The 143,238-nt window shown below is 43.8% G+C and overlaps 6 protein-coding genes and 1 long non-coding RNA gene across 11 annotated transcripts in view; 2 read left to right on the top strand and 5 right to left on the bottom strand.

The window, feature by feature from the left end:
* Positions 1-5,729, bottom strand: part of lonrf1l (LON peptidase N-terminal domain and ring finger 1, like) — a 9,813-nt gene extending 4,084 nt beyond the window's left edge. The window contains exons 1-8 of one of the 2 annotated variants that reach the window (XM_057035935.1): positions 5,021-5,729; positions 3,317-3,447; positions 2,721-2,843; positions 941-1,120; positions 631-844; positions 429-534; positions 240-354; positions 22-143 (exon numbers count right to left, since the gene is read on the bottom strand). In XM_057035935.1, coding sequence (XP_056891915.1) covers positions 22-143; positions 240-354; positions 429-534; positions 631-844; positions 941-1,120; positions 2,721-2,843; positions 3,317-3,447; positions 5,021-5,609 — 1,580 coding nt within the window. In that variant the 5' untranslated portion in view covers positions 5,610-5,729. The remainder of the gene's footprint in view (positions 1-21; positions 144-239; positions 355-428; positions 535-630; positions 845-940; positions 1,121-2,720; positions 2,844-3,316; positions 3,448-5,020) is intronic. The other variant, XM_057035936.1, reaches the window with a different exon arrangement.
* A 16,206-nt stretch (positions 5,730-21,935) lies between these two features.
* Positions 21,936-87,723, bottom strand: dlc1 (DLC1 Rho GTPase activating protein). Of its 3 annotated transcripts, none has more exons than XM_057035800.1 (18): positions 87,112-87,723; positions 84,946-86,615; positions 82,952-83,086; positions 82,672-82,764; positions 71,400-71,433; positions 35,776-35,847; positions 34,570-34,651; positions 33,580-33,643; positions 30,646-32,276; positions 29,245-29,424; positions 27,195-27,354; positions 26,504-26,708; positions 25,854-26,070; positions 25,434-25,548; positions 24,575-24,790; positions 23,729-23,946; positions 23,468-23,641; positions 21,936-23,380 (listed from the first exon to the last, which is right to left on the bottom strand). In XM_057035800.1, exons 1-18 carry the CDS (start codon positions 87,179-87,181, stop codon positions 23,281-23,283), a joined length of 5,436 nt encoding a protein of 1,811 aa, XP_056891780.1. In that variant the 5' UTR covers positions 87,182-87,723; the 3' UTR covers positions 21,936-23,280. The 3 variants fall into 3 exon arrangements, with proteins under 3 accessions (XP_056891780.1, XP_056891781.1, XP_056891782.1); XM_057035801.1 differs by having other exon boundaries at positions 84,946-86,594; XM_057035802.1 differs by lacking the exons at positions 84,946-86,615; positions 87,112-87,723 and adding an exon at positions 83,182-83,200.
* A 4,014-nt stretch (positions 87,724-91,737) lies between these two features.
* slc44a1a (solute carrier family 44 member 1a) lies at positions 91,738-100,164 on the top strand. Its single transcript, XM_057035960.1, has 16 exons — positions 91,738-92,204; positions 92,304-92,390; positions 92,756-92,898; positions 93,306-93,442; positions 93,597-93,690; positions 94,033-94,202; positions 94,358-94,447; positions 94,523-94,665; positions 95,027-95,213; positions 98,183-98,351; positions 98,434-98,590; positions 98,710-98,793; positions 98,872-99,009; positions 99,081-99,317; positions 99,636-99,739; positions 99,811-100,164. Exons 1-15 carry the CDS (start codon positions 92,181-92,183, stop codon positions 99,714-99,716), a joined length of 1,941 nt encoding a protein of 646 aa, XP_056891940.1. The 5' UTR covers positions 91,738-92,180; the 3' UTR covers positions 99,717-99,739; positions 99,811-100,164.
* Positions 100,165-103,802: 3,638 nt separating this feature from the next.
* Positions 103,803-114,324, bottom strand: spock3 (SPARC (osteonectin), cwcv and kazal like domains proteoglycan 3). Of its 2 annotated transcripts, none has more exons than XM_057036071.1 (11): positions 114,046-114,324; positions 113,784-113,906; positions 109,590-109,629; positions 108,461-108,569; positions 107,775-107,883; positions 107,585-107,693; positions 107,391-107,498; positions 106,927-107,151; positions 106,312-106,374; positions 105,695-105,832; positions 103,803-105,600 (listed from the first exon to the last, which is right to left on the bottom strand). In XM_057036071.1, exons 2-11 carry the CDS (start codon positions 113,904-113,906, stop codon positions 105,443-105,445), a joined length of 1,182 nt encoding a protein of 393 aa, XP_056892051.1. In that variant the 5' UTR covers positions 114,046-114,324; the 3' UTR covers positions 103,803-105,442. The 2 variants fall into 2 exon arrangements, with proteins under 2 accessions (XP_056892051.1, XP_056892052.1); XM_057036072.1 differs by having other exon boundaries at positions 106,927-107,148.
* Positions 111,386-113,776, bottom strand: LOC130527571 (uncharacterized). Its single transcript, XR_008951072.1, has 2 exons — positions 112,052-113,776; positions 111,386-112,001 (listed from the first exon to the last, which is right to left on the bottom strand). It is a non-coding gene; the product is annotated as an uncharacterized LOC130527571 (long non-coding RNA).
* A 6,154-nt stretch (positions 114,325-120,478) lies between the features above and the next one.
* Positions 120,479-121,964, bottom strand: LOC130527521 (uncharacterized). The gene has a single exon (XM_057036149.1). It carries the CDS (start codon positions 121,952-121,954, stop codon positions 121,235-121,237), a length of 720 nt encoding a protein of 239 aa, XP_056892129.1. The 5' UTR covers positions 121,955-121,964; the 3' UTR covers positions 120,479-121,234.
* A 7,615-nt stretch (positions 121,965-129,579) lies between these two features.
* ugt8 (UDP glycosyltransferase 8) lies at positions 129,580-142,198 on the top strand. Its single transcript, XM_057035986.1, has 6 exons — positions 129,580-129,863; positions 133,144-133,976; positions 135,589-135,731; positions 138,100-138,176; positions 139,405-139,624; positions 139,873-142,198. Exons 2-6 carry the CDS (start codon positions 133,146-133,148, stop codon positions 140,243-140,245), a joined length of 1,644 nt encoding a protein of 547 aa, XP_056891966.1. The 5' UTR covers positions 129,580-129,863; positions 133,144-133,145; the 3' UTR covers positions 140,246-142,198.
* Positions 142,199-143,238: the final 1,040 nt, after the last annotated feature.

The following is a 143,238-nucleotide window of genomic DNA, read 5'->3' as shown; positions in this document are numbered from 1 at the left end:
GTCAAAGTCTCAGAGACTTACTCAGAAAGCTCTCTGGTCTCGTCCAAGTGGGTTTTAGTCCTCTCTGCATACTCCTGACTCAAATAGTGCTTGATCAGCAGGTCCAAGACGGTGGTCACCATGTACTTTCTGCATGCTAAATACTGAAGAGAGCAAAATGTTCCTTATTAGTGAAATCATGAACTAGTAAAGACACCTTCAGATTTACACACATTGTTTCCTCCATGGCTGATCCTCACCTGTTTCAAGCTCTCCTTACAGAGGGGACAGTGAGGTGTGTGGTCCAAGCAGCGTTCTAGGCAGGTTTTACAGAAGGTGTGGCCACATGGTGTAGTCACAGGCTCATAAAACAGCCTGCATTAATCAGAAATAAAGATTATTTTAAAGAACAACTTCAGTGGCTGCAGCCCTACGGGTGTGTGATATACCTCATACAAAGAGCACATTCAAAATCATTGGGGTCCAACACATCTTTGGAAACTTTTCTGCAGGTTTTTTCTTTGACAAGCTGTTGTATGGAGCTTTTGGCAGCCCCTGAAAACAAAATGAGACAGTTAAGTGCCGATTAATTTAGAGATTATACAGTACACTGGGAACGATAACAAGCTCTTAGTATGACTGTCCTCTGACCTTGCTTTTTGTGCTTGCTACTAACTCTGTCCACGACAGAGGGTTCTGTGTCTGACACAGACAATTTCCTCTTCAGCAGACTGCCCTTCTCTTGGTTCCCCAGCTGAGGTGCAGAGCAAACCCTCTTCAGTCCCTCCTCACCACAACTGGAGCCGTGAATTTGCAGCGAATGGGCTCTGCTGAGACTGTGACGCTCCAGACTTTCCCAGCGTCTCTGAATTAAAAAGCAAAGACAAGAGCATGTTGGTGGAAGAGCATGTGACAAGAAGAGCAGTCCCCAATCTGATTGCAGTATTCGGTTGGGCAATACCTCCTGGCCTTCTGAGTGGATGTGTGCCGAAGTGGCGCGCACTTGGTGCTGCTTCTGGGCAGGACTTGGTTGATCAGCCATGAAAGCTTTATTGCGCAAGTGAGGCGATGAGTTGTGGGCCGTCTCCTTGAGGCCCTCCTTGACTTTTTCCTCATCTGGGAAGAGCAAGTTACACAGGATCTGTGCAAAACAGTCAGTGTGACTGTTAATTGCAGGGAAGGAACCTATGGTTGGTTGTACATTAACACCATAGCAGAGGCATTTATGAATTTGAATGTCTTCGTTTGTTTCTTTCATTTTAATTACATATAAAATTGTGATAGAAAATCCACCGAGGAGCTCTTTTATTTAACTGTACCTTTCCATCTTTGCATTAAAATCCTCATATTATTCTGTTTGTGAAAAAAGAAAACATTCTTTCTCCAAAACGGACGGGGCACCTTATAATGAGCTGCGCCTTATGTGTGCCAAAATCTGAAAATGTTTTTCAGCTTTTCGGCTTTCGCAAAAGCCATTTCGGATTCATTTTGTTCATTTCGGATACAGAAGATGAGGACTTTGATGGATTTGTGGATGAGGATTGATCAAAAAATAACATGAGTACCGTAATTTCCGGACTACAGAGCGCACCTGATTATAAGCTGCATAATCTAATTTTAGAAAGAAAATCAATTTTGTACTTATACAAGCCGCACCGGATTTTAAGCCGCAGGTATCCCACGTAGTGATATGAAAAATTAGATCGAAAACATTCAGTACCGGTATATGTTTTTATTACCGTAAGAGACAAGTCACTGACGAGTGACAAACAGACGGGTAAGAAACATCAGCCACTCTTTTCACTTGTATGTTTATACAGAGACCTTAAATCCAAATTTTATCACGTCAGGATTTTTTAACTTTTCTTTTCATTTAATCCGCTTGGCAACATAAACAAATATATTGTACCGGTAAATGCTTTTTTTTCCCCCCACTAACGGTGTCTGTAATGCAGCTACCTTGAAATATACGTTTGTATCAGCTACACACAAATTACGTTGTTTATGCTTTTTTACTCAATGAACAATCTAAAAACCCCCGATGGCCCACCTCTAAAATCTTCTATTTTCATCACGGTGGTGCTTGCTTTTGCCTTCCGTCCGATTTGTACAGCGGAAACACCGCGGCCGCCTGCTCTCTGTGTGTTCACCCAGTCTTCCAGAATGTTTTCAAGCTAGGGCCACCTGCGATATTTATGTCTAAAAGCTTTTGTTGTCTTTTTGCTTTGGATCAGTTCTTCATGCTGGCGTCTCCACCTTCTCGCCATTGATTACCGTAATGTATGCCAAGATTACGCGTGGCAGCTCGATTTCCTTCTTCAACCGCCAGAGTGATCGCTTTTAACTTAAAAGTCGCATCATATGCTTTTCTTCTAGTATTTTCCTTGTTGATGAGGGTTAGTAAAAATGACTGATTCACAATAGTTGTGATAGTGCGCCACAAAAAAAACATAAATAAGCCGCACCGTAGAATAAGCCGCAGTATTTAAAGTGTAGGAAAAAAGTAGTGGCTTATAGTCCGGAAATTACGGTACATGGCTAAATACAGGCTAGCATGCATGTTTTAAGCTAGCGTACCGGTATGTTTTACCATGCCCGCGCCCTATAATCCGGTGCCCATTATGTTTGTGTTAAATACATAAATAACACCCGTAACTGAGACTGCGCCTTTTAATACGGTGCGCCTGATGGTCGTGAAAATATGGTAGTCTTGTGGCAGCTGTTCACCTGTCTCTTCTCACCTTTTCTACGTGTCTTTTAGCACAGGGGAAGTTCTCATCCAAAGCGAGACAGTGGAGGAAGACTTGAAGAGACTTGTCAACTTGACCCATCTCAAAGAGCACCATAGCTTTTCTAAACGTGGCCTAAAAGGTGAACAGAGTAAAAAAATGATGCTTCTGTTGCTGTCAATCAAAGTGCTTGTTCAATTGCATAAGGGTTTGCACAGGATATGCTTTGTGGCTCTAATAAAGAATGTCCTCAACACAGGCCTTCAGACTCTTGGCTAGTTACATAACATTCATTAGAGGTTTGTCCTTAATCACTGCACAACTGGGGGGAGGGATTGCAAGTTGTATTCTAGAAGAACCATAAAGTGAAAAGGGACCTAAATTCTGGATTAAAACACAGCCCAGGGGTTAAACTACATTCAGTTTATGAATGATGTAAAATGTTTCCTTCTAAAAACCATCACTTTTAACAAGGTATAGATGCAACCTAACCTACTGAAAAACTGGATACATTCCACAGTAAAACTTCCTGCTAGAGGTTTGCAAAGCAGCAACTGTCAACACCGCGGTCAAGTGATGGGAGTGTAGGAGTAGAAGTAGTGACCTACTTCAGCAGAGCTTCTCTGCAACATCTCAGGCCTGCTACAAAATTCTGCATCTTCCAAAGCCTCCTGGTACTGTTGGAGAGCCGTGTAGGCCTCAGACCGAGAAAGACGTGCCACAACCATTGATTCTGGGTCTGCAAAAGAGATCAAGAAGATGGAAATATTTTCGACTGGGAAGAGGAAACCAGCATTTCCAAGGTGAATTGCCTAAATTTATCTTAACCATTTTAATGTCACTCTGCCAATCTTTGATTAAACCTAGAAATATCTCCTGATCATTTAGATTGTTGAGCAGCGCTGTCCACACAGGTGTTTGCAATAAGTCTGGCGGTTAGCTGCAAGCATGAGGAGCAACTCAGATCCCAAACGAAACAAACTGATGAACAAGTCGGCGGCCTGCAGGTAATATGACCACCTGAAGGCCTGGGAAGATCTGTCAGGCTCCAAAGATTTCTACTAACTACACTATATCTAAAATCAACAAGATTACAAATTAAAAGGATAGACAGTTGCTGACATAGAACCAGAACATTGTTATATCATCTGACCTACATACTACACATGCTTCCATAATCTTGTTTCAAAGAAAACTAAATTGCTTGGCATTGAAATTGGATCATGTTATACTTTCTGAAATCATCAGTAATTTGCTGCAGCCATAGTTTTAAATCCAAAAATTACCTCCCTATTTTGTCATGTATAACACTAAAATTAGTGTTGATAACTATTAACCATAAAAGGAGAACATTGGAGGGTATTATGAATGACATTCATAAATCTAAAAGGTTACAGACATCAGGCTTCCCAAGTTTTTAATGGCATGCTCAAGTAAAAGAAAAAACTAAGATTAATGGCACCTTTTCATATCCACACCTGGGTAGTCCAATAGCACCACATCCATAGCATGGACAGGCTGTTTAGTGTCTTTTTTGGACTTTTTAAAAATGTCTTTACATTTCTAATTAAAATTGCAGATTACCTTATTAGTGTTTACATTTTGTGGGGAGATAAGTTATTTGACTATTATATTAAGTAAGCTGGATCTTTTTTGGTGTTCTGGCTTCTACTGCACACAGTAACATATCTCCTTCCCTGTTACTTCAGTTCCAAACTATGACTGAATTCACAGTGGGGCGTTTGTAATCTGAGGCTAACTGCAAATGTCCTGTCACTGATTTAATCTGTTTTTTCTCATTGCACAAATGTCGGACGTGTTAGAAAAGCAATCTAACGGCTGTCTACGTTTAAACTGAACTATTGCCTTCCATTTATTTGGACACTGGAAACGATTGCGCAGTTATTTGTTGGAATTGTGGCACGGGACAGCATTTAAAGTTACAAAATACGATGTCCTTCTGTAACGGGTTACAAAACCTGTCCCAAATATGTGTCGTGACCTGCCTTATGCAACGCGCAGCGACTGCGCATGCCCAGGTGGAAACTTTCGTAAGAGGGACCGCCTACTTTCGATTTCAGCCAATGAGAGGACGCCGACATTATTACAACACGTGGAGGAAGTGCTAGCTGTTTTTAAAATGTTGGTCAGTAGAACGCTCACCATATAACCCACAGCCCTGGCACAAGTACGGCCTGTTATGTAATCATTTAATAATAAAGACAGTTGCATTAACAATTATCAGTACGTTCGCGGTGCTCGCTAAGTATGCACATTTATTAATAACAGCCCATACTACACCCAGTACTTACCAGCTTGAATGACATTTGTTGCTAACGTCACTACTTCGTGGTAGCATTTATTACTTAACAATTCATCCAGCTCGCTTAGTGATTTCGTTGTTTTGGTTTGTCCGGGGAACCATTTATCCAACAGTCTTGTCAGTGTTATATTCAGTTTTTCCTCTCCTTTTACGACTTCGTCGCACAGCTTGCATTTGGAGAGCAGCCGTCGATGTAAACACCGTTTACAATACGAATGTCCACAAGCTAAGGTAACAGGTTCAGCTAAAAAGCCTCGACAGTTAGGACAGTCAAATATACTGTCCCCGCAAGTGTCCCCAGACTGGCCCGGACCTGCGTCTGGTCCAGCCAACTTGCTCTTGAAATTACGGAAGATACAGTCCACAACGACGCTTAACTCATCGGGTCGTACGGGCCCGTAGCGCATAGCTAGTGACACACAGTCGATGGCTTCTTTGAGGCAGTTTTCGGAAGCTAAAGCGTTAGCTTTCTGTAGTATAACTTGATGGTGGTCATCTCTTTCCGAGTTGTGTTCAGAGTCGGAGTCGATAAAGAAAGCAGCCGTCTCCTCTTTCGCGTCTTGCGGCAGGAGCGACATTGTAGCGTTAATTAATTACTCCAAATGTTGTTTCAAGGTGGATTTTCTCTTATGAAAGCGTTTCTTCATTGCTGCAGTTGTTCAGGACAGCACCGCTTCCAGACGTTCTGAGACACCCATTTGTTACGTAAAACCAAAGTAGAAAATGTTTGTCACGTGACCACGGCAGCACGCTGTGATTGGCTGCAGCATCTCGGTTACAAAACGTGCGTTGAAAAGTTTCATAACTCGAGAAGAGACGGAGGACGGTTGTCTAACGCGACCTTGCTTTGGTCAACTCGGCAAAGAGGCTTCTGTCACAAAAGAAAAGAAATACATGCCAATGCGTCCGTGATGAAAGAGCTCCAATCATTCCCAGTACAACAGGATTGTGTCCTAAGATTTAACAACGCCGTAGGTTCAGTCGGTCACTAATTCAGTCGCCCAGCCTTTTTACCATTACCCCTCTAATTAAAGACCGTTGCTGCCAGGCCTGAAAAAAAGCCATAAAAATGTTGTACTGTATCGTGGTATAGGGAGGACAACGGAATCTGAACATTTATGTTGGTGCAAGTTTCCATGCTTCAGTCTCCATATCTTAGTTTCTTACCAATAATTACAATCATACAACATAATTGTATGTTGCAGTTCTTTATGTATATTTTTCAGAAAAAATGTTACTTTAAAGAAAGAAATTCTAAAGTGATGTAATAATAAATTATCTGTGATCACTATTTTAAAGATCATTGATCACTGTTCCCTTTTAGATATGTGATAAGTCACTTTTGCGCCACACCCCCAATGTCTTTGTCTCTCTCAGCTCTCGCTCACTCTTTCTCTCCATATGAAAATTATAATTAAACTATTACCTGCAAAGTTTTTAACGTATAAGTATTTACTATCATGCTGTTGATATCTTTGGTTCAATATTAACTTATTTTTGTATATTAAGGCAGATTTTTATATGCGGGTTATATGGGGTAGAAATGGAAATCAGCGAAATATTCTATTTATCTTTGACGTTATACGTGAAGAGGCCTAATACAAAAGGAAATGCTATACTGGCATCTCGTGGTCAAGAGTGTTAATTACAGTTTGTTTGAATTAAAACAAAAAAGTTGAAAATTAACTAAGTAAAAAAAATATTTGGAGTTTATTTTGATCGGTCTACACCTATTACGAGAGGCAGAAGAGATTGTCTTCCCAAAATTCTAACGAATACAGTCAGCTCTAGTCTAGATATACATTTTTGTTTCTTTCCAATGTACAGGCCTGCAGGAACTGTACTGTACTATAGTGGTAGTAATTACAGTCTTTAAAAAAATCATTTTAAAAAGTATCAGTCTACAATATCTTATTTATTACTGAATGTAACATGTAAGAATGTCTTAATTTGAAAAGTCTTAACTGAATAACAAATTTAAACTTGTAAGATTTTCAGGAATGCCCCTCTCATAAGTAAGACATTTCCACAACCCTCTGAGCAGTTTTTAACCTGGTTGTTGCTTTCTTTTCTTACACTGACGCACATAAAGCGCGTGGCTGTGATTGAACCTGCACCATCAGACTGACCAAGTCTGTTTCAGTGATTGTTCAATTCTGTGTGTGCTTGTGTGTCTGTGCTCTAGCACATGACATTTATTGAGGGTTAGAGTATGCATTTAACCAACAAAGTCAAGATATTTTAGATGGTCTTCACAACAGTGACAGGTTGTTTGACTGGAAAGGGTTAAAGTTCATTATGATGGGTGTTGTTTTTGTAAAAGGCTGGGACATTGAATGTTCTTATAAAGATAAAAGAACTATTTGTGTGTGTGTGTGTGTGTGTGTGTGTGTGTGTTACAAAACATATTTACGAATCTGGAGATACCATCAAGACTAAACTGTACAGACATTGTGTTCTGACTGCTGAACCAGGCTGTGATGACAAATCAGCTCATACTGGTTTTCTTGGAGGTGTGTGTTCTGTCAGATCTGCCACAAGACTGTGACCAACAATAGGACTTATTGTTCATGTTGACATCTTTAATGCTCACAGCAGGTGTTGATGGCATCATCTGTATTTAAAACAAAGATGTCTATTCTATTCTATTCTATTCTGCTACATTGCATATTGTGTTTGTTTGTATGAATCTATTACTGTGGGAAAGCTTCTTTATGCGGTTCTCAAACACGAGTGCAGGAATGTGCTGGTGCGGCCTTCTGGCCAGTTTTATCTGTCCCACCAGAAGCTTCCAGGGATGTTTGCATTCCTAACAAGAAAAAATACATGCACATATACATGTAAACACATAGGCATGTGTTCTGAGTAAGCACATGTATGCAGGAGGAAAATAAAAGAAGTTAAGCAAGATAAGTACATGAAGGAATTCTGCTGTCTGCAATGGGGTTAAGTTTAACTGTGTTTTTTCCTGTGTTCCACTCAAGAGGAGAACATGCTGGATGTGTCCCAGGTGTCTCAGCCAAGTCAACACCTCTCTACCATCAATGATGAACACTCTCATAACATGACAATAAAATAACTCGAACACAACCCTGACATAACCCTAACACAAACATAACTCTAACATAACCTTGACATACCCATAACACAATGATAACATAATCCAAACATAACAATAATATAAAGATGACATAACCTTCACATAACCTTGACATTCCCATAACATAATGATAACATAATCCTAACATAACCAGAACCATAACATAGTCATAAAATAACTGTAACATAACCATAATGAACCAAACAGGGCAGTGATGGCTCAGTCTGTTGGGAATGAGGCTGCAACACAGAGGGTTCTTGGTTCAAGCCCCAGGGAAGGTGTTATGGTAGTATGGGAAAGTGCCTTCAGAACACTGCCAAGGTGCCCTAGAGCGAGGTACTGAAGCATGGTGGTAGCTCATCCAGGGGTGGACCCTGCTTTTGCCCATCGTGTACCCTCCCTGTGACCCCAAAAGGGATAAAGCTGTTAAGAAGGTGAGATCTGGCCTGATCAGCCAGAGGCTGCGCCTCCCCAAGTTCAGGACCAACAGACTGGGGAACTCATTCATCCCCCAAGCCATCAGGCTGTTCAACTCCTCAGGGGGGGGGGGGGAGGAGGGCCAACAGGAGAACTGGAACAGTTTTATATTTATATTCATATTCTATTTTTAATTTATTCTATTTTATTTCTTATTTTATTATATTATATTTTTATTATCTTTAATAGGTTTAATGGGGTGTAATGGTGGTGGGAAATTTTGTACAGTGCTGTACGTTTCTTTGGAGATGCTAATTTCCCTGATGGACACCCCCTAAAGGGATCAATAAAGTACTCTTGAATCTTGAATCTTGAGATAACCATTATACTATATAATGATGACATAACCAGAACGATAAACTAGCTGTAATATAACCATTCAAGCTCTTTATGCTTTAGTGCAGGTTTCACTGTACTTCAGCTCCAAATCATACTTGTTTAAGTACATTACATTAACGTCCTGGTTTAATACCCATCTGCCACAACTGAAGACCACTTTAAACTTAATTTTGTTGTTTAATCTTTCCTGCTTTTAAAAACTAGTACATTTTCTTTCTGTTGTGAGTTTAATTGATTTAAACTGATAAACTTTGTCATAAATGTTCTTGTACTTAGGGTTGAGGTTATTTTCTTTAAGGTAGCCAGCACTCACCAAGGGTTGTTTCTATATTGGTTTTCTCCCAGTGACTGCTGGGACCGGCGCCCAGAACCCAACTAATCCCTCATTGTTTTGTTTGAACCCCTGTGAACTGTCTTTAAGGACTCTGTTAGAAGCTCATCCCAGTGTTTTCCCTCTCCCACTCCCCTTCTGTTTCTTGTCTGTTTATCCCTTGTTTGTCTATTTTCATGCTGGGTGGGGCTGCTCTCCAGTTTCACTCTCAAGCTGCACACCTATTCACATCTTCGGAGATTAACCCACCTGTCCTCTGTCTTAAAAGTCTGGCTTACTCTTCCATTATTGCCAATTCATTATTCAACCCTCCGCGGTACAGCTTGGCTCCCAAACTCTCCTGGTTACACATATGCTTTGTGATTCCTATTTTGAGTCTGAACTCATTGTCTGTTTTGTCCTGCAGATCATCCATTCAGACACCTGTTTGTGCCACTCAAGAAAACCGTTCTGTGGCGGATTACTCTGTGGAGTTTTGGACCTTGGCGGCAGATGCCAGGTGGAACGAACCAGCGCTTCGGGCAGTTTTCCTGCAGGGGCTGGGTGAGCGTCTGCAGGAAGAACTCATGCTCCGGGATGAATCCCGAGATCTGAACTCCCTCGTCACCCTGGCAATTTTACTGGACAACCGCCTAAGAGCAAGACATCAGAGGTAAGCTTCCCACACACCAGTTCCTCCCTTTCTTCATTTCGAACGTTGCCTGGTCACTCATTGCCCTCAAGTGCTTCGGTCACTGCAGAGCAGCCAATGCAGCTGGGGCGTGCCAAGTTAACACCAGAGGAACGTCACCGCAGGATTGAGGCGGGTGAGTGCTTATACTGTGGCCAGCACAGTCATTTTATTTTGGGTTGTCCGGTTTGGTCAAAAGACTAGGCTTGTCAGTAGCATTAGGGGTACTGGCAGGCTGGGAGTCCATTTTGGAGAAACTCTTTTTGTCGGAGTCATTATGTGTTAGAGGTGTAGTTCTACAGTGTTCTGGACGAAGAATTAGCTGTGCAAGCAGGCTGATCACTGGATCTTTTGCTGTCACCCTTCACCATTACTGCTCTGGACATAAGAATCATCACTCGTGTCACCCACAGGATGGTCCCAGTCACACTCATCACTTCTGGCAACCATTCGGAGCAGATATCATTCTTCATTCAGCACCCAAGACACCTGTGGTACTTGGCTGCTCTTGGTTACACTGCCATAACCCACAGATTGACTAGGTACAGGTTAAGGTGGTAAATTAGAGTTTGCACTGTCAGTCCTTCTGTCTCAGATCTGCTGTTCAGTCACTCCGAGTTCCCCATCAGTACCTCCCGATCTCTCAAGGGTGCCCAAACAATACCACAATCTTTGTGATGTTTTCAGCAAGGAGAAGGCACTATTCTTGCCTCTGCATCGACCGTATGACTGTGATATGGAGATGTTGACTGGTGCTTCTCCAGCCCCATTCGGCTGTATAACTTGTCGCGTCCTGAGACGGAGGCGATAGATAAGTACATCTGTCCTCTTCACCTCTTAGGCAGGGTTCTTTTTTGTGGAGAAGAAAGACAAGTCCCTCCATACATGTATTGACCACAGAGGTTTGAATAGCATCATGTCAAGAACAAATACCTGTTAACTTTAATATCTTCAGCATTTGAGCCTCTCCAGGGAGTACGAATCTTTACCAAGTCAGATCTCCGGAACACCTACTACTTGGTTCAGATCCCTATGGGAGAGGAATGGCAGGTTGCATTCAAATCAATCTCAAATCAAATCAATCTTTATTTATATAGCGTCTTATACAATCAAAATTGTTTCAAGGCGCTTTCCAGAAACCCAGGGCCCAACTCCAGACAAGCAACAGTGGCAAGGAAACTCCCCTTTAACGGGAAGAAACCTTGAGCAGGACCAGGCTCATGTAGGGGGACCCTCCTGCTGATGGCCGGCTGGGTAAAGAGAGAGGAGAAGGAGAGGAGAAGGAGAGGAGAGGGAGAAGGAGAGGGAGAAGAAGAGGGAGAAGGAGAGGGAGAAGGAGAGGAGAGGAGAGGAGAGGAAAGGAGAGGAGAGGAAACCATGACCCAGTGGGGTGACAGAGGCCTGTCAGGTGATCATGTTTCCGGACCCCAGCAGCCTTGGCCTATAACAGCATAGCTAAGATGTGACCTAACGATTAGACGACCCCCTAAGTATGATAATTTGTCTATCTATGATAGTAACTGGAACTACAGAATTAACAACAATAAGCTTTTTCAAAGAGGTAGGTTTTAAGTCTGATCTTAAAAGTAGCGATGGAGTCAGCCTCCCGTACCTGGACAGGGAGTTGGTTCCATAGCAGGGGGGCCTGGTAGCTAAATGCTCGGCCCCCCATTCTACTCCTAGAAACTCTGGGAACCACAAGTAGACCAGCATTCTGAGAGAGGAGCGGTCTATTGGGCTGATAAGGTATCACTAGCTCCTCCAGGTAGGATGGAGCTAGGCCTCTGAGGACCTTGTAGGTCAAAAGAAGGGTTTTTAAAATTATTCTAAATTTAACGGGCAGCCAATGAAGCAACGCCATTACAGAAGTTATGTGATCTCTTTTGTCAATACCTGTCAGAACTCTGGCTGCAGCATTTTGGATCAACTGGAGGCTTCTTAAAGAGCTGTTTGGACACCCTGATAATAAAGAATTACAATAGTCCAGCCTGGGAGTAACAAAAGCATGAATTAACTTTTCAGCATCATGCCGCGTCAGTAGCTTCCTGATCTTTGTGATGTTCCTCAGGTGAAAAAAGGCACTTCTAGAGACAAATTTAATGTGTGAGTTGAAGGAGAGATTTTGATCAAAAGTTACTCCTAGATTCCTCACAGAGAGACTAGATGTTAATGAGATACCATCTAGAGTGATCATATGATCTAATCTATCCCTGAGAGGTTCAGGACCAAACACCATGACCACAGTTTTTCCTGAGTTAAGGAGGAGGAAATTTGAAGACATCCAGGACTTTATGTCTTTAAGACAGGTCTGGAGCTTCACTAACTTCTCTGTCTCCTCTGGTTTCATGGATAAATAAAGCTGAGTGTCATCAGCATAACAATGAAAATTTATCCCATGCTGCCGAATAATGTTCCCTAAGGGAAGCATGTACAAGGTGAACAGGATTGGTCCAAGTACAGAACCTTGAGGAACCCCATGGCTAACCCTACTGTATGAGGAGGGAACACCATGGACATTCAATACTCCATTAGGTCATTTTGAGTATTGGTCATGCCATTTGGACTTATGAATGCCCCAGCCATTTCCCAGGCTTTAGTGAATGATGTTCTCTGAGTCTTCCTCAACCAATTTTGGTTTGTGTACATATACAATATCCTGATCTTCTCCTGGAGCATGGAGGAACATGTGGGTCATGTGTGACGGGTCCTAGTGAAATTACTTGAAAATAAGCTGTTTGTCAAAGCAGAAAACTGCAATTTTCATATCAAATCTGTCCCTTTCCTGGGCATTATTATTCAAGGGGGTAGCATGAAGGCAGATCCGGGGGAAGATCAGAGCCTTGGTGGAATGGCTGATACCAACAAATCAGGAGTTACAATGTTTCCTGGGTTTCACTAACTTTTACCACAGGTTTGTCTGGGATTACAGTAAAAGTGGCTCACATCCCACAAAACTCACTTCTGTTACTATGAGTTTCAATTGGTTACCTGAGGCAGACAAAGCCTTTGAGAGACTAAAAGTGCTATTTTCCACAGCATCAGTTCTCATCCCAACTTACCCTAGCAAACGGTTTGTCATTGAGGAGGATACCTCTGATGTTGGGGCCGTTTTGTTTGAGTACTCCAGCCCCAATAATTGACTCCAACCATGTGCCTTCTACTCCCGTAGGTTCTCATCCGCAGAATCGAATTATGATATGGGGAACCGTGAGCTACTGGTGGTCAAATTAGCATTGGAGGAGTGGCGACACCTGCTGGAAGGGGCCAAGCAATCATTTGTGGTTTGGACAGATCACATGAATCTTGCTTACATTCAGTCTGCTAACACAGTGACCCCCAACCTTTTTATCACCGTGGACCAGTCAACGCTTGACAATTTTACTGCAGCCCAGGGTGGGGGTTGAACCGTCAGATAAGTGTGCCCCCAAAGAAGCACTACTCGCTTAAACAGCCCTTCAAAATAACATACAGATACGCCACAAAAACTAATATAAAGAACATTTTATTTTCATGAAAATTTTAACTCACTATATGACAATTCACTGGGAGCTCTGAGCTTGTTTCTCTGCAGCGAGACGATCCCATCTGGGAGTGATGGGAGACAATGACACCCAAAGTGTGTCGCTTATGCCCAGTCTACTCAATTGTTTAGTTTTGGTTGCTGCCGGTAGCTCCGTTTGTGCATATGCCAACACAAAAGGACCCTTTCAGTTTTCCTGATATATAACCATCCAGCGACTTGAACAGTTCTGCTGCGGTGGTGCTGGTTGGCAATGGTAGTGCACATAACATATCCTCTTGCACATCCTCCTGATAAAGATATCGCACATACACAAGTAGTATTGCCTTGTCAACATCTGTAGATTCGTCAACCTGGAGGGCGTACCACGGTGATATATTAGTCCTCTCCAACAACTGTGTCTCACTGTCTTCGGCTGTTTATTCAGTCCACCGAGTCATGGTGCTAGCCGATAGAGGCACCTTTGTGATCTTTTTAACAGCAGCCTCTCCTAGAAGTTCACAGCAAATGTCTTCAGTTGAGGGCAAGATCAATTCTTCACCAAGAGTGAAAGGCTTTTTAGCCTTAGCAATATGGTTAGCCACAAGGTACGATACTCTCAGTGCATTCACATTTACTGATGTAGTGGCCTTCAGTAATTTCTTCTGCCGATTGTGTTCCTGTTTTTTCTTTCAAAATACTCCAGGGGCTTGTCTTTTAATCTAGGGTGCTCAGTGGTGGGCCGTGAGGGCCTGCAAGGCCTTCTCTGCTGGCCTAAAAATATCTGAATCACAGACTGATGTTAATTATATTTTCTCCATGAATACGTATTAAATAATTCCAAATGGTCTGTCCGCTTCCTTTCATTGCTAGCCCCCTGGTTGCGCTGCTTCCAGACGTGTATTTTCATATTTAAGCATTTAACCAATCACATTTCAGCCACTATTTGTTGCCAGGGTCAAAGAAATCTGCCTGGAGGCCTTCACAATCAGTTCTGCGGACCCTGTAGCATAAAATACATGTCGATCAAACTGTTGCTTCAACCAATCAGATTTTGAGTTGTCGACACCAAGGCCATCTAGCAGGCGTACGGAAACGTCCGCGTATTCACACGCTTTGATTGGATAGTCAGAGAGTGTACTAGCCAGAGCTAGCAAACTGCATCTGTAGCGAGCTGCACAAGCAAAGATATTGTTGTGTTGATTTAATAGCTGTTTTGTCAACCCACAATGGCTGAAGTAGGAGAAGAAATGGATTTGGTTGCAGATTTACTGTCAAAGCCATTTTCAAGACAGACTTTTCTACGAGGCTACTGAACGCACCGCGGGCGCTCCGAGCGCACGAAGATGTCCAGCGCAAGATCCTCGCGCGCACTACCGCCAACTCCACGGCAGGATTCTGGACAATATTATTTGCCAGACACAGATTTCAAGACCACGAAAAACTGATCTTTGTCACCCTCCTCGACCCCCAGAAGTTTCGGGAATACCAGAAAAATTTCCCAGCAGCCTTTTCCAGCTTAGCACAGAGCCACGGAACACTTTTCGATCTGCCTCGGCTAAGAACAGAACTGACTGTAATGTATGCCATGGATGATTTTGCAGGAAAATCTCCCACTGATCTCCTTGACTTCCTTCAGCAGAAAAATCTGAATGAGAGCATGAGGCAGCATTTGTGTGTTTGGCGGTGACCATCCCCGTGTCTACTGCTTCTGTTGAACGGACATTCTCAGCCCTAAAGCAAATTAAAATTTAGGCCAGAAATGCGACAGGGCAGGCTCGACTTAAAGCATTAGCTTCGATGGCGATAGAAAAGGACTTCTTGATGGAACTGAAACGCATGGATAATCTGCACAACAGAGTAATTGAAATCTTCTTGAGAAAAGAAAGGAGGATGGATTTTGTGTACAAACAATCAGGATTTTTGGTGAGTAAAATGTTGCTATATTCCTAAATAATATTGCAATTTTATCAGGTTATTTTTAATGCTTTTTTATGTGTGTCGCAGCTGTACCTGCGGTAGAAGTTTTATAGCCATAAAATAGTTATTGAGGGTTGGATTGAGCACTACTGAAGGCCTAGGTGTGAAATGCATGGCCTGACACTGAGGGTGCTTGGTCTCCAGTGGTGAAGCAGTTTTGAAGGCTTCATTTCCTCATTAATGAGCTGGTTGCTGCAAATTATGGAGAATGGGCTTGGTATGTGAGAATCACCTACCGGGACAAATCTATATTTCAAGTAGGACTACTTTCTTTTTCTTGGAAGTGGGCTATTCTCCCATCTCTTAATTGGGCCTTTCTCTTTCACAAAGAAATTTTTCAAAGACGTCTGTTTTTTACTCATTTTGCTTGCTTGTGGGTTCAATATTGGTTCGTAAGATGTAACCGAGAAAATCCGAAATTTCTCAAAAGGTTTTTCAAAATAAAGGATCGTTCAGACTCAGCTAATACATTAAACGGAAATATTTTATTATTTCTTGTGCGGCCCGGTACCAATTGATCCAGGTGATTGGGGACCACTGCACTAAAAGACTAAATTCCCGTCAGGCCAGGTGGGCACTGTTTTTTAATCCTTTCCAATTCACGATTACTTACCGTCCAGGTTCGAGGATCTGCAAGTCTGAGGCACTCTCCTGCCAGTTTTCCCTGGACCATGGTCCTTCAACCTCAGTTGCCATTCTGCCGCAGGAGCGGGTAGTTAGTGTGCGCAACTGGGAGGTGAAAGCGGTGAGAGGCCCAACGGCTGCATCCAGCCCCAGGAACTGGTCCTAGAGATCGAGTGTTCATCCCAGACCCTATCCACTCCCATGATCTGCAGTGGGGACTCACCTTTCACTTTGCCTGTCACCCTGGTGCCAACCCTGCATAAAGACACGAGGGAGTTTCTGGCTGCCTGTGAGGTCTGTGCCCGAGGTAAGGCACAACGCAACGCGCCAGCAGGACTCCCTTGTATCACATTGCTCTGAACTTCATCACAGACCTTACTCCATCCAAGGAGAGCACTGTCATTCTGATGGTAGTGGACTGCTTTTCTACAGCTGTACACTTTCTGGCTCTTGAAGAGAATTATTTTATCTTGTTAGCATCTTTTATCTTATTAGCATGTGTTATACTATATGTTTTGTTTTATGTTACAGTTAGTTTAGAAGTTAGGAATACTATATACTCTTTAGTAGGAATACACATAAGCAAGTCAGTTGACCCTTCCTTGACCTGAAGACTGGTCAGACAGTTGGAGCCAGCCAGACAGGAATTGGTAGATCCCCATCGTAAAACATGACAACGTAGTTTACTGGTGTTGATAAGTTCCTTGGCAGGAATATGACTTCGGACCTGGCCATCTGGAGAAGATAATGGACAAGAAGGACCACACCAACACCAAAGGAGGCTGGAAGAAGAAGATGGGGTCATCCAAGAAGAAGGACTGGATTGGACTGAATTAGCATCAATAATTTACATATGTCTTTCTATAAAAGACTGGGTCAAGGGATAGTTAGGTCATCAGACTTCATGCCCTGACAATTGACTTTGTTGTTGCTAGGGTTATAAACTGGCCCGGAGCTCTGTAATATTTGTATCTTGAATTGATTCTGTTTGCTAAATACATCTGTTTGCTAAATACATCTGTTTGCTAAATACATCTGTTTGCTAAATACATTTTGAAATTGACATTTGTTTACTTGAAGTCTTCATTTAAAGAACACGCGGATTGGCAGTGACACACGAGAGGTACTGCAATCCAACACTCTGTGAAAATTTCTTACCACTCTCAGGAGTGCCAACCTTCCAGTAGATGTTTTCCAACTTCACAGCATCCCTTCTGACATCATTTCTGACAGAGATCCTCAATTTACTTCCCAAGTTTGGAAGGCTCTTACCAGGGCTCTGGGAGCCTCTGTCAGCTTTTCTTCCAGCTATTACCCTCAGTCCAATGGCCAAGCCAAAAGGTTGAATCTAGACCTGGAGTCAGCCCTTCGCTGTGTGACCACCTCCAAACCGTCTTCCTGGTGTCATCATCTCCCTTGGGGATAATACGCCCATAACTCTCTCACTTGTTCTGCAACGGGATTGTACCCCTTCCGAGCTTCTCTGGGTTACCAACCTGTCCTCCCAGGATCCAGGGGTTGTGGTTCCCTCTGCGCAGGAGTTCTTTCACATGGCCCGGGAGGTGTGGAGAGCTACCAGGTCAGCCCTGGAGCATAATCAAGACATCAACCAGTGCAAAACCAACTGCCACCATCAACCAGCTCTCTCCAATCAACCTGGTCAGTTAGTCTGACTGTCCACCCGGAATATCCTGTTGGCCACTAAATCCCGTAAGGTCTCTGCTCATTGGTCTATCGCTCTGCCATCCGTGTGACCTTGCTGGAGTCCATAAAAATTCACCCAACCTTCCATGTTTCTCAGTTGAAGCCTGTGTACACCAGCTCTCTGTCTCCTCCTCTGAACCCCCGCCTCCCTTCCGGCTCATTGATGATCAGCCCACGTATAAGGTGCGGGCGGCGCTTGATGGATGTCCGATGTAGAGGTCGGGGTCTTCAATGCCTCTTGGGCTGGGAAGGGTATGAAGAGCTGAAGAGCATTCCTGGGTGCCTCGGTCGTTCATCTTGGACCCAGAGTTGATCACGGAGCTCCACCATGAAAACCCTGACAAACCGTGTTTGTCGCCTGGGGGCTCCCATTCAGGGAGGAACGGTGTACTGTTAGGAGCTCTCCCTAGTGTTTTCTGTTTGTCTGTTTATCCTTTGTCAATCTATTTTCAGGCTTGGCCAGGCTGCTCTCCAGTTTCACTCAACTCAATTTGCATCTTCAGACAATCAACCCATCAACCTGCCTTCTGTCTTAAAAGTGGTATTCTTGTAAAATAGATAGCTACCATTTAGTCTGGAAAGACTGTCTGGCAGTTTACTAAAAGGCCCTCCGTAAGGCTGGAACAGCCTATTTTTCTTCTTTAATTGAAGAAAACAAGAATAACCCCAGGTTTCTTTTCAGCATTGTGGCCAAATTAACCAAGAGTCACAGTGTTTTAGATCCCCGTATCCCTTCTTCCCTTAGTGGTGAAGACTTCATGAGCTTCACTGATAAAGTTCTAGCTATCAGAGAAAAAGCTAACCAAGCCATCCCAACAACTGGACCATCACCAGATGTGCTGATTGTGGGAACATACAGGGTTTCCAATGAGCCCTTAAACTCCTTCACCCCGATATATTTTTCTGAGGCGTCTTCGCTAATTCAGAACCTGTTCTTTAGTGACAGGTTATGTACCCTGGTCCTACAAGGTGGCAGTGTTTAAGCCGTTGCTTAAAAAACCATCACTGGATCCTGATGTGTTAGCAAATTATAGGCCTATATCCAACCTTCCTTTTATCTCTAAAATTCTTGAGAAGGTGGTGATGAGCACCTGCAGAGAAACAGCCTGTTTGAGATGTTTCAGTCAGGCCTTAGACCTCATCACAGCACAGAAACAGCATTTATTATAGTTACTAATAATCTCCTTATAGCCTCAGATCATGGACTGGTTTCTATGCTGGTTCTGCTGGACCTCAGTGCTGCTTTTGATACAGTTTATCACAAGGTTCTGTACTTGGACCAATTCTTGCTCCCCTTAGGAAACATTATTTGGCACCATGGATTTTCATTGTTATGCTGATGACACTCAGCTATATTTATCCATGAAACCAGAGGAGACAGAGCAGTTAGTGAAGCTCCAGACATAAAGTCCTGGATGTTTTCAAATTTCCTTCTCCTTAACTCAGGAAAAATTGAGGTCATGGTGCTTGGTCCTGAACCCCTCAAGGATAGATTAGATCACATGATCACTCTAGATCGTATCTCCTTAGCATCATTCTGGTCTCTCTGTGAGGATTCTTGGAGTAACTTTTGATCAAAATCTGTCCTTCAACTCACACATTAAAATAGTCTCTAGAAGTGCCTTTTTCCCCCTGAGAAACATTGCAAAGATCAGGAACCTACTGATGCGACGTGATGCTGAAAAGTTAGTCCATGCATTTGTTACTTCCAGGCTGGACTATTGTAATTCTTTATTAGGACAACTACAGGAGGAAGATGGAAAACCAGCTGCAGCAGAACAACATCTGTGGGGTATGGAAGGGCCTGAAGACCATCTCGGGCTTCAAGGAGCAGAAGTCCCAACCTGTGGGCGACCGGGGGTGGGCTAACGACCTGAACTTGTTTTTCAATAGATTTGATCAGGTACCCACCCCTCCCCCAGCCCAGTCTCCTCTGCTGCTACCCCCGCCACTGTCTGTGCCTGCAACCCATTGTTCCTCCTGCCCCCCCTCCTCCCCCTCTCTCATGAACTTCAGCTCACACATTCCCGACACTTCACACCCTGGCCCATGCCCATCCCCCCCACCAACACCTCCCTGCTCCAGCCTGTCCCTCACACCACACCAGGTGAGGAAGGCCCTGAAGAAGAACAGGGCCAGGAAAGCGACAGGTCCGGACGGCATCAGCTCCAGGCTCCTGAAGTCCTGCGCAGACCAGCTGTGTGGGATCTTCAGTCACATGTTCAACCTGAGTCTGAGGCTGGGGAGAGTGCCACAGCTGTGGAAGACGTCCTGCATCGTCCCAGTGCCGAAAACACCGCACCCCAAGGAGCACAACAGCTACAGGCCGGTAGCCCTGACGTCTCATCTGATGAAGACGCTGGAGAGACTCATCCTCGATCACCTGCGCCCACTGGTGAGCTCCTTCATGGACCCGTTGCAGTTCGCCTACCAGCCGAGCATCGGGGTGGACGATGCCGTCATCTACCTCCTCCACACCTCCCTCACTCACCTGGACTCTGTGGTGGGATCAGACATCTTCTATGGGATTGTCTGCTGGTCCAGTAGCATCACGAACAGGGACAGGAAGAGGATGGACAGACTGGTAAGGAGGGCCTCTTTCTATATTCCATTTGATTTCTATTTGATTTTATCTTTATTGAGTGCTCTTGCTGCTGTTGTTGCACTGTAAATTTCCCCGTGTGGGACAATTAAGGATCTGAATCTGAATCTGAATCTGAATCTGAATCTGAATCTGAATCAGGTTGTCCAAACAACTGTTTAAGAAGCCTCCAGGTGATCCAAAATGCCGCAGCCAGAGTTCTGACAGGTATTGACAAAAGAGATCGCATAACTCCTCTACTAGTGTCTCTTAATTGGCTGCCCATTAAATTTAGAATAATTTTTAAAATTCTTCTTCTAACCTACAAGATCCTCAGAGGCCTAGCTCCATCCTACCTGGAGGAGCTAGTAACACCTTATCATCCAAATAGACCGCTCCGCTCTCAGAAAGCTGGTCTTCTTGTGGTCCCCAGAGTCTCCTGCTATGGAACCAGCTCCCTGTCCAAGTACAGGAGGCTGACTCCATCTCTACTTTTAAGATTAGACTTAAAACCTACCTCTTTGAAAAAGCTTATTATCACTAATTCTGTAGTTCCAGTTACTATCTTAGACAGACAAATTATCATACTTAGGGAATCGTCTAATAATTAGGTGAACATCTTAGTTATGCTGCTATAGGCTGAGGCTGCCGGGGTCCAGAAACATGATCACCTAATGGGCAAGTCCAGTCCATGAAGGCTGGCCAGGTTCTGCATCCTACCAGGGAGAAACCACTCCTGTGTTTACCTGTAGGACAGAAAGTCTGGCTTGGATACAGCCCTCGAGGACTGGATTTGCCCACCCCTGATCTACAGGTACTGCCGCCTTCATAGCTGTACGCTGACCTACTGACCTCCGACCCCGCTGACCCACTCAACCCTACCGGCAGCTTATTATAATTAATATAATTAATGTATTTACATGATCTCTGCCTAGTCTCTCCTCTACCTGTCCTCCCTTCTCCTCTCTCTCTACCCAGCCAGCCATCAGCAGGAGGGTCCCCCTACATGAGCCTGGTCCTGCTCAAGGTTTCTTCCTGATAAAGGGGAGTTTTTCCTTGCCACTGTTGCTTGTTGGGGGTCAGGCCCTGGGATTCTGTTAAGCGCCTAGAACCAATTTTGATTGTAACAGACGCTATATAAATAAAGATTGATTGATTGATTGATTGATTGATTGATTGATTGATTGATTGATTGATTAAAAGCTTTGCTTACTCTTCCATCAATACCAATTCGTTGTTCAACCCTCTGTGGTACAGCTTGGCTCTAGAACTCTCCTGGTTACACGTATGCTTTGCGATTCCTGTTTTGAGTCCGAGCTCATTGTCTATTTTGTCCTGTAGATCGGCCATTCAGGCGCCTGTTCGTGCCACCCAGCTTGCTCCAGCTACACTTGCTGAGTTTCCCCATCCGAAGTTGTTTGTGGATTGCAAACTGCTAATTTCAATGAAGCTTTCTGTGATCAATTCTAACAGTCGTGTGTGTGTCTCTGTCTTTGGAGGTTCAGTTTGTGCTTGCAGCTGATGACAGACTCTACAGTTAGATTACCGCGAGATCCCTGAGGGATGGAGGGATTTTAAACAGTGAAACCCAGACATTCATTCCATTGTCATACATTTAATAGTGCACTTTGATTAACCTGTACAGAAATATTAATAAAAAACATAAAACCTTTGTTCATTTCTGCAACACAAAGCTTAGCATTTACAATACAGTTAAAAGCTTTTATACAAAAGCAAAATATATCTGAGGTATAAATACAAACATTTTAAATTAACTGTCATTGTCATGCATTATTAGGCAGTTATTGTGAATGACAGTTGGTGAATGAATCCTACTAGTTATAGACACAAACAAGCTCTTAGGCTGGTGATGGAAGCTGAATCTGAATCCCGTCAGAACGTCGACACCATGGCAGCCAGGTGCTGCACTAAGACAATTTTCTTACCTTTTGGAATAACACAAACATTAAGTCTACTGTGTTTTACAGTAAAACCTGTAAAAGTGCCACCTTTAGAAGTTTTCATCTGTTTATTCATCCTACTTTTTATAGGAGTTTCCTGAACACATGCGTGGTGAACTGAGTGTGCTATAAACATTTCCTGAAATCTTTTTCAACACTGAGGAATAGATGTATTTGTGTCTAACATTTAAATCACAAGCTCCTCAATCAAAGATTAAAAGGCTTTTTTTTTCTTTCCTTGGAGCCATTGTGGCTGATTTGGCAGTTGCATCTAAAGCTCAGGGCACCACAACTTCCTGAATTATCCTGGTTTTTGTCGAGGTGATGAACCTTCTGGATGTTAACTCTTGTTCTCTCTCTCTCATCTTTTATATCACCTCTCATTCCCAGCTCACTTCATGCTTGGATCCGTCCATCCACTGACTAGAATTGCATTGGTGCTTTTTTGTAACAGAGATCAAAAGACCAGGTAACAAGACCCAAAATGTGAAAGAATATGTATTTACACATTATAGTGCCCCCAAAAGCAGTGTGAGGAATATGCATTTCTAACTGCTACTCTCACCCATAGACAGTCCCTGTCTCTCTCCCCCTCCACACACACACACAGACACACGCACACACGCACACATGCACGCACGCACGCATGCACGCACTCTGACCTCTTTTGCTTCTCAGAAGCAGTAGCACCCTTTGGCTAAATGTTAATCCTTACACACAAAATCAACAACATCATGTCCTTTGGCCCAGATCAACATTTGTCTGCTATAGAATCCAAATTAAAATGGAGCATTAGTTATCTGTCATGAAATCAGAGTAATAAAAGTCCTTCAATCCAGAAACCAGGATTTGTCCTTTAAATAAGTATGTAAAAATGTGTAGATGCATCCACGTCTTCATTGGGATGGATGGAAGTAATCTTTTAAAGTCCTCTGTCATGTCCAGTTGGCGATTCACAAGTAGCTACAGACCCAACTTGCTTTTTATTTTTCCACAGGTAGGGTGAAGGAGTCTCGTATCCGAGCCGCCTCAGCAGCGCACAGGTGTCCGTACATTTTATTGTACCACTCCGGAAAGCGACCCCTAGGGCAAGGAGAGGCCTCATTGTGTTGGTGTTGTTACATAATTGGGTCCAAAATTTGTTTTCACTGCTGTTAGAAATTCTCTTACCTGCAGTCGATCCTGGAAATATGTGTAAGTCTGGACTTGTTCCCTCCGCAGGGTTCAATATAGTAGCGTGACAGGAGGATGTTCGCCCGGACACCGACAGCAGCTACAGTGCTGTGGTCCACAGATGTACACACCAGTACACACGCTCCCTTTGGCAGGTCTGTCAGCCATGTTCTGGTTGAGACAGACAGTTTTTAGCCAAAAACCAGAGCACAACCTTTGGTAAAATGGAGAGCTGGTGAGAAGTGAGAAAAGGTCTACCTCAGCACCACATGGTCTCTGGTGGGATGTGGAGCCATAGTGTTCCTGACATACTGGTAAATGTCTGTTCTGTCATTGAGAGTCTCGACGGTCCGGCACTCTAGCAGGTCCTCATCCCAGTGACCTTGCTCCCGCAACACTCGTGTCAGAACGTCCTCGGGACTGGCTGGAATTTCCACGGTCACTTTCCACAGCCGCAGAGGGAAACCATCATGCAACTGCAAAAAACACCCCATTTTTAATGTATATGCAGTATGTGGAATAACATGGGGGATCCAGGGCTGGTGAACATACTGTTCCGGTGACTCAATGAATGATAAGATATTCATAGCATTAGTGATAAAGCATTAGTGACCGTCACTAATGCTTTAGATGTTTGAAGATTTCTTCCTTATATCCACTTGTATTCACACATATATGAATCCAGCCATTATTCACCACACAGTAAAAACCCACTGCTGTTGAGTCATTTCAGCTGCCCCTCCACTGTGATATGATTTCAAAACATTTGCTGCTGTGCCTTGTGACTTTTAAACTGGAGAAAGATAAAGTAATACAGAATCCTCCCAAACAGGAAATGTCATCCTGTGTATGTGTCCAAGTCAAGCTGATGTCATTCTGCGCAAAAAGCCAGTGCACAGATGGAAAAAGGAGCTGATGTCACACAGAAGTGATTCTTTAGAGGAAGTCTGATAGACTGGTAGTCCACTTTGTATTTAGAGAAGCAAGACAAGGATAGGAAATATAACAGAAAACGCCAGAAGTGGAGAAGATGTGTGTATAAATGTATTAAAATCATATTTGAACATGACTCATCTGATGCTATGTGAATAAAGAAACTCTGACCTTCCTACAGGCCAGCTCAGCCTGCTCTGGTGTGGGACAGCTGTCGTAACCTTTAAATTTTTCTTTGGCTTCTTTGAGCAGGGTGTCCAGGCTGTCCTGTAGAAAGGATCTAGTGGCTCCCAAACTGGTCTTCTCGCCCACCAGATCCTCTAAGCTCCGGGGCAGCAGAGCCTGCTCCATATAGGAGTTTCTGCAGTGATTCATCTCCTCTGGTATCTGTAGGGAACAACAGGGAGGAGATTTTGAGAAAACCACATAACTTATTGACACTTGAGGACTCTTTTCACTTTCAAAATTCCCTCTTCCCTTGACTGAATTATGTTCATTATGCTCATTGCTGTTGCTCCCTTGGGGAGTCAAGAACCAGTCAAACTGTTATTAATTACAACTAAGTGTAAAGTATAATTAATTAATCAATTATAATTTTATCTCCTGTTTGTAAGACCTTTCCTGCAGCTTTAGCTGAGGACTGATAAAATTAGTGTCTAAAGAAGAAGGAATTTCATTCCGTGATGGAAGTTTCTTTGAAATAAAGGAAAAGTCCAGGTCATCATGTCATTGGTCATGTTGAGTTTATGGCCTCCCATTAGCAATTAGCTATCTAATGATAGGAAAGCCATTTCAAGACTAATAGCTTTAATGTTTGCCTCACAGGAAATTATCTGCCAATGTAATTAGGAAAGAAATTACAGTAACTCAGTATAGCAGTAATAACCTGCAGGATTGACTTGCACTTCACTGTATATGTGACATGTACAGTGACAACAGGATGTAGGCGTGTCAGGTGGTATAAATCTTAAACATTACAATATTTTATCTATTATGTAAGTGTGATTAAGGCACATGCACAAATACTGACCCGGAAGAGTTTTCCGCACTCCTGAATCATGTGTGCCAGGCCATGAGTGGCAGCCAGGTTTTCATTCAGGTCTCTTTGGTCGGGCTTTCCTAAAGTCTGCTTTCTGTTCATCACCCTGTGAGCAAAGCCACAAAGACAAGAAACTGAGTAACAGCCTCCAATAAATGCATGAAATATGCTTCTGAGTTAAGATGTGGTGCAAGCTTTTCCTCCATCTCTCTCCCTAAAGCTGTGCATCCTTCACTTTCCCCTCTTCCTTCCAAAGCATCCTGCTTTTTTATTTAGTCAAAGCCAGCATTTTCTGTCTTTTGCAATGTACAGAACAGGCAATGTTATGTAAGCTGCTAATACAATAACTGTTCCACTAAAGGCCAAACAAATGGTTGAGAGCAGAGGCACATGTGCGATCGGTGACCCCACCTTGGTGATGAGCTCTCCTTTTTCCGCAGTGTGTTGAGGTGAAAGAGGGATGGTGCCAGACAAACGGCTAGGTTGGTGGGGGTCATCTGGTTCTCAGCCACGCTGGCAGTCACGTCACTCAGGAGGCACAAGAGTGTCTGCAGTGCTTCGCGGTTCTCGTCAGGTAGGAGCAGCACGGCGGCCCGTACAGCCTGCAGATGAAGTTCTTTAGGCATGTCTGGAGGGGAAGTCAGGTGGATGTCAGGACTCGTATTTCATATTAAATCCTGAGAAAAATCCAATAACTACTGTCAAGTTGCATCATGTCAACTTTTTTTGGTGCTGCTGGTTTGTGCAAGGCCTCCCTTCACCTTCCAGGAATGAGACATGCAGGAATCTAAGTGGGTTATGTAATCTCACATATGTTTTTGTGTGTCTATGCATGTGCGTACATATACTAGATTCCTACAGAGTCAATGAAACTATATCAAAAGACATACCACAAAAAAGTATGACATCTATCACCCCATTCTCCAGTTGTTTCTAACACTCGTCTGCTCTCTTTTCTTTTGTGTTGAATTTGACGAGTTGGCAGGTCAGTTATCCACACAGTCCTCCAACAGTGCTTGGGTGTCCTTGTGTATTTGCACTTTGAATGTCTGTATTCTTACACTGATAGATCTGGAGGAAGGTCTCTGAGAGTTTGCTGGAGAGCAGGGGTTCTGGTAAATCTCTGAAGTATTGCTTCAGCATGTCTGCTACGTCATACGCAGACTGGCCCTCATAGTTAACGGCTCCATCTGTGCCGCTTGCTTCATTCATCTGACGCAGAGTTTGGATACGTGACTTAACTCCAGACTTTCTGAAAAGGCCAACCTGGAGGAAAGAAGTGAACACCAAGGACAGAGAGACAATCACATCATTTATACATCTGTCACAGTGACTTTACTAATTCAGCATTAACATGACTGAAGCTATCTTTGTGCTTGAAGGCATTTTAGAAATGGGTGCTGTGTTAAGAACAATGGAAAACCACCTGGAGACAGAGACAAATATTCTTGACTTATGTCCTTCTCCAGAATCTGTGTGGACCATGTTGTTGACTCTATTTACTAAAAAATCAAGTCCAAGGCATTCATCTACTCAAAACTTCAACAGACCCCATCGGTGACCTTTTAAGGCTTGGAATGATAAATATTAGGGTGGAAAAGAGTAAAGGGTGACTGGCTTGTCTAGCATGAATATATTCAAGTTAACTAACTCAAAAACTAGATGAATGATGTTACTGTAAATGTATATTACACTGCTGAAGATGATTGAAGATGAACATGTTTACACTTTTATTTGTACATGCTGTGCTACCTGGTCAAGGCAGTGGCCTCGTAAATAACGCATGGCTTGTTGGATTCCCTGAGGAAGTGGCTGGCCTGTTCTCTGAACGATGACTTGCAGCGGGACACCGAACACATTCCTGTCTTTGTAGTCGGGCACCTTGATCCGCTTCATAAACTTAGGTACAGCCCTTAAAGGTAGATGCAAATGAAAGGTAACAATAAATACCGACAAAAATTCAAGTGGATTCTGATATAAATTTATGACTCCAGCTCAATATGACACATAATTTAAGAATGTCTTGCTATAAAAGTAGGGATGGGTGTTTTTCTGTGTGTACAAGGAGAAGCCAGTTTATGAGGGATGGCGAAACAGAGGGTTAGAGGGATATAGGAGGGGTGTTAAAGAAGGAAGATACAGGGGTGTTGGAACCCATTTAGGCCTTTTCTGTCCTACCAGGTAGACAACCTTTCACTTGGGTTCCAACTTGCCTTAGTGAAAGTGATTTTCTGTCTGGAACAAGAAAAAAACCATCTGAATTATGGCACCGGAAAACTGTGTTTTAAACTCTGTGGTTTAAAATATGCATACCCATTCCATTACAAGAATGTGTCCACAGATGGATGCTATAATGTGTGTTTGTGTGAGCATGTGTGTGCGCATATGTGTTCCGGTACTTACTACATATTGAGTACAAAAATACACATTCTACTTCCAAAGTGAGGCCTATTTGAGGGTTCACACCTGGTTCGGAGGTTGCGGTTAGAACCAGTTTGAGGGTTAGGCACTTATTTGGGATGGGTAAGTGTAAGAGGGGGGAATTTATTGTCTCTAAATGTCCTCACAAAGATAGAAGTACAAGGACGTGTGTGGGGGGAGTGTTAGAAATGTTATGTGTGACGGGACAAACTGGTCTTTGTTGGAGCTGGTGTTCATGAGAGTCCAGAGTTGCTCTGAGCTGCCAATTTAGAAATGGAAAAGGAGCATATTATGATCCCAGCACGGAATTCTGCATGGAATATGTGTGTGTGTGTGTGTGTGTGTGTGTGTGGTGTGTGTGTGTGTGTGTGTGTGTGTGTGTGTGTGTGTGTTTAGCAGCCAACAAGTGTCTTTCAGTGATCTTTCAGTCACTCATAAGACGAACTGTAGTTATAACACTTGGGTCAGAAAAGGAAGGAATACTAAGCAGCCTTGAGCAGGACATGAGCCTGGTCCTGCTCAAGGTTTCTTCCTGTTAAAGGGGAGTTTTTCCTTGCCACTGTTGCTTGTCTGGGGTTAGGCTCTGGGATTCTGGAAAGCGCCTTGAAACAATTTTGATTGTAAAAGACGCTATATAAATAAAGATTGATTGATTGATTGACTAAAAACAAGTAAAAGTGATTTCAGTTTCTCATTTCCAGTTAATTCTACCTTAAAAAATGTCCCTCCTGGTTTATCTGCTGTTATATGTTCCATGTGAATTCATTAAGAATGATTAAATGATCTTATGATTGTCATATTTCAATTTTGCGAACTGAAGTAAAAGGCAGCCATTTGAGGACGGCGGATGGAAAGAGAAATTTGGTAGATGTACTGGTAAACAGGTTATACTACCTGCTTCTATAAGGTCAACAAAGGTTAGACACGCGTATCCCAAACAGACAGACAGACAGACAGACAGGCAGGCAGGCAGGCAGGCAGGCAGGCAGGCAGGCAGGCAGGCAGGCAGACAGACAGACAGACAGACAGACAGACAGACAGACAGACAGACAGACAGACAAGTTGTAAAGGGATGACTGCAGAGGTTCAAACTGCCATGATGGCCCATTGAGAAAAAGACAATATGCACCCCTTCCCAGCAATTACAGCCTGGGAAAAGAATGTGAAACTCAACCTCTGTCCACAGCCATCACCACGCTATATAGCAACCTGCAGTTGGCCGGACTGAGAGTGGTACATTTGCATACTGGGATGGTGAAGTGCATAAATTCAAGGGCATCACACATGAGGTACAGTTGAAAAGAGACAGAAATGCCAGAGATAACAGGCTTGAAGGCCCAAACCACCGATGGTCTCCCCATCTTGTCCTCCATCCGCTCACCAGCTGAAGCCTTGTTTGTTGGTAGGAGTGTGCTTCTCCAACAGTGCAGTGAGTTGAAGCAGGGAGAGCTTCTGGAGCAGATTCATCTGAAGCACCGACTGGCAGCTGATCTGGAGAGGAGCCGAGGCCGAACTGGGCTGGTGGGAGTTCTGGAAGCTTGGCCAACGGAGTTTCTGAGGCCTGGAGCATGGAGACAGAAATCATGAAAAGGTTCTTGGCATCTGCCTGAATCGTGGCATGTGCAAAGTGTTCTGTCTTCACAGCAACATGTGAAAAGTGATCAGTTTAAGGATTACAAGGATTTCAACATGCACCGATGTAGGTCCTCCCCCGAAACCAAATACTGGATCCCTGCAGGAGCAGCAACACTTCCATGGAAACTGAGCAACACTTGCTAACGTGCATTCATCATGTTATGAAAGATGAACAGTCTCAGTGTGGTTCGCTCTTTATTCTTGGCTGTCACTTTCTGAGGTGGCCCCTCATTGTTTGTTTCTCTGTTGAGTGAGTGGACTTCAGCTATTAATTACACCTAAATGATGTCGATGGCAATACTAGATTTTCAAAATTATTATTCTGTATTGGTGTAAGTTGGTTTGTCACCCAAACATTGAAAGGACCATCACATCTCAGCAAAGGATACTGAAAGAACACACGGCTTTTAAAGGTGTGTGCTTTACAAGTTCATCCAAAGAGTCAATTGAAAAGGAGGGGAAGTAGAATGTAAGAGAATACAAAATACTTTTTACAAGCATTTTAGCCATAATATCCTCATATAAAAGCATCAACACAAATATTTTTCCCACGTGTGTGGACACGTCTTTAGGGACATCTCAAAGTTAAAGTTAAATGAAGGGGTTATTCCAGAGGGGTACAGAGATGATTTAGACCAGGCATGGGCAAACTAAGGCCCGGGGGCCACACGCGGCCCGTTAAACGTTTTAATCCGGCCCGCCAAACTTGAAAAATTAAATGAATAAACCTTGTTAATGTTAAATTTTCACTGCAATTCTGGTGTTTTCCCACTAGAAAAAAGACAGTCAGGAGGAGAGTGATGGTGATATCCTGAAGGATAACAGAACTTTCAGTGCTTTAAAATAGAAATGGTTATTAATTTTTTTTTAAAAAGGCACATTTTATTCATTTGATTTTAAGTGTTTTAAGACTCATTCCAAAGTCAGATATTTTGTTGTAATGCTTCTCTTCATTTTCATTTGAAATTAAAGCACATGTTTTCTCCATATCCCAAGATGTGTATTTTTTCTCCAATGAGGTGAGGTTACCAAAGCACTCCATCCATCCATCTGCTCCTGGTCCGGCCCCTTTGTCAAATGTTAGAACCCATTGTGGCCCACGAATCAAAATGTTTGCCCACCCCTGATTTAGACTTTCTTCACTGACCTGCTGGTTCTGGTTAGAGAAGCCCCAACACCAGAGTCTCTTCTGTCCCTCATTCCTTCCTCGTTCTCACCCAGCGGGTTTCCTGTGCTGTCTTGGTCGCTTCCATTTTCAGTCTCCTCTAGTCGGTTCTGCAAAGGTGAAGACGGACAAGGAGAGGCCGAGTCCAATGCCGAATCTGAATCGCCTTCTTCTTCCTCTTCTTCTTCCTCTTCTGCTGTCACAGCCTCTGACCACGCATTAACAAACCGCTGCAGGCCGCTGACGTGCTGCAGCACTTGATCCAGCTTCTGTTCATCTCCTTCTTCTTCCTCATCTCTCTCTACATGAGGGACATTGTCATAAAAGCTGACCCGGCTGTCCACAGAGCCTGAAGATCCACTTCGCTGCCGTCTATTTTGCTGCCTCCTAAGTATCACAGAATTGCCATTTGTATTTCTGTTGTTACATAATGCATTTCCATCCTGCAAAGCTTTGGGAAACGTTCCAGGCTTGTGCCCTTCTGGTAAGTAGAAGAAGATCATGTGCTCCTCTTCATCCTCCCCTAGTCTTGTACTGTCTTGAATGCTGAGGTTGTTCCTGCAGTTCTGCTCGTTGATGGTCATGTTGTTACTTTCTTTGCTGGGAGTGGAAGGAGCAGCTTTAGGAGCTGGTGCTGCCAGATGTTCGGCACCTATTTGAGGTATACTGAAAGGGTCAAAGCCCTCCAAGTACATTCCTCCTCTCTTCGTAGATGATGCGGCTGTGCTGTGACTTCGAGCCCGAGTCACTGGGCTTGGTGTGCTCACTGCACTTCCACTGCTGGCCTCAGACTGGCTACTTGTAGTGCTCCCAGTACTCCTATTGCTGGTCTGGGTGGAGTAGGAAATGGAGCGATTCCTGTTAAGTGTCATGGTTTGTGTAGGGTTGCGGTTGTGATTAAAATTCTGGTTGAGATTGATGCTGGAAATGTCGACACAATTGAGCCTTCTCAACTTGTCGTCATCAAGCCCCTCTTTGATGACAGGGCCGCTGATTTCAATCTTCCCACCAGTGCTGCTGCCCTTCTTCTTTCTCTTGGAGGTGGTTCCAGCACGTAGACGAAGACTCTCCATTCTTTTGAGGAAGCTCTTAGCTCTTGAACGAGTGCTTTTGCCACCTCCTCTGTCTAGACTTCCTCCTATGCCTCCCGCACCTGTTTTATCATCAAACGTAAATTGTCCAAATGTCTCAAGGGGTGATGGAGGCATCCCATCAGACAGATAGTCCTCAATCGCCCCTCCTGAGCCACCTGTGCATGATGACGAACACATGCTAGCCACAGAGCTAGCACGCACAGCAGGCACAGCTTCATTTGTCAGGGTGACACAATGGTTCTTCTCTCCCATTCTACCTCCACTTCCACTACTGTGGATGGAGCCGACCTCAGGCTGTTCACTAAGGTCAGTCAACACACTCTCGGAACTATTTCCTTCTTGCAGAGCGGCTCTGCCTTTCTGGGATACTTGATCCTTAAGGACCAAGGCTGAAGTAGCATCAGTGGGCTCCTTGGAAAAAACATCCAGTTCGTCCATCCTGGACCAGCGTTTACTCTCTCTCTGGAAGGTCCAACGACCACTGATGGCACAAGGCTCATCCTCATCAGAATCCTCACTCTGGTTAGGTAGCGAAGGGCAGAATGGAGAGAGGAAAAAACAAATGGCATCAATAGAACAATTACAAGTGTCTAATAAGTGTTCCTTCTTTTGACTTAAACAAGCATCGAAACATAAAACATTTTACACACCTCCCCCACTTTGGTTAATCTATGTCAAGCTCTGGAGGGACTTCAGGAAATTCCATCATGACCCCCATAGCTCACATGGCAGCCAGCCAGACTGGGGTCATCCCCCCTGCAGGATTTATCCCCTCTGTCTACACAAACTGAGGGCTACGCAATCTCTATTACGTCGCGAAAGCTAATTAATATTCCTTGTTAATGGCAGAAATATTCAGATTTGTCCCAGTTCTTAATCACAATGAAATCCTGCATTGGAAAAAACTCAACTTTATACATTAAAATACTGAGAGATGCAGGGAATTTTTTGCAAAACATGGACTCTTAATGCATTTTCTCCATATCAGGTTTTTATTAAAGCGAATGAACAAAAGACACTTAGGTGACAATGTACGTGACAAGTCTTTGTTTCTGAGGTTATGCTGATTAGAAAGTGAGGGAGTGGTGGCATGCTATTCATTCTGGTTAGAGTGTGTCAATCATGCACCATCAATTTGGAGATCAGCTATCCTCAATGTCACTGTAAAGGTGAAACTCACACGGGTTGTAAAGAAAGAAAATAATTTATTCTGATTAGACAATAGAAACAATAAAAAATAGGGGGTGATCAATGTGGTGGAGATCAATGCATTCCTAAGTTGTCCAAAGGTGGAGTGGAAGGGGTCAGCTCACAGAGATGTCAACTAAGCCCACTGACTGACCATCATTCTCTGTTGACTCCTAGAAAGACTCATGCTAATGAATACCACTGCACACAGAACAAGGATGTTACTGTGTCCAACTCTGAGGCCATTAGTGATGTAGTTTATGTTTTTGTAGTTTAACCTGATCGTCTGCAGTTGAACCCTGATATCCACATGCTAATGTAAGTATAACCTTGCAAAGTGAAAGGTAAGTGTATGGAAAAAATGTTAAAACAGCAGCTTTGTAAGCACTGTAATTTTTTAGGTGACCTAAAATATGATACATTGGACATTTAAGAAAGAAGAGAAGCATGCCCTAAACAGAATGAAGGCCTTCATTCATAATTATTAATTAAATCCATCCACCTTTCCTTTACTGCTGACATTGTATTATAAAAGAAACATGTGTCTTTTTACTATAAAAGAGAAGGCAATAGTGCTCCCTCTAGACACCTTTCAGGTATAGAGGAAGAGTGGGGTTAATGTGTGTTCACTTACTCGCTTCCTGTGAGGAGAGATCTCCAATCTCATTAGAGCACACTTGTTAAGGGTGTTCAGTCTCCTGCAAAATCACAAATATGCAAAAAAGGTCTAATTTAAAAGTGGTTTAATCAAGTTTCTTAAATTTTCCTAAAGTACCATCCAGTCATTTAGAAGAGGAATTAAGGTGAGAAAAATGAATTGCACTCATTCTGGCCAATAGGCTGAGGAAGGGTACCGGTAATCACCACACAGCCAAAAAGATACTGTGAGAGAGAAAGAGGAAATAAATCTGATGGAGTGGCAACAACTTGGGGAGGGAATGAAGAAAGCTTATCCCCTATGCCACCTGGGGAAGGAAAGAGTATTTGGTGGTGGGGGCCCTCTGGAGATCTCTGAGGGTGGATCATGTAACAATAAATAAGATAAAGGGATGGGAACTGAGCGATATTTAAGGCCGCTGGCAGGGGCCAAAGGCTGCCAAAGAGAGAGGATAGCTGCCAGATGTACAGAGGGACACCTGCTTCGGTTCAACACTGAGAGTCACAACTTAAAGAGGAGGAGCTTAAAGAAACTTGGCTCAGTTAAAAAGCCATTCATCTCCTTAAATGTTAAGCTAGCTTAATTTCTGAACAGCTAGGTGGGAATTGAGCATATTTATTCTCCTGCTAAGCAAAGCACTCAATCATACATAGACATCGCAGGTGTGGTGCTGAAAAAATGCTGGTTCCTGCAGTAGAACTCCTCCAACCTGAAATAAGAAGTTCTGTAAAAGTAGACAGTCATGCATTCCTGACAGACTGACTGAAGTAATGAGGGCCAAGATAAAAAAAGAAAAGATAAAGGCAGAGAAAAGGAAAGAGAAATACTATACGGCTGCCATCGACTTCTGACTACGACTTTCCAAAATATTCAATCTTTTGAAGTCATGTTTTTCTTTGTGGCGATAAGAAGCAATGCTCTCAGAACTTTAAAGAAATTAGCTACAATTAAGGCTCGTAAGCTCACCTGCAGAGAGCCTCAATAGCATCCCTATCAAGGAAGTCGTGGTCTCTGGTGACCGAGGAGATGTCAATGGGAAACTGGGCATCTGAATGAGGAGACAGATTAGTGTGGGTATCTCACACACACACACACACACACCACACACACACACACACACACACACACACACACACACACACACACACACACACACACAGAAGCAACTGGGACCATCCCACCTTCTCCCCCACATACAGACTTGATGAAAATCTAAAAGAGGAAGTAGTATCTTAGCCAACCAAACAAACACAGCTGCAGCTTTGAGACATGGCATGTAGGGGGGATGTGAAGCATGGAAGGAGGACCAGGGGAACTGACTGCAGAATGACAATAGGTACTCCACCGGGGCCTGACTTCCTTTCTTTTTGCCTCTCCTGAAGCCCTCATTACCAGACTCACATAATTACCACCAGAAATAAAAGCTAAAGTGTGGGTTAAACACACGAAAATGAAGCAATTTTGTGTGGATGGACTGACAGATTTCAGAATGTGCTTGATGTTTTTTTTTCTGGCCTGACCTAATCTAGATTGGGAATGTTTTCTTTTGGATAAATGCCCGAAGGCACCGATGATAGCAAAATCCTATTTACGGGAGGCACCTTAGCCTAGCATCCTGAAACAGGCCTATCTGTCTACATATCTTTAGTGCGGCAATAATGTGGTCAGCAGGCACAATGAAGATCTTTCAGCAGATATAAGGGAAGAAAAAATGTCCTGTGCATCTGCACAAATTCCTGCTCCTTTGAGAATGGCTCAAAGTGACAGACCAGCGCTTTGTGAGACATTTCCCTCGTGACTGATTGGTTTGCTCTTTAGTGTTGCAGTTGCATGTATTAAAACAGCCTCATCACCTGGGCAGGCACACAATGAGCTTTCCATCCAAAGAGGAAACCCTTCACAGCTAAGTGGCAACAAGCAATGACTTGTTGACAATAGCAGCTTAGTTCAGCTGTCACAATCCTGTAGTTACATAAGGACAACTGGTAAGAGCTTGGTATGCCCTGGTAAAATGGGACTTGTTTTATGGAGTACAAGGAAGCTTTTTGGCGAGGTTTGAGAGTGAGACAATCATTTTTCTTCATATAGCATTTTTCTGCCTAATATGAGAAAATGTTCCTCACTGATTTCAAAACAAATAAATGTGTGAGCGTGAGTGGGTTGTTTCTTCACCTTCATAAAGCTGGGCATACTGTGGGAAACCCGCTGCTCGTAGCCAGGTACAGGCCTCTTTGGCTTCAATCTCTGCAGGAATGAAGGTGAGAAAGGACAGATTAGTGGATTGAGGTGTGACTCAAACTGAATATGTCAATCAATTCACTCAGATAATAACTCTAATTACACTGTAAGAGCATATGCCATTGAGCAGTGCTGAAAAAAAAATCATTTTCAAAAACAGGATTTCTATATAATATATTTCTCTATTTTCTATATTACTGATGCTAGAGAGCATGCCAACATCTGATCTATTGTCTATCTATTGAACTATTGTCTATCTAGTGTCTATCTCATGGTGTCGAGCACGTAGAGCAACTTAAAGCATCTGCTCTGTAAAAACAAAACTCTCCTTACACCTGAAGGCAGGTTAGGCTGATGTTTAAATTCTTTATAGACAGAAAACCTCCGTGATGGTGGCCCCCTCGGTACACTATCACTGCACCTCCACGTAGAAAATAGAAATAAATAATTTCATGGATTAAACTGTTTTATTTCTGGATCTCTTTAATTTTTTGTGCTGTCCTCAGCTGCACTTTCTATGCTACTGTTAACCAAAAGGAACCTTTGACTGCAAGTAAACTACATGTAAAAATCGAGATTTTCCAGATAAAACAGCATGGTTGTCAAGTGACCATCAAAGCCAATGATAGATTTGAACATGACCACATTTCTCCATTACTGCTTGAGAAATTCCACCATAACTTCCTTTAAACACGTGTGTGAGTTATAGACTTGTTATGCTAAGTGATGACTGAATGTTGAAGCTGTGGTGAGAAGTCACGATGACATGTGAAAGCCTTTAGTTGACATATAGCAAATGATTACAAACATCCCGGCTGTCTTCAGTTGCACACTCATCCCCATGCAGACGGCAGTTTGAAGAGACAAGACAGACAGAAACGTGTCTCCAGGCCTGGAGGAGCTAACTTTACAATGTCCTCTTTATTGACTTGACAGCAAGTATGTATGTAGAACCTTGGGAAAAACATGTAAACCAAAACCACTGAAACACAGACAGGAAGAGACACCAGTAAACAGCACAAAAATCAAGAAGTCCTTTCTACATATATAGAGGTACTATATTTAGCTAAGCAAGATGGTAGGACTGAAAGCTATCTTATCTTTGAAATGCTAGTCTGGTAGTTCCACCTTGTTTCTAAGCTAATTTGTACCAAAGCCCTAAAACCAAAACTGTGGCTGAGAGGACACTAAAGACTTTTTTTAGTACGGTATATTAGAAGAGAAATACACACATAATAAAAACATAAATGTGTAATAAAATCACTCTGTCACACTCACTCTGTCAATTTCACAGTCAGAAACAGACAAAGGAAAGATTCCCAGGGCACTTTAAAGAAAATGGCTGTCTGGAAATAGCCATATATGAGCATTTACATACCAACAACAAGCCTAGACAGCCCACTAACAACAAGGTGTGACACGACCAATACGGGGCCTCACTTCTGCCACTGCAAGGGCCACCACTCCTCAAAAGCACCAGTTTGCACCCAGTATATGTGCTTGTTCATCTGCTACATGAAGTTTGTATTTTTTGGAGCTAAGAAGAATGCAGAAACCAAAGTGTAATTATATACAGCATTCTTGAAAGCTATACAGACAGCAACACATTTTGGGCCGTGTTTGTGTGTGAATGTGTGCCTATAGAGAATAAGGCCGAGCATTTGTAAAGCCCAAACTTGTGTTTAAAGAGAAACCACTTTGATAGCAGTAAAGTGGTTGAAATGCAAATCAGACATACAAACACATGGTTATCTTTACACCCCCAGACGCCCTCAAAGAAACCTCTGGGACACTGGAGCCTCTGGAGAAAGGCTATTAAATAACACATCCCATCACTTCATGTTTGTCCGCTTTGCTAAAGATTTTTTTTAATGTCGGCATTGTGTCACATTATCACATGTTGTCTCCATTCTTTCAGAGAGTAATTTAAATATATTTATACACTGTATTTAGGTAAAGGGAGTTCACAGACTTGTATATGTACAAGTGAATATGTCTGTAAACTGAGGAATTATATAAGAATGGTTCACACACTGAGACAATAAGATGTTAACACTGATGTATTGCAATGTTCGTCCCAGTTTATTCATTCCAACCTCCTTGAGGAACTACCTCACTTCCTCTCTCTGCTTCCTTCACCGGAAGAGTGCTGAACAGCACAACAGTAACCACAGACCACAAGTCTATAACTGCCCGGCCCTCGTTTGTTTCTGGTCAAAAATGGGCTGGAGGGGCAGCTCATGGGCTCAAGAGATACTGAAACACACAACTACAAACATTTTACCAAAAATATTTCAAATATGAAATTAGAATAATTGATGTCTTTCCAAATGAAACAACAGGAAATATGTATGCTTTCATTATCTTGACCCCAAAGACTGCAGGTTTTGAATAGTGACAGAAGGTATTTAATCTTCCTTTATCTCATCTGAGGCTGCTCACCCTGACCCTCCACTAAACAAGACCTTTCTCCTGATCACGATCTCCAGATCGTCCTCATGGCCTCACTGCTCTGCTTCGAGACAGGACAAACAGGAGAACAGGGCAGACTGGAGCTCCTGGTCCGCCTCACAGACCTGGGCAAGGACCCATTTGTATGGCTCCTTGTATGTGGTTTCTGGGGCTTGTATGTTTCATTCTTTGGTAATATGGACATGTGCTGGATAAAAATACATTGAACTCCATCTCCATGGAGTATCCCATTCATCCAGGCCAAAGCTGTTCTTCAGCATCTAGCAGAGAATAATGTTTCTCAATGGTTCAGTTGATTCTCTGCTAAACTTTGAAGAGCAGTAAAATGTGATGCTTAGTCTTGCTGAAAGGAACAACTTCAATACACTCATTGTTCAGCCATCATCAGCCAAAGGCATGACCGTTAATGATGAAAGCCAGAGTTATTTGAAATTTTATCTGGATAGCATCACCTAAACTTGGACATTTCAAACTGCTGCACTTTGAATCAGTTTAGCTTTAAGCAGTGTAATATACTAACCCATCATGTTCCCTCTTCTCAGTCTCTTCTCTCTGCTATTGTCTCTACCCTGCTTTGCTTCTCTCCTCTCTCCTTTCCTGTTACAGGAAATTCTCACAATTGCCGTCCAAAGTGTCTCTCCGTTAGCAGGAGGCAGCAAGGACAAGCTTGGCTGAGACTGAATGCTCGGCTCCACTGGGAGTTCTTCAGTCACCAGCAAACAAAGGATGCTGTTTCCCACCTCAAAGGTTCTGCTACATACACAGCAAACAGGAGGTCAAAAATCTCTATACAGCTATCGCTGGAGCTGTCTTTGAAGTTGGCATATACAGAAGATTGTCTGACAGCAGCCGCTGCTGTGAGTCAGGGTGGCTTATCTGCAGTTTCACGTTCATCGTTTCAAAGTGCTGCTTGTAACAGCCCAAAAGGCAGATGGAGAGTTCCTATGACCTCAAGCTTTGAAGGGGTCACTGTCAAGGACTTGAAAAGTGGGTCTAGACAGGTGATGAGATGAACCCAACCAGACTTTGTCACACAGGATCAACTTGGGAGTCCAGAGGCTGCTGCTGTTTGAGGCCCATGCTGATCCTAGAGTGACAACCTGTTGACTGCTACAGAACCCTGAAAGATGGCACAAGATTCCTCTCAATCAGTTTATACTGTTCCTGAACAATCCTTGTGTGTTTTGCAGCTACTGAAAACGCCTTCTGTGAAATAACAAATGTCAAATACCACTGAGAAATTTGCTGGAATGCAGGAATTGGTGGTCACAGATTCTGGCTATGATCTGAGATTCCACAGTTGAGACAGCTGGTGTTTCCTGAGAGGTGGACCATTTCAGGAACATCACCATCTGGCCAGTCTGAAGCTGTGCCCTGTTGACACTCTTGCATGTACAAAAGAATTATAAGGTTAGTGGCACAGTCTATTTCAGCTATCTAGCTCCAGTCTAGGCAGGCAAACTGCGTGGACAAGCCACATGACTGACCGACACAGACCATTGCAGAACAAATCCCAACGACCCTTCAGTTGATGATGAAAGATTTATGGTAACTCAGAGGGCCCTGGTTGTGGATCAGGTGACCAGGGGTATTCTGAGGGTTTGTTAGCCTCCTGCCAGCACACACCTCTCTTTATTCAGAAACAGATCCCAGGACAGCCAGAGTAATGTCAGCAATAAAAATGTAAAAGAAAATCAAAAAACTATCAAACCTCACAGGACAGCACCATGGCTGATCACATATTATTTAGATAAGGCAGTAGCACCACATTGGAGTCAAAATAGACCCGAAATAACCCCAAATTATCTCCTCCAATTCATTAATTAACCAAGTGAAGTTCTTCTTGATGTGGCCAAGTGTAACACAATCAGACTGTTGGACAATGTTCATCCAGGTTTTCACCATCATAGGACCGTCTTGAGTACCTGTATTATATGGTGCCATGCTTCTCTGTCATATCTGAGGTAACTACCAGAATAATTAATTGACCAATGAAGCTCCGCCTGACTAAAAACGTATTTTGTAGCACCGACACATCCCTCCCTCCAACGACCCCTTCCCCCTCCAGCAAAAGGTCGGCAGTGAGGAAAAATGTTGAAGACAATGTGAAGGCACCGTTAGGTCAGAAATGTCACGGGTTTGAAGGCTAATGAAACCCTCATTTATTGTCCTCCAGGTATCAAAAGGTCAAAGTTAGTCAGACAGTGGTGCGCTCTCCTAAGTGCGCAGAACCAAAAATTAAAAAGGAATATTTAAAGTTATCTTACAGTCGTGTGTAGTTTTTAAAAAAGCCAAGAAAGGTAGAGTATATACCCCAATAAATTAAAAGCAGGACGGAGCGCAGACAGAAATTAAACTGGAAGATGTGTGTGGTAAACCTGTTTATTGATGTTAAATGCCTTCCAGGCCACTAGGTGGGACAACGTGTTGTTTTACTGTTCGGGAAATTTCTTGTGTAGAAGAAACTTGAGCGGAAGTGAGTTATACCTGTGTGCTGACTGAAATTAATGCTACCTGTTCGAGTTCCTGAAATAAAATAAATTCTTCAGTAAGAAGAAGCCTCCTGCAAGTTACCACATAAATGGCGACGAGGATAAAGTCACCACAGATGCCTCGGATGGATACAGAGGAATGAAAGCGGCTGCTGAGTGGCTAAGTAAACCTTGCAGACCGGACTCTGTGGCTTGTTGGAAAAAGAACATGGCGGCTATGATTGGAAGCACCGCTCCTTTTGATGGTCAATCCCAGAAGTGGGAAGAATATTGTGAAGTACTCCACCATTTTTTCAGAGCTAATGGGATCGACGATGCAGGTAGACGTAAAGATATTTTGCTGAGTGCAGTGGGCAGTCAGACTTACAGTCTCATGAGGAACTTAGTCAGCCCCGCCAAACCGGGTGACAAGACTTTTGATGAACTGGTGAAGTTGTTGAAGGATCATTTCAACCCAAAACCGAGCGAGATTGTGCAACGTTGTAAGTTTAACTCCAGATACAGGAAGCAGGGGGAGACAGTTATGGAGTTTGTTGCTGTGCTGAGGAAACTGGCTCAAGACTGCAACTACGGGGACAAGCTGTCGGAAATGATCCGGGATAGGCTGGTTTGTGGCATCGTGGATGATCGTATACAGCGCAGACTGCTTTCGGAGCCGGATTTGACCTTCGACAAGGCGCTGAAGTTGGCGCAGGCCATTGAGACGGCGTGCAAGATGTGAAGGACTTGCAGTCTCCGGAGTTCGTGCCCCAGTACATGAGGGCACCCCAGGCGGTGCATAAGGTGTATTCAAAGCAGACCCCATATACCCAGCAGAACCAGCGTAAAGTTTGCTACAGGTGTGGTAGTGACCAGCACATGGCTGGGGACTGTAGATTTATTAAGGAAACCTGTCACAAGTGTGGGAAAGTTGGCCACATTCAAAAAGTGTGTAGGTTTAAGGGCTCAGCAAAGAACTTGAGGGCCAAAGGAGGTGGAGTGCAGACAGGCAAACAGGGGAGAGCTCAGGGAGCAAATTATGTCAGCCAGGGGGAAGGAGAAAAAGATAACATAGACTCAGAGGAAGTCATGTACACATTGTACAAATTGGACGAACTTGACATACCAGCAGAAGCTCCATTTATAGAGACTTTGACAGTAAATGGGACAGACACACAGTTTGAAATGGATTCAGGTTGTGGTGTTACAGTAGTTAACTACTCAGTTTTCAAAACTCTCAGGGGAAAAGGAACACCAAAGTTATGCCCATGTCGAGTCAGGCTCAAAACATATACAGGGCACAAGGTAAAAGTCTTAGGAGCCGCTGTAGTTAAGGTGCAGAACCAAGGGCGAGCCCTAGACTTACCTGTGGTTGTGGTAGGAGGTGCAGGCCCCAGTTTGGTAGGCAGGTACTGGATTAGGAGGCTAGGTTTACAGTGGAGAGAAACACCCCAGGTCCATCACGTCCGGGTAGAGACTGCAGAGGAAGTCCAGATGAGACCCGAAACCCAAATCCACAATGTGGCAGAAGAGACGTTGGATGAGGTACTGGGGGAGTATGGAGAAGTGTTTAAAGATGAACTTGGAAGATTTAAAGGCCCCCCAGCGAAAATATATGTAGACAAGGAAGCAGCCCCCAGGTTTTTTAAAGCCCGACCTGTACCATATGCCATGAGAGGAAGAGTAGAGGCGGAGCTTGACAGACTCCTTGCACAGAAAATCATAGAACCTGTGAAACATTCAGAGTGGGCTACTCCAGTGGTTCCCGTGTTGAAACCTGATGATACAGTAAGGCTATGTGGAGATTATAAACTGACGGTAAACCAGATCTCAAAGTTGGAGCAGTACCCAATTCCCAAAATTGAGGATCTGTTTGCCACACTGTCAGGTGGACAGAAATTCTCAAAATTGGATCTCAGTCATGCATACCACCAGATTTCCTTGGACGAAGAAGCAAAGAAGTATGTGACCATAAATACTCACAAGGGGTTATTCACCTACAGGGTGCTACCTTTTGGGGTTTCATCAAGCCCAGCAATATTTCAACGGACAATGGAGGGACTGTTACAGGGCATCCCTCATGTGACCATTTTTTTGGATGACATCCTCCTCACAGGGAAAGACGACCGGGAGCACCTGCAGACACTGGCTAGGGTGTTGAAACGGCTACAAGAAGCAGGTCTCAGACTCAAAAGAAGCAAGTGCCTGTTCATGAATGAGGAAGTGATGTTCCTAGGTCATAAGGTGGACGCGACAGGACTGCACCCAGTACATGAGAAGGTACAAGCAATCAAAGAGGCACCCACACCTTCAAATGTAACAGAGTTGAAGGCGTACCTGGGACTGTTAAACTATTATAACAAGTTTCTGCCCAATCTCTCAACTGTACTTGCACCAGTACACAAACTGTTACAAAAGGAGACAAGGTGGCATTGGGGTGATGCTCAACAAGCTGTTTTTGACAAGTCAAAGGAATTGATGCAGTCTGCCGAGGTTCTTGTGCACTATGACCCAGAAAAGGACCTTGTATTGTCATGTGACGCATCACCTTATGGAGTAGGTGCTGTGTTGTCGCATTTTATGCCGGACGGAACCGAGAGACCCATTGGATTCACCTCAAGAACACTTAACCCAGCAGAAAAAAATATTCCCAGCTGGACAAGGAAGGACTAGCTGTGATGTTTGGAATAAAGAGATTCCACAAGTACATTTATGGAAGGAAATTCACTATTGTGACAGATCACAAGCCTTTGTTGGGACTCTTCAGTGAGATGCGAGCTGTGCCACAAATGGCTTCACCCAGAATACAGAGTGGGCGGTAACCTTGAGAGCCTACGAATACACAATAGTGTATAAAGAAGGAAGGTATCACTGTAATGCAGATGCCTTAAGTCGCCTTCCTTTACCAGAGGTAACAGAGGAGGAGCGGGAAGAGAGGGTTCTCATGTTGGAGAGCTCTGACATCACACTGGTGACAGCTGACCAAGTGAAAGCATGGACAGACGCAGATCCAGTACTTTCAAGAGTGCGGGAGATGGTACAAAACGGCTGGTCATCAAAAGAAAAAAGGGAGGAGTTTGGCCCCTATGAGGTGAGAAAATATGAACTCAGCATCAAAGATGGATGTGTGCTATGGGGTTCAAGGGTGGTTGTGCCAAAAGCAGGACAGGAAAATGTCATGAGACAGCTTCATCAGTGCCACCCAGGAGTGTCCCGAATGAAAGCATTGGCGAGGAGTTATGTGTGGTGGCCAAAGCTGGACAAAGAGGTGGAGGATACTGTTAAGAGCTGCATGACCTGTCTAGAATACCGCAACGTCCCTGCACCTGCCCCATTACACCCGTGGGACTGGCCAGACAAACCCTGGAGCCGCATTCATGTGGATTATGCTGGACCGTTTATGGAGAAGATGTTTTTTGTGCTCATTGATGCACATTCCAAATGGATGGATGTGTATCCCGTGAACTCTGCAACATCAACCACCACAATTGAGTGCCTGCGTACCAGCTTTAGTAACCATGGACTGCCGGAATTGATAGTGTCTGATAATGGCACTTGTTTCACCAGTATAGAATTCAAAGAATTTTTGAAAAAAAATGGTATTCGTCATGTGACCTCTGCACCCTATCATGCTGCCAGTAATGGGTTAGCAGAGAGGGCTGTACAAACTTTCAAGAGAATGATGAAAAAATGCCCCGAGGGAACACTGACAGCTAAAGTAGCCAGAGTATTATTTAGCTACAGAGTGACTCCTCACACCACTACTGGGTTATCACCTGCAGAGCTACTTCTTGGAGGAAGCTTCGTTGCACCCTGGACTCGATTCACCCAAATCTAAGCAGAAAAGTGATGAAAAAACAAGAACAACAGACAAAAGATCACAACAAAAAGGCGAAGGAACGCTGGTTCAAAACAGGAGACTCAGTGCTGATCCAGAACTTCAGTTTCGGACCAAAGTGGATCCCAGGACTCATTGAGTCAGTGACAGGACCAGTGTCATACAAAGTGATGCTAGGTGATGGGAGAGTGGTGAGGAGACATGTGGATCAGATTCACACACACCACCGGAGACCAGAAGAACGCAACAACCTTCCACAGACGGCCTCTATGACACTCAGTCAGACGGATCAAGGAAGTGAAGCCTGGCTGGAAGCTGAGGAGGTGGTACTCAGTGAGGAGAAGTTGGAGGAGCCTGCAACTACTGAAGCTGTAGGAAGTTCTGAGACAGAACAAAGAACTGTCACAACCCCAACTCCACTGAGGCGACATTCAAGAAGGGAAATCAAGTTGCCCAGTTACTTGAAGGACTTTAAATTGGATTAAGAAAAAAAAAAAGTTCATAATGTTCTATTGAAGGGTGTAGAAAGCACTTAAGGGGGGAAGGGTGTGGTAAACCTGTTTATTGATGTTAAATGCCTTCCAGGCCACTAGGTGGGACAACGTGTTGTTTACTGTTCGGGAAATTTCTTGTGTAGAAGAAACTTGAGCGGAAGTGAGTTATACCTGTGTGCTGACTGAAATTAATGCTACCTGTTCGAGTTCCTGAAATAAAATAAATTCTTCAGTAAGAAGAAGCCTCCTGCAAGTTACCACAATGTGTTATCTGACAGCCTGCAGCGGTGAGATTAAAAGGTATTTAACTTCCGAGATTCAATCCGAGCGCATACCCTGTAACACAGAAAACCCATTGAAACAAGCATTTTGTGGGGAAAGGGTTGCATGATACGCACACCATCAGACAGCTTAAGTGTGGATTCAATGACTTACGGGTTAGGATCATTATTCAATGTTCCGATCGCAAACTGCCTCAGCATAAAAGCAAATCCCGTTTACCTCCCAGTCACCGAGACCCACATGATAAATCCAAAGTGGAGAAAACTCAGATTCTTTGCTGAAAAAGCTCTTTTACTCGACAGCATAAATCCATGGCCGCAGCCAGAAGGACTGAGAGAGTTCCAGTATTTCTAAAAATCTTTCCGGCGCTGAGTAAGTCCAACTGAAGCGTTCCCAGTAGGAATGTGAATGGAGAGAAATGTGATTCAAGCTTAAGGAATGGGCAGCTCGGCCGTGGCTCCACCTCCAGCCCACTGCTGCTCCCCACCTGATAAGAGGCAGCAGACGCGCAGAGCCGGCCCGGATCATGGTACAGTATTCCCTTCCTGGTTTCTGTCATGCGGCGAATATTTATTCCAAGCAATATATCTGACAAACACAGTTCATACCCATTTGCTCGGCTGCACGGAGCGCCCACCCACCCCTGACCCCTTCTTCATTATGTAGCAGTTGACTCAGAAGATCGGTGACGCTTTTGCATCTCATTAGAAAACACTAGAGACAACTGAGAGACGCTCTTTTGTGAGGCAAGATTAGGCTGAAAAGCGCAATTGAAATGGAAACTGTTGCAGGTACGGTAATGCTCTCTGGTCCTGCAACCCCTCGCACAGCCTACCCTGGGCGCACGACGCACGTACACCACCTCGGGCTGATCATAAAACAGAAGTTCCACTCCTGACAGGATGGTTTTTCCACTTTGAAAACAGCTACATATCAAAGTGGTTGCATAATACTTAAGACAACCCTGATATAATTTCGGGGAAGGAGTTCTCAGAATTAAAATACTGCTTATGTTTGGTCTATTCTAACATGATGGCATGATTGTTGAAAAAAAAATCTCTCCAGTTTTTCCAGTTTTTTATCCAGTTTTCAGATCTGTTTCCATGGTGTCAGCATGTGAATTGGCCAGCTCTGTGTCATTACCAGCACTGTTATTACCATGGTGAAATGCAGGCACTGAGAGGCACATAAAGGCACAGCCAGACAGGGAAATTCATGTCATCCTTTGGCTGTGGGGGGAAAGAATGATGCAAAAACTCCTGGCAGCATTAAATGAGGAGAGTCACCAGTGGCACTTCCTGCCAGAGGCTCAACTCAGCCTGGTTCTGTACAGCCTGGTTCTTTAACAGTGGCTAAAGCCCCGAAGCACAGACTGCAGCTTATTTCGAACTAATTAACCCAAAGACTGATAGTGTGGTTTGGGATTCAGTTGGTGTCTTCAGCAATCATTCCAGAGGAATTCCATGTGAACATCATTTGATTAGAGCTGATTAGATGTTTCAGGAGTCTGTAACAAATAACATGTTGCTTCTGGATAAAGAGAATCCAGTCCCACAGATCTATAGTCTTCAAGAGCCTGAACAATATGAAAGCTCACCTACAGCCCAACTACAGTAGACACAAAATAACATTTTAGGTGACTTTTTAGAAAGCAGAAAATGAGTACACTCGCCTGCTTTGCCCGCTGCTCTGCAGCACTTTATCACACATCTCTGGAGCAAAGCTCCTCAGAGTTGGATGCTTGTTTGGCTCACGGCTGAGTTACAGCTCAAATCTACAGCAGTGTAATCTTTGCTTTGACCAAATGGGAGGAAATGATGAGAAGTGTTGAAATATGCAGACACGTGGGATTAAACAGGGATTAGGAGTAAATTTATGGAGAAAGAGAATAAGAAGTGAGCTCTCCTAAAATTAATATTATAAAGGAATTTTAGGGGATTCTTATGTGAGTCAGTCATTCTTTTCATGTCTGTAGGTGCTCACAGACACACTTTTATTGGTGACAAATGAAGGCTTGGGTGCTGCTGCTGCTGTTGCTACTGCTGCTGTTGACCGAAACTACTGTAGTATATATATAGTATCACCTCTGATCTTGATGTCTGACCTTGATGTCCAGATGAAGGATCTGGTTGCAGGGAAATATCAGAGAAAAACCAAAGAAATGAACAGGAACATAAAACTGAGGCCATTCTGAGAGTTAATGAAAAATGTTTGGATTTAGAACAGAAGAATCATGAAGTGATCAGCATGTGTGTAATTGTTACAGGGGGGATCTTTTCATAACAGGAATCTCCAGAAATAGACTTATCCACAGTTGGGGGGCAGCCCAATAAGACATTAATTAGGGAGAGGGGGTATTCTTTCTTATACAAAATAGAGAGGAGGAAGCACAGGGAAAGAGGGGCAAACACACACACAAACAGAGGAAGAGTGAAGCAGACAAGCAGAGCGAATGCTTTACAGACACCCTCCTCAGGATGGACTGAACACAGTGACAATCAACAGAGGCAGAAGGCTGACATGAATGTATGCCTGCACACACACACACACACACACACACACACACACACACACACACACACACACACACACACACACACACACACACACACACACACACACACACCAGAAAGAGGCACCAGATTCACAGTGCTGGTAGCTGCGTGTTCAAATGTAAAATGTCTCTCAGCAATGAGGAAGAAGAGCAGATAACTGTCGCTATTTAATAAAGGAAGAGTTGATCTGTAAATGTGTTTGTGGCCAGTCCAGCCTCAGCATCTCATCCAGAAACTTCAGAGGTAGAGGAACGCCTCACAGATAATAGAAGCTAGTTCACACAGAGCAGCTGACCTGTTGGGATGCCAGTTTGGTAGGAAATGTTTTCACATCATGTCTGTTGTAGCACAGGTTTGATTCCCTCAAGTCTTACTAGAAATGCTCTCAAATTGCTCCCACGTTCCGTAGTATTGATGTATTGTTTGGTAACGGACACACAAAATTACTTTCCCCTAACTGGCTGTTCTGCTGATGAATGACAATGTAAATAATCAAAAAAAACATAAAGACTCACAGGTGGCACCTAAACACATAATGAACAAACACTACAGAGACAACACACATGCACATAAACACACACTATATCATCACTCATATTTTTCTCATTAGCGATGGTGCTGGGTGGGTGTGAGAGATACAAGCTGTTTCTGCTGGTTTGATCATGGGAGACAGAATCACAGAAGAGTTACTGTGTACGTAAGTGTCCAGGAACTCTTGGGCAGCAATGGTAGACATATGGAGGCCTGCTGCAGGAATCTCCACAATCTTCCTTGTAAAGAAAGTGAGGCCAGACATGACTCCTCTGAATGAGTTTGCGATCCAAACATCCTAAATCTTAGAACAGTACTGTGGGGAACTATTCCAGACAAACAAAACCTGAAAACATAAAACCACTCCTTCACACTTATGGATGAAGACAGGTTCATCACCAGCTGGAGGATGCCTGGCCTGCCCAACATGTGCCATTTACCTTCCAGCAGCTGTGGAGCAAAGGGAGGGAAACCGTGGGAGTAAATGAGTGACTGCAGGGTGGGATGTGCAAATGATATTTGTTCATGTGTGTGCACGTGCACTCGAGTTATTGTGAGATGTTAATTGATGGTAAATGTGCTTAATTCTCTGGTGCTTTTATTGTCTTTCTTTCAACCTTTGTTATGGCAAGGTGGAGCAAAGACTAAATTCCAAAGGAACATATGGAATTTCCCCTTATGCAGAGTCAGTCAGACAGGACAGGAAGTCCATGCTGGAGTCTTCCTGCCCTGATCTGTGACCTCTCCTGAACCTTGGCCTCTACCACGATGAGCCAAAGCTGTCATGACAAACACAAACCAGGTTTACTTAGGAGATTAGAAGAGATCAAGAGGCTCCTCTCCAACACAATGTTGGGGTCCAACATCTGACTCCAGTCCTGCACCAAGACTAATGTTATAATGCGGAACAATAACAGATGGGACAAAACCATAGAGCAACCTTTTCATCCATCCGTCCGTCCGTCCGTCCGTCCGTCCGTCCGTCCGTCCGTCCATCATCCATCCATCCATCCATCCATCCATCCATCCATCCATCCATCCATCCATCCATCCATCCATCCAAATTAGCATCACACAGTAGAACATCCTTTAATTCTTAATGAATGGCTTCATCAGAAAGATCTGACTGATTCCTCCTACTAAAGCAGGGAAGAAGATACCAAAAAAACTCTATGCGCATACAGAAAGTCATGTTATCCACACATGGGTTTTTTGTTTAGAATATGAAGGGTTTTACATTATGTAAAATTTCTATGCTTAATTTAGCAGCTAATCTAAATTAAGAGAAGAAATCATGTTTAGACTTCGAAGACAACTTTGTAAATTGACAGGGTTCTGAAATACATTAGCTCTGTCTAAATGGCATGTTTACCACTGGTGCAGGGAGTTTTCACACATGTTGCATTGACATTAAGGTGAAGGTATGTTTGTTCTGTTTGAACTGTCCTATAAACACATTCAACCTTGGGCTGGTGTATGTGTGACTGTGATGAGCTGATCTCTCTAAGAACTGCCACCACAGGTAAGTATTGTTGCCCTTGTGTTGTGTTCCACAGCTGGAAGTCCAAGTGCCACAAAATAATGGTTACAAAGCAACGGGGTGAGGTGTGAAAACTAAAGTCTTGTTTTGTAGTCTTTAGATAACTGTTGTTGGGCCACAGCAGAGTCAAACACAACACCAGGCTACAAGAATCAATGGTGTGTTGTGCTAAGCTTCATAAGTCGCGCATTAGTTCTTATTACCTCATATCAAAGCTTCTTTTCTTGAGAACTTTAATACACCAAAACCTACATTTAGCTATACTCTCTATATGCTGCACATTTGCTTTATTTACTTGCACTAGCACTAGCACTCCTGAGCTATTGGACAACACTGATGTTGTTGGGGACAGGAACTTTCCGCAAAGAACAGGAGCTGCACTCAGACCTCAGCTCCTCCTCGGCCCCTGGGGGATGATAGCTCAAATTCTGAGAAATGAGGGAGACTAATACCGTCCAGCTGGAGGTTGGCAGCAGTGACAGAACCTCCATCTGCCCAACAGATTCGGTTTTACCTCTCATTGTTTTCATGCTGACCCTTCTCTGGTGCTCCATTACCCCTCTATCACCCATTAAAGACATACTGGGGCAGATTTGGGACAATACTAAACAGAAGGTTTTTATTAAATATGCTCCAATGTTATGTAGTGGAATTAGAAAATATCACTGTCAGGGTGAATGTATTAGAATGTTGCCATCAACCATCCAAATTTTTGCCATAAATCTGATAAAATTACTGGCGCTTGACTTCGAAGCTAACCAAATAATGCAGCTTCACCAGTGAAAAGTAAAGTTATGATGGTGCTTGAGGAGAGACTTCAGTAGTGGTGAGGTCCCAGAGGCCCTCCGCTTATAGAAAACAGGCTCAAATGTGAGGCCTTCTTGATAATTCATTGATTATTCAAATTTAAAAAGACATGATTACCTTAGACAGACTGTAGGTGCTGGTGCCGTTAAGGCAAAAAGCCAAATCTAAAGCAAACAGAGGAAGGGCTTCTGGGCTTGGGTTTAACCCTCCAAATCTCCCCGAACTGCCAGGTTATTCCAGCTCATGTTTCACACACACGCACGCACACGCACACGCACACACACACTTTGGTGCTGGAATGCATACTTTATTACATTATGATGTCAAAGTGTCAGTAGTAGCTACCATGCGAATGCTGTGTGCCTGTGATCTGTGATTGTATTAGTGACAGCAGTAAAACAAGTTAAAATAGAGATTGGCCTGGCCAATGGGGGTCACAACAGTCAGACTTGTGTTCTTTCATTCATGGTAGCACAGGGGTTGTGATCCCTGAGTGACTCCAGGGTGAAAGGTCACCCACAACCCCCCTTCATTTGAGCAATGAAAGGACATTAAATGGGCAATCCAGGGTAAAGAGAGATTATGGTAAAACTCTTTAGAGCTCTATATTGGGATGAGTCAGGAAGCCAAAAGGTTAGTTATCGTGCCAAGCTTCTTTAATGTATAAAACTTCGACAGAAACCCACAAAAACGGTGGATATTTTCTTTATTTAAAGGTTAATTGAAAAGTTTTTGGCCTTTTGTTTTTTGCCAAATTCTTATTTACTGAAGAACAAAATGGAGAATGATCAAAGGGTCACATTGAAAATGGCAGGAATTATTATAAAACATTATTATACAAATGGAGAACAGAAGAAAACAGACATTTATCTACAAAACAGACAGAAGGATGCTTTAATGTATGGTCAGTGCAGTCCTTTATGTGTCGATTACCTGCTTCACTAATTAATAGTTGGTTTGCATTTTTGGGCAACTATTGTATTAGCTTCATGAATATGTAGTTGAATTAAAGTTTTCATATAACACAAAAAGTAACTGATAGTTCATCATTAGACTCATCAAAAGAATTGAAGGCCAGAGTATATGTGTGTACATAAGTGTCTATTTGTGTTTATATTTGTCCCCAACTGGGATTCTGAGCCAAACGAGAACCCCAGGATAGGATCATCTTGAAATCCCAAACAGATTAACTGGCAAATTAAAAAGTACCTTCCAGAGTCTCAGAAATATGCAGACTCACAGGAAATAAAGCCCACAACAGAGTAAACAAACATGCCATGAGGTCAGGCACCCTAAGAAGCAGTCACCAGAGACGGGATCATTTTATGGGGAATATCCATCTGGAATAGATTCTGCTGGAATGTGGTTGTTTACCAGTGATGAGCTGTCATGCAGGCATCTTTCTATCCTTCTCTTGTCTCATAGCATTAATTTGACAGCTACCAACATGTTAAATTAAAACACTTTAGAAGTTCAATTAAAATAGACTTTATCACAGCCATGTTATTCATTCATTTAATTTATATCAGTCATACTGTATATTCTGAGTTGCCATTTCAGTTTCTCAATTTTCTGGTAGTTTTGCCAGATATCTAGTTTCTAAGGGTTTCTAGTAATCCCCTTTACTTTCTGCTTATTATTTTGTTTACTTTTGAATCATTAGCTTTAAATCATTCTGCATGTTACTATAACTTATTTCCCTAAGTGTATTTTTCATGTAGGTATTTCATATGGAATGTGTTCTGGTATACTCACAGATTATACCAGTTAGGAACCTTCTTGAACAAGTGGGTTAGAGCTAGCAATTACAGTTGGGAAGGAGGTCCTCTGGTGCAGAGCGTTCTATATATTTGACCTTGTGTCTTCCTGAATCAGCTCGTGGTGAATCATCGTCTTTGAACCTCGACCATGAAATAACTTTAGGGTTCAGAGGCACAACATTTAGATTTTTCTTGCTGGGTTTTGCAAAGGCACCGTTTTTACAACAGACTGACCAATAAACATTGTCAAGTATTAATGGGCAGGTCTTTGCCCTGCCATACTCTTTAAACCCCTCTACTTTCATACCCTGTTCCCATTTGTCATAACACAGTACCACCTTTTAACAAGCATTAGCATGTTCAGTTATCTTTACTTCCAGACAACAGAATCTATCTTATCAATGCAGCATTTGGTATTCATGTAATTCAGCCAAGGAAGCTAGAATGGAATCGTGGGCAAATGCGTCAGTGTGGCACAATAGCCTTGTTGTTCTGTGTTTGAGTCAGCGAGGGAGGTGGAAATTTGCCCAAGTTCCATGATGAAAGCTCACATCACCTTCCAGTTGTGGCTATAATGGGTGAATGAGAAGTCAAGACTTCCCACTCAGGTATGGGCAAAGACAATTCTGTCCAATAGTGTTTATAGTATTAGTAGACTGTTGGACATGTAGACAAATGTGGAGTTGAGCTGTAGACTTTTTCTCCTGGTTTCCTTTTTTAAAATGACTTTTTCTTTCATATAATGAAATAAATGAAAGGTTTGTTCGAGTTTAGTCAGACCAGCTGCCCACAGTGTATCAAACAGTCTAAGCAAACATACAGAGCAGAAACAGTTCTTGCAATGAAAAGATTTGGTCAAATGAGTTCATGAGTTAAAAGGTGAAAGTGAGAAATTCTGATGTGACTGTGCGTGGTAGAACAAGCAAAGTAAACAGGTTTGGTGTGAGCTTGCTGAAGTCACTCGGTTTAGCAAAACATTCCAGAAACTTTGAAACAAGTGGCCTTGTGAGTGGACATTGGCTGGACCAAGAGGGCTTTAAATCCCTGAACAGGATCAGCATTGAAACACAAGAATTTAGTCAGAAATACCCCCAGGTGACAACTCACTAAATGTCCCATGAGAAAAGCTCAAGGATATAATAGTGGCCTAAACTAAACTGAGCAAACTGGGGCTAAAGTTCTGGCTCACTAACACATGCACAAAGAGGACAGTGTGTCCATATAGCTACAGGATGCTCAACTGTGTCTCATCACTGGAAAAACACACAAAAGCAGAAGCTCATTTAAAACCTGGAAGACATAGAGATAGGGAGACTTTGGGACATAGAGACATGGAGATATAAAGAACTGGAAATTTAGCCTCAATGATCCTGATTAAGGGCTTTAATGATCAAGCATTTCTATGTATTCCACTCTGTTCCAGATGTGCTATTAAGGTTTAGTGTCCAGAGAGGACATTTGTTGTGGATTGGTGGTAAAAAAAAACAAAAAAAATCATGGGGCATCCATCCATCCATCCATCCTTCCATCCATCCATCCATCCAAGACACACGTGGTCTTTCATGACCTCACCAACAGTAAGAGAGATGACAAGAAACATTATTCTTGACCTAGTTTTTACATTCTCATGACTATTAGATGCGGACACTAAAGTAAACAGTGCAGCTTTTCATCTGCCTTAATAAAATAATAATGAAGGTGCTATTTATAGATGGAAGAATTGAGCATCTTGACCTAAATCTGAAGACACTGAAAGGAAAATCACGGCAGTGAGGAAACCAGTGCTGTTGGTTTTTCGTTTGGTAGAACAACAGTAAGTGGACTATTCATGTGATAGAAACCTTCATCAACACCAAGATATGAGTCTTCTAACTTTAACAGCAAGATTTATTTGGAATTAATTATATTTTATTATTTCATGGAAGCAGATTTAGATTTGAAACACCTGACTGAAGTAATTTTTTTTAACACAACCATGCTTTAAATGTTGCCAACAAACATCTTGAGTTACTGATTCATCTATTGAGGGTATTATATTTAGCTACAACTCATATGTAGACTGTGTCTGTCTACACTTGATTCAATGCTTTGTTTTGGCTCAATCTCTGATGAACCTTTAATTGTTTTCTCTAATGTTGGGGTGAAAGTGTTTTGTTGAATCTAATTTGTGACACGGTCACCTGTTGTGTTTTCTTTCTGCTGATGTCACAGTGGTTTTCTCTCTCTGACTGGCTCTTTATCCATCCACAAGGCGTGAAATAGGCCCCATTGGGTCTCGCTAGGGTCCTTTATAACCACAATAGGCCCAAACCATCTGTGTGGTTGAACCGTAGGCAGGGTCTGAGTCGACCGGAACATGCCTCCGGACCTCCTATTGGCTCACCGTTAAGCCCAATACAATGGCCTGGATGTCATTTAACAATAGTGCATTCATGTAAAAGCAGGAACCCAAAGCTGCAAACACATATGGACATTCAAACAAATTGGTGTTTTCTTGCAAATATATTTGAGTAAATCCACACTTGGGAGCTATTTTACATGTATATACTATCTTTGATATGGGAAGTGTTTTTTTCCATGCCTTCAGGCCTCAAATGTGACATGCACATCATGCTGGAATGTTGACAAACAGCCTAAAATAGGCTAATCTGGAGGCTATTTACTATATCAAATGTATAATTAAACAATAACTTCTCATCATTCACACCAATAGCATTTCAAAGCTATATGATCAAAACAGCGTGGCTCTATAAATATGTACTTTGGTGCACTGTTATGTACTGAAGAAGACTTATAAGTTAAATAAAAGTTAAGTTTTTGTAAGCCCACCAAAATGGCACAGTATCATATCAAAGCTTCTCCTTCTTATGTAACAGCATTTGTTATTAAGTGCTAATCATATAAGTAGCCAGCTAAAGGCAGGAAAAATATTCCAGTTGTTCTAATCCATATTACCTCACAGTTCACGAATTCAAAGAATTGCCATTCCAAAAGCAGGACAATTGCCTGATCTTCATTTGAGGTTAAATATGTACAGGATTAATGTGGCCTGGAAGAATGAGAGCCTATGGACATACAAGATAGGATTGTCAACATACATACAAGAGCTGTACGAAGTATGTCATGATCAGGAATATGGCAGGCAATGTTCCCTCTAAACTGCGCGCTTGCGCAATCGTGCACTGCTTGCACATACTCTATGCAGCGCACAAAATAAAATTCAACAGAAACATATTAATTAATATCTAATTTTAGAACTGATATAATCTAGTTAATTAGACCAGTAATATTGTTTTGTGTAACATTTCGCAAAGTAACTCAATGAACGACAGGTGTCCAGCCAATAATCCGATACAGTTCACTTACGCTACGCAGCCAATCATAGCATTGACAGTGTTTGCGTATGTGCCCTGCCTTTACTCGCTGTGCAGGTTAGCTAGCTAACAACAGTGCAGCGGAGTTAAAAGACGCAAATGCTAATCCCTTATCATGGCGAAACGAACGGGCAGAGACACATTCACTCATCAAGCCAAAGTAAAAAAGAAATGCGGTTCTTTTAAGATGGAATAGCTGTCGGAGTATGTGCAAATAGAAGAAGAAGCGGTGAAACTGAGTGAGATTTTTTTCCCAGGCCAAAGCAGGACTCTCACATATAACATAGTACACATCTCATGAACAACAAGATTTTTGTCTTTTTCATTTTATGTGCTGCTGTCATTTGATTTTTTTAATAAACCATGTAACTTGCTATGATCCAAGGTTTTATGATCCAGGGTTTGAACAAGCGTGATACTGATGTTGCCCATCTGATGTTGCTCACAGTGGTCCTCAGTGTGCTCAGGGAGCTTGTATGTCTGCTCAGACACATGAAAAATTAGAGGGAACATTGATGGCAGGTGTCACTAATGTACTGGCTGGTGACACAATTTAGTGTGTATTTATTGTACATTCTCCACAGTGGACTGTCTGCTGTACCACAAAAGGCTCAAGTGTTTACTGATTTTTCTACAGTGTATGCACGTGCCAATGACTTGAAGTAACAATGTTTGTTTAGTGGTTATAAAAACAGCTTACACGTAATCGTAATCCTTGATTACAATTTAGTGTTTTGATGAAGAATGGTTCAAAATAGCACGCACAGTTTAAATGCCAGACACAATTTTGAGGTATACAGACAACAAACTATTACCACATATAATAAGATAATTAGAATCTGTAGGAGCCCAGGTATGTCAAGCTAAACTGTAGCTTTGATCTCAGTAAGTTCACACCTTTGCTGCCTAAAACTCTTAAAAAGAGGCTGTTTTAATAGACCTGTTTCCATTTTGATGTTGTTTGAAATGAGCATTTTTAAAGACCTTGTGGTTCAGGGCAGGTTAGTCTGTGGATGAACATGTTATTAAGTTTTACCTGTCAGCTGGAAACATGTAAAATTACAAGACCACACAAGCATATTTTGATCAGTAGAGTATAGAACAAAGATCACTGTACCTGGCTCTGAGGAATACTGGAGCCTACCCTGGTGCCAGGCCTGGGTTTGTGTGCCAGTCGTTGACTACCTGTAGCCATCGGTGTCAGATGCAATGTGCATTGGGTGGTAGACTAGGATTTGGAATTGGCTCTTGTGTGGCAAAGAGCCAGCTCCCCAGCGAGCTTCTGGCTCCAGAGCTTGGGGAAGAGGTAGACTGATTCTGACTAGAGTTGCCCATAGTGTCAGTCGTAGTGTAAGTAGTGTGGGTTTACCAATAGCCCCCCCAACCATTTGCCAGCATATTGGTATTCACCACAGTGGATTACTTTTTGGGGTCCCTGGGAAGGGTGCTGGTGGATGCCCCTTCTTAGGACTGCAGGTTCACCAGCTGAATAGGGGTAATTTAGAAGGATGGCCTGCTTGATTTGAACCGGAGTGGTGTTTGGTTATTAGAGTTTAGGGAAATGTTGACCCCAGAGGTGACACTTGAGACTCTCCACAGTCCGACTGATGTTTAGTCCCTTGAGCAAACAAAGTGGAGATCTCTGGGATGGGTGGTCACATCTCAAGGATGGAGATCACCAAGGCAGTTAAGCAACTTTAAAAGCAGAACCACCCCAGTGCTCTAGAAAATCTTCCTTACGTATCTTAAGCTTACAATAGTGTACCCAGAGGCACCCTGTGGGGCATGCATTCTTGGTGAGCTGCCAGGGTTGCCCTTTTTCACAGATTCTGTTCGCTGATTTTAAGGGCAGAATTCTGTGGCCTGAGGATTGCATTTCTGCTTTTTTGACAAAGTGTGAAATGGTAGAGGTAAATATTATCTCCTCCAAATCCATGGAGGACTATGGTTTGTAGTGAGTGGATTGCCCACTACAGGATGGAGAGGAGTTACTGCCCCATGTAGTGGACTTCAAACAAATGGGGAAAATAGAGCAGGAGAGTGACAGATGGTCGGAAGTACAGGTAGTGTCTGTAGCACTGTGGGCACTAAAATGGTGGTGGAGAGCGACCTAGACAGGAAGGTGAGGCTCTCTTTACCAGTCATCTATGTTACAATCCTTACCTCTGGTCAGTAGCTTTCAGTAATGGCTGAAATTAAGGATGAGGTTCCATTTGCAAATGCAAGTGGCAGAAATGAATTTCCTGTATTGGGTAGATGGGATCAGCCTCAGAGATAGGTCAACGGGATCAGACATCCAAGAGGAGGTCAAAGCAAAGCCACTACTCCTCCATGTTGAGAAGAGCCAGCGAAGATAGTTTAGGCACCCTGTCGGGATGACTCAAAAGTGCCTTTCTGTGGGGGTGTGTTGGGTATGTCCATACAGGAGGAGACTCCAGGGCAGACCAAGGGCATGCTGGAGATATTATAGCTCTCAGCTGGCTTGGGAGTGCCTTACATTGGAGGTGCTGGGGAGAGGACTAAATAACCCCAGTAAATAGTTGTAATATAAAGATGAAATTAAGCATAGTAAAACAGTAGCTGATTGTGTTCATCTCTATCTGTGATGACTAAAATATTGAATAGTTCTATGTGAGTAATTTGTGAGTATATGAGCAAAAGTTTAAGTATGAGTATTATAATATGCACTATGAGTATATTAGGATAAAGGGCATACAAAAACCTCTCGCTAAATATACCGACACCTCTTAGCTAGTACAAAGTCTTCACGTCCTTAATGGAAATGTACAGATTTCAAAAATGTAGACACAGTCCTAAATTTTCAGTGAAGCATTGTACCTTCAAGAAAATCAGTCCATGTCAGGTTTGCTGTTGTCACTTTCATTTTTATTCATTGACATTCATGTCTGGACTCATATGTGCTCCTTACTTCAATGCAGAGGTGAGGCCACAAGGTATTATAAGGCACAATAATGGGAAATTATGTCAACTCATTCAAACAGGCCACTGACTTGGACAGTGGAATTCTCAAAGATGACGCTTCCAAGCATAATGCCAATCCTTGCCTTAAAGAAAAACCTGGTTCCTTATAAACTACATTGAAATATCCTAAACCTACTGTTTATATGTACCTACTTTTCTTAAGAGGACATGCATTAATGATATGCTTTGCTACTTCTTGTGCATGAGCAAGAGGACTGTCTTTATTATTTAGGCATACCAGGGTCTTTCCAGGGAGTTTCTGATGCACTCAGTCCTGTGTGTGTACATTTATCTCATTTGTTATACATGTGGGTGGGTGGTGGTGGTGTGTGTGTGTGTGTTTTATCTAATGCTATGGATAAAATTATTTGTCAGGCACAGAAAGGGGCAGCTACATATAAAAAGTGCATGCTTTAAAATTGTCATTGTCACATTGTCAGAAACATCTATATGGCAAGCAACAGTGTGCCAAGATATTTTTGAACGTGTCGCCACTTGTTTCCTCATGGAAAAGCCTTCCCATAGCCTTTATTACATGCTATCTATTGATCTGCCTTTTTCAGAAGCACTTTTACTGTACAGAGGCCCTGGAGGGAACCAAATCTTCTGAAGGATAGTAGGACAATGCAACTTTGGATTAAATTATAACGCTCTGCTCTGGATCTAATGTGCAAATAAATATAAGCAAAACCCAGGAAATCAAATGTATGCAAGCACAGCAGGAAGTGTCTGTGTTGGAACCATTTGCATCTGTCCAAGCCCGAGTCACTTACCTACTACTCGACTCTCTGCAGCTGTCCTGCTGATGATTTCAAAACCTTTAAAGGCGGATGACCTGAGGTGCTCGCCAAAAGATCTTTGTAGCAAAAACAGCCTCTTAGAGTGAGACATGCCGATGAGCATCCATCAAATCTTGATCTACCACCGCCTCCCACCTTGTCCGTGGAGTGGTTTCTGCTGAGATTTATTTTTAGCTCTTGTTCTACTGCTGTTTTATACTGCTAGTTGACATTGTACAACCTTTTTTACTCAACTGTGTAATCCTGTTTCTCTCTCCTTATCCTTGGCAATCAGTCCTCTTCCAGCTTGGCCAGTGTGTTCCTGCCTGCTGCAGAGAGCGTTATGCAGCACTGCTGGGATGCATCCAACTGCTGCTGCAGTTCTCTCATATTCTATTCTGGCAGTGGGTGTATGTGTGTAAATTTAAGGAACATCTTCTGACATAAGCTTCAGCACTCTCTCTAAATATCTCTCTGAGTACTTTAGAGGATAGAATCTTTTATTCTCCTCTCCCATGTATCCTTTATTACTTTTCTCATATATCATTTCTTGTCTGTCATTCAAACAAAAAAGCTCCAGGTTGTCAACATCACAATTTACAGATATGAATCCAAGATGAGAGGTGAGACAATGGTGAAATACATACAACCAAAACATTTACCAAACATAATCAAAACAACACATTTAAGAACTGTTAAATGAATGAAAGAAGGAGGGTAAGAAATGCACAGGTTAGAGACTGTATTGTCATTGGTTCCTTCTGTGCATAAATCCAAATTACTGGGCACCATGGAGGGAATTCTATAAGTATAACACATGAAGTGAAAGAATAAATCTATCTTTGCGACTATGGCTGCTATATTGTATTCCTCTGCTTACCACTAATAGAATGCTGGGTTGTTGGAGTAAAGCCACTGTATCTGAACACACAACATGCAGAAAGAATTTTCTAAGCAAATGGAATCCCTCTGCATTCTAAAAGAAGCCTATCATTTGAAACAGGCATGTTGCCACTGTTACTATTCTTTCCCGTCACAAAATTTCAACAATCCTTCAAGAATCCTAAAATTCTGCAAGAATGTAAAATAAGATTTTTTTTTAATGTCAAGTTTCTTTACTTGACATTAAACTCTCCTCTTGCATGTACTCAGAAAGCATTTTCTTTGTAATAAAACTGAGAAGAATCCTGGACCTTGCTAAGTGCTTCACACAACAAAGTGCTTTACACTGCTAATAGGCAGAAGAAGAGACAAATGTTCTCAGTGAAGGATTTTCACAACATCTACTGTACATGTGTAACTATTTATGCAGCATACCAATAATTACATTCCACACTAAGTTCACACGTGAGTGAGTCAAAGGTTCTTGCTGAATGGTCCAGCATGTGAAGGTAATATACACAGCTTTGGCTTATTGCAGCCTGCTGATAACACTGTACTCATCACGGACAATTGACTTTATGGTCTTTATGGGTTTGCTGAGACTGATAAGGCTGGATTCCTGCAGCTTTGCTTTTCACAAGCTTCTAACAAGTGCTTCTCCTGTTTAATGACCTCTTTAACAATGTTGTAAATGTCGACCAGGATGGGATACAGGAAAACAAACTTCACAGACACACACACCTTACTAGCTCTATGATATATATGTCAAATTGGGGGTCTAATGCATGTCTAATGCAAGAGTGCACGCACTATGAACACATGTGGAGAACATCTGGGTCAGTATTTATAGCCCCATGACATGTGAGACTAATTCCCTTTCATTTTCTATACCGGTGATAAGAGGACAACATACAGTCGGTAACCAAGCAGAGGTGAAAACAATGGTGTCCTCATTGGGGGCCTTACAAAAATCACTTATATTAACTGCATCTTCATCTTGCCAGGTAAATGTACATATGGCACAGCTACATTCTAAACAAGAAAGTCTGTACTGCTGTAGATGATAAACTGCCAACACTGGCCCCCAAAAAAAGGTGGGGTTAAAAGTGAGGGTAGGGTGTTGTTGGGACTTCAAATGGTGTGTAGGTCTTCAAAATGTCAGAAAAAATCTGTACATTAAATACTTTACTGCAGGGCCACAACTATGATGGAATGTTGAAGCACGTATGTGTGGGTGTGCCCCAAACGTGACTGTAATTGTGTGTAAAATCCTTTGATGCGACCATCTGCCTGAGGACAGTCTGCTATCAAACAGACATTCCTCAACCCTGACCGTCTGCCCTACTTTCTAATTCTGACTCCCTCAAACTGTAGCACCCTCCAGAGGTGAGCTACAGTCAGATATCAGTCAACTGTAAACATCAAGATACCAATGTGAACCCTTCCATATAGAGCTAACAAAACCAATCTAGTCCCCAGCACGTTCCAGACAATTAATCTCTGACTTCTATGCAATGTTAAGAACCGGCTATAATGGTACAGCCCACTGGGACAGGACTGGTTCAGTGTCCTGGAGACAGTTTGCGTGTCCCGCAGAATCGACACTGAGAATTGTAGACCACCGGTTGATGGATGGAATCTCATACCGGATCACTGCCAATATTGCATGGCTTCTGGCGAACCTTTTCAATTATATGTAATGTTGTCAAATAAAATCCCCTTTACAACAAGACTAACAGCCCTGAATAAAACCTCCATCCACATGTTTATCTGCATAGCAGATGGAAAGCACCAATATGTTTGACCCAATTTTACCCATGTTATGATTTTACATTTCACCATTTAACATTTGTCTATGTTTCAAGAAGACAGGTTGCATTAAATTAATCAGAAGACTCACAAACTTCAACCTTACAGTATTTTGACAGTGGTTTATTCATCATAAACTCTTCATTGTCTTAACCATATTTCTAGGGGCAGAGCAGAAGAGTAAAGTTCCAGTTCCAACCTTGATGCAGGACAGAGTGTGTCACATGTGTGTGGGAGTGTATATTGCGGCTGGTGTAGACTGAGGAAGAGGCCAGGAATGTGACCTTGCACAAAAACAGAAAACTCCTGAAAGCTGCATAACGGCAAAGACATTTGGAGTAAGGCAGAGCCCATCTGAGAGCAGGAAGAAGGAGCAGAAACATCACTCATGAGCCGTTATTGACTTGGCTCCAGGCTGTTTGAGCTTTATTAGATCTGTCAAATCACCTTCTCAGATGAGATAAATGTGCTCAGGAAACAAGTTACTGCAGCATACATGGAAGAAGATGTGTTCTTCAACAAATTAAGATTGGCAGAGAAATGGGGTTGCATATCTGATGTGGTCTGAGTGAAAAAGGGGAGGAGGCGTACGAGCAATAAATGGAAACACACTATATAGTTGAATATTTTCACAAAATAAACTTATCTTAATCTTCCTGCATTATGTTGTGAAGAATGCTTTGGTTGGAAGAGAAAATGATGTGAGGATTTTGTCCATGTGTTTTCAAACCAAATATAAAGCTTTTGCAGGCAGACAATTAACTCAGAATAGTATTGACACAAGGGGAAAACCCAACATAATTACATGGCTTTCACATTACCGTTTTGTGAGTCAAATAAGGTATCTTTATTTTGCTGAAATTTGAAGGTCCAGGACTGGAGTTTATTTTCTTCTGAAAACAGAGGTGGCCAGATGCTTCCCTGTATTTCACATTGCTAAACTATTCCCATGCTGGTTTTACCTCTATATTTAGCACACAGTAGAGGAGTAAAGGAGTGATTGCCTCTTACTGGTGTGAGAACAAAAGAGTGAAAAGTTTCTCTGGTTATACATATTTGTCATATCTGTTGTGACTCCTACTCTGGCCCCACCTCCTCCTGGGCAATCAGCTCAACCACCACCACCTGGGCCCTCTCCTGCAGCTGCACCCAATCCGCCCAAACGACTCTGCACCCATAAAAGGCCCCTATGCACTCAGGCCAGTGCTTGATCTAACTGATGTTTTTTGGCAACACGTCCCGTGGACCCAGCATCTCTCCAGGCTCCCCAGCGACTCCCTGCGTCTCCCTGCGTCTTCCAGCGACTCCCAGCGACTCCTCTACAACCTTCCTAGCCCCTCTTCCTCTGACCTCTTCCTCTTCCCCTTCCTCGGACGGATTTCTCCTATCCTCTGGACACTTGGACTCCTCCACAGACTCTCGCCCCTGGATCTCTAACTTGGTTCGTCTGCCGCATCACGCACCTATAGTTTGTCTCGGCCTCTCTCATTTAGTTTCTTCCCTCCTGTTTTTTTTTGCTTCATTAAACCTTTTGAGTTTACTTTTAATTCCCGTGTCTGTCTGCCTTCTTTGGGGTTCTGCCACACTTGACCGCCAGTCCTCTCGAGCGTAACAGAAAGATCAAGCCCAGATGAGTCAAGGTGGAACCCCGGGGCAGCTGGGCGGCCCTAGGACCCCCACGTTACCCTCCCCCCTCGAAAGAAGAGTGGAGGCCCACTCTGCCCAGCTCTCTCCCTTCAGTCGGAGCTAACCAAGGCCTTCCCCACAATCCAGGGGGAGATTTCCGAGCTCCAGAGCTCCTCCCAGACCACCTCCAGTACCCTGTCCGCCCTCTCCAACCAGATGTCCGCCATGGCAACCGTTTTGGCTTCCATTATTCAGAAGCTAGGCAGCGACCCCGGTGGGGCTGCTCCATCAGAACCATCTCTCCCGCTTTCTCCCCGAGCCGAGCCCAACCTTGCCAGCCCCCGTGTGTTCGGCGGGCATTTCGACCTGGGCAAGGGGTTCCTCCCAATTAGTGAGCTGCTCTTCCGCCATCAGCCCTCCAGATTTGTTTCCGACGAGGCCAAGGTTGGATTTATAACCTCCCTCCTGGCCGACAAGGCATTGAGCTGGGCCATAGCTGCCGTCGACCTGGACCCCCGCCTCTCCTCAGACTACAGCGCCTTTCGACGGGAGTTCAAGGCTGTGTTCGAGCACCCCACCTACGGTGAAGACGCCGCGAGTCGTCTGCTCGCTCTCCAGCAGGGGTCACGGTCAGTTGCGGAGTACACCCTTGAGTTCCGCATCCTGGCTGCAGAGAGCCGCTGGGGCGAGACCGCGCTCCGTAGCGCCTATCGACGGGGCCTGAGTGAGGCAATCAAGGACCTGATTGTGAGAGACCGCCCCTCGTCACTCAACGAGCTGATCACCCTCTCGCTCCAGATGGATGAACGACTACGGGAGCGCCGCCAGGAGCGCGCCCAACGTGCGGGCGGTTCTACCCGCCAACTCTCCCACCGCACTTCCTCTGTCCCTGACTTCTCCCTTACCAGCACCTGCCCCCGCCCTCCTCACATCCTCTTGCAATCCCCAGCTCACTCCTCCCCCAGAGTCGGAGAGGAACCCATGCAGATCGGCCGGTCCCGTCTCTCACGGCAGGAGCGGGAGCAAAGACTCCGAGACCAGTTGTGCCTGTACTGCGGAAACAACGGCCACTTCATCCAAGCCTGCCCCGTCCGACCAAAAGGGCCTGCTCACCAGTAGGGGGAGTACTGGTGAGCCGAGCTGTGATTCCCCAACCCACCGAGCAACACAACCGCCTCTTCCCCGCAACCCTCTCCTGGGATAAGGAGTCTATTCCGGTGAGTGTTCTCATTGACTCTGGGGCTGATGAGTCCCTGATGGACTTTTCTCTCGCGCGTCAAGCTGGCATTCCCCTGGTTCCTCTCGATCGCTCCCTGTCCCCCCAGGCGATCGATGGCCGCTCTCTGGGTAACATCACGCATCGCACCATCCCACTCACCCTAACACTCTCGGGTAATCACATAGAGAGTACACCTTTCCTGGTTTTGCACGCCCCCACCGCTCCACTCGTGTTAGGAAGACCGTGGTTGGAAAGGCACGACCCCCACATCTCATGGGCTTCGGGTCGGATCCTGGGGTGGAGCGTGGCCTGTCACGCCAACTGCCTTCGCTCCGCCCCCTCTCCATCCAGTAATCCCAGGCCCGCGCTCACTCCCTCGGATCTCACTGGTGTTCCCCCTATCTACAATGATTTAGCCCCAGTGTTCAGTAAGGACAATGCTCTGTCCCTTCCCCCTCACCGGCCCTATGATTGCCCCATCGACCTCCTCCCCGGGCTCCCTACCCCACGGGTCGACTTTACAATCTCTCCATCCCAGAGAAGGAGGTGATGCGCAATTACATCACTGAATCCCTTGCCTCTGGGATCATAAGACCATCGTCATCCCCCTTAGCTGCAGGTTTCTTCTTTGTAGCCAAGAAGGATGGCGGCCTGAGGCCCTGCATCGACTTCCGCAAACTTAACAACATCACCGTTAAGAACAAGTACCCTCTTCCCCTTATGAGTTCCACGTTCGAGCCTCTCACTCATGCCCGGGTTTTCACTAAGTTAGACCTCCGCAACGCTTACCACTTGGTGCGGATCAGGAAAGGGGACGAATGGAAGACCGCCTTCAACACACACCTCGGGCACTTCGAATACTGGTCATGCCCTTCGGCCTCTCCAACGCCCCCGCCGTCTTCCAGGAGTTGGTCAACGATGTGCTCCGGGACATGATCAACGTCTTTGTGGTGGTCTACTTGGACGACATCTTGATCTTCTCCCGCACCATGGAGGAGCACCACCAGCATGTTCGCCTGGTCCTACAACGGCTTTTGGAGAACCGACTATTCATCAAAGCCGAGAAGTGCGTCTTCCACTCCGCCTCAGTGGGGTACCTCGGCTACATCATGGGAGGGGGGGGGGTGCGCGCAGATCCGGCCAAGATCCAGGCTGTGGTGGAGTGGCCACGCCCCACCGACCGCACTCAGCTTCGTCGGTTCCTTGGGTTCGCCGGGTTCATCCGGCGGTTCATCAAAGGGTTCAGTCAAGTGGCTGCCCCTCTCTCCGCTCTCACCTCCACCTCGCGCCCTTTCGCCTGGACACCGGAGGCTGAGACCGCCTTCTCGGCCCTCAAGGACAGGTTCACGACGGCTCCGGTGCTCGCCCATCCAGACCCCGCTCGGCAGTTCATCGTCGAGGTCGATGCTTCGGACGCGGGCATCGGGGCAGTCCTCTCCCAGCGGTCCGAGGCAGACCAGAAGATTCACCCATGTGCCTACTTTTCCCGCCGTTTTGATCCGGCTGAACGAAATTACGATGTGGGCAACAGAGAACTTCTGGCGGTCTATGGAGCCTTGGTGGAGTGGAGACACTGGCTGGAGGGAGCAAAGCACCCGTTCCTTGTGTGGTCGGACCATAAGAACTTGACCTATGTGAGAACGGCCAAGAGACTCAATCCCAGACAGGGCCGCTGGGCTCTCTTCTTCAGTCGGTTTGATTTCACCCTCACTTTCCGTCCTGGTTCCAAGAATATCCGGGCTGATGCCCTCTCCCGCCAGTTTCCGGAGGAATTCCCCGGCGCCCCCAGGGACCCTGACACCATCGTTCCCCCGGCCCGGGTCATAGGGGTCATCTCCTGGCCGATCGAGACGGCCGTCGAGCAAGCCCAGAGAGACGAGCCAGATCCTGGGAACGGGCCTCAGGGCCGAATGTTCGTGCCTTCCTCCGTCCGGCCGCAGGTGCTAGAGTGGGGCCACTCCAGTTGTTTCGCCTGCCATCCTGGCGTGCGTCGGACGGCGGAGTTTGTGCAGCGGCGCTTCTGGTGGCCCAACCTCCAAGAGGATGTTCGGGAGTTTGTGGGCGCCTGCACGGTCTGTGCCCGCAGCAAGGCCTCCCATCGCTCGCCAGCAGGCCTTCTGCACCCCCTTCCCGTCCCCAGTCGACCCTGGTCTCACGTAGCCCTGGATTTTGTGACGGGCCTCCCCGTCTCGCAGGGGAACGACACCATCCTGACCATTGTGGACCGCTTCTCCAAGGGGGTCCACTTTGTCGCCCTCCCCAAACTCCCTTCTGCTGCAGAAACAGCTGAACTCCTGGTCTCCCACGTTGTACGTCTCCATGGGATCCCCCTTGACGTGGTCTCTGACCGTGGCCCCCAATTCACTTCTAGGGTGTGGCAGGCCTTCTGCAAGGGGATTGGGGCCACGGTAAGCCTGTCCTCTGGGTACCACCCCCAGTCCAACGGACAAGCCGAACGGGCCAACCAGGCTTTGGAGGCGGCCCTGCGCTGCGTGACCACCAGCAATCCTGCCTCCTGGTCCAAGTTCCTGCCGTGGGTGGAATACTCCCTCAACGCCATGGAGAGCTCTGCTACTGGTATGTCCCCCTTTCAATGTTTCCTGGGCTACCAACCCCCTCTGTTCCCCCAGCAGGAGCTGGAGATCGCAGTGCCGTCTACCAGGGCCCATCTCCGCCGATGTAGGCGCATCTGGAAGACTGCCCGCAAAGCCATCTTGCGGGCCACTGAGCAGTCCCGGCGTTCGGCCAACCGGCGAAGGAGGCCGGCCCCTGCTTACCGGCCTGGCCAGAAGGTCTGGCTGTTGGCCCGGGACCTGCCCCTCCAGACCTCGCAGACTTCCTCCAGAAAGCTGAACCCCCGCTACATCGGTCCATACACCATCTGCAGCATCATCAACCCCTCTGCAGTCCGTTTGGATCTCCCTGCCGCCCTCAAGGTTCACCCGGTCTTCCACGTCTCGCTCCTTAAACCCTTCTCCACCAGCCCCCTGTCCCCTCCTGCTCCGACTCCACCTCCCCCACAGGTCCTGTCGGACGGAGAGCCGGTGTGGAGCGTTAACAAGCTGCTGGCGGTCCGCCGACGGGGAAGGGGCTTCCAGTACCTGGTGGATTGGGTGGGTTACGGCCCTAAGACCGGAGCTGGGTGCCCCCATCCTATCTTGCTGACCCCTCCCTCCTCGAAGACTTCTACCGAGAGCACCCGGATGCTCCTGGGCGGTCGTCCGGTGCCTCCCGTAAGGGGGGGGGTACTGTTGTGACTCCTACTCTGGCCCCACCTCCTCCTGGGCAATCAGCTCAACCACCACCACCTGGGCCCTCTCCTGCAGCTGCACCCAATCCGCCCAAACGACTCTGCACCCATAAAAGGCCCCTATGCACTCAGGCCAGTGCTTGATCTAACTGATGTTTTTTGGCAACACGTCCCGTGGACCCAGCATCTCTCCAGGCTCCCCAGCGACTCCCTGCGTCTTCCAGCGACTCCTCTACAACCTTCCTAGCCCCTCTTTCTCTGACCTCTTCCTCTTCCCCTTCCTCGGACGGATTTCTCCTATCCTCTGGACACTTGGACTCCCCCACAGACTCTCGCCCCTGGATCTCGAACTTGGTTCGTCTGCCGCATCACGCACCTATAGTTTGTCTCGGCCTCTCTCATTTAGTTTCTTCCTCCTGTTTTTTTTTTTGCTTCATTAAACCTTTTGAGTTTACTTTTAATTCCCGTGTCTGTCTGCCTTCTTTGGGGTTCCGCCACACTTGACCGCCAGTCCTCTCGAGCGTAACAATATCAAAGGTGACAAAAGTAAAAATGCTAACCCAGTGTGAATATTGTGTGTTGTATAAAGCTGAGGTTTTGCCTGTGTGTTCCTGGTATCATGTTCTCTAGTATCATGTTCTCTTATGAGACAATGACCAATTGTTTCTCAGAAAAATCATGCAAAGTTGCTGCATGACTGTCATCAGACAAAGCCACAATCAGTCGTGTCTTCGCTCTGTGTTGGGTTTATGCTGAATGATGCAGCATCACAAGAGCTCCATAGCAACACACCTGATGGGTTGGTGCTGATAAAGCAGCAGCATGTGAAGACACCGTCTTTGTACCTCTGACGTCGAGAGCATCAACTGTGCTGAAATAGACTGTGAACCATGGAAACATCTTGTTGAGGGGTGTGTTTCCGTTGTCCCAGAGATAGTAAAATTAACCATGAATGAGCTGTCTTTCATGGCTGTGCAGCAGGAGCCTTTAGGGCATTGTGAGTGATGTAACACTGTCACAAATGTGTAATTCCCAGAGGCTTAAATAGCAGAGATACAGAGGGGGCTTTGAAGTGCCACAAAACTGGGCTTTGTGCTGTACCCAGTTCTGCATATCCCCGCCAAAGCACGTGGTCCCCCAGTCCTGGGCTCCATAAAATAGACCCAGAGATGGCTGTTACATAACTTGCTTGCAGGAGGTCAGATTGATTCCAGTAAGGAAAATGACTAAGAATGCATGACCTCTTTCTTAATATCATGTATTTTGCAACCTTTAGAACCATTAAAAAAAACAAAACAAATGAAATTTAAAGGCCTTCTTACACAAATATTTGTTCTCACAGTCGAATCATACATACAATACATACATACATGATACAATTCCCTGAAATGTTTATGGAAAATATTGGTAGTTAGTGGGGTGCAAAGAGTGACCGTGGACTCCTACTGGGCTGCCTGTGAGACAGTAGGAGACTAAATGAACCCCTTGTCTCCATGTCAAACCACCTCTCTGGTATTGTTTGCAAGTGGCCTGACAACACAGAGAACTATTTCATGAATGCTCCCCCCCTGCCGGATGTCAGAAGTGGGTCTATGCATCCATGCTTTGCTAATGGCCCATTGCATTACCAGGGAGACCCTTGACAGAGGGGTCAGAGCCACAATGGAGCGGATCAATGGCAGATATACTTTCTTTATTATGAAATGTTGTGTTATGTGTTATGAATGTTATTGCTGTTTTTCCTGTTAAAAGCAGATAATTGTCGACTAGATAAAATAAAGGCAAGAGTTGTTGACCTGTTTAGGAATAGAGCATAGGTGTCAAACCCTGGCCCGTGGGCCAAATTTGGCCCATAATGTAATTATATTTGGCCCGCAAAGTCGTACCAATTGACTATTAGTGCTGGCCCACCGGTATTATCCTTTAATGTGCATGTGCTAATACTACGAATACCAGAATGCTCTGCTGGTGTTTTGGTGTGAAAATCCACACTCCACATCAGTTGGTGGTGGTAATGCACCAATATGTGGCTTGCCAACCACTAAGAGAGAGGAAGTAGTCATAGTGACCTTATATGCTAATGCTAATTCTGGCACTACCCTTCTGAAAAATGATTAAAGGAAAGGCAGAAAATAGGACCTTTCTGAACAGGTAGGAGGCAGAATATCTGTTTAGATATGTAAAAGACCTGTCTGTCTTGTATGTGGAGCCAATGTGCATTAAGGAGAACAACAGATGACACTATAAAACACATTACCAAGACAAGCACACACACCTGGAAATGACTCAAAGGTGCCAGAAAGTAGAAGAGATGAAAAGGCATTACATTTACATTACATTAACTTACAATGGAAAAAGATTACTGTTAAAATTTAAAAGAGAAGAAATGAATGCCAGTTATATTTTTTTAAAATTTGAATTTCAACTTTATATGTGTGCAATAATAAATTATATATTGTATTGTGTTAAGTTTTGCTTGTTCCATGTTCAGTTGTTGAGCAAAACTAGTTTAGGTCCATATCAAAAGGTTCCCTGTTATAGCTAGAGGAAGGTTTTTTTCAACAAAAATCCATGTTGGCCCGTGACTTTGTCCCAGTTTTGAATTTTGGCCCACTGGGTATTTGAGTTTGACACCTCTGAAATAGAGGAACAATCAAAGTTAACTGATTACAGGGAAAAACATTTGTGGCATCAAATATGACATCCAGCCTGGCTCTTATCATGAAAGCCCCTGTAGACCTGTCTTGCCTCTTGTCTATATTTGCATCCAGACACTTCACATGACACGGACCACACGAACCACGCACACATTCTTCAAATTCATATATTTAACAGTCAATTCAGTCAAATGTCTCTCCCATGAATGCAAAAAACAGCAAGAACCTACCAGCCTTTTCTTTCTCAGGAATATTGGAGCCGCCCTGGAATAGAGAAGACAAAAGATTATATCATCACTCACAAGTAAAATTAAACAAAGCAGGAAATCAAAGACCTCTGCTTAAATTTTCAAACCTTATCTTGTGCTGCATCAGCTGTTGGACTCAATTACATTTCTCCTGCTTTTGCAGCCAAAACACTTCCTGGCTGGCTGCATTCCCATGTTCAGCCACTTCAATGCTTACAACCTGTTTTCAACTTCCCTTCTTTCCAGGCATTTCTTTCTTACTGTTTGTTTTTCCTTCCTTCCCTCTCATTCTTTTTTCCTTCTCCCTCTCCTCTGTTACAAAGTTAATGTTACTTCTTGCTCTAGCTGCAGTAATTCTACATTTAATTTTGTTGAGTTTTCAGTTGAAAACTACCCAACTATTAAATATGAATAAAACTACACTTGATTTGAACTCAAAAAGATAGATAGCACAATTCCACACATGTGATAATTGGAAAAAAGTCCAGAATCAGTGAGTGGAATGTCCTGTAGTAAACTGGTCAGTATGGGAGGTCTGGATAGCTCAGACATTTCAGTTGACCAGTGTGCCCCATTCCTATTGTGTAAACGCAACACCACGAGTTTCTGTCCATGACCCATGACGGCATCTATTCGAGAGAGTTTAACCTTCTCTAGAATAGATGAGCATTTGTGACTATGAGACCAAGGAGGGAAAACTGGGAATGAACAGTACCAGTAAGTACCACTGTGTTCAAAACACAGCAGCTATGGTATATTGGCTGAACACATTCCCTGCATGCTGCTATGCAGGTTGCCAGAGTGAAGTTGTCCAGGACATGTCAGGTGTCCGCTGAGTAGCACACACACACACACACACATACACACACATCAGCTGCCTCATTTCATATCACTTGTTTACTGCAACAGGGTAGTGTGGGGCAGGCAGGGGTGCAGAGTGTGACTGGAGTAGCTGCAAGTACGTCTGCATGATTCAACTCTCATGTCAAGCTCATTTTTTAACATAAGAGGAGGTTATCATGGAAAAAGGGGGTTTCTGCCTATTCCAATCCATACATAAAGCAAGGATATCCCTAAAAAGGAAAACAAATCATTTTAAAAACCTACCAAATAATAATCAACCCCACACTGTTACGTGCACATGAATGGTGTTTATATGCCAGCATCGGAGGTTTGAAGCTGCTGGTATGTGGCTCTTTAGCATATCTGAGCAATCCCAGGCCCCCTCCTCCTCTCCATCTGCAGTATGTGTGTAGGTCTGTGTTTGACCACCCACAGGGCCAAGGATTAAGAGGCTCATGCTAACCCAAACCTTTTCCTCACCACTTAACGCAAACAGCTAAATTGATGCAGATGGCTTATGGTCAAGTTAGCTGGTGGCTCCAGCACCAACTCTACAGTTTGTGTGTGTGTGTGTGTGTGTGTGTGTGTGTGTGTGTGTGTGTGTGTGTGTGTGTGTGTTGTTGTACCTTCAGAGACAACAAGGGTTCATATGAAGCTACTCTATGCCATTTTAACCTTATTAAATATATAGAAGCAGGCGGTCGTTATTGTATGTTTCCCTAAACATACACAAATAAATTAAGTTTTATCTTTGCACAGCTGTCAGAGTGTGATTTCTTTTTAAAACTTCTTTTAGAACCTGTGTGATTGTGTATCTGTGTCTGCTGTGTCCAGGGACATTACATGAAATCTGGATCTATTTGGGTTTTCTGAATGTTCTAATGCTCTTTTTAGTCCGACACATATACAAGAATTTGTTTTCCATGCTCTGGTGACCCCTAAGTGCATGTGCAAAAAGAAATGTGGGAAGCATTTTCTTTTTTCCCCCTTTGAGGAAAAGTCAGCCAACCCTCACCCCCGTGCTTTCCAACTGCATCCTCTTCTCACACTTTGAGAGTTTCCATGTGCTACAAGCGTGTCGACAGGAAGTGATGCGATAAGCTAGTTTAATGATGCATCAGAACATTTTGTGCGAAAGCTGTATATTAGTATCAGATGTTAAAATTAACTTTGATTTTAAAGGAAAACTGCTGTGAAATCTTCAGCTCAGTTTACTCGTCTTTAGTTGTGTAGAAGGTTAAACTTCTACTGCAGACACACCACCTACAAGTACGGTGGCCGAGAGATACAAGGGCCTCATTCTGCCATTCACTCACAAATCATAAACTCACTTCTGAATGAGTGAGGCTGCCTGACAGAAGGCCTGACAGAAGTGACTCCACATTTGTTTACAAGAGAAAGCCAACAGGCTTCTGGTTTCAGCCAGAGTCTGGTGGGAATAAGAGTTGGGCCCCCCAAACCTAAACTGTAACTTTTTGACTGGTCTTTGAATCCATCCCCGAACATGGTAATAAGTCTCTTTTAAGCTGTTGCTGAGCATGAACAACAACAACGACGACAAGAAGCAGACAACAAATGGGAGAACCATTTGTTGGAAACAACTGATCAGTACATCAAGGCCACAAGGACTAAGAGACTCAATAGATACCTGGTGGGTCTAAAAGCACTGTCCACACACGTATAGGACCAGCTCAATTAAACCAATACAGAGAAGAAAAACAAACAGCTAATAATAAAGAAGTTGGCATACAAGGATGCAGCAAATGTTAGGCTCCATGAACATTAGTGCTGGCAGCTGGCAACCCTCTGAGGAAGGTTAGCAGTAAAGTACTCAACAATACATGAATTGCACAATGCAATAACACAAAATACAGCTTGTCTTCAGACAATTCTATTGATTTCCCAAGGACAGCAAACTCAGAGTTGATCTACCTGCTGTTGTTCTACACGAGGTTCAGTTTGTAATTAATGGAAAATAGTTAATGGGTCTAGCCTCATGATCCCCACAGCATTAACTAAACAAGCCTGGGGATTACAGGCTGAGATGTCTGAGAGAGAATGGAGAATGGACTGACAATACACAGGGATTACAGCATGCAGCCGAAGACTCCAGGACAGTCCGATGGCAGACAGACAGCTTACTCACTTAGCAGAAAATGCAGAAGACACGGCTTCACCGAGTCAATCTCAGGCAACACAGGGTTTAATTTGGCAGGACAGCAGGACAACAGGACATTGACTGTTGGCTTAGTTGCTGCTGCATTGTTGCTGCCATTAGTGTGGAAGTGCCACCAGAAATAGTAACAATAAAAGGCCCAATTCAAGTATGTATGCAGACAGACAGACAGACAGACAGACAGACAGACAGACAGACACGATGTAATACTTTGTGTTCCTTCTATGATTATTTATGTTGTTTATTTTCTGTTCTTTGCTTTTATACGGTGAGTTTAACATAATAGGTAATTGTCACTTGGTTTTCAGCTTTTGTAAAAAGACTTGAGACAGTAATGGAATTTATTTTAGGTAAAAAGAGTTTCACAATTTTCTTGTGAAGGAAACGTTCTGAATGTTAGACTGGGATGCACAAACGCTTTGGATCTGTCTAATGCATAAATGGTTTATTTCTGTTACTCTAGCAAGTGAAAAAAAAGTTTATCTAATGCAGCAAATCCTTCTATCCTGTTCCTGGAGTGCTTTATTCATTGGTTCTAAACTTGAATCAACAGGAAAAGCAAGATTTCCTCTGGGGGTGAGGAGGAGTTAATCTTTCACATCCTGCTCCAAAGACGAGCCATTTTCTTTTCTAACCTACACCAAGATTGTGTTTGTCTCCTTGGAACTGCTGTGAGTGACTTTAGGGACAAGGACATAACCAAGAGCCTCTATTGCCCGAGACTAGGTTAAATATGGGGCTGCAAGTTCTGTCCAAGGATGAGGAAGAGGAGGACGAGGAGGAACTGTTGTAGGGTTAAATAAAAGGTGGTGAAAGTAGGAAGCATGATTGAAACTTTGGGAAGGTGTGGTTTGGATAGAGCAGGGGTCACCAACACAGTGCCCGAGGGCACCAAGTTGCCCGCAATGACCACATGAGTCGCCCGCAAACCTGTTCTAAAAATAGCAAAACTCGCAAGTGAGGTGCATCTAAGAAATTTTTTTCTACCGTTATTTTATTTAAATCACACCTGCATTTACATAGATTTTAAAATGACAATGTCTTAAAAATAAATAAAAATATAAATAAAGTGAAGGTGAACCCTGACCTAGTTCAAAGGTCAGTATAGTGCGCATGAAAGAACCTTTGCGCTTGTGGAGAATAAACTAGCGGGCAGTGAAGATGGTGAGTGGAGTGCAATTTTCTACCCCAAAAACATGGCAAAAAGAAGATAGTAAATTTATCATTTTCAAAGTGAATGGGAGGAAGAGTAATTTTTTACTACTGTGAAAGGAAGGTGTGTATGTTGCATTTGTGGGGTGACTGTGATGACAGTGAAGCAGCACAATGTGGAGAGACGCTTCACTACGCGTCATGAAAGCTACAATGCTAACTACCCACTGGGAAGCATTCTACAGTCAGAGAAGGCCCCTGAGCCAAAAAGTGTGTTTATAAAATGTAACAGATTTTGAACAGAATTGCAGTAGATTTGTTCAGTTAAGATTTATTCAATATGAAAGTTAATTTTTTTTAAATGTTGCATAACTTTTTAAAACATGGTTCAACATAGTTTATGAATTGTTAAAATGGTTTAGTTTCTTATGGTTGAAAGGGTCTGGTGAAAACTCATTTTTTTTCTGATCAAATGTAGAAGTGATCATCTGAACAATTGCTGAGATTAATAATAATAAAGTGTTGAATATTGATCTTTTCTGTTATTCACTCTCAGTTATTAACACACACACAGACACACGCACACACACACACACACACACACACACACCAGAAAGAGGCACCAGACAATTTGTTATTTTAGAGGAGTGTGTTAAGCGGTAGCCCTTCACACGACTCGGTACCCATGACTTAGCTCTTGGTTTCAAAAAGGTTGGTGACCCCTGGGATAGAGGATGTTTGGGGGTTCTAAGGCTGCCAAAGCGGAACAGAGAGGAAGGACAGAGCAGAGATCTGCTAGTGACCTTAGCACGCAAACCACAGCACTTCTATTGTCCACCAGTCCAAAGACAGATAAAGAGCTAATTATGTACAACTGACAAACAATTTCTCTGCCTGTCCAAAATTAAAAAGTCTGTTCATAAATCATCTCTTTCCCAAACAGTCATCTCCCATCAGGATAGACCCACCTTATGATATGGTTGCTTTTCCTGATTACGTTAGGGGTGGACTGAAGCACAAAGCTACATCCCACAGACACACACAAACTTGCGATAACTCGTCTAGCAGCTCCTCCAGAGGAAGATCTCCATGGCTGAAAATGTTAGGAGCAATACACCTGAGCTCCCCTGCCCTCCTTGTACCAAGAGACAGAGAGAGACAGACCTTCTCCCTCATGACCACTCTTGTCTTACCCCCAGAGACAAAGACGAATTTCGTCCTCAGCATGTGGCACCACATGACTGAGGTCAGTGTTTGTGAGGACAGGAAATCAGCCAACATCCTGGATGACAACCACTGCAAAGGAGATGTGGACCACCTGGACGAAGTAATTGGAAGTCACAGCATCAGCCCTCCGTCCTTAACATTATGGACAAGTCGACTTACACAACACGTTTGTGATATGGATGTAGATCAGCCTAGATGTCTAAAAGTGGGCTGTCCTAGTACTGAATACCATAGAGAAAACACTTTTCATCCAATAAAATATATTTAAAACTTCTTTATGGACATCCTGGGACTTTCTTAGCTACACAAATACTATCTCCCATATCAACCATACAGACCTTTACCAACAATAATAGTGATAATAAACCTCTACTCTTTTAAATAAAACAGTTGTAAGTAAAGCGGCTTTAAATACAATACATGAACATGTACTAAGTCTGTGATAGAGGATGGCTTGTTTCTTTCATATACTGCCTTATTTTTGAGGCTCAAATAGAAACTAGAACCACAGGAGTGTTAACATGTTAACAAACATCAACACACACACACACACACACACACACACACACACAAATACATGCTTTGTCTGGTTTTTGTGCTGTCCTTTTCACAAATACTGGAAAACCACCTGTAGATGACAGTAGATGAGTTTGGGCAACTGTTGCCATGGAGACACGATACACATCCAAACACTAGGTCAAAGGTTGCCCTGTTAAGAAATGTGTAGCAAAGAGGGAGCAGATTAGGGTTGGTACAGGGCAGCACCTCACCTGTAAAGCCACACCAGATTTCAAAGGTCTTTGCCTTTTATCAGGACAACTAAAGAAAGTTTTATTATTCATATGTGAAGTGGATCTAAACACTCAATGTTATCTGCCTCAACAAAACAATGCAGGTAAGCCCAAGATCCTGCTACACCAGGCAAGTCATGGAAACCTGCCAACAAAAACACTCTTACCAAAGAATAGTACCGGTAGTTCCCATGAGAGAAAAGTACCTGCTGTGGCCCAACATCTGTTAGGTGTTCACCCCACCGGTACTGCAGAAACAACAGCCACCTGCATAAGAACAATAACCACGAGCTCAACCAGCTATGAGACACAAATTTAACCATTGGATCCAATACTTCAATCGCACTAATGAAAGGTCTGTAGGCCAGCAAGTGAGTGTCAGTCCATCAGCCACATGCACATAATCAGGAGCATGTGGGCAGGAAGGCAAATACACAATAGGTGGTGGGACATCTGTGGCGTTACAAGAGTCTCATTTAATGTTTGTAGAGAGCCAGTTTAACAGTTATTTGGAAGCTTTCCTTTTTTGTTGCATTAACACTCATGACAGCTTCCACCTGAGCTGCTCAGATGACGACACAAATCATCTCAGGATTTTTGGTCCTTTCCTCTGCTGGGGTGACACTAGGCCCTCCATTCCTGCCACCCTTGGGTGCCATGCCGATGCTGTTTTACTTGCCATAGTCAGTCGGTGTTCTTGTCTGGTTGGTGTTGTACCCCTGAAGGTCTCGGGCTTGTGAGCCTTTGTGTATTATGTTGGGGTGGCCCAGAGTGGTGAAGTCACAGCTGCTCAGGCTTGACCTCCATCTGGTCAACTTTATCTTCTTTTTCTTCTGGTGGGAAGTGTGTGAGTGGAAGACGGAGATAGAGAGGAATTGTGCAAAAGTGCTTTTTTATTTATTCTATCCTTTGTGTTTATGAATGTTGGTGAATATAGTTTGATTTTGTGTGGTGTTTCGTGGTTTTGTATTAGTTTAGTGAGTGTGTGTATGTGTGTGCGGCGGCCAACCGCGTGCGGCCGTCATGGCGGCCAACGCTGGCTTAGCCGGGCTGAACAGAAAGCACGGGGTAAAAGTGGGAGCGGGCTCTGTGCTTAGTATGGAGGAGGTGGCTCTGGCTGTGGGTCAAAAAATAGGACACAGCTCCATAAAATCCACCGCACGTATGAATAAAGTCTATCCTTACACCCCCATGCACACACACATATTTATATGTACACAAGCACGCTCAGGGACGCACTTGTGTGTGTTACATTTTACTCAGGATATTTGCAAAATGTATTTGTGAATTTCTTTGTTGCTTACTTTTTCTATTATTGATGCTGTTTTAAATTCAATTATTATCTGAACTCCATAAATCCTTAAAGATGGATTAATTTAAGAAAAATATGTTTGAAGATTAGATTGTTTCATTGGAAGTAGGTCTGGTTCATTTATCAAAAGGAGAAAAACAAAATAAATACATTTCATAATAATTAAAATAATGACTGGAAGAAAATATTACATAAATGAATTAAATTCTAGAGTTGGATATTCCTTTTAATATCACATACTCTGTGATTAAGTATATAGTGTGCAGCAGTCAAACACTTATTTACAGTAGTAATTTCTTGCACTATGATAGTAAACACTAATTTGTCCAGAAATGTAAAGTAGTTAAAGTTATGTTGGTGTCACATGTTTATTTTTATCATTTAAAGTATTTTTATTGTTTAACTTAAGAGGATGAGGTGGATGTAATAACATCTTGTCTTACCCCCAGAGACAAAGACGAATTTCGTCCTCAGCATGTGGCACCACATGACTGAGGTCAGTGTTTGTGAGGACAGGAAATCAGCCAACATCCTGGATGACAACCACTGCAAAGGAGATGTGGACCACCTGGACGAAGTAATTGGAAGTCACAGCATCAGCCCTCCGTCCTTAACATTATGGACAAGTCGACTTACACAACACGTTTGTGATATGGATGTAGATCAGCCTAGATGTCTAAAAGTGGGCTGTCCTAGTACTGAATACCATAGAGAAAACACTTTTCATCCAATAAAATATATTTAAAACTTCTTTATGGACATCCTGGGACTTTCTTAGCTACACAAATACTATCTCCCATATCAACCATACAGACCTTTACCAACAATAATAGTGATAATAAACCTCTACTCTTTTAAATAAAACAGTTGTAAGTAAAGCGGCTTTAAATACAATACATGAACATGTACTAAGTCTGTGATAGAGGATGGCTTGTTTCTTTCATATACTGCCTTATCTTTGAGGCTCAAATAGAAACTAGAACCACAGGAGTGTTAACATGTTAACAAACATCAACACACACACACACACACACACACACACACACAAATACATGCTTTGTCTGGTTTTTGTGCTGTCCTTTTCACAAATACTGGAAAACCACCTGTAGATGACAGTAGATGAGTTTGGGCAACTGTTGCCATGGAGACACGATACACATCCAAACACTAGGTCAAAGGTTGCCCTGTTAAGAAATGTGTAGCAAAGAGGGAGCAGATTAGGGTTGGTACAGGGCAGCACCTCACCTGTAAAGCCACACCAGATTTCAAAGGTCTTTGCCTTTTATCAGGACAACTAAAGAAAGTTTTATTATTCATATGTGAAGTGGATCTAAACACTCAATGTTATCTGCCTCAACAAAACAATGCAGGTAAGCCCAAGATCCTGCTACACCAGGCAAGTCATGGAAACCTGCCAACAAAAACACTCTTACCAAAGAATAGTACCGGTAGTTCCCATGAGAGAAAAGTACCTGCTGTGGCCCAACATCTGTTAGGTGTTCACCCCACCGGTACTGCAGAAACAACAGCCACCTGCATAAGAACAATAACCACGAGCTCAACCAGCTATGAGACACAAATTTAACCATTGGATCCAATACTTCAATCGCACTAATGAAAGGTCTGTAGGCCAGCAAGTGAGTGTCAGTCCATCAGCCACATGCACATAATCAGGAGCATGTGGGCAGGAAGGCAAATACACAATAGGTGGTGGGACATCTGTGGCGTTACAAGAGTCTCATTTAATGTTTGTAGAGAGCCAGTTTAACAGTTATTTGGAAGCTTTCCTTTTTTGTTGCATTAACACTCATGACAGCTTCCACCTGAGCTGCTCAGATGACGACACAAATCATCTCAGGATTTTTGGTCCTTTCCTCTGCTGGGGTGACACTAGGCCCTCCATTCCTGCCACCCTTGGGTGCCATGCCGATGCTGTTTTACTTGCCATAGTCAGTCGGTGTTCTTGTCTGGTTGGTGTTGTACCCCTGAAGGTCTCGGGCTTGTGAGCCTTTGTGTATTATGTTGGGGTGGCCCAGAGTGGTGAAGTCACAGCTGCTCAGGCTTGACCTCCATCTGGTCAACTTTATCTTCTTTTTCTTCTGGTGGGAAGTGTGTGAGTGGAAGACGGAGATAGAGAGGAATTGTGCAAAAGTGCTTTTTTATTTATTCTATCCTTTGTGTTTATGAATGTTGGTGAATATAGTTTGATTTTGTGTGGTGTTTCGTGGTTTTGTATTAGTTTAGTGAGTGTGTGTATGTGTGTGCGGCGGCCAACCGCGTGCGGCCGTCATGGCGGCCAACGCTGGCTTAGCCGGGCTGAACAGAAAGCACGGGGTAAAAGTGGGAGCGGGCTCTGTGCTTAGTATGGAGGAGGTGGCTCTGGCTGTGGGTCAAAAAATAGGACACAGCTCCATAAAATCCACCGCACGTATGAATAAAGTCTATCCTTACACCCCCATGCACACACACATATTTATATGTACACAAGCACGCTCAGGGACGCACTTGTGTGTGTTACATTTTACTCAGGATATTTGCAAAATGTATTTGTGAATTTCTTTGTTGCTTACTTTTTCTATTATTGATGCTGTTTTAAATTCAATTATTATCTGAACTCCATAAATCCTTAAAGATGGATTAATTTAAGAAAAATATGTTTGAAGATTAGATTGTTTCATTGGAAGTAGGTCTGGTTCATTTATCAAAAGGAGAAAAACAAAATAAATACATTTCATAATAATTAAAATAATGACTGGAAGAAAATATTACATAAATGAATTAAATTCTAGAGTTGGATATTCCTTTTAATATCACATACTCTGTGATTAAGTATATAGTGTGCAGCAGTCAAACACTTATTTACAGTAGTAATTTCTTGCACTATGATAGTAAACACTAATTTGTCCAGAAATGTAAAGTAGTTAAAGTTATGTTGGTGTCACATGTTTATTTTTATCATTTAAAGTATTTTTATTGTTTAACTTAAGAGGATGAGGTGGATGTAATAACATGTTCAGTCTGAAAGGATTCAGTATTCATTTCTTTGGTCTTCCTCAGTTACTCCACACGCTCTCTACTGGGAACCGCCTTCCAGTTGCCGGAGTGTGGTTGACTGTTCCCAATCTCAGAGTTACTTTATTATTACAGGAAAGTTACAGAAACTGCAAGTCCTAATGTAGCTTAGCAGCAAGTCATATATTTCACTCAGCATCACAATAAATAGTCAGGAATGTTTTAGATTTCCAATAATTCTCTTGTGGATCACTTCTCCTTCACATCTGTTCATGGCTTTTATTAATTCATTTATGAGTCACTCGTAAATGTTTGCTCCACTGCTCAGTCTGCTGGATGACAGCTTTATTCCCCCTGGCCTTGTTGCCATGAACAGGAAAACTGAAAAAGTCATTAAGTAAACAAGGGATCAGAAGACACACATCTCAGCTGAAGCGTGTCCCCCTTTTGTCGCTCCCGCCTTGGCTTTTCACCCCCGAACCCTTTTCTGAACCTTTTGTTGGAGAGAGTTTGTCTAGATGTTTAGAAGCAGCTAATTATAGACTCTTAACAACGCGCTGGTTCAGCCCCAGTGCCAGGAGACATTCCAACAGCTGGAAGATTCATAAAGCTGCAATAGAGTGTGATGATTCTGGATGATGTGCTCATGCACAGAATACACCGTGTAAATGATTAACACTGTACAGACACAGAAGGCTGACACTTCCTTTATGACTTGATAAAGAACATTTGTTGACTTACCCCACATTTGGGCTTCGCTCCAAGGGCGGCCGAAGCTCCTGAAGTGCATGTGACATTTTGGCGGTTTGGTGGCACAGTTGCTAAAGTAAAGTCCTGCAGAAGTAATAAACCAAAACCAAAATGCTGATATCACATTGATGCTTCAGGTTTTTTACTATTCAGGTTTTCTACTATTCAGTGTCTTCCATATTGTCAGTCTACACGTGGACCGTGAGAAGAATGTTGGAACACCACTGTTTCCATTGTAGCCACTGATCTGAGATAATGTGCAGGCGCCTACCCGAGGTGGCCGTCGCCGAAGGGTTGGACTGCTGTACATGGATGAGGTGGTGCTCAGGGCATTCTGAATTTCTTGGTCCAGCTGGTCCAGCTTGATCAGCAGCAGCACCATGGAATCCACACGGGCACGTTCATGCTGCAGAAGGAAAAACAAGGGCTGAATGTAACTGCACTGTCTACTATCACTAATAAAACTAAAAAAATAACAATACATGCAAATTTAACTAGAACCTCTGGCAGCTCCTTTGGTGAAACCCTCTATACATTCTGTTTTTTATCATATATTTTTATATATGAATGAGTGTTTTGCACCCATTTCTCCTGCTCGTGGCTGTTTTTCTTTCTCATATACTGCTTTCACTGAATCTTATCCTGTCCCTTCCACCCTTGATGTGGATATGGTGAGTTTCAGATTTTCTTTTTAACCTCAAAAGTTTTTTTTAATGATGGCATTTGAGTAGGCTGCCCTCGTGTGGTAAAAGTGGAGTAAAACAAGCATCACCACCTGTCGAAACACTTAATATCAGATTAATACAATTTTTACAGTAATTCACTTCTTTAATTTTGTGTGTGTGTGTGTGTGTGTGTGTGTGTGTGTGTGTGTGTGTGTGTGTGTGTGTGTGTGTGTGTGTGAGATAACATGATTTGATTCTGACTGTGTTTTTACACTTCTGTTGTGTTAGAATCTGGCTGAGAAAGAAGACGTGTTGAGGGTCATGTCTCTGGAAATGCGTCACACATTGATGCATTTACTAACATTCCTGACTGATGGCAGGATAAGCTGCCTTGGCCCTTCTAGGAGTTTCACAATGAAACTGTGTGGTGGTGGAACAATGACTTCTTCCCGACGCCTCTGAATGAACACAAGGATCAACCAAAAATGAAAAACCAATAACCACGAGAATGCAAAATAAAAACAGGCCAGAACAACTTCAATGAGGCTCCGGGATGGTTTTGATGAGACATTTTTGTGGTTTTTGTCTCCTCAGAAGGGTCATTTTCTTTCTTTCCCATCCTTTTTAGGTTTCTATCACATTCCTCTCAGCTTCCTGTTTTTAGAGAATGGAGACAGTTCCCACACTTTCTCCATTGCTTTCTGCCAAACTGCTGCTTTTCCTGCTGGATAAAGGCATCAACATAGAGCCCAGACTCAGTTCAACGTGGCTGTTTGGATATAAAGGAAGAGATTCTGATATCACCAGGTTGTGTCTGTCTCTTTCTTTCAGGTTAGTTGGGCCACACAAGCTGAAAGTTTTACAGCACAGGATGCTTATACTATGGAAATTTGAACAACTGGACGATTGAAGAACTGAGAATTGTTCCCAAACACGATGGTTTAATGCATCCCTTGGTAGTTATTTTTTGAAAATAACACAGTATAAATATTGTTATTGCTCATGCTGTCACCTTTTATTTTTGTCACCCTTAACTGTATCCAACAAAAAATATTCAATAAAGCAGCCAACATTCATGTTGGAGATATTTTTGTGTGTGTGTGTGTATATATACATATGACCCGGTCGGGTATCTGATGTCAAATTGGCTACTGGAACAAGGCATTCATGGAGCAGAGCAGAGAATCTGATGGACTACTGATGGAGTATTACTATGGGAGAGATGGCTCCAACAAATACCAGACTCCCAGGCCTCTGGTAGAGGACCCGAGTCTGAAGGAGGTACTGCCCAGGTAGGCGAGGAATAGATTTTTTTTAATATGTATATAATATAGCTTTTAGTCCCTCCTTCTTCATGCAGCCCCTCAACCTTCCTCTACAGGACCTTGGTTTGCTAAGAGTGGTTGAAAAGCACGTGAGAGTAAAGTCATTGTTGTGCACGTTGCTTCTTAGCATGTGGGAGAAAAAGTGATTCCAGAGGCCCCGTTTGAGCAATAAAAATCAGCTCAGCCTTTGAGCTGAGTCAGTGGAGCAGTGAAACACAAAATGGGTTCAAACATTCGAAGTCTGAAACATGTTTGCACGGTTCAAGACAACTTACCTTTTTAGTGCGCACTTCACCCTCTCCGTTGGCTCCAGGCTGATTAATGCCAACCAGGCTATAACCTTGTGCATCACAGTTTTTGAGCAAGTCTGCTAGTTCTGCCTTCATCTCAGAGTTTTTGGCTGCTGGTGTGCATCCAGTATAACCGTCCGCCACCCCACAGCCAGGTGAGTCCCAACCAGATGCCTCTTGGTTGCTATGTAGAAGCTTTGGCGAGAGCTCAGCACAATCCTCTGCTGAGCATAGAGGCACATTTTGGGAGACCTTTTCAGCAGTTATGTAATTATCATCCATGTAGGACTGCTGAACATCTGGGTTTGGGGTAAAGTTAGAGTTCTTACTGGGGTGTATCGGGGTGTCATGTAGCACACTGTGGCTAACTTCTGGGATTGGATCCAGTTGTAAGCAGCTATTTCCAAACTGCTGTGGAGCTACACTTTGAGTTTCATGGCAAGCTGAAATGTTGACCATGGAGCTTCCACCTTGGTCATCTCTTGCACAGGTCGTTTCCAAATATGTCTCCATGGCACTTTCAGAATAACCAGTGTCCACATTTTTATTTAGCGAGTAGGATGACACCTCCTCCCCAAATCCAAGTCCTTCCTTATTTTGCTTTGCTCCATCTTTGTGTGGTGTCATCGCAGCATTAAAAGGCACCAAGAATGTCTCGCTGGATATTTCCCTCCCTTGCATCTCATCCGCTGCCACACTTTGCTTTCCTTCTTCGCAGGTCTTCATGTTGTGTTTAAGTCCTGCATTTTGACTCAGAGGCTCTGGTTTTAATCCATCCAGGTTACTGGTAGAATCTGAGCTGCCGCTTTCAATTCCACACTCACATTCTGCTAAAATCGTAAGCGGTTCCATAGCTTTACCAGCCTGTGACATCTTATCACCATTTTCCATTAAGTGATGTGTCCGGTCCATTAGTCTTCCATCAACTTGCTCAGGGTTGGACATTTTCTCTGCTTCTGCATCGGGAGGGTCATTTGGAGATCTGGCTCCAGCAGCAGAGGATTGGGTTAGAGTGATGTCAAAGGTTCCCAGAGGTCTGCTGTAACCCTCTGCGTAGTTCTCCATTGTTTGCTGGTGGTTTGGATGCTTGCCAGGCTGTTCACCAGCACATTCGCTCAGCAGAGGCTCATTGTTGGAAGGGACAGAAATGCATTGTTGCTCTTCATGAGTAATATGTGGACATTTAAAGTCATTATCATCCCTGCCGATATTTTGCTTCTTTCTTGCAATTTCACAAGCCCCATTTTGAATAGACGGGCATGTGTTTAAGTTACGGTGAGGGTCTCCATGACCCCTGGTGTTAGTGATTTGGAGATACTCTGATTCAGAGGCCCTCTGGGGAATGTCAACATCCAGCAAGTCATACATGCCCAGAGCTGACTCCTCCAAATCCAGTGGAACCTTCACATCATTTGGCATTAGCTTCAAGGCATTGGTCTCATCATTCAGCACAGTCTCTGCCTCCCTAATGGTCTGAGACGGCTCCTCTGTGACCAGCTGGTGGCAGCCTCCGGGCATGGAGGCACATCTAGTTCGCTGGCCCTGCCTGGAGGACCCTGCTCCCAGCCACGACCCCTCCACGTCCACCCCATGGAAGCAGATCAGGTCCAGATCATCATAGCTGTACTGTGATCCTGAAGCATGGTAGACAGCCTCTGTTCAAATATATAATATATATGATATATGATATATTATACACACACACACACACACACACACACACACACATATATACATATATTCACAAACAGCCGAAGTTATCGTAAAGAAATGGACCAGGTCAGTGGACAGATGACAACTTGATAAATAATATTTCATTTTTTAAAATAAACAGCTTGGAGAAGTGAAGTGAAGTGAAATGTCACCATAACTACATTTATAGTGTGTTCCACTGGACACACATCAGGTTTACATTATATTTGCTCCGGCAATACTTTCTTACTGATCCACTTGCTTTTACAAGTCCAAGCTTGCATTAGGGGCCATTGATAACAGTGCTTCATTCCGATATTACCAGTTAAAATCTGCTGTAACACTAAACACAGAATGCAATTGGGACTTATTGTGAATATGGTGTGTCCTACTTTAGCGCATCTAAAAGCTCCTTAAGCATTAAACACTATGTGTTTAGTTTAAACGTGCAGTTTTTACCTTTTGTTCTCTCAATAGAACATCTTGACGGTGCCAAGTTCCAGATCACCCCACTGGCAGGAACATTCATCTAGCTTTTACTGAATCATAGCAGCTTATTTAAAATTACTCCACGCAGTTGTTCCTTTTAATGCTAGAGTACCAAAGCAAAAATGGACTCCCCAGTTCCTTTTCAGACATTCCAAGACTGAATACGAATTTCCTTCGTGCAGATTCGCCAGCGAATCTCTTTTTCCAACCTAATCTGGTCCATATGATGAGAACTCCAGATGAAGGTCCACCCCTTATAGATACCTGAAGTTAACTCTTCTCTCATGGATTGCTGTACATCCAAACTTTAAAATCCATCTCTTTCCAAGTGACTTGACCTATATTTAGGAGCTCTCAGTCCTGGTCTTGTAAGCCACCTGGTTCTGAAGTCCATTCATAAGCTGCATTAAAAAGCACCGAGACCTCCAAAGCCACGGGAAACGCTGAGGAACAGAAAAAAGTCCATTGGCAACTTCCATCTTGATCACATTATGGGCTTCGCTGACGCTGAATGCCGCAGAGTCAGGGTGGAGGAAGAGGGGCAGGGTTTTCTTTCCCCCACTCCACCTCTGCTTCTCGCACTTATGTCCTTTTTCTCATCAGGCCTCCTCCCTACTGGTTTTGACAGCGAGTCTGTGTCACATCTCAGAAGCCCCATCCCCCGTCTCCCAACCCAGCCAGCTCACTGTACGCATGTGTTCATTACATCCTCCTCCACTCCAAGTCCTGTACTTTTTTTCTGTCTGTCTGTCTGTTGTTCTTCGGGTTGACGGTGGACCAATTCGGACCAACCTGCCGACCACCAGTTGGTTTTGGTTTGCAACAGAGCACCTGCCTTTGTGCTAACGTAACACTTTATCCGGAGTTTAACTGCTTAAAACAAACATAAAAAAGCTACAAAGGAAGTTCTGCTAACCTGAGATGAGTTTGTAGGTAAATATCATTAACTGTCAGTAATTCATTACCCATATGTAGATTCCTACCAGCTGCTTTCTTGCAAATGAACACTGAAATGAAATACACAAGGACTAGAAGGAAGCTCCCACTCTAGTCCTATAAATCTAGTCCTGTGTTTGTACTCAAGAAGACCTCTGTGTACCACGTCACATGCATGCTGCAGTTGTGCTGCAGAGCTTTTCAGAGGAAGAAGCCTCCACGTGGATATCTGATGATTGAACAACACAAAGCCCGACTCAGGCTTCCCACATTCAACATGGGCTCATAGTTTAAAAAGCAAAGAGTCCTCCTGAAAATAACATATGTGAGGCTACGAAGCAATAACCAAGGCTCTGAATGTGTGTTTGGATGTTGACTGCAAAAATTATAACAATGTATAATTCCATTATTTTAACAGCAGACTAATTGCTAATGTAAACAAATTAGCATTGCTAACATATGGATCAGCCATGAGGATACTCAAGATTCCAAATCATAATCAGGTTTTATTATCAATGTAAATATTTGCTTCTCATTGTGAACAAGTTAGAAAAGCAAAGTGGTCACTGAAGCAGACAGCTAAATGTGATTTCAATGGCAAAAGCATCTATATGATGGATGTGACAGGGATATGTTTGGCCATTTTGAGAAGGGATCATTGCTGTCCTGCAGAAAAGCTTCAACTATTTTCATGGTGGTGCAGCATCATTGGTCACATGAAGCAAGTGGCTGCAGACATGAAAGATCTATTTATGCTTCACTCTGAATTCCTGGCTGTTCACCCTCGGCTGCCGAAGTGGAGCGACCATGGCCCAAAGGAAGTAGCCTCACATTCCGCAATGATATGATTTATTATTGGAAAAAATGGGCCACTTTAAATCGTGAGCATTTAAAAACACAGTGTTGTTGGTAAATGTAGGTGATGCTTGTGGAAAAATGTCCTCCTGTTCTCCATTTAGAGTTCCTGGAAACACAAAGGCTGCCTTCAGAGAACTTTTGCACCAGTTTAACAACTCCTGTAAGAAAGCCTTCAGCTGTACCTGACTGGCAGTTGTGAGAGTTTGGAATGAGGTTTTTACTTCCACAAAAAGAAGCGTTTATATTAATTTGAAGATCTAAAAATAACTGGACAACACAAAAATCTATATGATCATTTTGTTTCTGGTTAATAGCTCCTAAATAAGCTCCACAGCCACATTATAACAAGCTAAAGTGTTCCAACATGAGCTTATATTTTCCTCAATTTAGGAAAAAAAAATCTGTATCAGTTCTTCTTCTTCTTTTAAGGCATCTTAAATTATCTGGGGATTTTCTTCTCCTTTGCTTATGTGGGTTTAAATGCAAACATAAATAAATAAATAAAAATCACCGTGGGAGAGACCAAACACTGTTTTCAGTGGGACTATTAATCGTGGGAACAGGAAACGCTTATTATTGAACATACATCCCCCAATAACCCGCGCATGGAGCGAGCTTTTTACAGTAATTCACTTCTTTAATTTTGTGTGTGTGTGTGTGTGTGTGTGTGTGTGTGCGTTGTGCGTGTGTTTACGTGTGTGTGAAGGTAGTTTTTTGTGTGCAAACACATCTGGCCAGAAATTTCATAGAGATCCATTATGTAAGTGCAGTTAATAAACAACAAACACAACACCACAGTAAAGTAGAGCAGGCCCACCTTATCTTGTCTGTTTGTTGATGACTACCGTACACTTCTGAGGACGTGTGGATTTTTAACCCACCTGGGGTGAATGGGTGATGATTTGGACCTAACCACACTTTAAAGTTGAAGTGACCTGGACTCCTCTTGGATTACTCAAAGGAACCCTCTTGCTCCCAGCTTTGTGAAGCTCTGTCTCCCATCCATGACTTCCTACCTGTGTGACTCTGGATTCTCCATTAAGACTAAAGCCATGAAACAGACTCTGAGAGTGAAGCCTTCCGCCCATTCCACCTGTGGATCCTGAATCTCCAACCGCCCTGCCAGGACACCTTGGACAGACAAGTGTCTTGGTCTGTCTAGCAGCGGGTCAGGACCAGGTGCTACTGCACAGTCCTGCAATGCACCTTGAAGATGACCTCACATTGTTGGAGGACCAGAGAACCTTAGAGGCCCTCACAACACCAACTTCCATCCTACCATTGTGGTCCAGTTACAGCAAGCTAACACCACCACTCTATAGACGCACAACATACTGTATCTTTATTCTTCAGCCTTGCAAGCATCAATATATTCCTTATAGCTTGTATATTCTTATCTCTGCAGTCACAAGAATTCATGCTGAAGCAGCATTTTGATAAGAAATTTGTTGTGAAACTGAAAACTGACTCACTTCTAACCAGACATTGTGTTCATGTGTGTGGAAAAGAACAAACACAAACCAAACAGGTGTTGTTAAAGCTCTATTTGCCCTGTTATAACGGCGTGTTTCTCTGTTACTGAGAACAGATGTGCACTTTATTTATCCTCTCGTCTTATTTACAATTGAGCCAGAACTTGTGAAAGCCAGAAGAATGACGTACTACATCCCCCCACCAAGGATTCTGTTGAACATGTGCTGCGCTGGCATTGTCTCTTCCAGTAAATGTGTTGTCCTTGGACACTGTTGCCACAGCAGTTTCAGGAGGAAGTTCGTGAGAGTTGAGAGAAGACTGACCGGGAGCAATTTCATCATTAGATACAACTTGTAAACAGTTTAGTTTGTGTTGTGCCCTCGGTCCTCTTTCCTTTAGTAAAGAAACCTGTTTGTTTGTCTGGAACAATGTTGTTATATGGATTATATTCAAAACCTAAAGCTCTGGGAATTGTGCAGCAGTTCTGAATGCAGCAGACAATGAAACAATTTAACATTTACTTTCCCTTACTGTCGTCTACATCACATAAAAAAAGCTTTTATCATGAAATAGGCACCAGGATGAAAACCAGGTAAATTATTCAGCACCCCCACTCACAAAGGGAGCATAAAGGTTGTACAAAAGAATAAAAAATATAAAAGCAACTTCAGGAAGTTGTGATAGAAATGGAAAAGGAAAAAATGTAATAATGCAATTACACAATCACTGTCTCCAAATTCTGGTGGGTGAACCTGGCAGGAGACCTTTTGGTTACAGAGGGTGCAGAGTTTCCACTCAGATGACTCTCAGCTGAAGGAAAACTGCTGAAATATATAAAAGAAATTGTTCTAATACTGCAACAAAATCATGCTTCTGTCCATTTGACCTGCTGTCCTCATCAGCTTTAGTTACTAGATACTGGGAACTAAAGTTTATTTCTAGTAACCCACTGTGGAAGAGACCTGCGGACCAGTGACCATGGCTGCTGGGTGTTGGCATACAGGCGAAACAGGCTGTTACCCAGGGCGCCACCTGCCCCCAATAATAACGCACGCATTTCCTGAAAATGTCATTCAAATCTGAATTCCTCAAATCTGAATTATTTTATTCACAGACAGAAAGTCGGATTGATAAACAGGCAGGCAGGCAGGCAGGCAGGCAGGCAGGCAGGCAGGCAGGCAGGCAGGCAGACAGACAGACAGACAGACAGACTGACTGACTGACTGACTGACTGACTGACTGACTGACTGACCAAAAAGATAAAGTTTGGTTCACGCTCCTTCAGCATTACTGCTATATTTCAGTAGAGGGCGCGACACCCCCATAGGCCACTGTGCTGCTTTCAGGCAAATTGTAACTTTCCCAGTTCTCGCTGTTCCTCTGCAACTTTGAGTTGGAATTTTAAAGGTCATGAAGATAAAACGAGCATTGGTATAGTTCTAAATTACTCGCTGCTACCAGTTCATATCGTCGTCTACATTTTACAAACTGCGACAAAAAAATGGATCTGTTTGTTGTTTTTGATTAACGCTAAAAGCGCCGTGAGAAATTCTTCTTCCCGGAGACTTCCGCGTTCACCTGCGGCTGAAGGGTGTGAATGTGATTAGATTTGATCAGGTTTCGAAGCTAATCTGTGACTTTCGTGGCGTTGTTACCGATTTCAATTCGACTGACGGGAACATGGGAAATAACTGAACCGAGAAAGCGTCCAAACAAACTAACGTCGCGAAAAGTTTTGTTTTCAACAAAGTAGTAAAACGTGTTTTCCGAGGATGGGATGTTGTAACAGCAGAGAGGTAAGGAATGTTCAATATGGCGAAGAGGAATTCTGTTTCATGTCTTTGGCAGTTGATCGTCAGTCTTTATACTATGGATTATTATTGCTGCCTCGGCAGATCAAACGCGATTGGAAACCGCTGGAGGAGCGTAGTTGCACGGACATCCCATGGCTCATCATCTTCGTCTTGTTCTGCATTGGCATGGTATACTGCTACACTCCGGTTTAATTTACAGCACCAATAACTAAAGTTAACTTTTAACGGCGGGCCGATGTTGCTAGTCTGTCATAAATATATTAAATCTTATATTTATAGGGCCCATGTAGAAAATCTATTATATTACATTTAGCTGAAAAACATTTACATTACATTGCATGTTATAATGGTAAAACAGTTGTTTTTCAGACATTTAATATAAGTTCAGCACACTGACTATTATCAACCATCTACATTATCCGTTCCAGACACGTTTACAGTAGCTCATGAAATCAGTCAGCCAAATTCAAGACATTGTTTTAGCTTTTGTATGTGTAGAAAGGTGCTGGTTGAAATTTTGGGTTTGTCTGCAGGCGTGTGTGTGTGGATATCCCATCGCTACAGGAGCGGCCTCCAGACTCGTCTCAGGATATGACAGTTATGGCAACACCTGCGGGCGGAATAACACAAAGATCAATGGTGTGACCCTCAGTGGTCGTGACATGCGGCTCAACAAGTGAGTGAAGGTTACAGATGGAGATGGAGGGTCTGTAGTTGCTGCGTTTTCTCTGGGGAATTTTAATTTTTCATCATTATGGGGTTTTTCTACCCGGCTACACAGACAGATTTGTTTTTGATTGTGTTCTTATAGTAATCTTTGGGTAAATCTCAGGACATCCCCGCATCTGTTGTTCTGCGTTAGCATGCGGCCCAGTTCTACTGAAACAATGCCACAGGCTTATTTGATGGGCCCACTGACGTGGAGGCTTAGAATAAATTGGGTTTCTGCTACAAAGGCGGGTCTGTGTAGCAGAGTAGCAACTGTCACCATCTTCCACTTTCAGCCCAGGCCCAAAGCTCCATCCAGCTCACAACATGATAACCCTGATGAGACCACTTATTCACTATAGAATCTCCCCCCAGGTATGTCTTCTTTCTGGAACCCTGCAATCTTGACATAATCAATCGGAAGGTCTTATCCATCGCTCTGTGCGTCTCCAAATGTCCCACAGTTGAGCTGAAAGATTACAAAGACTTGACACAGTTTGCTCTCAAAAATGGTGAGAAGTTCCTTTGTTGCAGTAACTCATTTAGAGACGTTCATTCTCAGTCACTCATATTTGGATGCAATGTCAGATTTCATCATTCAAACATTTTGGGCTCATTTATTTCCATACCAACCTGTATAAACTATATTCTTTCTTTGTTTTACAGGATCTCAGCTTTGCTCTTATGATATTCCTCCAACAAGATACTCGAGCCACTGGGAGAGATCCAGTAAATGTCCTAAGCTCCCAGTCCCACCAAGGTAGTCGACAGAACTGTTGAGACACGATGTGTGTCTGTAGTTCTTGTTACTGTTATTGCTTTTACACTGACATGATTTGGCCCCTTGTGAGGGTAGTTGCTACCCCTTTACTAGATTTATTTAATTTATTCTAAAGAAAATTACCTTAATATTTGGGGGGGCATATAAACCCACTTTATAGGCAGTAAATCTGGTTGCATCAAACAGCAAGTTGAGTCTAATCGCACTAATTGTGTAAAGACGCTGGAACTTCATGGGTTCAAATATTTCTGGAGTAGGTGCAGTTCTGACTTCTGCTCAAAGGGCTGTCTTTACTTCCAAGACCCTGTTGTGTGTTTGCAGTAAGTCCATCTCGCTGTTTAATCGCTGTATTCCAGTGGACGTCACCTGCTATGCCGAGTTCACACAGGAATTGGTGACGTTCGTCAGTGACAACAATGTCCTCCGCCGGGTCATTGCCGGCGTGATGGCCAGCAAGGAGATTATCATGGCTCTGTGCTTGCTGGCTTTAGGTAGGGATCAAGTGTCATCTGGTTTACATTCATGTATCTGTCTGAAAATGTTTTTTCTTAACCTGGAAAATTCTCTAGGTTTTTGTGCCTTTAGGGTGAGTCCACAAGTTTCCAGCATGTTTTCACAAGATTAATGGTAAAACATTTTCTTTCAGTTCTGTCTTTGATCATGATGGTTGTCATTCGTTACATCTCCAAAGTGCTGGTGTGGATTTTGACGATTCTGGTGATCATTGGCTCGATAGGTAACCTTCAAAAGGAGCATGCTTCTTGAATGTAATGTTTGTGTGTTTATGAATGACTGCTGTGATGCTCTACAGGGGGGACTGGAGTTCTCTGGTGGCTTTACGTGGACCACAGAAATGCTCTGGATAACAACAGCTTGTCGATCTTTGGTAAAGAAGTGGTGTCCGATAATGTCAAGGCCCTGCTTGGATGTGCCATAGTTGCAACAATATTCACGGTGTGTCCCAAGCCAAGAGTTATATCCTGTGTATATTGGCATGTTTTGGCAGCATCACTAAAATTTTGGTCCTCAGGAGGTTCTTTCCTCAGTTCAGACATCTGGTCACTTTGCTTGAAACCTTGGAAATGTTATTACAACAAAACAGTTTTTAATCTTAAGGAATTTGTAGTTTTACACTATGAAAAAATAATTTGTACCAAGGTTTGAGCCTGTTTGTACCTAAGTCTGTGAGGAAATGTAGAGAATCTCTTGTAGTTGTCTTCCTCTTGCTGGCGACCCAGAGAGGACAGATTGTGACTGGAGGCTCTGCTTGAATTAAGCTGTGACACCAGTTAATAGTTTTTGTCTGCTCCTCTAGGTCATTCTCCTGATTGTGATGTTCATTTTGAGGAAGCGTGTGGCTCTCACCATTGCCTTATTCCATGTGGCTGGTAAAGTCTTCATCAAACTTCCTCTGCTGGTCGTACAGCCACTGTGGACCTTAATTTGCCTCATGCTCTTCTGGGCTTATTGGTTAATGGTGCTTCTCTTCTTGGGAGTTTCAGGTGAGGATTGAGGCTCCAGTAGCCATACCCCTAATGAAGTTTTCCCAAATCATTTAAGAGTTGTTTATTTTAGGTTATATCCATTCAAATGTGAGTTCAGTATGGTACTGGACCAATGCTGGGCCCTTTTGACCAGGACTGTGTTGTCAGCCCAGAGAGAGATGCCGGGGAACTTGATAGACCAGATCTTCTTTACATGTTTGGTGTTTATGTAGAGATGGCAGGATCACGCTCTTCTGAGAGCGAATTTGTGTGGAAACTGTTTGTAGACGTGAATTTACGTGAATCTTGCACATTTTAGTAGCTCACATTTGTTTGAAGCTACTAACAAAATCTACACAAGCTTTCAACCGTGTGGAGCGGAGCGGAGCGGGAGAGAAGAGGAGAGGAGAGGAGAGGAGGAGGAGAGGAGAGGAGAGGGAGGAGAGGAGAGGAGAGGAGAGGATTGAGGAGAGGAGAGGAGAGGAGAGGAGAGGAGAGGACGAGAGAGGAGAGGAGAGGAGAGGAGAGGAGGAGGAGAGGAGAGGAGAGGAGCTTTCTCTCCTCTGATTCTCTTCTCTTCAGTTTCTCTCAACCTTCTCTTCTCTTCTCTTTCGGAGAGGGCGGAGTTCGAGCGAGCGGAGCGGAGCCATGACCCAGTGGGGTGACACAGGCCTGTCAGGTGATCATGTTTCTGGACCCTGGCAGCCTTGGCCTATAACATCATGGCTAAGATGTGACCTAATGATTAGACGACCCCCTAAGTATGATAATCTGTCTGTCTATGATAGTAACTGGAACTACAGAATTAGTAGCAATAAGCTTTTTCAAAAAGGTAGGTTTTAAGTCTGATCTTAAAAGTAGAGATGGAGTCAGCCTCCTGTACCTGGACAGGGAGCTGGTTCCATAGCAGGGGGGCCTGGTAGCTAAATGCTCGGCCCCCATTCTACTCCTAGAGACTCTGGGAACCACAAGTAGACCAGCATTCTGAGAGCGGAGTGGTCTATTGGGCTGGTAAGGTATCACTAGCTCCTCCAACATAAATAATGCTTGTCACTATTGAAAATTAGAATTGTAATTCATATTGTGCTCTCTTATGTAAATATTAAGCAAATGCCTTTGAAAAATGTGATATAGGCATATCCTAAACATGACAAATGATTAGAAATATGACATTTATTTAGTTAAATTACTGTGATTGGCATTAGGTTTAAGATCCAGATTATGTTTATGAATGTGAATTCTGCATACAAAACCGCTGATGGCTGTTGTTCGTATCACTTTTTAGAAATGTTAGATAGTTCTACATTCCGACAGGTATCACTGATTTAGATTAGGCTATGTGAATTACACAAAATAGAACATTGCTTGTTTTCATATTTCTACTTCAATCTAGAGAGGAAATTGCCCAAATTGTTTGGGACTGTTCAATCTAGACTAAATTGATCACTAAGGTATCTGTAATTTTTCAGAATGTAGTCTATTGTGACACATCATTTTTTACCTTACCATCTGGGGTCACTGTCTCCATCAGGGATGACTCCTGACAAAGCGCTCTCACTAATAATTCCTGCTATGCGCTGGTCTGTATTTGACAGTGAGCCTCCTCCTGTGGCAGATATATTTTTTCTGTGCACACAAATACATTTTTTGGCCTCTGTTTTTATATGAAACCACTAAATCGGGGACGTCAATGAACACCTCCTTTTATGGTCATTGCCAATTCATGGGCGGAGATTTATGCGCACTTTAAGTTTTCAAGTTTAACAGGCTCGGGGGTGGGGGGAGCACGACTATCTGCATGTCTGAGGTTGTATTACACATGATCCACAACTTCTTCCCTCTAGCTGGGCATCAGATGTGCAGATGTTATAAAGTCCCTGAGAATAATAATAATGATATAGGCAAATAAAGCTAATAATCAGGGTGGGCCCGCTGGTGTCTGAGAGAGCTGAGCTCACCTTTTGTCTCTAGACAGCAGTAAAGATGACAGCAGTTGCTGTCTGACATCAGACAAAATGAGCTCCAGGTCAGATCCAGTTTTTGTTCGTTAGTGCTGCTGTTACCACAATCAGACAATGAATGAATGAACACATGCATGAATGAATGCATGACTGATGTCTTTTTGAACAACACACAACTGCTCTTTATGAATCTGCCATAATTATCTTCTTGATTCTTGGTGTCTGTGCTAACCCTAGTTACTAGAATCCATCTTCCTGGGAGTGTTTCCATACTAGTAAAATGTCAAGTCCGTCTCCTGTTGCTCTTGCAGCATGAATAAACTCCCACATTTGAGTTCTAATGCCAGTCTTGTAATGTGGGAGGATGGAACCAAAGCGTTTTTGTCCTCTGCTCTTGTCTCGTTGCATGACTTTGAACTGAAGGACCCCACTTTGATGAAATATTTCTGTTTCTTTCACGGCAGTGATTCAAACACAGTGAAAGCTTTCTTTATTAAGTTGGTGATATTTGTGAGTTCAGAAACAAGTCTATTAATCCCAGTGTAAATTGAGGCCAAACTGCAAGTTCATGTTTCCAGTTCAGAACAGACTTGAACACAAATGGCAGCTTTTGGAACTAAGAAACAGGAAATAGTTGTGACCTGAATGTAGAAGATCCAGTCGGCTTCAGGTTTAGCCTGTTCTTAAACTGATCCTTAACAAGTGGAAGTTCTGTCCATCTGGGACGTCATGTACCCGCTGCTTATTGTGCAAATGAGCTGCCCCCTGGTCACAATGATTTCAAGGGCAGTTGTGGAGCACCTTTAGTTTAGGTCAGGGAATTATATGGCTCTCTTAGTTTGATCCTGGGAGCACTGATATCAGTCAGACTAATATGTTTAGCTGCACTTCACTTGGATTAAGGCAGTATTTTTTTTTAAAACTTTTATCTGGTTGCATTTTTGTGGGGCCAAACAGCAGATCTCAAGTTCTGAAGAGGGTGAAATTCTTCTGACTGTTTTGCCTGCTTCTTGTTTGTCCACACAGGGGCCCCTGTGAAGAACCCCTCCACAGGGGTGGTGGAGTATGTAATGGAAGGGCCTCCTCAGTATTTGGTGTGGTACCACGCAGTGGGACTCATCTGGATCACAGAATTCATCTTTGCCTTCCAGCAGATGACCATAGCTGGAGCCGTGGTTACCTACTACTTCACTAGGTGAATCCTAGCCCAACGTGCTGCCATCTTGACCATGTTTCAGATTTTAGGCTGCATTCATCCTCTCTGCTTGTTTCTGAAGGAATAAATCCCAGCTGCCGGCTACTCCCATCCTCTCCTCTGTTGCTCGCACCATCCTCTACCACCTGGGAACTTTGGCTAAAGGCTCCTTTATCATCACACTTGTTAAGATCCCCCGACTCATCCTCACATACATCCACAACCAACTCAAAGGAAAGGTGGGCTGTATAGAAATATAACCTCTTCCCCCTGGTCTCTGGATCATCTGCACTGATTTATGGTATAATTGGTCCTTTTTTAAAGCAGTTTATAACCTTAATTTCTCTGCCTCTACCAGGAGAATGCCTGTGCTCGTTGTTTGTTGAAAGGTTGCATCTGTTGTTTGTGGTGTCTTGAGAAGTGTCTTAAATACTTAAATCAGGTAAGTGACTTTAAGGAGATGAGAAAGCTACGTGGTTGCATGTGTTTATGTGTACATGTCCAATTTGGATGATTTCAGAATGCTTACACTGCAACAGCCATCAACAGCACCAGTTTTTGCACTTCTGCCCGTGACGCTTTACTCATCCTAGTGGAAAATGCCCTGCGAGTGTCCGCAATCAACACTGTGGGCGACTTTGTCCTCTTTTTGGCAAAGGTATTTCACAGCTTCACAACACAAACACTAAAAGCTCCGAACGCTGTGAACCTTAACCTGGACTTTCTCAGGTGCTCGTGGTCTCCTGCACAGCGTTTGCTGGCGTCCTGGCTCTGAACTACCAGAAGGACTACACGGTGTGGGTCCTGCCCCTCCTCATCGTATTACTCTTCGCCTTCCTGGTGGCCCACTGCTTCCTGTCTGTCTTTGAAAATGTGGTCGACGTTCTCTTTCTTTGCTTCGCTGTGGACACAAAGTACAATGACGGCAGCCCTGGACGCGAGTTCTACATGGACAAAGCCTTAATGGTGAGAGACTAGTGAACACGAATGAATCAGGTCTTAGAACTATTTATGTCTCCCTTTCTCATATTCTCATAAAACAAAATTTTGTACAGAACTGTCATCACCAACAGCTATTTTTCTGTTAATCATCAACCATTAAATTAACTTCTCTCACCAGTCTTGGACAAACATCAATTAAAAAAACTTTAGAGTTGCCTTCTCTTAATTCCATAATTAGTTATTCCTGCCAGTTTTACACATGCAATGACAACTGCTGATGACTGAAGTTTGCTTTAGAATAAAGGGGATATAATTTATTTCTTCTTCTTTTTTCCTCCTCAGGAGTATGTAGAGAATAGTAAGAAAAACAAATATATGGCAGGTAATGAAGGTGACCAGGAGATGAAGTCCATGTCCAACTAAGGGGGAATGCTGTCTCTACACTGGTAAGTGTACATTTTAATCACATCATTGTATCATGTACAGTATTTAATTTAATACTTTTGTTTCTTTACAGGTAACTGGAAGTTATTTCTTTGCTTGGCCAAACACTGGGGCGAAAACTGTCTAGCCATTAAAACAAGGCTCCATCAAAGGAAATAACAGGTCATTACAAAACTGTATTAGTGTAGATTTCATTATTTTACCTTGTACATTTTTATGCCAATAATATAAGAAAGTGTCATAGGAGCACATATTGGTTGTTGTTTTTAACATGTTTTTTTCAACATTAGTTCTCTATTTGAACTATTTAACATTTTGTTTTTACTTCATCTATATTTAACATCAGTAGCTAACTCTCAGGGGTGTTTGTTTTATTGACCAAATGTTTTACTTCAATGAATAAAAATACTTGAAAAACTTGAAAAAATATTCCTCTGTCTCTGTCTAAATGCATACCCGCTGCTATTTCACAGTGCATTATCTAATTATAGCCACCGGGGGGCGACATTTGCGTTTTTTCAGATCATTGTGAGCGATGACGATGATGGTATTAGTTTCTGTTGCACCTCACAAATAAACATTGGGTAATTTGAATGCATGCAAATGGCACCTGAGCACCTAAGACTGCTTGTCTTGTCATTCTCATTCTAGGCTGCTCTCAGCCTGTGCTCCTTTACAATGTTGCTGTTGCCTGTTGCCCTCATGACATTTGAATACAAAGTTAAATGAATAGGTTCTCTAAGATCTCATGAGTCAACATAAATACTAAAGAATATTAAAAAGTGGTGACGCTGACACTTAACGGCCTGCAGGTACGCCCATAATCCACAAATGCCTAGGTTATTGCCTCATCACTTCCAGTTTCCTTCTAGTCCAACGCTGAAGTGACGGAAATTAAGCCACTTATCAGTAAGATCAGTTAGACTGGTGTGAAAGCTTTCCCAGCATGATGCCATCGTGCTCCATAAGACTCAACAATCCAGGGGAAACACCTGGACAGCTGCTGGGAACTTAAATGCTAGTCTATTATTATTAGTAGTGATAGTATACTGCTCACAAAAATTACAGGAGCACTTTAAAGAAACACATTAGATACATCAGATCTCAATATGAAGTTGGATATCTATACAAATAATGACAGGGCAGTGTTTTAGGAACAAAAGGATGCCAAGTCTTTTAATGGAAATAAAAGTTTTCAGCCTACAGAGGGTTAAATTGTGTAGACACCATAAAATCTGAGTGAAATGATGATGTGGCAGGCTAGTCCATTTTTTCCAAAACTTAATTTCTGCAACTCAAAATGCTTTTCAGTATCTTGTGTGGCCCCCACGAGCTTGTATGCATGCTTGACAACATCGCGGCATGCTCCTAATGAGACGAGGGATGGTGTCTGGCATTTCCTCCCAGATCTGTGTGAGGGCATCCCTGAGCTGTTGTACAGTCTGAGGAGCAACCTGGCAGCGTCTAATGGACCGAAACATAATGTCCCAGAGATGTTCTATTGGGTTTAAGTCAGGGGATCGTAAAGGCCACTCAATTGTTTCAATTCCTTCATCCTCCAGGTACTGCCTGCATACTCTTGCCACGTGAGGCCGCGCATTGTCGTGCATTAGGAAGAAACCAGGACCTACTGCACCAGCGTAGGGTCTGACAATGGGTTCAAGGATTTCATCTCGATACCTTATGGCAGTCAGAGCACCATTTCCTAGGCAATAGAGGTCTGTGCGTCCCTCCATGGATATGCCTCCCCAGACCATCACTGACCCACCACCAAACCTGTCATGTTGAACGACGTTGCAGGCAGCATAATGTTCTCCTTGTCTTCTCCAGACTCTTTCACGTCTATCACAGGTGCTCAGGGTGAACCTGCTCTCGTCTGTGAAAAGTACAGGGCGCCAGTGGCGGACTTGCCAATTCTGGTGTTTTTGAGCCAATGCCAGTCGAGCTCCACGGTGCTGGGCAGTGAGCACAGGGCCCACTACAGGACGTCGGGCCCTCAGGCCACCTTCATGAAGTCTGTTCCTGATTGTTTGGGTAGAGACATTCACACCAGTGGCCCTCTGGAGGTCATTCTGTAAGGCACGAGCAGTGCTCAGCCTGTTCCGCCTTGCACAAAGGATTGAGGTTGAGGTTGAGGACCTTCTACGGCCCTGTCCAGCTCTCCAAGAATAACCACCAGTCTCCTGAAATCTCCTCCATGTTCTGGAGATTGTGCTGGGAGACACATTAAACCTTCTTGCTGCAGCACGTGTGGATGTGCCATCCTGGAGAAGTTGGACAGCCTGTGCAACTTCTGTAGGGTTAAGGAATCGCCTCATACTGCCAGTAGAGATAATTACGCAAGCCAAAATCAGCACGAGTGGAAAACCAGCCAAAAAAGATCAAAGGGAGAAACTTGAAATGACCTCCACATGTAAAACCAGTCCTGTTTTGAGGGTTTTCTAATTGTTGCCACTGAAGTGCACCAGTTGTTAATTCCATGAACACCAATACAGCTGAAATTGATTAACGAGGCCCTCAGCTGCTTAACCAACCAGAAAATTATCAGACAGGTTTAATTCAATTCATGCCAGGCCCAATAAAAAAAGTGTTTCTTTAATTTTTGTGAGCAGTGTATTATCTTTACAACTCCTTTTGTATTTACTGAAAAACCTGTTCTTAATAGCACTTCAGCAGGATGTTTCATGAAATACAACCCTGTATCTTAGCTGTTATAAAAGTGGTTGTTTTTATTAGCAAGTCTGTTGTCCTTTTTGGGATACTGATGACAACCAAAGAAGTTCATTTTTCAGCCACTTTTCCTATTTTACAACTCCTCTTGATGCATTCATGAGTGTCTGGACTATTTATTCACCTTGCATGGCAGGTGATCATGTGATGCTCTGAACAGGAAACAATGATAATAGAAGCTGATAACAAAGAGCCTCAGCCATGAGACCTGTTCTGCTCCAGGGTAGACTGTTGCTGCTGACTCAGATGAGTAAGTTGATCCGTGTGTATGTGTGTTTGTGTGTGTGTGTGAGAGAGAGAGAGTGAGAGAGAGAGAGAGTATTGACCGTTCTACTTAATTAAGCAGCATCGTTCTGCCTCCTCAGCAGTGTTGACCTGCAGCTCAGATGCTTCAGCTTTGAGAACGTTCAACACTTCAACAATCGAAAGGCTTTATGTGCTGCTGTGGACACATAAACAGTATAAAGGAGATGAGAACACTGTCCAAAGATCTGTCTTAGAAGAGGAAAAACTACCAACAAGATAATCTTGGAGCTTTAAATCAATTTACGATCAAATGATGGTAAATGTTGGAACGTTGACCTTTATGTCAACATTATTTTTATAAGACAAAGGTGGCGGGAGTGCGACATAAGCACATCACACAAAACATGGAACTGATAAAGAAAATAACATGTAGCAGGAAACAACAGTACAGTGAGAACTTCCTGTCAAGACTTTGTCATCAGTCATTTGTCTCCTCACACAAGCAGAACCTTTTTATTGTTGGAATCCCTCCAGGACCAGACTGGAAATGAGATAAGCTCTCTCTGGTTGGTATAAACATGTGGAGGAAAAGTCTGTGGAAAAATACACATGCACACGTACCCAGGCAGATGCACGTTGTGTGAGTTCCTCATAGATGAAAAATAATGTCAAAAGTTTAGTCTTGATAACAGCTACAAATTTTGGTCAGCTCAAGGAAAATGTTCAGTTCTGGCACTATTTTACTAGTGTTTGTTGGTTTGGCTCTGCTAGTGTGTGTGTAGCATTGTTCATGAAATATGTAGCTGTTCTTCTACATAATGTAGTAACGTTCCCTCACACACAACATAACCTCTAAACAAGCCGTTTCTCTCTCACGTCACCATTAATATTTAAATGATGAAGGTTTAACTTGTGTTTATGGCGGTAGCACACTGGTAATCGTAAAGGAATTCTTCTTCATATGTTCTTGGCAAAAACACAAACTGTGTTTCTTCCAAAAAAAAGTCCAACCATGCAGAAATGAAACCACACACAGAAGAAGCGAAAGGTTAAGCCATCACAATGTTCCTACAGTAAACATCACAGCAATAATGGATCAATATAGGTTTTATTTCAGCAATAGATACATACACTGTAAGAAATTCTATTGTGTGATTAGCTCCAAACACCCAGAGCTGTAATGGTAGCGTGAGATGGGCTGAGAGGGGCTGCAGCGTCTGAGGACTTAGTTTGCACCAAACAGCTCTCTTGAAATGTTTGCCACCTCACTTATGGGATTATGTATGCAAGTCAGACCAGAAAAATCAAAATAAAGAAAGAAATATTTACCAGGTAGCTAGATGGCACATTCCAGGTATTACGATGATTTTGACTATATGTTGACTATATGTGAGGCCCAAGGGCACATCGAGAATTGTGACGCAGCATAGCAGCTCAGCAAATCCTAACTCTGCATCAACAGTCTGTGGGATTAGCAAGGATACACAGTCTGGGATGACTTCTAAACTCTGACAGTTACACGCTACAAGAAGTCAGAGATGACTAGGGACAAGTCAAGCAATGCAAAAGCATTGTCCTCCTTTTTGTTCTGAAGATAGATGTTTAAACAAAGACGCCCTGGAGCCAGTGCATTAATATAGAAGGTTTCAAACCCTGCAGAATCTAAGTCTTACTTGTGTTTGTCTACACATACATCTGTGGCTCTATACATCCTAATTTACCTTCGAACTCATCCAAACTCTGAAATGTGGCCCCTTTATGGCGACACATCATAGCAGGCCCAAGCCAGAGCTGCTCTTTAGACAGTGAAGCCACTCTTGTGCAGTGTAAAGGCAACCCCCCCAATTTGACCACAGTGTCTTCAAAGCGCTGTGTCTGTACAGCCATACAAGAGTTTCACCCTCGGTTTGGTCGTGTGCTCGTATCAAAGCCACAGACTCACATCTGGATGCCTGATGCACCACCATCCTCAAACCTCAAGCCACACCTCACACAAGCACTTTGATTTTATTTTACTCTCTTTGTTGCATTCAGGGGAGTTTTAGCTTATTTCTTCAGGCTTTCAGCTCAAATGGATTTTATATGAAAGTGCAAAACAGTTTTTACCCAAAAGCTTTGTGCACCATCGTGCCTATTTTTAGGATGGCCTCCAGTTCAGAGAAAGAAAATAAGATCATGCAGTGTTGTACACTCTAATGCAAAAACTTCTGTCGTCAAAAAAAAAAATCAGATCTTTTGTGTGGCTTGGATTCATTCCCAAACGACAGCGTTCCCTTTATTCTGCTAATGAGACATGTCAAACTCTTATCTAATCAAAGGGAGCCTAAAGGTTTATCTAGTTATCAACAGCCCACCTGCACAGGAACATGTGATGAGGACAAAGAACTGAAGATGAAAAGCTGAAGCCAAAATCTCTTTTAACATTGGGGCCAAACGCTGGACTGCTGTACAAGAACAGGACACAGTAGAGGAAACAGACTTCCAATGGAGGGACAGATCTTTGCCCGGGACAAAATCCAAAGTACTGGATTGGCTGACGATTAGTCCAAGTAATATTGTCTTGTTAGGGACATTGTGACTTGCTGCCGGTCAGCCTTCGGCAGGAAAGTTGTTCCTCTTTTTCTCTTCCAATTTAACAAATGAGACACAGAGTTGTCCATAGGATGAGCTGCCCAGAGACTCGCTTACAAACCTGCACTTTGATAGCTTCTCTTCTCATTTTTCCCAAATTACGCCAAGTATTCGTCATTGATATCATCATCATCCTCGTCTTCATCGTCCTCATCATCCAGAGCCGCCTGGTCACGGAGTACAAACGAGTCTTCGCCGTCGTCGGTGAACAGTGAGTCACCGCTGCCATTGTCTCCAGAAGACTCCAAAATCACCCCTGGATAAAGACAAAGATTCATCCGCCACACCTTCGTGAAGTGATGTGGTTGTGATCATGTTGTGCCGTCAAATATTCACGTCTTCCTTCCTACCGCAGTTTGTCGGTCCGTGAGTTCTTGAGCCTGCTATTTCGTTACCATAGCGATCCACACACCAGCACTGGTTGCTGCTGCTGTGACACTGGTGGGACCTGTAGTATCCGTCCTCATCGCAGGAAGGCAAATACTGACCTAGGAAACCAAAAGACACAGATGCGTCCTGGGAATTCCCGCAGGACAGAACCCCTCCCAACATCTCAACACTGTTGGACAACTTGGGGATTCTTTTTCCAAAAGTGTGAACCAGGGCGAAGAGGATTTGGATGCCTGATTAGAGATTGTTTGCTTTGATTTTCGCTGCTCTGAGCTACTGTAGAAATATATTTGAGCAAAGTTGAAAAAGCTCTCTAGATGGTTGACTCTGATGGTAAACTGCCGTAAAATAGTATCTTGACATTATATTTAATTTCCAGCCAAAAATTAAGAAAATAAAATGCCTTGAATGAATAGCTATAATAAAGGTGATCTAAGCGAAGACACAGGTATATATTTAGGATCTCTATTTCATTTTGAATTTGCTTTAAAAGGTCAGTTTTAGGAGCAGCAGCTGGTTCCTGTGTAAACAACACTGGTAACAGCTGAAGAGCATCTGTGTGGTGTTCTCATCTCACCAAGAAGTTTCTTCCCCACTTGTTGTTTGGTGATGCTGGATAGTTCGGCTTTACAGGGTGACTCTGAAACAGGACACATGTGGTGGCTTTAGGCAGTAAAACGCTGATTTTTTTTAAGGGAACGTCTGCTGAACCGTCTCTGTTTGTGGGAACGTCTCAGTTTGTTGGAATGTCTCAGAGGGTACGTCTCTGCTTGTGGGAACATCTGTGTTTGTAAGAATATCTGTATTTTTAAGAACGCTTATTTGTGTGAATGTCTGTTTGTAAGAACATCTCTGATTGTAAGCTCGCTCTGTTTTTGGGAACGTCTCTGTGGGAATATGTAAGTTTATGGGAATGTCTCTGCGGTAACATCTGGTTTTGTTTGAACATCTCTGCTTGTGAGTACGTCTTATTTTCTGGGAACATCTTAGTTTGTGGGAACGTCTCTTTGGTCAGGTTCACTGTTCCCAGCACTGTGCAGAGCTGGACTTTAGTACCTCTACACTCTAACTAACTGCTGCTCATGAACACAGAGAACACAAACATTTTTTAGTTTAGGGAACTAAATAAGTTACACAGAAAATTTTATCTGACTGCTCATTTGAAAAGGAAAACTTTGCTTGGCGAAGTTACCTGTGTACCTCTGGAAGCAGGTGCACCATTCCGTACTGGTTATAAATTTGTCGGGGTGTATGTCACACAATTTGAAGAATGTGTCAGAGCAAGGCTCATTCCTGTCCAGGTAGAGGCTCTTGATTTCTGACTGGTCCAGCTGGAGGTCAAAGTTTGTGTCCAACCTGGAGAACATCCAGCCCAGAGGCTCTTTACAGAGGGGTGAAAGCCCAACCTCAAACTCCGCTAGGGAACAGGTTAAAAACAGTTCAGAGAAGGGTTAATTAACGTTATCATGCAGGTTTTACAGTTTCATTGTCTATGTCCTTTAATGCTGTTGCTGGAATGTTAGTTGCTCCTTTGGTTTGGAGATAGTCTGACAATGTGTGTCCAGATATCTATCCAGACCTTGGCCCTGCCACTTAACTCATGAAGGTCATTGTCCGGGTGGTGGGGTTTGAGAGGTTACAAAAGAGAATGCTTACTGTTCTTTTCTGGCTTCATCACTCTCTTGTGGTTGCCGTTTTCATGAAGGACTCTGAACCAGTCTTTAAGGCGACTCACCACCTCCTTCAGGTCCAACTCACTGCAAACTGAGGAGCAGCAAAACCAAGTACAGACCAGATAAGGAACCGCGTTGTGGCATCAGTAAAGTGCAGTCACAAATACAAATAAATACCCGTCTTCTCCGTAGAGCTCATCTGAAGCTGAGCAGGACAAGGACACATGCCAGGACACCTGACAGCAATCTTCTTTCCTGTGATGCATGCTTGGTAGTCCAATTTACACTGAGCCACAGAGACAGAGGACAGATCAGAATGATTAAAGGGTCCTTGTGTGCTCTATATTCAGTCAGTATGTGCTGCTACCTTGGTGGAGTAACTGTGACCATCAGTCCCACAGACAGGAGAAGGATGCACCACTGGACAAGGTTTGCAGCTGGATCCTGGACTCTGAGACCAGCTGGGCTCTTTAAAACTATGAAGAGATAGAAGCCATTTAATTACTGTCTCACACTCACACACATGCACACACACCACATCTGTATGTACATGAATCTGATTAAAGGATTTGATCTTATTGTCTCCTTTATTCTTTGCAAATATTTCTGATATTTTGTGCAGCAGAAATTATTTTTTTCTCGTTCCAACATCAATTTCAGAAATGACACAAGGATTAGGATTTATATGTGATTAATTTTATGACATACATTGTGTAATGTCATCAAGTTGGAGTAAAGATTGGGAAATGGGGTCATTACGGTGTTACTGCCCTTGTCCAGTTTTACAGGGGGACACTCTAGTACACAAACCCCGTCAACACACCTCCTGAAAGAACCAATCACCAGTGTGGTGTTTATCCCACTGCAAGATGACAGCAGATCTGCTGCTCATCTACATCTGGATTTTCTGCTGTCATCATGGAAACGTGGCAAGGCAAATTTAATGCACCGCTTCACAACGTATGCACACCAAAGATGTGTGTGTGTGTGTCCGTGTGCATGTGTGTGTGTCCGTGTATGTTAGTGAGTGTGCAGATGTGTGTGCGTCCTTACCTAACTCTTCTTTGGCTGACACAGGTAACAGTCTTATAATCCTCAGACACACACACCTTGTGGTGACCACATTTGATCTTATGACAGGGATCTTTGGCTGGATCCAAACCTTGAAACCAAAATACAGTTTGTGTTTGTGCCAATCACAAATCACAACAACACTGAGTGACCCATAAAAGGGAGCATACACATGTATTTACGGTATTTCATATCTTGGCTAGTTCAAGTGAATGTGTGTTTGTGTGTGTGTGTCTGTGTGTGTTTTGGGGTGTAATTCCACCTCCTGACACTTACAGTAAAGTGGAAACGTGTGCATCCTCTACTCAGAGCCATAAGAGTGTTATTTATCCTGACAGCTAAAAACAGATGGAACTGCTTAAAGAGGCTATTTGTGACCTTAAAGCAGCCGGCTTTGTTGGCCATGAGGCCTCACATGATGCCTCACATTTGCTTCCTCCCCAACGGATCTGGCATCAGATCTCACAGCAGACAAGCAACTTCTCAGCTGCTTTATCTGCATCCCTGTCAGGGACCATTTCTGACCTGCCACCATTCCTTGGTGTGGTGGTCTGAGCCAGGCTGGAGTCTTCAGATGATCTCAGAACAGTTCGTAAATGACCTCTGCTCTGAAAGACTTTTACAGTAATCCCTGAGCAGCTTTGGCAGATTATCCTGCTTCATCCCCCAACGCACGACCTAATGCTATTGTTTCGTTGACATCTCTGTCTGTGAGGTTGAGGATCAACTGATCACTGAGATCCAGAAGTTTCACATCACGTTGCTGTGATCTTATCACTCTATTTTCTTTTCCTGCATAAATTAGATAAACATATAATACTGTAGTTAACTAATTAAAGGCATCTTCTGTAAGCTTGTAATGCCATTGTTATATTTTAACACATTTTGCAGATATTTCTCCTTTTACGATAAATGGTTTTTTTTATTTTAAATCTTAACAGGATTTTCTAGTGAAGAGGGATGAAATCAATTTGAAATTAAAAATCATAGTAGTTTGGTGCAGTAAATTTAAAATTTAAAGTGAGAAGGTGAAAAATCTTCAATATCAAATGCCTGCTCATTCATAAAACAGGAAACGCACATTATTTAATGTGAGGGTCCTCAGACTCACCTTGATCAAATGGTTTGGAAGGAGTCCAAGTTCCAGGCTCCTACAAAAGGGTTTAACAATAAACATCAAACAGCAAAATAAACGTACAAAGTATTGAAAGATGTCAGGACATGACAAATACAGACCTCCACCTCCTTTATGAGAAGCATTATGGAGAGATACAGAAGGAATATTAACTTTGCTTAGAGTAATTTGGCATTTATAAATAAGGCATAATACATATTTAGATAAAATATGCATATTTGTGTTGATACAAGAAATGAGTGAAAACAGTAGCTGCTTCCTTTTTACTGCACGGATCCAGGTTTTCTCTTCTGCAACTTACAACTTCCCCTTCATGAGGAAGTCTGAAAATATGAAGCGGTTAGATGGTAAATTGCCTCCACCTCAGGCCAGTGTTGAGACACTGTGCTTGGGGCTCCTTCTCAGAGTTTAGTTCTCCACATGTTCACCATCTTGGACGTCGTACTTTACATCTAACTACAAATTCTATTAACAACTGCTGAGTGTTTGAAAGTTGTGCAAAGTTTGGATTTAGAAAGGAAGGAGTCACAACAATATAAAAGGAGCTCAGGAAAAGAAAAGTGTGTGTGTGTGTGTGTGTGTGTGTGTGTGTGGTTTTCTTTTAGCTGATTATTCCTCAGCTATCATGGGGGTATGCTGCATCCTTGTATCGATGCCAACAAAAAGACCATTATTCTCCTCACAAGTAACACAAACATATAATTGACCCATTCTGACCTTCGCTCTGGGGTAAAAGACCAAATGTCCAGTCGTTCCAGAACAAACTAGCTAACAAAAACTGATGTAGTAGTTAAAGGCCAACTTAGATCTATATCACAGCATGTTGAAACTGGTTTCAGTGGAAGTTTGGATAGTGTGCTAACCTAACAAAATGTGCTATGATAATTGAGACAGAGCAGTTAATAATGAGATCAATTATAAACTACTAAATGTGCTGTCTATGTGTATTTCATCCTTGATAATGATGTCAGAGTTTTTTTACAGGATCAGACAGCAGCTCTTCTGATTAGCTAAAATTTATGCATCCATCTGTCTTAAAGAACTGATGGCCTTTTTATTGCAACTGCAGATTTCCTAAGATTGATGTGTTAAATCAAAGATGTTAACTGTCAACCTACAAGATATGTTCTGACGTGAGGTTTAAATGAACCAATTCTCTAAATGTCTAAAGGAAGTTGCCCATCCCCTTTCTGTCACTGATGGACTGTACATTTGCACCAAGTTAACAAATGAAACTACTTTTTGTGTTTTTCTCTTTTACATTTTGTAGTGAATGTTTCTTCTTTTTGCTTTCGATGACATAAGCAGGTCCAACCAGTCTGAACCAGACATGCAAGTCTGAATCTATCACCACTCATCAGTTTCTCTGTACATCTTAATTCACATAATCCTGGTTAACAGTTGGGTCTAAACTGTATCACATGGTTCTGAGCTGATGAATTAACACGCAGCAGGCAGGGAAAGTGGAAAGAGAGAGAGAGAGAGAGAGAGAGAGAGAGAGAGAGAGAGAGAGCCTAGGGGCAATGTTATTGACATTTTGCAGCCACGTGACAACTGTGATGTCAGTCTCTGTGGTAGACTGAGGTACAGGCGGAGGCATTTTACCCTATGGAGTGAATGTGTATGTTGGAGCTGTGAAAGCAACCTAATGGAATAACTTTCCATCTATTGCAAATGCCACTGACTCTGAGGGATTTGCTGACATGGTGCTTAGAGAGGCTTCAGAACCTGCAACAGCAGTAGCTATAGTATTTACAAATGTGCTACAAATCCAAATTTCAAAACAGTTTTATTAATAATTGCCAATGTGCTGTAATCCAGATCTGAAATTATCCTTGACGTTCAGTTTTATCATTCATTACAAGCCTGCATTGATTGGCTTATTACTAATTTGCAAAGAGGAATATCACACAGAAATCTTCACAAGGAATTTGCGGACCACTGTAGTTCAGGATTTTACTAAAACATGTTCCTTTGATGCAATAAAAAGGGCAGTAACATGTTGGGAATGAGCTGGTGTTTGTCAACATAAAACCATTTACCGTATTTTCTGGACTATATGTTGTCCCGGAGTTTAAGTCGCACTAGTCAAAAAATGCATAATAAAGAAGAAAATTAGATATATAAGTCCTACTGGACAATAAGTCGCATTTTGGGGGGAAATTTATTTGATAAAATCCGAGACCAAGAACATACATTTCATCTTGAAAGGCAATTAGCAATACATTAGCATGGTTTAGCAATAGCGTTACGGTATGCTAACGTAACAAATTCAGCTACATGACCCACAACGAACTGAGTACGTGTCTGCTTTGTTAACGTAACATATTAACAGTTATTCAGATAACTATAGCATAAAGAACATCCAAGAAAGTTTACCAATCAAGTCTAACTCCATAGACGAAGCACCGCTTCTTCTTCTGCGTCGCTAAAGGAACTCGTTCCTCAAGTACACACGCCTAGAGCGCCCTCTTGTTGTTGTCAGTGTGAAAATAACGAACATGTGAAATTCATAAGTCGCTCCGGAGTACAAGTCGCACCCCCTGACAAACTATGGAAAAAAGTGTGACTTATAGTCCAGAAAATACGGTACTACAAATTTGTGGTTTCGGAGGAAACACAGCTATGAAAACATTCACTTCTCCTGTGACATTTAATGCACAACATTGCAGCAAAACAGTCAGATTACGATGGCTTCTCTTAACAAGGTGGGTGTTGATTGTCTGCTGTCTGTGATCTACACCAGCATGACTGTTCCAGCCTCTAAATGCACACAACAATGCAGCACAAGTCTGAATGAGGAGCAACATCCTGTAATAACCATGTAATAATAAAAAACAGCTTTTTGGTCCATCAGGCAACACACCAACAACTTCAGCGTCTGAGATGGAAAAGTCTGGATGAAAGAGTAATCTGATTTCATCTGTGTTTTCTCATTGGCATTGAATACCCCGATAAAGCAACGCTGAATTTAAGCATTTCTTAAGAAACTGTTCTTCACTTTAATCTCACTGAATCATCACTCTCTAGTAGAAATAAATTAGTTTCCAACATGATCATCTGAACCTTTACTTCACCAAACAACATTTTGTGTAAATGTGTTGTGATTTTTCTTACGAGCTATTAAAGAATGTGGCTGCTATGATGAGCACATCTGAGGAAATGGAAAGTTCTTTACATATAAAGTTGATTATTCAGGATCTAGACTCTACGCCAGCGGAGGACAGAATGACTCCTATTTGGAAATGATAGGGTGAAATCATCGGTGCTTTCTGGTTGTATTCAATGAATTTTGGCATGCTGTAAAAGTAAAACAGTAAGATTGTAGGAAGAGCTCCTCTAGACTGGTCTTTTTGGTGTCAATAACTAGTTTCTGCCCAGCAGTTTCAGAACAAGAGCCAATAAAATGGGATCATCATAAAACCGTTGCAGATAATGATGCCTTCAATGTCCACTAGAAAGCCCATATAGGACACGTCCCCTGTGCACGTCTGAAACAGTGCACAGTGTCCTGGTGCAACATTGGTCAGAGCAGGAATATTAAACACTTTATGGACAAAAGCAGGCTGAGAGTCTGCAGCAGTCTGCAACACACAGAAGCATAAAATGACAATGACGGTTGACGGAACCACACACACACACACACACACACACACACACACACACACACACACAGCAACTACTGGATGAGACAATATCCCTTCAAGAACTTTTCAGTTTAAAGTAGTCTAATTTGTAGCCTGTAGATGTTCCTAATAGGATCTTCTGTGGCTGTTGTCATGGTAAATTCAAGTAATACCCTCTACCTGGCTTTATTGTCTTCTGCCAGCACCTTGTGGCTGACATGTCTTCTCAGTCTAGCTCACAGGCCAGAGGTACAGAATCCTTTCCCCACTCAGGTACGACTGTTATTATGCCCCACTCGGGAATTTGGTGGTCTCCAAGCGATGTTCACTTTTATCCCTCCGTTCCGAGCAGAGTCAGGGAAATAATCCTATTGACGTGACCGTGTTTACTGAAGCAGGTGACAAACACCACAAAGGGCCCCGTGACGCGTTGCTGGGACATGGCGAGGTAACAAGGAGCGCATGATCGCGACCTAATGAAGATGGGAGGAACGGCCGAGCTGTGGGGACGCTGTGAAGAAGGATCAGCCAAAATGCAACTTACATCTCTGAATTTGTCCCATCTTCCCGTGAGCCACTTATCGTCCAAGAAATTACCGCTGTCGGAGCGACCGGAGACGCGTCCGAAGGCGACGGCGCACACGCACAGCAAGGCGACGCTCAGCATCTGCGGGTGCACAACAACACCGAGATCAGGCTGGAGGACAGCGCGAAAAAACTCCGCATTTGGTAATCCTGTCGGGGGCGCACGAGGGAGGAAAACTGCTAATAAAAAAAATAGTGAGGCGGAGGCGTTTGTGTCCTACCTTGTCTCGGAAGCAACACTCCAGTCTGACTGCGAGCCCGCTACTCTTCTCCGTCACCAGTAATAGCGGCCCCTTCCCACTCTCTCTCTCTCTCCCTCTCTCTCGCTCCGTCTCTTGCGCTCCCTCTCTTTCTCTTCCTCTCTTTACGTCTCCGTCACACTCCGTCCCCTCTCTCCCCCTTTCTAGTTCTCGCGCCCCCTCTCCCTCTTTCGCCGGCTCTCTGCACCGTTTGTCAGTGTGCAGCGGAAAACGTGAACGTGCATCGCACTCGGACACTGCGTTGTCCAGTAATGCTGCAACATAGAAATATGAGATCCACTCTTACTGATATAACTAAGCGAAAACTCAAAAGCGTGGCTGTATATAGAGCTGCATGTTCTCAAATACTTCCTGTTATTAATGCAGCAGATGATTCCTCCTGCGGACAGATGTTAACTGAACAATAAAATCACCGTTAATGGAATTAATCATGTGTCAGTTTATGCTCAGCATCCAGGAATTCATAGTTTTATTTCAGAAAAGCTTTCTTCATGAAAATTTAATATTAATCTCATCAGTTAATTTGTCTATTTTCTCTTATATTCTTTCTCCCGTGTTGTTTTAAGTGCTCACCACTCTGAGAGAGACAATAAAACATGAAAGTAACATGAAACAGGCTCAACAAAAACGTTGAAGGGCTCCAGTTTGAAAATATGACTATTATCTCCAGAGAGACTGTAGAAACCAACCTTGACCTCGATTTCCCATACATATGAGGCTTTGTGTATTCGTGTGTGTGTGTGTGTGTGTGTGGGAGGGGGGGCGGGGGGGGGGGGGGGGGGTCTGTGGGTGGGTGTGTTGGGGTGTGTGGGCGGGTTGGTGTGTGTGAGAGCCCACTGGGTTCATACATTATTCAGTCACCAACAAATACACAAAGTGGTCTCTTTCGCGCACACAGAAACACACACATGCTTACACACACATACATGCATGACCATATACACAAACTCCTGCTGACCTCTGATCAAACTTTGACACATCAACACATTACGGATTTTAAGGGGTGTCTGATCGTCAACACATTCAGAGAGACAACACATTCCTTCACCTGCTAAAGGAAGAAACAAGGGTAAAGACCTGAAAGGACAGAATCCATTAAGAGATTGGGGGGTGGGGGGTTCACACAGGTGAATCCCCTGATCTCTTCCAGAGTTCCAACAGACCATATTTTTACCTGAACTATCTTTAAATTTAAAAAAAGGATGAATTATAAATGCCCCAACTGGTAGATTAAATGGATCAAACTAAAATATATATTTCAGATCTTGGACTGTTGTCTGAGGGTTTAAAGCTTTTCCGGAAAACACCAAGAACAAGCTCCTACTACTGCTACTAGTACTACTACTACTACTACCACCACCACTACTATTGCTGCTGCTACTACCACTGTTACTGCTACTACTAGTAATACTACTACTACTACTATGGCCACTGCTGCTGCTATTACTACTAAAACTACTACTATGGCTGCTGCTACTATTACTGCTGCTACTACTACTACCATTGTTACTGCTACTACTACCATTATGCTGCTGCTACTACTACTACTACAACAACTACTACTATGGCTGCTGCTGCTACTACTACTACTACTACTACTACTATGCCTGCTGCTACTACTACTACTACTACTGTGACTACTACTACTGCTACTACTACTACTATTACTACTACTACTACTACTGCTGCTGCTACTACTACTGTTACTGCTACTACTGCTGCTATTACTGCTACTAATACTACGGTACTAGCACTAGCTGCTACTACTGGTACTGCTATTACTACTATTACTAATACGGCTGCTGCTACTACTGCTGCTAATGTTACTTTTACTATTGCGACGAATACTACTACTACTACTACTGCTGCTACTGCTACTACTACTGCACTACTGCTACTACTACTGCTGCTACTGCTACTACTAATGCACTACTGCTACTACTACTACAAGTACTTGAGGAGACTTGTCTTTATCTTGTTACTATGTGTTCTACCATATGTTTCTGTTTTCTGTTAGAAGTACTTTAGAAGTTAGGAATGGTAGAATATTTAGTAAGTGTAATAAAGGTCCGTTGACCCTTCCTTGACATGAACGTTATTTAGACAGTTGGAGGCAGGAGGAGACAGTCAGACGGAAAGTGTTAAACCCCATCGTAAAATGTGACAGCATAGTTTACTGGTGTTGATAAGTTCCTCTGCAAGAAGGTGAACTTTGAACTGGCCATTTGGGAGACAACGGAGAACAAGGACTGTGTCAGCATCCAATGGGACTGGGAGAAGAAGACAAGGTCATCCAAGAAGAAGGACTGGATTGGACTGATTAGCATCAATAATTTACATATGTGTTTCTATAAAAGACTGGGTCAAGGGATAGTTAGGTTGTCAGACTTAATGCCCTGGCAATTGACTCTGTCATTGTAGGGTTATGAACTGGCCCGGAGCACTGTAATAGTTGTATCTTGAATTGGTTCTATTGCTAAATAGAAGGATCCACACATAGCTGACTAATTTTGTGTCTGGAGCCAAGGAGGAGCTGAAGACTGTGCAGAGGGAACTAAGGAGGAAGATCAGACAGGAGAAGGACAACTACAGAAAGAGATGGAAAACCAGCTGCAACAGAACAATATCTGTGGGGTATGGAAGGGACTGAAGACCATCTCGGGCTTCAAGGAGCAGAAATCCCAACCTGTGGGTGACCAGGGGTGACCTGAACTTGTTTTTCAATAGATTTGATCAGGTACCCACCCCTCCCGCAGCCCAGTCTCCTCTGCTGCAACCCAAGCCACTGTCTGTGCCCGCAATTGACTGTTCCTCCTGTCCCCCCTCCCCCTCTCTCATGACCTTCAGCTCGCACATACCTGACACTTCACACTCTGGCCCATACCCTTCCCCCCACCAACACCTCCCTGCTCCAGCCTGTCCCTCACACCACACCAGGTGAGGATGTCCCTGAAGAAGAACAGGGCCAGGAAAGCGACGGGTCCGGATGGCATCAGCTCCAGGCTCCTGAAGTCCTGCGCAGACCAGCTGTGTGGGATCTTCAGTCACATGTTCAACCTGAGCCTGAAGCTGCAGAGTGTGCCACAGCTGTGGACGTCCTGCATTGTCCCAGTGCCGAAGACACCGCACCCTAAGGAGCTCAACAGTTACAGGCCGGTAGCTCTGACGTCTCATCTGATGAAGACGCTGGAGAGACTCATCCTCGCCCACCTGCGCCCACTGGTGAGCTCCCTCATGGACCCGTTGCAGTTCGCCTACCAGCCGAGCATCGGGGTGGACGATGCCGTCATCTACCTCCTCTACACCTCCCTCACTCACCTGGAGAAGGCTGGAAGCACTGTGAGGATCATGTTTTTTGATTTCTCCAGTGCATTCAACACCATCCAGCCCAGACAAGCTGCAGGTAGCTGGGGTGGATCACCACCTCACAACATGGATTTTGGACTACCTCACACAAAGACCACAGTTTATGAGGGTGAAGGGCTCTGAGTCAGATCGTCTTCTCTGCAGCACTGGTGTCCCGCAGGGAACAGTTCTGCCTCCTTTCCTGTTCACCCTCTACACCACAGACTTTTCACACAGTACATCTTCATGTCACCTCCAGAAGTTCTCTGACGACTCTGCTGCTGTCGGCCTCATCACTGATGGGGATGATACGGAGTACAGAGGATTTATTCAGGACTTTGTGGACTGGACCCTGCAGAACAACCTCCAGATCAACGCTGGCAAAACCAAAGAGCTGGTGGTGGATTTCCGAAGGCGTAACAACCTCCCGCCTGCACCAGTGAACGTCCTGGGAACGAATGTTGACGTGGTGGGGTCCTACAAGTACCTGGGTATTCACCTAAACAATAACCTGGACTGGACAAACAACACAGACGCCCTGAATCTGAATCTAAATACATTTTGAAATTGGCATTTTTCTTCTTGAAATCTTCATTCAAAGAACACACGAATTAGCAATGACACACGAGAGGTATTGCGATCCAAAATACTAAAACTACTACTGCTAAAACTACTACTACTGCTGCTCCTACTACTACTATGACAACTACTACTACTGTTACTACTACTACTAATGCTGCTATTACTGCTGCTGCTACTAATACAGCTGCTACTACTACTATTAATACAACTTCTAGTACTACTGCTGCTGTTACTATGTACTACTACTATGGCTGCTAGTACTATTACTGCTGCTACTACTGCTGCTACTTTGGCTGCTGCTACTACTATTACTGCTGCTGCTACTACGGCTGCTGCTATGAAATGGAATTTGATTGTGAAATGTAAATTCTCCCCTATGGCCACCAGGGGATGAGAGAACGGGACAACAGGTCCTGAACAGAAGCGGACATCTTGGAAGCTGCGAAACACCTCCATCGTCCAGAGAAAAGTACCGTAGGAGCTACAATTGCAAAAGCTCTGACTGACTTTTTTGAGACTACAGACAGCAGGAAAGAAAGACTGCTACAGAGGAAGAGGACAAGCATACAAAGAGAGCCCTGCAGCAGAAACAACTGGCTCTCCACCAGAGTATCCTCCAACAGATGGTGCCAGACGACACGATGGAGGAGGCCCTCCACATGCCCCATCTTGAGACCCACCACAGACACGACAGCAACCACCGAACCAGGGGCAGGAAGACTCAGACACCTGCTACTACTGTGGTCGGAATGGACACTGGTTACAATACTGTCCCCAGAAAAGAGGAAGAGGGCATGGCAGAGGGTACCCGCAGGGCAGAGGATGGGGACACTCAGAGCACCAATTCCATTCGGAAGCATGGCAACAATTGGACTGACTAGAAAGAGAGGTGGAGCCGGCTAAGGAGCATCCAACCACGATTCAGGCACAGTATCACACCACACCACCACAGGAACATCCGCACGCAAACATGATTAACCTATTCGTGTATTCATCTATTGTTATGTTAGCTACTCCTGTAACCTTGGAATTTAAATGGATTTACATTTGGGGGCTGCCCCATTCAGAGTCAAGCATGCTATTACAATGGGCAAAAGGCAGAGTGGGCCCTGCTGCACATCTGCAAACAGATGACGCAGTGCACTGTACCGCCCATGTGGCACCAAGCCAGGACACAAATTATGAGCATTTCTACGCACAAGCCTCAGTCCACCTAACAACTGATACTATGTACTGGGATCCCATGGGCTGTGCTGTGTCTGTTAACTGGTCTGAGTGTGTCTGTCAACTGTTTGACGTTCAAACGCTGCAATGTCTTGAATCCAGCCACCCTCCTCCCCATCCCGGAGGAGGGCAACCCTCATGATTGCGTGGCGGAACGCTCGGTGTCTTGTTCCCCACGTCCTGACGTCATGGATCAACCTCTTATCAATCCTGATCTTGTTCTTTGTTGATGGGTCAGCATCCCAGGATCCGGACACAGGCCGGTGCAAAGTCGGTTACGCAGTCTGTGACTCCCGCGGCACTGTTAAATCTGCATCATTGCCGTCCAACTACTCTGCCCAAGCCGCTGAATTAATGGCCCTTACCAGAGCTTGCCACCTCGCAGCCAACCGGTCGGTTACCATCTACACCGATTCTAGGTACGCCTTTGGAGTAGTTCATGACTTTGGAGCATTGTGGAAACACAGGGGTTTCCTCAAGTCTGACGGTGCTCCTATCTTGAATAATTGGTGGCTCTTCAGGATGCTGTCCTTCTCCCCTCACAGGTCGCGATCTGTAAATGCACCGCTCACACTAATCTCTCTGACCCTGTATCTGCAGGAATCTCACTAATTCTCTTTCAGATATCCGGGCACAAGTGAAAGCAGCACTGCCGTCTCCAGCGGACCAACAACTCCATCCGTTGCATCCAGGGGACTACGTGGTGATCAAGGACTTCCAGAGGACCAGGTAGAACCAGGAAAGGTAGCAAGGCCCATTCCACGGAGTTCACGGAACGAAGGAATCAATCAAAGTAGCAACAGAAACTCTAGCAAAGTGACAACGAAAACTACAAACTAATAATCACCACAAAAGGGGAAAAAACGTCGAGAAAAGTTCAAACGAAAAGCAGTGACGAGGCACTGGTACAACTCACAGGCACAGAATAGCGCAAGGCGAAAACTGGAGATCAGAGGGTTGGAGCTAGACACTGCAGCAAAGACAACAATCCGGCACCGGAGGCAAAGAGAGGAGAGCTTAAGTAGCCGCCGAGTTAAGGTAACGAGCTGCAGGTGCGTCCTACCAGGCTTATCTGGGAATCTGAGATAAAAGTCCAGGTCTAGTTGCAGGTCTAGAATGAGGGAGCGGCCAATCCAGGCCGTACCCCTCCCAGTCGACCAGGTACTGGAATCCCCTTCCCCACCTGCGTACGTCCAGGATCCTGTTGATCGTGTAGGCCGGATGGCCTTCGACGAGGGGCCAATATACCTGGGGGTGAGTTTTCTGGACTCCGTCTGGAGGGGAAGATCGTGAGAGGAGAGCCACACCTGCTGCCCCATCTGGTAGTTGGGGGCCGGTGCTCGGTGGCGGTCCGCCAGACGCCGGTTGCGCTTTGCCGTCCTCCCAGTGCGGCCCGGGTCTCCCGCCACACTCGTCTGACCCGGCGGAACTGGGCGCGGACAGAGGGTACCACTGCGTTGGATTCCTGGCTCGGGAACAACGGAGGTTGGTAACCATGGTTGACCATAAAAGGTGACAGACCGGTAGCTGAGCTGATGAGGGAGTTGTGGGCGTATTCTACCCAGGGCAGGTGTGCAGCCCAGGAGGACGGGAGGCCACACAGCGCAGAGAGGACTCTAAACTCTGGTTCGCCCGCTCAGTCTTCCCATTGGACTGGGGATGGTACCCTGAAGTGAGGCTGGAGGTGGTTCCCAGGGCCCAGCAGAATGCCTTCCAAACCTGCGAGGTGAACTGGGGTCCACGGTCTGACACAATGTCGGCGGGATTCCATGAAGTCTAAAAACATGTTGTATCAGGAGGTTTTCCGTCTCCAAGGCGGTGGGAAGTTTAGGGAGGGGAACGAAATGTACCACCTTGGAGAAGCGATCGACCACTGTCAATATAATATTGTTACCTTCAGAGGGGGGCAGACCGGTAACGAAGTCCACAGCGATGTGGGACCAGGGACCAGGGAATGGGTAGCGGCAGCAAGAGTCCTGCGGGAGGCCTGTGTGAGGATTTACTGCGCATACACATGGTGCACGCAGCGACGAAGGTCCGGACGTCCGCCGCCATGGATGGCCACCAGAATTGCTGCTGGATGAGGGCTAGTGTGCGATGGACTCCTGGATGGCAGGCTATTCGGGAGGTGTGTCCCCATGAGAGCACTGACGACCGGGCGGACTGTGGGACGAACAGCCGGCCCGGCGGGCACTGGATCCAACTGTCCCTGGAGCGCTTCACGAACCTCCGCCTCGTCTGGCCAGTGGACCTCGCCCGGCACACACTCCGGATCCAGGACGGTCTCCCTGGAGGGCTCTTTCTCCTCCAGGGAAAACTGGCGGGAGACTGCATCTGGCTTAGCGGTATGTGATAGTGAAACGGAACCTGCCGAGGAACAAGCCCAGCGGGCCTGTCGTGAGTTCAGGCGGCGAGCGGTGCACAGGTAGGTGAGATTTTTGTGGTCCGTCCACACGATGAAAGGCTGTGTCCCTCCCTCCAGCCAGTGCCTCCACTCCTGCAGAGCCAGGACCACCGCCAGGAGTTCCCGGTTACCTACATCATAGTTGACTTCAGGTGGGGAGAGATGGCATGAGAAGAAGGTGCAGGGGTGAAGCTCGTTATCGGTGAAATGGCGCTGGGAGAGGACGGCCCCTACCCCGGAGTCCGAGGCATCAACCTCGACCACGAACTGTCGCTCCGGATCTGGGTGCATAAGGACAGGGGCATTAATAAACATGTTTTTTTAGTTTTTCGAAGGCCTGCTGTTCAACTGGAGACCAGACGAAAGTGAGCCACGGAGACGTGAGTGGGGCTGCCAGGCGGCTGTAGTTTCGTATAAATCGTCGGTAGAAGTTGGCAAAGCCTAAGAAACGCTGAAGCTGCTTATGAGTAGTGGGCACGGGCCAGTCCTTAACTACTGTCACCTTGGAAGGATCCGCGTGAAGCTGTCCCTTCTCGATCACAAAACCCAGAAAACCTACGGACGCGACATGGAATTCACACTTTTCCGCTTTAGCGTATAGCTTATTTTTCAGTAGTCTCAACACTTCCCGCACGTCGTTGACTAAACATTGAAAAACGGCAGGAGCATTAGTTAATCCAAAAGGCATTACTAAGTATTCAAAATGGCCTAGCGGGGTGCTGAAATCCATTTTCCATTCATCCCCCTCCCTGATTCTAATGAGGTGATAGGCGTTCCTCAAATCTAGTTTAGTGAACACCGTAGCTGTGTGTAGGGGGGCTGAAGGCTGAGTCAAACAGAGGGAGAGGGTACTTGTTCTTTACGGTGATGTCATTCAGTCCGGTATAGTCGATACAGGGGCGCAAGGATTTGTCCTTTTCCACGAAGAAGAACCCCGCCCATATGGGAGACGAGGAGGGACGAATGAGACCGGCTGCCACTGACTCCGTAATGTACTTCTCCATCGCCTCCCACTCTGGCTTGGCCAGGTGAAAAAGTCTCTTGGTGGGGAGAGTGGCGCCGGGGAGCAAGTCTATGGCGCAGTCGTAAGGTCTGTGGGGGGCGGGTAACGAGGAGGCAGAGGCCTTACTGAAAACCTGCTGCAGGTCCTGGTAGTCGGAAGGAACATGTTACGCTCGAGAGGACTGGCGGTCAAGTGTGGCGGAACCCCAAAGAAGGCAGACAGACACGGGAATTAAAAGTAACTCAGACGGTTTTAATGAAACAAAAAAAAAACAGGAGGGAAGAAACTAAATGAGGAGAGAGGCCGAGACAAACTATAGGGGGCGTGATGCGGCAGACGAACCAAGTCCGAGATCCAGGGGCGAGAGTCCGTGGGGGAGTCCAAGTGTCCAGAGGCCAGGGGAAATCCGTCCGAGGAAGGGGAAGAGGAAGAGGAAGAAGTCAGAGGAAGAGGGGCTAGGAAGGTTGCAGAGGAGCAGGGGGAGACGCTGGAGAAGGCTGGGAGTCGCAGGGAGTCGCTGGAAGACGCAGGGAGACACAGAGAGGCGCTGGGGGTCGCTGGGAGTCGCTGGAAGACGCAGGGAGACACAGAGAGACGCTGGGGGTCGCTGGGGAGCCTGGAGAGATGCTGGATCGACGGGACGTGTTGCCAAAACATCAGTTAGATCAAGCACTGGCCTGAGTGCAGAGGGGCCTTTTATGGGTGCAGAGTCGTTTGGGCGGATTGGGTGCAGCTGGAGGAGAGGGCCCAGGTGGTGGTGGTTGAGCTGATTGCACAGGAGGAGGTGGGGCCAGAGTAGGAGTCACAACAGAACATTGGTTAAATTGATCTCCTCGGGTGCTGGAGATGGGTTCGTGGGCCTGGTTGGCAGAGCGGATTTAAGGCAGTGGGCGTGGCAATGGTTACTCCAGTTGTGGATTGTGGCAGTAGACCAATCGATGTGGGGGTTGTGAAGCTTCAGCCAGGGGATGCCCAGGATGATGGAATTTAGAGGAGTGCAGATAACAAACATCTCTATGAACTCGTGGTGGTTGCTGGAGAGAATCAAATTCAGGGGTTGCGTTTTGCGCGTTACTAGTGTTAGAAGTTTACCATCTACTGAGTGCACCTCTTTTGGGGGCCGACAAGTCATAAGTGGGGATGCCATGAGTGTTAACAAAGTCCGAGTCAATGAAACTTTCATCTGCGCCGGAATCCACTAGCACCTTAGTAGGAACGGAGTGTTCGGAGAGATAGATCATACCTTGGACTTGGATCCTTGACGTGAAGGAGGAAGAGATACGGCTCAACTCGGTCCCTCTGATTTCTGGTGAACCCCGTCCCTTTGGCACCTCAGGACAGCGAGAAATATAGTGTGCCCGCTGCTCACAGTAGAGGCGCAGCTGGTGCTGCATGCGGCGTTGTCTCTCCACTGGGGTGAGGCGTGTCCTTCCCAGCTGCATGGGTTCGTCTGCTGGCGGCGTTGGTTGCTCCTGGGCGTAGTGGGAGGCTGCAGGAGATCTCGGGAAGGAATCAGGTGAGTAAAACTGGGTGTAGGTGTGGAAACGTCCCCTCTGCATCCCCTGCCGCTCCCTGGCTCTCTCCCTGATCCTATTATTGATGCGGATGGTTAAATCGATAAGGGAGTTGAGGGAGTGGCACTCATCCCGAACCGCTAATTCGTCCTTCAACTCTCCTGCCAGCCCCTTGAGAAATATGGCTTGCAAGGCTGAATCCCCCCACCCACTCTCCGCCGCCAAAATGCGGAAGTTTACGGCGTAGTCAGAGGCTGAGGAGTTACCCTGTCGGAGGTCTAGCCGTTGGTTCACCGCCTGTCTTCCTTTTACCGGGTGATTGAAAACCCGCTTCATCTCCTCAATGTACCTGGAGTACCTCAGCTCCTGGTGTTGTGTGGCGATAGCTACGGACCAGGCGGCGGCCTGTCCGGTGAGCAAACTCATTACGAAGGCGGTTTTGGCTTGCGGGGTGGAATAAGTGAGGGGTTGCTGGGCAAAAACCAACTGGCACTGGTGCAAAAACTGGGAGCATGTCCCTAAATCTCCTGAATACCTGCCTGGAATGGGGATATAGGGCTCACGTGGCTGTGGAGCAGGGTTGGTTGGCAGGCTGTCGGCTGGAACCGACGCGGCGGTGTCCGGTGTGCGAGGAAGCCATTCGTCAAGGGCCACCAGCTGACCGCTGAGTTGTGAGACGCCGCCCATGATGCGCTGCATGTGCTCCAACATTTGACGCAGAGCCGACTCCACCTGGTGAACCCGCGCCGCTTGCGCGGAGAGTGTCTCCTTCAGCAGGTCAGACTCTGCTGGGTCCATAGTGGCCGGATTGTTCTGTTACGGACAGTCAAGGACCCAGATGCAGAGTAAAAGAAAATGGTTCTTTATTGATAACAAAAATAGAAGGCGAAGCAGTTCACAGAACGGAGTAATCAATCAAAGTAGCAACAGAAACTATAGCAAAGTGTCAACGAAAACTACAAACTAATAATCACCACAAAAGGGGAAAAAAACGTCGAGAAAAGTTCAAACGAAAAGCAGTGACTAGGCACTGGTACAACTCACAACACTGGAGTCCGGCACTGGAGGCAAAGCGAGGAGAGCTTAAGTAGCCGCCGAGTTAAGGTAACTAGCTGCAGGTGCGTCAGCGGCTCAGCGCTCCCCAGGGATCGGCCCGCCCCTGGCTGCTGCTCCTGCAGATGGGGGAGGAGGGGAGAAACCCAAGTCATGACCAGGAACCGAAGCACAATGAAATGGAATTTGATTGTGAAATGTAAATTGAGTGCAAAAGGAAGGGTTGAAATGGAAATTTAGGAGAGCAGATGAAGTCCGTTTGCCACCTCATGCATTTGCAAGAAACAAAGGTTCAAAGGAGACCAACGTCAAACAACTGGGGGGGGGGGGGGCATTCTCAGTCATTCAACTTCTTGCGCCAGCCGGAACACATGCTGTGAAGGCACCAAACTCCTGCGGTGCATGCAGCGCACACCTACTGTGACGACGTCCTGTGTCCGCGCCTCAGAGGCGGGCCTTCGGCTATATAAAATCAGAACTGTGTACGCTTAATAGAGATCTCTCCGCATGCTTCGCATGTGTGTATCCTGACCGACTGACTGGAATAAACCAGCTCCTACGCAGTAACTTAGATTCATTGTTTACTTCTCCAAACGGCTAAAAATTCTGCGACAGCTACTACTACTACTAGTGCTCCTACTACTACTACTACTGCTGCTACTACTACTGTTACTGCTGCTATTACTGCTACTAATACTACTAGCACTACTGCTGCTACTACTACTACTATTACTACTATGGCTGCTGCTACTACTACTACTACTGCTGCTGCTATTACTATTGCTACTACTGCTGCTACTACTACTACTGCTGCTACTGCTACTTTTCCTATTGCGACGACTACTACTACTGCTGCTACTACTACTGCTACTACTGCTGCTACTACTGCTACTACTACTACTAAAACTACTATTGCTAAAGCTACTACAACTACTACTACTGCTGCTGCTACTACTACTGCTGATGCTACTACCACCACTGTTACTGCTACTACTACCATTATGCTGCTGCTGCTACTACTACTACAGCTGCTACTACTACTGCTGCTGCACTACTGCTATTACTAAAACTACTATTGCTAAAGCTACTACTACTACTACTACTACTGCTGCTACTACAACTGTTGCTGCTACTACCACCACTGTTACTACTACTACTACCATTATGCTGTTACTGCTACTACTACTGCACTACTGCTACTACTACTAAAACTACTATTGCTAAAGCTACTACTACTACTGCTGCTGCTACTACTACTGCTGCTGCTACTACCACAACTGTTACTGCTACTACTACCATTACGCTGCTGCTGCTACTACTACTACAGCTGCTACTACTACTACAACTTCTAGTACTACGTCTGCTGTTACTACTACTATGGCTGCTAGTACTGCTACTACTGCTACTACTGCTACTTTAGCTGCTGCTACTACTATTACTGCTGCTTCTACTACTACTACTATGGCTGCTGCTATTACTACTGCTACTACTACTACTTTTACTGCTACTACTACCACTATACTGCTGCTGCTGCTACTACTACTACTAACACTACTACTACTGCTGCTGCTACTACTGCTACTATGGCTGCTGCTACTATTACTGCTACTACTACTGCTGCTGCTGCTGCTACTACTGTTACTGCTACTACCACCACTATGCTGCTGCTATTACGACTACTACTACCAAAAGCAGGGGTTATTAAAATATGCTGACCTAAATTATGTATCAAAATGACTTTCTTGGTAACCTCCATCTTCCCTTCTCATCTCTTTTTTCTCTTTTTATGGTGTTAACACTTGAACATAAACATTGGTACCATTTTGTGTGGGGAAAAAAAGAGAGGAAAACTGCAGGAGAGAGATAAAAAACAAAGTGGCCAACAAAATGGTGGTGGTGTTGGCGGTGGTGGGGAATCATCCAGCTAGTCATTTCGGTTTCAGCTTCACTTCACTCAGAAACAATCACTGAAGAAGAGGAAGTGTTGGAGATGTGGAGAACGATCGGATCCATCAACCAAACCGAGACAGTGAGCTTTCTCCTCCCCCTGGTGGCGTTTGGGGGTTACTGCACCAATGATTTATCTGTATGTGAAGACAGAAATTACAGAAACAACCAGTGACAATGAAGTTCTTCTCAACCCAAAGACAACAAGAGGAAAACGTAAACAAATACAACAAAAATAACAAAAGCATGATAAAAGATAGATTGGGATTTGCTGCCACAATGCCTGATTAGAGGGACATCATTGTAAATAAAAGACAGAGGAGGGAATGTTGAGTTCCACTGGCAGCTGCACAATGACTGACTAGGCAGCCGGCTTTTATCAAAAAGGATGATTCCTGTTAAATGTTGAAAGGCTGTCTGCTGCCAATCCTGTTGTTCTAATCTTCACTGACTCATGAGATCATTAAAAATATATGCAATGTACCAGATATGGGAGTTTCCTCCTTTACACCAGCCTCTGACAGACAAAAAGCCATCTTGAGGTTACAATAGTCCAAACTGCAGCTCAAACACTCGGTTTAACTTTTCACATTTTTATCTTTTTTTAAAGAAAGAATGTTCCTGATATGTTACTCTCTATTCGTGGTCTATCTCCACTGTTGACTCTCAGGTCTGCTGCATACTTCAGACTGCCCTATCACTGCCTCATTGATTAACAACATGCAAGCCTGGACTTAAAGACTTATATAAATATGACGTGACTCTGGGAAAGAACCTCCATGATTAGTTAAGTGGAGTTGTGACACCATGGATACAAGCTGGGCCCCTTGTTTGCACAGTTTAATATTTATGAAACTCTCTGGACACGGCAGCAGGACCATGATTTGGCTCCTTATAGAGGTCTCCCTACATGGACCCTCAAGACTCTGGACATGTCCTACTAGATAGATGTATCAGAGATCCACACATCTCCCGGCTATTGCTACCTCCATGTATGAGGAATTATTTTTATGTTATTTACAGTGGATGATTGTTCATGGCATCTTCTTCAGCCCCCAGGAGGGCTCATGGGACTTAAGGAAGGGCTTCAGCTGTCCTTCAAGGTCTCAATGTTTCCCTGCACTAACAAACATCACTGCAGGCTGTTGTGTCGGCATCGGTCATCTTAATGAATAATTTATTACATGAAGCACGAACCAGTTTAATATAAAGTTGACTTTAATACAACAATGTATTTTATTCCACTCCATTTTCATTTCTTCAACCACAGATAATTGGAATAGTAAATTTACTACTAAAGTAAATTAAAATGTTTATCAACATCAAATGTATATATTTTAATATGGGACAGTGTGACATTTGCACTTTCAGCATACATTGTGCACCAAAGCGTTTCAGTTTCATCATTAGTCATCAGTTTCATCTTTAACTGCAGGATTGCTCCAGTTGTAGGACAGCTACGTGTACACTAGGTGGCAGGCCACAAACGGGTGATTAATTATTACTTTTAGTCTACTTATTTACCTGAATTCTTTAAACAGGAACAAAATGTCTTTATTTAGCATAAAAAAACAAAGGTTACCTTTATCATTTATTTATTGGTCATGGTTCACAAAGTTGTAAATATTTAGCTCTTGGTCCTGCGACCCCCCTTCCCCCTTTTATTTCACACACACACTCAAACAAACTCTCACCATGACCACCACAGTCCATGGGAGAGTTGTGTCATAGATTGGGTGTCTCAGCACCATTAAGTATTGATATCGAGCTCAGGTGGCTCACCTGATACTGTGTGTGTGTGTGTGTGTGTGTGTGTGTGTGTGTGTGTGTTTTGGGGGGGGGGGGGGGGGGGGGGGTGGAGGAAGGGCCACTCATTGGGAAGGCTGAGAATTACTGAGGAAGCATGAAGGAGAAAGTCTGGAAATCAGAGAGACGAGAGGCAATAAATGTGTAAAACCAGATAAGCTGCAGGTCGGTGAGGATAAATGAACATTTTAAACTCGTCTCATCTCATCTGCAGCCACCCTTCTCCTTTCTGTGTTTACAGGAAAACAGACAGGTGATTGTGAGCCAGATCACAACAAACACCACTATATTCTTCCTTCTTTGTCTTTCCTTCCTTACTCTTGAATGGCTTTGCCAAAGTTTAAATAGGCCTTTAAAAGGTACAGACATTTCAAAGGTAAAAAAAAATCATGACTAGCACAAGCATGGTTGAGAGGGTGCATTAATATATTTGGCTGTACTGTTGATGCTACTTCTTCAATGTTGCGGTCTGTTTCAGCGTAAATGTGAAAAAATATTGGGGTTGATTCCAAGCAGCAGAGGTGGAGCTGGTTGAAGCTAGCTAGCTAGATGGTGCTAAAAGTGTTAAAGAAGCCTTCAGTTAAACCAGCAGGTGAGTTCTTTCACATGACTGTTGACAGTGTTAGCATAGTTGAGGTGAACTGCAACAGTGAGACTACCTGTACGTGCTGACGCTCCACCCTGAGTTGGCTCTTCCCCCGCCCAGACTCGCCCCTCATCTCTCTCGGCCTCGCTGCCACTTTAAATATTCACTCAGTCTTCGACAGCCGGGGATTCTCTCCGCATCCAACCTCACCCCCTTCTTTTGATAAACCTGTTCTGTGTCCCGGACCTTAAACAGCCGACTTGTATTTGGATTACAGTGGCGTCGCTGCTGCCTTTCCCGTAAACGCATCTCAAGGTAAGAGTGAGACAAAACCGAGCTACGTGATAACACACCGGAGTGAATCCACAAACTTAAGTTAACGCCAATCTTTCTCTTATGTTTTTTAGAAAGTGACTTCCTGTCGAGATTGGTGGTTATTTGCTGTTTTTAGGCCCTTTCTTCATGTATCTTCTCACTTTTTTAGAAGCTCAGGTCGGGTCCCACCGAGCCAGGAGAGTTACTTAAAAAAAACAAAAAAACACCATGGTTTTTTACTCGAGTGACTAAATTCTTATTGAATTTTTTTGATAAAAGCGCGAAAATTAATCTTTGTTTTCGCCAGTGAACATTTTCTGCAGTTTCACTCAAAGTTGAATGAATGGTGGTTTTACAATGTGTCAGTCAGTCAGTCATTTTTATGTGTTAAATGAAGTTTTTTAAAAAAGCCAAATGCTTTTAACAAAGGTTTGTGTGAATTTTCACACGAAGCCATCAAATTAGATTCTTATTTTGTCACCCCCCCCCTTCCCCTTCCTTTCCCCCAAATTGTTTGACCTTCCAGTCTAAAGGCCTCTCCGCCACCAGCCCCAGGGACACACATGTTCATGTTGAGCCAACACTGTAGGCTGTTGGATTTCAAGTTGCTGCCAACTAACCAAGATGTTGGAAGCTAGCTGTGCTTCGGAAATTGTTTAACAGGAATTATAGCATTTTACTTATTTCGGACGGGTTAGTGTGTTTAGATTAACTTTTTTACTTTCATTTTAAAGTTATTTCTTTAATTTTCATCAACACAGCCATGTGTGTCCACACTGTTTATTTGCATGTTATTGAGAATTAAGTTAGTTAAAACCTAACCTGAGTTAAAACATAAATAATGGAGGTAAAACCTAAAATAATGGCGTTAAAGCCTTGCTGCTTTCTTTATTCATGCAACACTTGGTTCGCATGGCTGGTCCAACCAGTTATTTCATCAGCGGCCTTTATGTCTGCAGCAATATAAAGTTATGAAAGTGATCTGTGACAATTAAAGGAAAGGGGAAATAGGACAATGATGTAAATATAAGAATGTTGGCCCATAGCTGAAATGACAGCATGGTGTGGATACAACAAATGTTTCTTTGTTTGATACCTGTTTACATGAAGTGTTCGTCAATTTCCAATTATTTCCGGGGTGCTGATGAAGCTTAAAGGCACACAGGTGTGTGGGATGGGTTTCCATGAAGTAAATGAAGAGACTTACTAGCTAATTAGCTCCTTGTCCCACGGTGGTATCACAGGAAAATTGCAATTTTTTCAAACACGACCATTTGTAAGACCTTTTTGTTGTAAACAAATGGACCAATTTGAACTATCAGCTCTGTTTGAAAGATGCAAGGAAACTAGATGACTTGAACTGACCTTTGTTTGACTTAACATTAGTTTTGGAAGTCAGATTTCTTCTCTCAACAGGGCTCAGTGAGTTAATAAGCCTCAGATGGAGGCAGCCTGGTACTGGTGTGGTTGGCGCTGGTACCAGAGCGACACTACATAATGGCTAAGTTTGCTACATCAGTAGGAACTGCTCCACACAACCAGGAACTGTTGCATACTGTCAAATTAATAGACTACAATTCATTTAAAAAGAAACAATCAATGTGTGATACCAGTGCTGAAGTGTAATGCTTAATGTATAGTAATAATAATAATTTGCTTTTGCAGTTCCAGACATTTTTCCTCCATCTTCATGGCTGTAGGAATTATTAATATCGAGTTTGGGTCATATTGTCCACATCTGTGCCATCTTGAAGACCAATCTATCAACTCCACATTGTGCAGTCCTTAACTCTCCTAATCCGGATTATTTTCAGACTCCATTGTCATTCATTTAATTAGCTGCATCCCAATCCCCAGCAGACGGGCTGGTTTCTATAGCGGGTGTCACCAGTCTGAGGCAAAAGATGGTCGCGTTTCTCCAGGGCATTGCTTTAAACTAGCAGCTCCATGTCTGCAGAGACCTGGTTTGTGCAGTGTGGAGCGTTTGTTATTATTAATTCCTGTCCTGATGTCATAAGACGTCAGCAGGTGCCATATTGAGCCAAGCTCCTGATATGAGGCACGGATATCTCAAGGACAATAGAATCCAGCCCAAAAGAGTACCGCCTCTCCCATTTTCATTCTATTGCTTAAAAAGAACAGATTAGATCTTTTTAGCTGTTTGCTCACTGACCTCTGAGCAGGAGTGGAAACAGTCCGAGAACATGAACTTATTGCATCTTTCTGACTGAGCAACAGCGCTTTACTTAAAAGTGATTTAAAAAGCAGAGAAGGCCTTTAAGCATACATGAGTCTCGTACTCTTCACCTGTAACGCTTTTTCTTTCCAACGGTCAGAATGTTACCTGAGGCTGCAGCCTGTTCAAGGAAACGCATTAGTAGCTGTTGATTCTGGAACTCTAGATAATTGATGGTTTTTTCGTATTTATCATTACTGCGCATGAGTGGGAGATGGAGTGAAGGCACAGAGGGCAGAAGTTACCGGTACAACTTGGTGTCATAATATTTTATCATATTTTTTTATTCATTTAATTAATTAATTTATCATCATTTTATCATAATCTTAAATTGTGAATAGAGCTGTTGGGAGATTAGAATGATGTTGGTGCGGCCCACGCCGTTCTGGTGCACAGACTGAGACATCCTGCCACCCTACTTCTTGCTACGTCCTGCATGTTCCATCAAACCTTCAGCTGAGGATGGCCCACCTGGTGGTGGTGCAATGGTGCATATCTGTGGTGTAGTATGATTACAGAATTGTCAAGAATCAACCAGAGTGGTGTTTGGGGTTCTTATTTTTGATTGTGTTTCCCTGAAGGCTCTAATTTTTGCCTTAAATCTTCTGCTCAGGTTTTTAAGGGAAAAATATAATCAGTTTTCAGTGAAAGTGTGAGGGAAAATCGATTTTCATGAAATCTGCACTTTAAATAAAGAAGATCACAAGTAATTTGGTGACAAGTTGTGGTTGTTGCCAATATGGACGTAAACCGATCTCAACAACGTCCCTGTGAATGAAAGATTGATAAACTAAAAGATGACTTGGTTTATTATCTCGTAGCCGTTCTCATCACATCCCAGCATGCCCTCAGGTTGCACTTTTCTTCTTGGTGCTCTTGTAGTACTCATAATCTGAGGATTAGAAGAGGCAGTAGCTCACAGCTGTCACACCATATTGAAGATGTAGCTGTATTTGTTTAAATCTTCATAAGAGGCAACTCTGCCTGCTGATGGTTTGATTATGTGCTTAGATGTAATGTTTTTCCTATGTTCTCTGATTGCAGCTATGCTCCATTCCTTGTCACTGCTGCTCTTTCTTGGTCTCCTCACATGGAGTTCCAGTGAAGTATGGACCGCCAAAATAATTGTGGTCCCACCCATCATGTTTGAATCGCATCTCTACATCTTCAAGACGCTGGCAACTGCCCTGCACAAAGAGGGTCACGAGACCCATTTTCTAATTTCCAAGGGCCGTGAGGTGCCCCTCTCCCCTCACTACCACCTACAGCGCTACCCGGGAATCTTTAACAGCACCACAGCTGATCACTTCCTGCAGTCCAAAGTCAGTAATATCTTCTCAGGCCGCCTGACATTTTTGGAGTTGTTTGACATTCTCGACCACTACTCTCAGAACTGTGATGCTGTTGTGGGCAACGTGGAGGTGATGACCCGACTCAAGGAGGCCAAGTTTGACCTGCTGCTTGTGGACCCAAATGAAATGTGTGGTTTTGTAATTGCTCACATCCTAGGTGTACAATATGCTGTATTTAGCACTGGCCTGTGGTACCCGGCAGAGGTCGGTGCGCCGGCTCCGCTTTCATATGTGCCTGAATTCAACTCACTGCTGACGGATCGCATGACTCTGGTGGAGAGGATCACCAACACCGTGGTGTATGTGGCTCAGCGCTTTGGTGTCCAGTATATCGCATTGCCCAAATACGACCGGATTATGAAGAAGCATGGGGTGAAGCCTCAAGTGGCCATGTCTGACCTTGTGCAAGGCAGCCGGCTGTGGATGCTGTGCACCGACATGGCTCTGGAGTTTCCTCGGCCCACGTTGCCACATGTTGTATACATAGGAGGCATCCTCACCAAACCTCCCAATCCACTTCCTCAGGTCAGTGCTTACATTGTTGATGTAACAGTGACATTATCTGTTAAAAGAAAAAAGCAGCTCTGCAATGCTTCAAAAGCAGAATCAGTTTTTTTGTCCAGTCCAGAGAACAGAAATAAACAGCTGGTAACAAAGTCGTCCACCTCAAAGTCCAGTTGCTTGTTGGCCGTATGATCATAGAAGGATCTCTTGATATCCTGGACATAAAACAATGGCCTCTTCATGCTGATGCCAACACTCCCCTTATCTTTTATCCCTTGCTCTCTAGGAAAATCTTTTACTTTTGCATAACAGACATCAAGATGTCACTTGGTTGAACATTTGTGTTAAAGTCCACACACATGTGTAGCAAACTATGATGCACAAAAAGATAATACCTACTAATTGCAATGATTTTGGCCAGTAATGTAATGCAGTTAAATTTTGAGTCAGTACAGTAATAACCAGATAATAACACAATATCCTCTTTGTTATTGGCCAAATGTTAGTAGAGTATTTGCTGCTACACTGGTATGATTATTCCTCATGTTATTATCATTATTATGATCATGTCTGAGCAGTCTGTCCCTCCCATCTCTTGTGGCTCTCATCATCACATCATCTTCACATCAGACTGGGAGTGCGATGGAATGATTGTTGCTGGTGTGGAAGCAAGTTTAGGTTGAACGCTGCAGTGAATGCCGAGTCTAGAGGCGAGCGGCGACCCAGCTTATCGAGCAGCCGAACGCCCTGAACATCGGCATCCACTATGGGGGAGTTAGCAATGCCACTGCAGCCAATGGGGAGCATTGTGTCCGCTGCAGGGAGTTATAATGGAATTGGAGGAAGAACAAGGCCATTGTTCAGGGCAGAGCTCAGTGGACACTGAGACTCTGTTACAGGGTCACTGAGGCATCGTTGTAGGGACAGTAGAGCTCAGTGTGTCTCTGAGGTTGTTCAGTGCCAGGACCAGTTTTGACCACCGCAGCTGGACCACTGGACGCATATATACACACACAGACACACACACATGCGCATGCAAGCGCTATCGCTGCAGCATCGCTCCCACCTCCATCGCTCCATATGTGCTTTATGTTCATTCTAATCATGTTAATATACAGTGCATTTACACCAACAGAAACCCATTTGTTGAAAGTACAACTTGGAACTGGAAGCACAATAGTCAGATTTTCGTAAGAGGAAGTGTTAAGGGATGAGTCTCTCTTCAACTCCTTATCTTTCCTGCTGCTAATTTGTGATAGAGCAGCACTTTATAAGTTTCATATATGAGGATATGTTATTTTGATTTAGGAGATAAGCTATGCTCATGGCTGCAAATCATTACTAATGATAATCTCCAATATTATCATTGTATCCGGCACACATGAAGTGTTCATATCACCTCATGTATGAGAGAAAAAACTAGAGGCTGTGCAGGTCCACATTACCCAATTAATGTGAATCTGTTCCTTTGAAACCTCCCACAATAACCACCAATTCATTTACAATGACTTAAAAAAACAAAACAAAGTTAAAAACATTCCACCAGACTTTTGTAACATCTGTTTTTGCACAGATAAAGACCTTCCAGAAAAGTGTATTTTTAACCCTCCAACCGTCTGTCTCATTCCCACAGGAGTTTGAGGCCTGGGTCAATGACACAGCGGAACATGGCTTTGTGGTGGTGTCGTTTGGAGCCGGGGTCAAGTACCTTTCCCAGGACATCACTTGTAAACTGGCAGCAGCTCTGGCCAGGTTGCCCCAGCGGGTCGTGTGGAGGTAAAGTGTCTGACCCATGTGTGCAGCATTTCCTCTCCTGCTGTCCCACCCACATCTCCTGAGGAGCTTTGGTGACTGATATTTGATGTTCCATTTACTTTTATTTACAGTTGCACCTCAGGAAGCGCACTCACAGACATTAACAGGCCAAAATCCTGTCTCCCACAGCACCTAATCAGTCGGCAAGTTGATGTTTTAGTTGTTAGTGAGCTAGGGAGGAAACAGTGCCGCTTGGTTTCTCCGTCCCTCTAAATCAGTTTTTGAATGTGTTAGTTATTAACCATCACCTGTGTACAGAAGCCTGCCAATCATCAACCACCCTCAGGATTCATTGTTGGGTTATGCTACATCATTTTCATTTTCCTCAATCAATTATTGTTCAATTTGGCAGATATTAAAGTGCACTCATCAATTTGTCCACGTTCGTGCACGTATTGATGATGGAGACTGCACCACTCCACGCACATGAGCTTTTGCAGGTGTATGGCATAGCTGGGTTAATATTTAAACATGGTCGTGCGTGTGTACAACGAGCCTTTGTTGTTGTAAAGCTTATTTCATTTACACTAATTGTAGCTTTTGATCAATGACTTCATAGGAATGACAAAGTAACCATCAGATGTAAATGCTGCTTTTCCTTTGACTTGAATCACAGATAGTATCTTTAGCAGTTTTTTTTTAAGTCAGTACTGTTCTGGAGCCATAGTTTAATTCTTATATTCATCTTTTTTCCTCCACGTCTTGACTTTTTCAGCAAACATTTACAGAATTTTCATAATTTAACTTTTGTACATTTGCTTCCTTGTATTGTTTTTGAGCTAAACATAGCACAAAGTGACCCTTGATAACAAACATGACAAATGAAGTCCAAAGTTATCTCTTATGACAGAATACTCACTTGACCAACATGAACTGTCATGTTAATTTAGGAAATTCCAAATTTGGATTTATGAGATGAAAGTGTTAGGACAGATGCTGAGACTAGAAAACAAAGATAACGTGAGTCATCAATCAGAAGATGACTCTTGTAATGTTCAGGCCTTTTGGACATCTTTATCCCTTTTTATTATTTAGAAGTGGGGCATCATCACAATAAAGGACACAATAAACCACAGCAGTGACTCTGCTCACCCACATTCACTTAAATACTAACCAATAATTTTGGTCAGTACCTGACATGCACATGTTGGTGGAATTGCCCGGAGAATCAACACACAAACGGCCAGCTTGGACCGGATTTATTGGGTCTTATCAGAGTTGAGCTGTCTCTATGGTTCCTGACAACTTTTTTTGAAGCTGTGTTTTTATCTGCCTAGATCCCAGTTGGACCAGTCCTAACTGTCATTGGACTGATACATTTGGACCTGATGTCACGTTGATGTGAACTAAATGCATAGATTATATTCACATCCATAAACTAGAATCATCCGATCTGATGCTCCTGTGTCCTGTTGTGTTGACAGTTCACAGATCGTTAACTGTCAATGAATGTCAGTTATGTGTCCAAGTAAAGGTATCAGGTGTTGTCTAGTGCACAGCTTATTGTGCCAGCCAGTGCAGGTTTCACCTACAGCCACGCCCGAAAAGGCGGATTGCTGTGGATGGAAAATATCACCAGCTACTTGACAGGTACTGACAAGAAGATCCATTACTGGCAAACATGTGGACTTGTGCAAAGGGTTGACTATTCAGGTTTTGCCTTCTTGTTGTCAGCATTCCACTATTGTCACCTGGTGATGCTGCGGGTAGTATCAGGCTTTACAGTTTGAGTAAAACATTAAAGAGTTCAGGCTGTGGACAATGATACATTCAGGAAGGCTTTATTCTTCAGCATTGACTGATAATCTGGGTTTAGTGGTAAAAAGATTTGAAAAAGGTGACCTGAAGAGAGGGGCTCATTCAGGAGACTTTCGGAGCAGAGCTGCTGCTTCTCAGCCTCGAGGAGCAGGATGAGGCGCTGGGGGCCTCCTGGACTCTCCTAAATAAAATATTAGCTTTCTGAGTATTGAGCTACTTATGGACTTAATGTATTTACTTGAATGAATTAGTAACTGTCAGGTCTTCAGTAAGGATAGTTGGAGTTGATGTAACATTTATCACAGTTGATTACAATTCAAAAGGCATCAATGTCCACCAGAGCAACCTTATCAAACACAGCAATGAATGTAAGGGAATATACCATAGAAGGATTTAGCGGTGGGACACTAGATCAATCAGTGTCTCCTTCACACTTTCAAGGCCACAACGGAACCCAATAGTTTTGGGCCCAAGTGACCGAAAATCTAAATGTAATTTAGAGTATTTAAAGTTTAAACATCTTTTGGACTTCCATTCTTCCTTTTCTCATTTCATTTTTTCCCTTCCCAAGGTTCTCTGGAGTTCCACCCAACAACCTTGGAAAGAACATCAAACTTGTGGACTGGATGCCTCAGAATGATTTATTAGGTGAGTTATTTTTTGTATTTTTTTTTTTCAAGAATTGCTGACAGAATGTAGTTCATCTCAGTTGGTTTGGGTCCTGCTGAGGTTGTTGTGGTTCATTATGCTTAAACTGGCTGTTGATGGTGTATGTCAAACTCTTTCTCAGCATGTATGTATCTAACCAAAGCAAATATGTTTTATTCCTTGGTCTGTTTTACCTCTTCCTTTGATGCTTTATTATTTATTATTAATCACTTCAAACCTGAGATCAGGTTGTCTCAGCCTGAGCAGCAGGAGTTGACGTGTAGAAGCCTCTACGGGGATTAGCATTTCTAATGCATAAATCAGAGAAGAACAATAGATAGAATTTTTTTTAAATATTATTTTAAAATCATAAATGTTCAGTTTGTGGTGTCACTGGTGCTCTGTTTATTGTGTACACAATAGTGATCGCTGACACAACTTTTAGTAGTAAAAGCACTCGTCTTTCTGTCCCTTGTGGCCACAGCGACCTGAAAATGTCTGATTTCAACTGATCTGTAAAGGTCAGCAGGGTCGGGCCTGGATGGGAGCCCAGCTGCTGTAGGCTGGTCGGCTGTAGTCTTTGCTATAGTCGTATTTACGCTGTTGAGTCCATCCTTCAACCCTGCGTGCTGCCTATTGAAGTGTCCTTGAGCAAGACACTGATCCCCAAACCAGTGTCCATTTAAGGTCCTGTGATTTTATATTTACACCTTTTTAGATTCATTGTGTAATTTGGTTATTGAATCTTTTTCTGGACAGAGTGGATGGTAGATGGTATTTATTTATTTATACGAAAGGATTGCCAGGTAGGAACGTCAATATAAAGCTGTTTTTTAAAGTGAGGGCACCACATGCTCTTTACTTATTATCCTTTCATTTCTCTGCTCAGCATTTATTCTTATTCAACATTGCAATGCTATTATCAGGCATAGTGACCGAGTTAAAAATTCACCTTAAACACCTAACGTCGAGTCTGAAGCCCTTATTGGGATGTCCTGTGTCAACGGCTAATAAGATAACCAAACAAGTACCGGTTCATATGGCAGATGTACTATTGCAACTTGGAATTTCCATTTTGGTTTGAGAACATGATGTTTTATTCAACATGGAGACAAAAATTACATGTGGATCTTAACTGTGGAGGTTGTCAGCACAGGGTTTAAAAAATGAATAGACAAAACACTCAAAAACCTGTAAGGTAACATCCCTCACCTACTTTTTTCTCAAGGTCATGCCAACACCAGGGCCTTCCTGAGTCATGGTGGCCTGAACAGCATCTATGAGGCCATGTATCATGGCGTTCCAGTGGTTGGTGTTCCTCTGTTTGGGGACCACTATGACACCATGACCCGAGTGGCAGCTAAAGGTATGGGCATCATGCTGCACTGGAAATCCATGAGTGAGGAAGACCTCTACACGGCACTGAGCAACGTGATCTCAGATGAGAGGTAAGGTAGTATTATCTCATGTACAGTATATGCTTGAGTGTGTATCGCTGCCATCTAGCGGCGCGTTGTCGAATGACGGCTCTGCCACCGACTGTTAAATTGACTTTTCTTTTAAATGTCTTAAAATATTTTATTTGAATAAATACATGATGTTTCAAATGAATGAATGAGCACATAATGTAGTTTCTGAAGTTGGATTTATCATTTTAAGATTTAATTTCCCAGTAATAATGTCCCTCCATACACAGGTACCGCCAGCAGGCTCAACTCCTCTCCAACATTCACAAAGACCAGCCGGGCCACCCTGTGAGCAGGGCTGTGTACTGGATCAACTACATCCTCCGTCACAAAGGTGCCAGCCACCTGCGCTCGGCTGTGTACGAGGTATCTCCATACCAGTACTTCCTCTTGGACGTGATCTTCACCATTGGTACTGCCCTGGCTCTGGGTGGCTTTTTCCTGCGGCAGGTATTTCGGGTGTTTTGCGGTAGGTTTAGAGATGAGAGCGACATCAGCAGGGATGATGGTGTCGTGGCCAATGGTCATTGCTACAGTGAAAGCTTGGCCAATGGGAAGCACAAAGGCAACAGCTTGTTAAAAAATGAAAAGAAAATCAATTAATGTTAGTTTTCCCTATAATGGTCGAGTGGCAGGAGGAAGCAGTTGTTTCAAGGAGTTTGCTAGGGAAGGATCGATTCTCTGGCATCTTCAGGATTTGAGGGGAAAAGGAAAAGGCTTCTTTGGTCTGCGTTGAGACCTTTAATGAAACTCTCCAACAGCAGTTTGAGCAATACTTCACCACAAAGTAGAATGAATGACATCAGTGAAATCATCCTGGAGGATCCCATTTCTTCACGTGTGTCTTCACCTCTGCTCGATATTTGTTGTCTTTACCCATTGTAAAAAATTTAGAAATGGAGCTCATGTCCTCTGGAGAAAAACCATTAATTGCATAAAAAGGTTAACTGTTTAGTTTTTCTTTTTTTGCAGCAGAACCTGCTTCTACGGTTGTCTAGTAAACTGTAAATAGAGGACGTCTATTTTTTACTGTAAAATAAATTTTAAATTTGTAGCTTTGTAAATGTAAACTTATTTAAAATATCTGATTTGTATCTGGTGTGAAAGGTTGAGGATTCTACACTCTTTGGCCTCAGCTAACATTATTGTACACACAGGTGCTCACATCTGGTTCTCGAGGGTACATAGTCCAGCCACGGTTACAGTCTTAATTGGTAGACAAGGCTCTCACCTGGGAACCCAACTGGACTGCGGCCCCCGAGGACCTGATGTGCTTGCCCCTGTTGTACATGCTTTAGGTTGGATCAAACCATTAAGGATTTTTTTTTTCACATCTTGTGTGTAGTTGTGCCAACCTGTGTGTGTGTGTGTGTGTGTGTAAGGTTGCTACTAAGTGTCTCTCTACTTTGAGTCTAACTGAACTGAACCCAGTGGGAAAATGCTTTCAGCTCACTTACAAAAGTTAAATGTTCCCAACAGATGTACACGTGTTGAGGCAGGATTGGTTTGAGGACACCAAACTTCCTGATCAGAGCATGTGAAGGATGTAGAATGTAACATTTGATCAGCCCTCTTGTAAACAAAGATGGGAGTATTTGCAGTTCTGCCTGTGATGCAGATAACTGTACATTCATCTGGACACTTCCGTCCCACGAGCATTAGGCACAACTCAAGGATGACACGGAGAGGAGTCCTCATGTCATCTTACAATACGTGTGTCCTGCTCCTTTCATTGCTGTTGTCGCTGTGTGTCCTTTTATTAGCGCCTTGAGCCCAGTGTCGGCTAATTCCTGTTGCGGGTGAAGGATGCGGACCTTAAAGGTGTACCTGACCTTAAAGGTGTACCTGTCTTTTGACCCAGTGATGACATGACACTACTCTCTACAGCCAAGTTGTATTTACTTGAATCCACCAGCTAGAGATCAAAATGTGTTGTGGTCTGAAAGAGCCGTGCTTTGTGCTATGTGGACCACATTAAAGGAGAAGTCACAAGGGTTTGTTTGTTTGTTCGTTGTTCGGATGTTTAAATGCTCTTAAACATGAAAGACATAACAGAGGAAATGGAAGAAAGACCCCCCTCCCAGCAGTGTGATAGAGACATTAAGACTCATGATAATTGAGAAGAGTTTGAGGCTCCTCTGCTCTGTGAGCTACAGCTTCTCAGGCCAGTCCAACATCTTCTTCACGTCTGTATCCATGGAAGGCCTGCAGGTGCTGAACTAGCTATGAACGGGGTCTGGAGAGTTAGGTCTCCCAGTATTAATGTAATAGCCCACACTGTTATATAGCTGTCCTTTGTTATTCATTTAAAGGGTCTGGTTCGCCTCCCTGTTCCTCCTTCATGGGCTAAGACTTCCTTTCTTCTGTCATTGGAGAGATGATGTCATCCTCTTTGCTTGTGTTGTTGTTTTCATCCATGTCTTTAATATCCTCACAGTTTTGAGGGACACAGTTTTTAATTGTGATTCTAAATCCTCATTTTCCCCATAATGGGTTCCTACACTGTAAACAATTTAAGCAACTAATGCTGAATAAAAATGATATTTTGTTTGCAGAGATCATTGAAGATTCTTTTGTTAGATTTATTTTAAAGGCATCAACTGATCAGTCAACATTTTGTATCTTGTGACACCTGATGTAGAGAGCAGCTGATGGTAAAAGTTTTGCTTTCAGAGGTGCTGCTGCTGCATAAGATGGGGAAACAAAACACCCAGTCTGGCAGGAGGCTTCACTCACTGGCCCTTTATTATTTAAGGGGCCTTCAGGGGCCTACAGACCTCACACACACTCAGCAGCATCTGCAGGTATGTTTAATTTAGGTTCCCTCAGCTGCTTTCTTTTGTTGTTTGTGGCCAAACTGAGACCAATTTGGTCGACTGAGAGGTGAAGAAATGAGGAAGGGAAGGTAAACCTTTGTTGAGGAATCCGATATCACCGATGGATGCAGCCTGAGCCTTCTCATGACCCATCAGCTGTTCTGTGAAATCATAGTAATTTGGTCTTTTTAACAAGAATTTAAATAACAAAATTCAAACCATCAATTGAAGAAAAATATCTAGTTAAGAATAGGATGGTAAACATGTTTATCTCATTTGAAGTGACAACAGAGGTCCAGCTGATGGCATTGAAAGGACGGTGAAACATGGCAGCGTCCAGATGTGCCAGCCTGATTCGGACACACCCACACTGATGTGGCTACAGCCAAGGTTGCGCTATGTACATAACAATGCAAGAAGCACACTCCCCATTGTACTTCAAACTTCTTGTCAAAACAAGCCAAATCATATTGGCAAGTCCCTTCAGGGATAAAGGCAACAAAAGAAGAAAATGTAAGGTCACATAGCCACTGTGGGAACAGTTCCTTTATGTTTGTGCAGTAGGTTCTGCACAATAAAAGCTTAATGTAAGTCAAAAACTGAAGCCACGTCTGCATGGGATTAACTATCCTGCTTAATGTTTGCATGAGTTTGTTGATGAATATATCACCTACTATAAAACCAAGTTGTAAAGACTCCATCAGCAAAAGTCTTTACAGTAAAATAGCCCATATCAGACAATGTTGAGTTGTAATTTATGCATGTTTCCATGAATTAGCT

Source organism: Takifugu flavidus, chromosome 6 (assembly GCF_003711565.1).
Source record: "Takifugu flavidus isolate HTHZ2018 chromosome 6, ASM371156v2, whole genome shotgun sequence".
In the NCBI taxonomy this organism is placed as follows: domain Eukaryota; kingdom Metazoa; phylum Chordata; class Actinopteri; order Tetraodontiformes; family Tetraodontidae; genus Takifugu; species Takifugu flavidus.
This window is presented reverse-complemented; position numbering and strand designations above follow the sequence as displayed.

Bases quoted from the DNA above. Each gene is read 5' to 3' on its own strand.
- dlc1 (XM_057035800.1), bottom strand. From the start codon at position 87,181: ATGAATGTTCCTGCCAGTGGGGTGATCTGGAACTTGGCACCGTCAAGA. The intron at 71,434-82,671 runs GTAAGTCAACAA...TCTCTATTCCAG, and splicing joins GAGCGAAGCCCAAATGTGGG to GGCGGCTCCAATATTCCTGA. The intron at 27,355-29,244 runs GTGAGCGGATGG...TCTACCTTTAAG, and splicing joins AACAAACAAGGCTTCAGCTG to GGCTGTACCTAAGTTTATGA.
- slc44a1a (XM_057035960.1), top strand. From the start codon at position 92,181: ATGGGATGTTGTAACAGCAGAGAG. The intron at 92,205-92,303 runs GTAAGGAATGTT...CTGCCTCGGCAG, and splicing joins GATGTTGTAACAGCAGAGAG to ATCAAACGCGATTGGAAACC. The intron at 99,010-99,080 runs GTATTTCACAGC...GGACTTTCTCAG, and splicing joins TTGTCCTCTTTTTGGCAAAG to GTGCTCGTGGTCTCCTGCAC.
- spock3 (XM_057036071.1), bottom strand. From the start codon at position 113,906: ATGCTGAGCGTCGCCTTGCTGTGCGTGTGCGCCGTCGCCTTCGGACGC. The intron at 109,630-113,783 runs GTAAGTTGCATT...ACCCTTTTGTAG, and splicing joins GATGGGACAAATTCAGAGAT to GAGCCTGGAACTTGGACTCC. The intron at 105,833-106,311 runs GTGAGATGAGAA...TTGGTTTCCTAG, and splicing joins AGTGGGGAAGAAACTTCTTG to GTCAGTATTTGCCTTCCTGC.
- LOC130527521 (XM_057036149.1), bottom strand. From the start codon at position 121,954: ATGTTTATTAATGCCCCTGTCCTTATGCACCCAGATCCGGAGCGACAG.
- ugt8 (XM_057035986.1), top strand. From the start codon at position 133,146: ATGCTCCATTCCTTGTCACTGCTGCTCTTTCTTGGTCTCCTCACATGG. The intron at 133,977-135,588 runs GTCAGTGCTTAC...TCATTCCCACAG, and splicing joins CTCCCAATCCACTTCCTCAG to GAGTTTGAGGCCTGGGTCAA. The intron at 139,625-139,872 runs GTAAGGTAGTAT...CTCCATACACAG, and splicing joins AACGTGATCTCAGATGAGAG to GTACCGCCAGCAGGCTCAAC.